Below are 131510 nucleotides of genomic sequence, written 5' to 3'. Positions count from 1 at the left end.
GGAACCTCTGTGCTTACACCTATATTTTTGAGAAAGCTGACTCTCTTCAAGTCAAACTTGCCAATAATTGACTGAGAGCCTACTGAACACCAAGGCACATTCAGGGCCTGGAGACTATTCATCCTGAGGAGGTGGTGAAATGCAATCATGACAGGTAAACATCTCTAGAAAGCAGGAAAATGCAACAATCTTCCTTAATATCTTGAATTTAAGATTTCCAACATCCAGAAATCTTGAGCTCATAGCCCGTTTTCTAGTTTTAAGTAGCAGAAAGTTTTGAAAGCTCCCCATACCCCCAAGAGTTTCCTTGCCCTTCAAAATGATGTGAGCTTACAACCACATTAATACTTATGGGGCCTAAATTGGTAGGGAAAATTGGATTTTTGTTGCTTTAGAGAAGAGAAAAAAAGATAAAGTTTGTGGGGTTTTTTTCCATTGGAATAAAAAAATGTTAATCTTAAGTTTTTGAACTCCCGTTTATCTTCTTAGGAAGCAATGTAACCTGAAGGTAACACATATATTGACTGTTCCCTATCCACACTTAATGAAGATATGCCCCCACTGAATATATTCCAGCGGAATGTCCCTATAATAGTTGCAAGTTGATGTCTTGCCCTGCTTATTCTTACTGTTACTATCATCACACCTATTCACAACCCCATACCTTGCTCAACTGATTTAAAGACACTTTCTTTTTTCATTATTGCTATGTCATCTTTCAGCTTTTTTCCTTTGTTATTTGTAAACATCCCTTTTTCCCAGCCCACTTCGTATAGCTGCCACAATATCTAACTAGCAATTTTCACTTTCTTCTTCATATATTTTTTTCCAAAATAAATCACAACAAGTTATCCAAGGCTTAATCAAGTTATAGTCTTGCATTCTTGACAACTGAATCATTGAAAGAATGTGTCAGATAATCCTTCCCACGGACATGTTTATCAGGGCTTTCATAAAATAATCCCTATATTTGGGCAATGAATAATTTATTTGAATTTTTCTTGAATAAAATTATATTTAGAATGGTTCTGTGATCTGTGTATTTTTCCTATGAGACTCCTTCCTGGCCTTTCTTTGTTCATCCAGTGACCAATAATATCCACAAATGTAGCTACAAGCTGAGGATCTCATCTACTTTATAAGCTCACAAAAAGAATAAAGGAACCCTTCAGGATGTGCGTATATTTTCAAAGTCAAGAGAGTAATCTAGAAGTATCATCTGAAGCAGAATTTTGCTTAGGAACCAAGACTTGTCATTTTTAACACTGATAACATATGCTATCCTTTTTTCTTCTACTCTTTTAATTTCTCCACTGCTGTGATTCTTCCCTTCATTTGAACAGCTTCTAAGCTCTTTATTCTAAGATCTTACCCTGTTTTTGCTTTTCATTAGTCATCTTAATGCTCAAAATTTGAGGGGTACCTGGGTGGCTCAGTGGATTAAGCCTCTGCCTTCGGCTCAGGTCATGGTCTTAGGGTCCTGGGATCGAGCCCTGCATTGGGCTCTCTGCTCAGCGGGGAACCTGCTTCCCCCTCTCTCTCTGCCTGCCTCTCTGCCTACTTGTGATCTCTCTCTCTGTTAAATAAATAAATAAAATCTTTAAAAAATAAATAAAAAATACTCAAAATTTGAAAGCAGGGTTTCACAAACTTTCTAGGTATAACCAAAGGGGACCGATTGTCAAATCTGGCAACTTCTGGTTTAGTCTGTATCATGCTGCTGATATTTTATCTGTACTTTCAAACCTCTATTAGCTCCTTTGCTCCACAACCCAACGCCCCATAGTCTCAACTTATTACCTACAACTGACATAGGAAATCTCTACTCTTTCCTCACAGGTAACATGGTAAATGGTTCTGAAGCTTTTTCAAATGAGGGAAATGATAGCACCAAAAGTAATATTAATTGCATATTGTGCTATATTTTATGTAATAATTTATGAGATTGTTAGAAATAAATGACAGGCCTCCTAATTCCCAAACCCTGGGTCTGGAAAAAATTCAATACTATTGTCTTACTGTCATTTTATTTAGTTTTAAGATTATCCTCTATTAATAATAAGTGAAACTATTCTCCTATTAATGATGGCAATATAAAGCCTCCCTTTAAAATAAGATATTTAAGTAAAAATGTCATTATATTAGGGGTGTCTGGGTGGCTTAGTCATTAAGCATCTGCCTTCGGCTCAGGTCATGATCCCAGGGTCCTGGGATGGAGCCCTGCATCAGGGTCCCTGCTCAGCGGGAAGCCTGCTTCTCCGTCTCCCTCTCCCACTCCCCCTGCTTGTGTTTCCTCTCTCGCTGTGTCTCTCTCTGTCAAATAAATAAATAAAATCTTTTTAAAATATATCATTATATTAAATAAATAATAGCAAAAGTGATACGAGGATATGGCAAAAATGGTGATAATCAAATGACTGAGGTTTGGGAAACATCACTATTTGGGAAACACTATAAAGACTGATGTATGGGGTTGCTGGGGTGGTTTGGTCCACTAGGTGGCTGCCTTTGGTTCAGGTTATGATCCCAGGTCCGGGTATCGAGTCTCACACTGGTCTCCTTGCTCAGCGGAGAGCCTGCTTCTCCCTCTGCCTGCTGCTCCCCCTGCTTGTACTCTGTCTGTCTCTCTCTCTCTCTCTATGACAAATAAATAAATAAGTAAAATCTTAAAAAAAAAAAAAAGATTGGTGTATAATGATGGCAGGGCAATTGAGAGTCAAGTATCATTTGCTCTGTTCTCTGAATGGTAGTAATGATACTTCCTGTGGTTCCTTATGATATGGATCTCGGTCACGATGGCAAGAGCCAATCCCATGCCTTAATCTAGCCAAAAGCTGACTTCTCTACCCTTCTTGCTGGCTGTCAATGAGAGAAGGAATCCCATCACAAGTTTGGAACAGCCAGAAAATATGCTGACAGGAGCCAATCTCAGTGACAATCTTCAAGTCCTTTTATAAAATATAAAACTGACCCAAGTAAATGAACAGGTAAGTTGGACAGGATCAGGGAGCATAGATTTGCATCCCACCTCACATTTGGGGCAGTGGTCTCAGTTTTTTTTTTTGTTTTGTTTTGTTTTGTTTTTTGGGTTTTTTTTTGGCTCTTTCAAGAAAGCAGATGGGATCCTGGGCAAGTGCACAACAGTGATGTAAAGAGCTTAATGCTCTGGGGAATCCTCAAAGTCTACTAAGGACATTGTAAGTTGGGGACTTTTGCTTGGTGTTTATGGTATTTCTGTTATAGCAAGTATTCCTTCCAGCTAAAAATAACAATAAATATCTTATTTAAGTGGCAGTAGCTGGAATGGTGATTTTGTCCCTGCCAAAGCCATAAGTGGGGGACAGGAAGAGGAAGGGGTAGGGAGATTGATACAAAGATCTGGCCCTAAACCCTTACCAACAGAGCAGAATTTAGAAGAGGAAGCTCATGCTTTTGTTGAAGAACAATTTATACCAAAAATTAGAACAATATTAACCTTGGGAAAGTCTTACAACTTTTATAAGCTTCAAAGTCTTCATCTGAAAATAAAGATAGCAATAATTAACATACCTCACGCTAATTATTGTGTGGACTATGCAAGATAATGAATATAAAGCACCCAGTCACACTAATGCTCAATAAATGTGACTTCCCCATGAAACCAAAAGAACTCAGGTCAAGATCTGAATCTTACCATGGGTCAGTTTGGAATGGCTCAAAATCCTCCAAAATATATATGAGGCAGTTTATAAAAAGTACAAATAACAAAATGGTATACATAAAATTTCAGAATCAGGGAAAATATAAATTAGAATAGAAAAACCAAGATGAGAAGAGAAAATATAACAAGACACTCTGACCATTAAGTCTTTCACAAGTACTAATGTGTACTAAAGTACAAAATTAGCTCTGGGCTTCCTAGCAACCCAAAAGAAAATGGGAAAACATTTGATTATAAAATGTCCCTTCATTCTCCAAGAGGGAGGAAAATATCAAATGCTCATAGCAATCATATTTTCAAAGCTTTAATCTCCTCATCTGCAAAGTGGTGTTAGATGCTGAATATCAAGTGGAATAATGCATATGAAAAAGTACTTTATAACTTAACGTGCTATAGAAACGTCACTTACCGTTCTTTGTACTTTGTCTAATGGAGCAGGCTTCTCACACTTTGGGATCTTAAGTTACTGAGCTAAATTATTTTTACTATAGGGATATCTAGCATTTCTAGGTACTATTCTAACAATTTACATGTATCCCATTACTCCTCACAGTACTAGTGGGTACTATTTTATTTCCCCATTCAGATGAAGAAATTGGGGCACAAAGAGGTCAAGTGAATTTCCCAAGATTACTCTGCTAGTAGGTGGCAGTGCTAAGAGTGGTACCTTAGAAATTTAGCCCCTGAGTCCCTACTTTTTTTTTTTTTTAAGATTTTTATTTATTTGACAGAGAGGGACAAAGCAAGAGACGGAACACAGGCAGGGAGAGCGGGAGAGGGAGAAACAGGCTCCCCGCTGAGCAGGGAGTCTGATGTGGGGCTCAATCCCAGGACCCTGAGATCATGACCCGAGCCAAAGGCAGATACCTAACAACTGAGCCACCCAGGAGCCCCTGAGTCCCTACTTTTAACCATCCTTGTGCACAGATACAACTAGGTATAAACTCCTTATACTTAGGAGCCCTTTTACTTAGGGCTTATACTCCTTATACTTATAAAGCCCTTATACTTAGGGCTCATGTAACTATAAAAAATACCAATCTATAAATTGAATATAAACCAAGCAATAAAACCAGTAAGTCTTAAATTAAAAGCGTTAATTTTATGTGCCAGAAGATACTGTTTTCCTCATCACCTCTTGCAGCATGAATTTGATATTATGACAGGTCAAAACCAGGTGCTGTGAAACAACATTACCTCATCACTCTGTTTCATCCAAATTACCGTAAGCCATTTGTTCATGCAGCTTGTAGTGATATTATCTCTTCACTTGGTATAAACACATCATTGACATATTAAGTTTGCTTTGGTTCTTTCCTTATTCGTTCCCTTGGTGCTTAAGTTCTTGAGTGCTTAGAATCTCTTGGTGCTAATTCAATTGTAAAAACAGACTGAAATTGATGAGTAGCTTTTGGCTGGAAGGAGGTCATTCAGAGGAGACACAATATGTTTATTACTTATAAATTATTGTTAAATGGAAATTAAAATTTGTTAAACTCTCACAGAGAGCTCACAGACACCAGAGTTTCTCACTGGAGAAATCCTGCCAGAGAGTAGTCTTTAAAAACCAGGTGAGCAGATAATCTCTTTGTACCACCCCAGTCCATCACCAGAGAGCCAGCACGGGAACACCACCTCCTGCTGATAAGGGAACAAAGTCTCTAAGCAATGCCTATACTCTGCCAAGTTTCCACCTCTTTCTATCACGTACCCAGGGCTCCTTGGGGGCATCTTCAGGTGCAGAGTCTGACTAGTCTGTCTTATTTTGATGTAGACCAGGGGAAAAAAGAGACACTAGGGGAGAGACTTGGGCACAGTAAATCTGTTCTGATGATACCACGTGCCCCACACTGACCCTTAGGGAACTCAGACCGACAAAGGGCTCTTTTGGGGTTCTCTGGGCAACAGCAAAATCCCAGCATCATGCTCAGCTTGAGTTCCAAGCTGGAAGGGTTGTGGTTCTCAATGAACAGTTCAGCCCCAGGATGAAATCAGGTCCAGAAGCACTACTTCCAGGTAGGAAAGGAGCCTTGTTGTCTAGTGTAAGTACTCCTCAAATTATGATTTCCAAACTCAGGTTTGATGTATTGGTTTCCAAATACGTACAATGGACGCAGCATAGTGATTTGAAGATGCAAACAGGTTAAGATCTCTGCTACTGAAAATTACATATGAAGACATCTGTGAGGACAGCAAATATATTGCAACAATCTCCACAGAGAAGCAAAGACAAGAGTCCAGCTTGCCAGCTTCCGGCTTAAAAGTACCATAAAATAAAGAACCAATAGCACAGATCTTTACTAGCAGTTCTGAGAATGAAGTCTGGGCCCTAAAATAGAGTGACTAACTCAATCTCATGATGACAGAAAACTGATCTTGGCCTCATCCACATTTTACACTAACTCCTGCATAAGCAATCTCCTTAAAGAACCCTCAGTAAGGATAAATAACCCCCAGCTGGCATTTTCTTTTGCTAGTGAAAACTGATAAGGGTAAATGACGGTGAGTCAAAAATTAAGGAAGGCAATATCAAGAACTTATCATATATATAATAAAGGTGGCAAACAATTGGCTCTCACCAGAGCTGTAGATATGTTTATAAAAGCTGATCTAAAATGACCATACTTCCTGATTTTCCCTGTATAATCCAGCCTGTTGTACCAGTACAATTACTAATAGTACCATTTGCATTCTTTAAACTCTTTGAACTCCAAACTGTTCTGGATTTTACTATAAATGATTTAAACAGCTGACCTATGGCACCATCTCACATTACTTTATGCTCCACTTCCTCTTCTGATCTTCTAGAAAGCCCTTATCTTCTTTTTGCCCATTGGTTGTCTTTCCCTGTTTTCCAAGCATTTCATATTCCAAAGTTACCCCTCTGTTCCATATTCACTCTTCACTCCCATGTAACCCAATTCATTCAACTCAAGTGATCCTGGTAGATGATGTGAAGGCAAGCAATCTGATTATTACATGTGAAGTAGTTTGTATCTGTGCTATCTGTAATTTACAAATAATTTACAACTATGGGAGAGGGGGACTGTTTTCTAATGCCTCGTGCAAAATCTCTGCCACTTGTCAAAGTAAGGTGCAGTTGTGTTAATTATGTAATCACTTCTGTCGGAGTTATTTTTGTGACTGCTATGACATATACACTTGTTCAGTTATATAATAGGGATCTCTGACTTGGCATCCTGTATTCTGAAAGTTTGCCGACACAAAACCAAGTACAAGGAAAGACATTGGAAAGAGATCCAGAGAAGCAGAATTGCATACAAGTGGTTCGTATATTCTTTATTACACATTTCCATATTTTCCAAATGGCTGGAATTGAGTTTATATTACTTTTACCATCTGGAGGGGGGGGAAATGGATACAATAGAAGAGAATAATACAGAAGATAAAAGTAAAGGTCACTTAAACTATTACTTATTTTTATCAATAAGAAAACCCAAAAGCTAGATTTGACATGGGAAAATAGTCTGCTGGTTTTAAGTACATATATTTACATCATGTATATATCAAATAGTGCTTCTTTCAATGGTCAATAAGTTAAAGTGAGTCATCACCCTAGCAATCCAGCTTTACAAGAACTGCCTCTCATGTATCAGTTACCCTTACTAGCAAGAGAATGTTCCCCCACTTCTCACTGTGTGGCACCTTAAGGTGTGAACCCAGACAGACAGGAATAAGCCTTGTAACGGCACATTTTTAAGGGATGTTGTTTCTCTGCACCTTCTACTCTGAGCGCCAGAATTTTTATAGCAATGGTCGGTTGAGTGCCATTCAATCCCCAAATCTAACTTCTAACAATGCCTAGAGGGTTCTTTTCATGCAGTACAATACAAAGACAGTAAAATGCATTATGAATAACTGACCTAAATATTAAAATACAATAAACCAGACAGATTCTGTCATGAAAATCAACCCCCATACCCCCCACACTGAGGAGTTATAAGAATCCTTAGCTAGACAGAGCTAGGGAAATTATTTACAATTTGATCCTATTAAACCCTTCTTCCTTTGTCATCCCAGGCCTGTATTACTTTGCTGACTTTTTTCCAGTAGTAATTCATGTTCCATAACAGTAAGTGATCTTTCTTGTATGGACGCTTTAATGATTTCTTACAGTAAATTTTCATTTATCTTTCTATAATTATTCAAAGTTCATACTTTAAGCAGCAGTCTTTACCAAGTGGACTTCAACTGCTTTGGCTAGTCTAGTCCCTCTTTTACCTCAATCTATACAAGGCTTAAATTTTAAGCAGTATAGTCTCTGTCAGTGTATGAATTTTTTCATCACAAATCTGAAGTTGGAGTGGTGGGGATCATGGAAGGACACATGTTCTCTATAGTCCTGGGTTTTTTTTAATAACAAAAAGAATAACTTTCCTGGGAGGTAGGGATAGGGTGGCTGGGTTATGGACATTGGGGAGGGTACGTGCTATGGTAAATGCTGTGAATTGTGTGAGACTGATGATTCACAGACCTGTACCCCTGAAGCAAATAATACATTATATGTTAATTTTTAAAAAAAAGAATAACTTCCCTATTGAATACTAGACAAAAAATTCCTCTTTGTTGTATTGTTACTATGATACTCCTATAGCATAGTATAAGAAAACTCCAAGCTAGGAGTTAAGCTTACTGTTTAACCATTTCATGTCCACAGGTCCACAATAGGTCAATCACCAGAGTCTAGAATTCTGATAAGCCATATAGGAATGAGAAGCTTAAGCACCAGCTGAGATCATCCAAGATTTAAGGTTCATAAAATGAAAATGGCTGCTACTGAAGAAGGCATGCGTGTAGCTGTCAAGTATATAAGAAAAAGAATACTAAGTGAATAGTGATGGAAAATGCAGTTCTAGAATGCTTGTCAGCACCATGATTACAGAGTAACGTATAAACATAGGAGAGCCATTTTTTAATGAGAGAAATGAGTAGTCATCTTAAGCCCTTAGAACCGAGGTTAATATTTTTTAAAGAATTATATCTGTCCAGCTTCTTACTATATATGTCTACATGGAAATTATCAGATCCCATCACTCTGTAATAATTAAAATAACTTCTTTAATTAAGAGATAGCATACAGGGAGCCTGTGTGGCTCTGTTGGCTAAGCATCTGACTCTGATCTTGGTTTGGGTCTTGACCTCAGAGTCGTGGGTTTGGGCCTTGCCTTGGGCTCCAGACTGGGTGTAGAGCCTCTTTAGGAAGAAGAGAGAGAACATACATACAATTAAACAGATTCAGTGTACTAATCAATGTATAGCTCAGTAACTTTTACATCCATATGTGTAGATACATGACACACATCTATACACATACATATGTGCATTCTCGTATACTGGCCACCACAGCCCAGATTAAGACCGAAGATTTCTTGTATTCTGAAGTCCCCTTGTTACCCTTCTCAGTCTAGTATACACAATGAAAAAGTAGCTGATTATAACAGAGAAAATACTTTGAAGATTACTCACACTAACTGCACCAGAAACCACATTAGCTGTGAAGAAGAGACCCCATAAAACAGTGCCTCAGACAAATTAATGATTTTCTTTTTCCCTTTTGTGAAAAGAAGTCCAGATGGAGTGAAGGTTCCAGAGGACCTAGTTTTTTTCCTTCTGTGCCGCTACCCTTAGCCATGAGCGATCTTGGTTTTCATGTAGCTCCGACTCTGCCCAGTGGTGACCACACTCGAAGCGGGATGAAGGGCAAAGTTGAGGAGGAAAAGGCCCTCCCTGCTGAGTCAGGCCCCTGTCAGTGCTTTCTTTAGAAGCCCCACCAAATCATGGCTGCCTAAACCTCACTGGCAAAAACTGCATGGCAAATAGTTTTGGGTGGCAAACCCAAAATAAATGGGAATTTATGAGTAAGAAAGGAAGGGAGTATGAATATTGGTTAGCCAGCAGTCCGGCCACACCAATGGTCACAAATTGCAGCCATGAATGACCTTGCTTGAAAATGCCACTTTGCTTGTAATGGATAAATGCAATCTGAAATCATCCCACAATGGGTAACGTGTTCTCAAATAAACATTCCTATAACCTCTGCTACAGATATAATATTAAAGCATTTGGAAAAGAAGAAATCTAGTGAGGTACTGCTTCAAAAATATGTTTCCCAAGAAAGTATAACTTTATTCTTAAGAAGGAAAATACAGGGAAAATATTAAAGGGTAAAATTAAAAGAATTTGTTTAAGACCACACAAATAACTAAAGGAATTTGATGGCAGGTGTACATTAATTCATTAGGACCCACAGATGGAAGTTTGGTCATTTTCTTTTTTTTTAAATTTTTATTTATTTTTTTTTGACAGACAGAGATCACAAGTAGGCAGAGAGGCAGGCAGAGAGAGAGGAAGGAGCAGGGAGCTGAGCAGGGAGCCCGATTGGGGGGGGTGGGGGCTGGATCCCAGGACTCTGGGATCATGACCTGAGCCAAAGGCAGAGGCTTCAACCCACTGATCCACCCAGGCGCCCCAGTTTGGTCATTTTCAATCTGTAACACTGTTCATGAGGATTATGAACTTTGATTTAAACTAAGAACGATTTCTTTTCAACAAACTGAATGGGACTAGAGTCTACAGATGCACACTCTCTTATCTACCTTACAAATTCCCAAAATATGAAAACTGAAAACTTTTTCACAAGTTGAACTACCTGTTTGGTGACAAAAGTTGACCTGAAATGACATGGGGCTACTTAGAGTCTTTATTTACCCCATTTAGTATGATTGGTCATATATTTTGTTATATTTGGTTATGGGGTGCTGCATCATATTATTACTTTAAAATTACAGAAGTCACCCCACCTTATCCATGGGAGATATGTTCCAGGACCCCTAAAGTATGCCTAAAACCTCAGACAGTACCAAACACTATATATACTATGTCTTTTCCTACAAATACATACCTTTGGTAAAATTAAATTTGTAAACTAGGCATGGTAAGAGATTAACAATAACTAATAATAAAATAGGACAATTATAACAATATACTATAAGAGAAGCTACATTTATGTGGTCTCTCTCTGTCAAAACATCTCACTATACCATCCTCACCCTTCTTGTTGTGATGGTGTGAGATGATAAAATGCTACATTATGGATGAAGTGAGGTGAGTGATAGAGGCATTGTGACATAGCGTCAGGCAACTACTGACCTTCTGATGATCTGTCAGAAGGCGGATCATCTGGTTCCTGTCAGAGGGTAGGTCCCGTGTGACTGACTAAAAACTGCAGAAAGCAATATTGAGTAAGGGGGACCACTATATTTTAAAATTCTGAATTCCAAAATATAGCTTCCTTCACCTCACAGTTCTGAGAGGCAAAGGTCTTAAGAACTGCATTATCTAATTGGTTCACAATTTCATGTGTTTAGAGATTCCTATTGCTACAAAAGCTCATTGGAGGAATTACACATCACTGCTGTCAAAATTTTTCTAAGTCTTCGAATCTAAGAAATCGAACACATTATTTCTGCCCATGAATACACAGCATTTTGGTTTGCTAACAAAGAGTAAATTCAAAAAGGATAACTGTCTTGATTCCAAGTGTATTAGTTAAATTCTAGCTTTAATAATGCTTTGGCTCATTTTGTTTAAAAAAATGTGTTAATTGAGCTTTGTTCAACTGATAAGAAATACAAGGTTTTTTGAATAAAAAATGCCAAAATCAGCACTTGAAAAGAAGCAGAAAATGAGGCAAGTGGTTGCCTGAATTCTTTCTTTTCATTTTATTAGTAATATATATGGTCTTAGATGTTTGTTTCTTGTTCATATTCATTTATGAACTAAGACATAATCTATCAATGGCTATAATGATGGAGATGAAATGTAGATTTTTTTTTTAAAGATTTTATTTGTCAAAAAAAAGAGCACAAGCAGGGGGAGCAGCAGGCAGAGAGAAAAGCTGAGCAAGGAGCCCAACTCAGGACTTGATCCCAGACCCCTGGGATCAAGACCTGAGCCAAAGCAAGCAATTAACCGATTGAGCCACCCAGCCATCCCTGAAATGTAGTTTTTAAAAAATATAATACCAAAACACTGTGATCCAGCTGTGTAAATTCACAATTTGCATGGGGTTTAATTGTTGTTGTTGTTGTTGTTGTTTTTCTCTACCTCACCAAAGTTTCTCTGGATCTTTTAGCCACTAAAACCTCCAAAATCTCAAATTCCAACATTCTACTCTCTGAATATAATTCACTTGCTGAGATATGGAATTCTTTTCTGTAGCTTACAAACCCCTGCAGGATATCACCTCATTTCTGACTTCAACTGATGTCATTTTCCTTTTCTCTCAATATGCTGCCCCCACATTGGCCTCATTTTACTTCCTGGAATACTTCAAGCTCCATTCTGCCTCAGGACATTAGCACATGTCGTGCCCTACTTCTGGCCTGCTATTTCTCACATATTTTTCAAGTTTGGCTCCTTCTTATCCATCAAATCTAGCTTTAATGTCACCAGCTTAGAAAGAACTTTCCTTACCACCTTATCTATATGTTTCGCTGCCTATTTTCGACTAAGACTTCACTCTGATTATTTTTTAAAAAGTACTTATAATTTGCTTGCTTATTTCTCTGTCTCCCCACTAGACAGTGAACTTTTTGAAGGGGATGATAAACTATCTCCTATTCATTAATATATATGTAGCACCAAGCATCATGCCTGGCACATTCTAAACTCTTAAGAACTATTTCAATAAGCAACATGAGAATAATTTATCCTATGTCTTTCAGTAATAATTTTTCCAAAACATCTCACTCTACATTTTACCTTTACCAAAACAAAAGATGTTCAAATCTTGTAAATCATGAATATCGGCTCAAAAACTCTGAAGAAAATTCTCCTATAAGAAAGCATACAATTAGAGGAACGCCTGGGTGGCTCAGTGGGTTAAGCCGCTGCCTTCGGCTCAGGTCATGATCCCAGGTCCTGGGTTCGAGCCCCACATCGGGCTTTCTGCTCAGCAGGGAGCCTGCTTCCTCCTCTCTCTCTGCCTGCCTCTCTGCTTACTTGTGATTTCTCTCTGTCAAATAAATAAATAAAATCTTAAAAAAAAAAAAAGAAAGCATACAATTAGAAATAAGCACATTGTGGAATATGAACAGAAGATTCTAATCTATAAATAATAAAGTATACACTTGCAGGCATATCTACATATGTATATATGGATGTACATATATAATCATATATGTATAATTGTATGTATGCAAATATGAATGTGCATGTGTATATAGGAGTGGTGGAAGGGATGGGAGAGAAAAGAACAGGGCTAGGGTGGTAGAAAAACAAAAGGACATAGTGAAACCGGCCTCTAACAATTTTTTTCTATTGAAAGGAAAACTGTTTAAAAATTACTAAAGAATTTTAGTCTATTCTCCTCGTTAGATGACTTCTTAAGGATGTTTTCCAGATGATAATCAAATATTACCGAATTTTACTCTCATCGGGTCACTATTGATGAGATTACAAAATAAAATGGGTGTTCATATATTCTTTTTACCATGGTTGCTCACTAAATATATCTGAATCCAAGTCTTCTGTCATCTCCTTCAGTTGACATTACAGCAAGGACAGAGAAGGGGTCTAGCTCAGGTTCTATCTAAATTGGCCTAGAACCCATGCCTGTAGGTGCCCCATGTGGCAAAAGTTAAAGGTCTCGCTTGAAGATATGGTCTCTACCTCCTGGTTTACCATGGACAGTCCCTGTTTATTCCAGTTGTCATATAACTAATAATATGTCCCCTTTCACTCTCAAGTGTCCTGGTTAAGATGGTAAATTATATAGTCACCCTAGCTATAGCTCCTTAAATGCCAGGCAGGGATAGGGATGCCAGACCAACAAGTGTGTATGTATGGGAAAAGGTAGGCAATTCTCCACCTCTGTCTTCATCCAACTCCTTTAAACCTTGTTCTATCTCATTAGAAATTTAGTTGGCAAAGAATGCAAAGAATTTTATCCTTAACACGTTCAATGAATACATATATGCAGTATTTGACACATTTCGATATTTGCTGGCTTTTTGACTTCACGTTTGCAAACGTCGTGTCGCATTCATTTCACATCACGTTTTTTTAAGTCTCAGGCTTCGTTTTTATTTAAAAGCCCAGTTGCAACCACCAAATACCTGACTCAGCTCACGACTAGAGACGGAGCATCAAATTTCCCAGCCCACTTAATTTGAAAGCCTGCCAAGATAGGTGAAAGACCTTATAAATATGTAAAGCAGGAAGTTCGAATTACAGTCAAGTAAATCTCTAGTGATTGATGTTCTTTTCAAAACAATTAAAAAAAAAAACAACCCATAAAAGCAGCACATTTCTAAGACCCCCACCTCCTCCTCACCAAAGGTTTCACCCGAGTTGAGCCTGGACAATGTACTTTTAGTACTGTATTTATTTTGGATTTTTACCACTTCCTGGAGGCCAGGAGGAGGCACAGTGGGAGGATCCAAAAAAACTCAGTACCACAGCCATTTTGTTTGTAAGGCAGAGTGGTAGAATTCTGTCAGCCAGTAAAGCTTTTTGAAACAGAATTTTTTTAAGGAGGGGAAAAAAAAAAAGTATGCCTATTGTTTTAAATTTAACCACCAAAGCCCTTTTATTTTCGTTCCTTGCACAAATGGTAGTTACTGCGGCTAACGAATTCTGTTTTTATAAGGAATCCAAGCTCCCCCAGCTACAGGAGTCGTGAATTTTCTTCACGGATTACCGCCGCCTTTAGGGACCCAATGATGTCAAATCAAAACTGTTTTGATGGCCATAGTTTTCAAATGGCCATATTTGTATCCCAGTTTCATATCGACGTTCGGGAAGTGATAAACGATTTGCTTATGGAAAGCCTTATATTCCGTAAAAACCCACACACAGGAGGGAAAGAGTGTTCCTTGAGACGCTCAAAGGGCATTTTCCCGAGCTCCCAGCCAGTCGTGGGAGCTATTGTTTTGCAGTGTCACTTAATAGCGAGCTTAGACTTTTGTCATTTGGGTGGCTGTGCTTTTAAAAGCCCAGTGTAAAATGGCACACACACTGCATTTTTTTCCGAGCTGCAGGAGGCGGGGGGAGCGGGGGATAGTGCAGACTGTAGGGACACTGCCCTCCTAACCAATCAGAGCACGCCTGCTTGCCATCGCAAAGTTGTTAACCCCAGAGTCTTCTGGCTGCCGCTGCCTCCTCTGCTTTTAATCTTCGTGGATATTTCTCCGATTTTTTCCAAACGCCCACAGATCCTGGGGGAAGCCACCCCATTCAGCCACTGATCATGGAAGGAAGTATTACTTTTTATTTACCAAATATTTTAAAGATGTTTGAAGATCCATATGCTGCCCAGAGGCTGTTGTTTCCAGGGACACAAGTATTCAGCCTATATTGTTACAATTATTTTTCAAGAACTGGCTTCTTCTCTGCCTACACTAATGGTAAGTTTGTAATTTTAAACATTTATGTCATTAAATCTTTGAATGAGCCCCCAGATGAAGAGGATTTTCATTGTGTTTCTTCTAACAAAACCAATCTTTGTATTTTTCTTTTAGCTTTTGGTCTCTGCATATTCCACCTAATCTCGTCTGGTAAAATTTTACTAAAAGAAAAAAAAACATGTTTTTTTTTTTGCATTCTCAAAGCCAAATATTTTTAATATAAATTATACTTTAATTACTGTGAACTACAGGGGAACTCAGCTATTTCAAGATGGACTTGTTTTGTGCCAGCAATGTTGGTAATGCCAAATATGTGCATATCCTCTTTATAAAAATTATGTATTACCTAATTTGTCCAGGACTAAATTATCAGCAGGCAAACTATGGATGTAGTTTTGTTTGTTTGTTTCTTTTCTTCTTTTTTTTTTTTTAAATAGGCCTATTGTGGTTTTCTTGATGGATTACTTGGATACAAACTACAGAAAAGCTGCCCTTGGTATAATGAAGGTGGAGATTGACATAACCGGGTTTATATTAAGTTATGGCTGTTACTAAATAGTGGATCTTTTCTTTGCTGATCAGATCTAAACTTGTATTCCATGATATTAATTCCCTGAAGCTCTTCATTAGATAATCTTTGCAGATCTAGCTTGTTTTTCTCCAAAAAGGTACATTTGGGAGACATTTTGTAATTTTTGGCATTTTTCTAATTTTTTTTTTCTTTTTGCACACGGTGGGAGATCTTTTTTGTTTTGCATTGATCTGTGTTGGTGGCGCTGTAGTGCTCCTCAACAATTTGTCAGTTTCACTAAAAGAAAAAAGGAGAAAAAAAAAGAGGTGGGGCAAGATTTGATCTATTATCTTATCCCTTTATTTCCTTAAAGAAAGTTCAATCTGGTCAGGGGAATTATTCAGTTGTATTATTTAAATGTTTATTGTGAACTGTGAACCGTGGGTGAGAGCAGACATGTCGTCACAACCCGTCCAGGGAGCATCAGGGACAAGCGAGCAGTTTGCAGTTGTGTTTTATCTGATCTGATTATCTCTAGATCAGAATTTTTCAATAATTAGCTGTTGGTTTACTTTCTCTTGCCTTCGTAACGTTTTTCATTTTCTCTATATTACAATACCATGCATGTTAATGTTTTTCTAGTGTAACAAAATGTTTGAGTTTTAGTTCACTCAACATTGTAAAAGTTGAATTTTGTTTTGAACCTAGGGATTTCTTAAATAACTATTCTAAGTTTCTCCAGGGAATTTTCTACTAGGTTGGCATGTAATAATGCCTACATTATTATTTATTTTGAAATGATACCTCAATTGAATTTATGTATATCCTTGTTTTGAAAAGAGCAAATGTTTTGGAATAAGGTAATTTTTTGAGAACATGTACACAACTGTTTCTAACTTTAAAAATACTGGTATTCGTGTATCTGAATGCAGGTAAAATGTTTTTCATCTTTGTTCTTATTGAGAATTATCTGATTAGAGAATACGGGGTTTAGGCCCAAAGCTTCCCAAGAACAAAATGTACATTATGATATGACACAGGTTATACCTGTCTCTGTGAACATTTCAGTTGTTTGTGAAAATAGTAAGTATATCCTTCGTTCGAAAAGAAAGTGGGAAGAATCAATAACTGTACCTAAAACAGATTATTTTGCTAAATAAAATAAAAACAACTGAAATACTGTCCTAGACCACCTTAATGTATGATTGAATAATTTCTTGAGGGAGTGAAGATTTCTGGAGTTAGTTTTTTTTTCACTTTGAAATAGGTAAATGCTTATTTCACTAATCATTTAAAATTCTTAAGTAAAAGAATATGTGAATATGTCTAAGAATAGTATTTCTCATTTTTGTGTCCATATAATTTATTTCTATAGGACTCTTTCCTTGAACTTCAAAAATAATTATGTATCACGTCCATAGTTTTATTTATACCATGTTGTAAAAATTTTAAGATGTCCACTGTAACATTTTATCTCTTTATACAATTTAAATGCCCCATCAAGACTAGTTTTGACATTATAGTTTATTTATAGAATGAAATACAGCAGGTGTAAATATACCATCGAACCCTCTGGTTATTCTGGAGAGTTTAGTTCTCCGAAGTTGATCTACTGAATAAAATATACTTCCCAATATGTTTGTTGCTAAAAATATTCTGTTATTCAGCTGGTGACATATTTTACTTTTATTTGTAAAAACTAAAAATGTTTATATACTGTAGCCCCCCTTTTAAAAACAAACTGATTCTATGAAGTCCATATGGAGCTATGCAATGCTCTTTGTTCTCCTACATCATTGACTATTACATCATTGATTATGAAGTAACCATTAGAGTTAAATCTTCACTTTTTAAAATCATCCGTATGTATTTATATTCAAGATATTCTTTTATATGTTCCTCTTACATCACTAGGTAGGTAGGGAGGTTTAAATCTATAAGGCAAAAACAATTTATTATTTTATATTATTCTCCATTTTTAAATCTACCTTGTGCTTCATTTTAGCTCTGGATTCTTTAGACATTAATTCTTTTTTTAACTGACAATATCTTTGTGGGCATTAGTTCATGAGTTTGGTGTGATTTAGATTAGAATTATTATAAACTATGTTTTTATCATGAAAAAAAATCTTTATTTATTAAATGTAGTCTAGGGAGAACTCAGTTTTCCATAGTAACAGTTGCTAGATCATGAACAATAAAAAAATCATTTAAAAAATCCTGAAATATCATTTCAGTTAATAATTACACATTTATTTCTTTCTTGCACACCATATTATCAGAGATAGTAACAAGTAGCAAAAATGACTACATTAAAATGTCATATCATATTTTCTTACTCTGCCCATCCCTCTGGTGGAAGGGAGGGGTCAATGAGTAGTGAAATCGCCAAAAACAGGTTGCAGAAAAAAATAAATAAATGGTGCCAAAGACATGGAGAATCTGTAAATCAAATTCTAAACAATAAACCTCAGAAAAGTAAATTTGAAATTACGGAGTTTGGTCAATAACAGAAATAAGATGGAAATTTTATTATGACAATGTAATGAATCAATGCAATTTCCTAATTTATGAATTTGTACTCATTAGTATTGCTAAAAATTGAGGAAATTTTCAGGTTAGCCAAACCTATTAGGAAAGATGAGATAACAAAGGGGAGAAATATTAAGATGACCTAATATAAATGCTAAAAATATTAGCCAGGGCCAGTCTAATATACCTTGGAATGAAGTTCTTTAGAAGAAGGAAAAATAGCTAAAAATTTTGTTCTCAGAAAACCAACTTCAATACCGACCTGAAATTGTACGTTTCCAATTCCACCCACTTCTTGTGCATATTTACCTCTGCTGTTTCTTGGACATATCATTACTTTCCACAAGACCATACAGATTCACTGCTGTCCTTAGGTTGTGCAAGGAAAGAGAAGGGGAAAGTAATAGACAAAAATGGGTATTTGCAGTATAAATTTTTTTATATTTCCAAAAAGATTCTTAAATGAAGAGTCTAAAGAGAAAATAAAGCAAAGAAATTATTTCTTTGTGAAAAAGACAAAAGGGTTTTACTTTCTACTGGATTTGTTCAACCATTTATTTTTATTTGGAGATTTATTTATTTTAGATTTTTTCCTACCTATTATTTCCTACCATACTAAGATGCTGGGGTATAATATTAAGATAAGACCAGCATCTCTGCTTTCATGGAGTTTATGTCCAAGAAGGTTCAAGTTTTAATCTAAGGTATTAGATATGAAGGCCTCCCATTTAGAAATAAAGACCACATGAGATTTCTAGAGTAAAAAACTTTTTTTTTAAATTTAAATATAGTCATAGGATTTAACAACTGTCCTTCTATTGAGGGGCCATTAGTTGGGCACCAAATATTCACACACTGAGGGGGAAATAGCCCTCAGATTTTAGATATAGCGCAAATAGATGCTACATAAATGGTTAACCAATACCAATTTCTATTGCAAAATGAGAAATAAAACATAAACTTACTTACTTGTGAAGAGAGATGGAGGTCACTCTGGTAGTGGGAATCTGGGGTGTGTCCTTGTAAGGTCCATTTAATGAAAACTTTTGAATGTGGTAGAGCCTCATTTTGTACATTTTATTCACTTTGTCATAAAAAACTGTCAATGTAAATATAAATTGTGAAATGAAGCAAGGAAATAGGATTACAGTGTAAAGGATTATATCAAAATTAAAATATTTATTTTCATTTTAAAATCTGCAATATTTTTAATGATAGATAAAACAGAATTTTTAAATAAAAACAAATAATTTCATTTACTAAAATAACATAATCACACATTTAGTTAATAGTTAATTAGTTAAGCACATGAGACATGGAGCAGGAAAGTAAGCCCGCTGTTGTATGTAGATTAAGGATCTCTTCATTAAGGATTCTCTATATGTGGATTAAGATGAATTTGAGAATAAAGTCATCAAATTATTTCATCATAGAGCCAATTAATCCATACTAGGTATAGATGTATTATGGCATTTAGTTTGCTTTTGTACTAACAGACCCTTCCTGATAGTGACATTAAAAAAAATATGGACATGTATTATTTCAACTAAATCAGTAACAGGAAGCAAGCCAGTTCTACATCTGGTTCAGTAGCTCAACAGTGTTACCAAGGTCCTTAGCAGGTTCCATTCTTTTACATTGCCACAATGTCAGCAATTGTCTTTCCTCATAGTAACAATATGGCTGCCGCAGCTCCAAGCATCATAGCCTGATATTACAATTTCCAAAGGGGAGATAGTTTCTCTTAATACATCCTTCTATAAGGGAAGAAATTCTTGGGGTGCCTGGGTGGCACAGTGGGTTAAGCCTCTGCCTTGGGCTCAGGTCATGGCCTGGAATCAGTTGGGCTCAGCTCAGCGGGGAGCCTGCTTCCCCATCTCTCTCTCCACCTGCCTCTCTGCCTGCTTGTGATCTCTCTCTCTGTCAAATAAATAAATACAATCTTAAAAAAATAAATAAATAAAGGAAGAAATTCTTTCCCAGTGGCCCACAGCACACTGCTTCTTACAGCTCATTGACTAGGTTTATAGGACATGTTCATACCTCACCCAGTCATGGACAAGGAGATTAAAGTTCCCATGATTAGTTTGGCTAGAGCAGAGTTCTTGGAAGGGTGAATACCAGCTCAGTATCCAGTGTGATAACTCAGTATGGTTAGCTCCTATTTGCTTTGTATGAACTTTAACTGCTTTGTGTGAACATTCTTGAGTGATAAAACATAAATATCTGTTTTCATAGAGACCAGACTGGACACGAAGGCAGCTAACTAAAAACTAAACTACACTAAAAACAAACATTTAATCAGAGCTTACCATGTTCCAGCTTCTAGCTAAATGTTACTTTTATTATATACTTAAATTCTCACACAAATTTTGGACAGTTATTATACCCATTTTACAGATGAGGAAACTGAGGCTTAGAAAGATTTGACCCAGGTTACCCAGTAAATGAAAAAGCTGGAGTTTGAACCTGGGACATTTGAAATCAGAGGACATTTGAAATCAGTGTACTTATCTGTACTTCTATACTATCACATTAGACATTTGTAAAATTTATGTTCTGTAAATGGACATATTTTAAATGCACTATACGATGTCACTATTTAAATGAATTCTCTAGTGAATCATTTTATAAATCTAGTATTTTCATAAAAACAGTAATTGGCCACCTAACCTAGCAGTTGTATACATCTGAATTTTTATATGTTGAATTTGCTGAAGGCACACTTGTATTGCATCTTATCTCTTCAGGAACATCTCATGAATTTCTTTCAGAAGTTTAATTTTATAGAGAAAAGAAAGATCAAAGACTAGAGATTCAGCGAGGCTTAGTTAAACTGGATAAATTCATGATTCATAACACTAGGTCCAAATAGAATATTGGGATCTGTTTCACAACTTACAACTTCAGTTTTATGTACAAAATGTTTTATCTTAACCAAGTTTGGGCTGAATGGAAGTCTACCCCTCTGGGACATTTTGGGTGGATTCAGTGTACTCTAGATCAGTGGATCGCAGACGTCACTGTGCACCAGAATCACCTAAAACACAAATTCCTGGGGCCCCCCAGCTAGGGTTCCTGGCTCAGTTGGTCTGGATTGAGGCCTGAGAAGCTGCATTTCTGGCAAGCTCCCAGATGCCACTGATGTTGCTGGTCCCTTTGAGCCCATGATCTAGAGAATCAGGTGGCACCTGCCATGATAAGTATTTTGACTTTGAAATATGCCAAACTTAAAAAGGATGTCATTTACTATTTGACAAATGTAGGAATACACATATATTGAAATACTGAATAGGGTTGTCAGGATAACCTCACTGAAAAGGGAAGAGTTGAGCAATGACCTGAAGGGCAATTCTTCTTATGCCTCAGCACGAATATCACATTTCAGATTTGCCAGTGAATCATATATGTGTGTTTTTTTTAACCCTTTTTTCAAAAAAAAATAGCAATCCACAATTTACAAATTATTTTTAAAAGCAGGTAAAAATAGAACCTAGTTGTGCTCAATCGCAGGTCACATCCAAGGAAGACTTCTGTATTGTTATTTTTCTGGTTTTTCTTGACTTTATCCCCCAGGCACGAATGCCCCATATTCATTAATGGGACATGGTTTCGATGAGACTGAGAAAGAAGCTGCCATCAATGGCCTATATTTAGCTTTGAAACTCAGGCCACTGCCCCAATCCACTGGAAACTCCCCATCATCCAAGACAAAGGTCATAACCTCCAGTTGAAAAACACTATCATATGCCAAGGAGTGAAGAAGACTTTTTCCAAGAGTTTAATTGCTCCACTGCTTTGACACTTAAGAAATTTTTAATTCTGAAGGTCTTTGCTCATTTTTCATTAAAGTCCAAGAAACGAACTGCCAGCATAAATGAGTAAAAGACAATCAGCAAATCCAATGTCCTAATGTTCCCAGAGCCTATATAAACTTTGAGCTATCCTTTCATAGCACTGAAGGCTTCATCAAGAAACTAGCATGAAGTACCCCAAGAGACAAGAGTAGTTAAGTGTGGATTGGTGTGGTCCAGTAGCAAAAAGAGTCATTCAGCTGCTATATATAATAAACTCAGATCATTTTAAATGGTCTAAGCCTGCCAAACTGTGCTGTCCAACATATAGTCATTAGCCTTCTGTAGCTATGTAAATTTAAGTTTGAATTGAAATTAAAAATTTAGAAGGTACACCTATCTGGTGGCTACCATCTTGGACAACAGATTTATGGAACATTTCTGTCTTAGTCTGTTCAGGCTGCTATAACAATACCATAGTGTGGGTGGGTTATAAACAACAAAAATTTCTCGTGGTTACAGAAGCTGGAAGTCCAAGATCAAGGTGCTGGCAGATTCAGTGTCTGGTGGCGGTAATAATGTCCTGCTGTGTCCTCTCAGCCGAAGGGGTGAGGTGGCTCTCTGGGGTCTGTTTTACAGAGGCACTAATCCCATTCATGAGGTTCCTACCCTCATGACCTAAACACCTCCCAAAGGTCCCACCTCCAAACACCATCACATTGGGGGTTAGAATTTCAGTGTATGAATTTGGGGGGGAATATAAGCATTCAGTCTATAGCAGTTTCCATAATTGCAGAAAGTTCTATTGGACAGCACTGGTGCCCCAGCCTGTGCTTGGCTCACACTATTATTACACCAGTGCTGCTCAACTTCCTGTAGTTACCATCATCCAGAAACTTAAAAACAAAATGCCCGCACCCCATGCCCAGAGATTGTAATTGGCCTGGGATCAGATCTTGGCATAAGCATTTTCCAAAAGCTATTCACAGGATTCCAATATACAGCTGGAGTTGAGAATTGCTAAGTTCCTCTACTGAAGTAAGCCACTAAACCAAAAAATGAAGAGGTCAGTCGATTAGTGCTGCTACTTCTTATCTCAATAGTTCAAAACCTACAGTCACATCTCCTAGAAAGTGAGGAAGGTTCAAACCCAGGTAAAGAATAACTGGACAGTGTGGCCAATTCTGTGGGATAAACCATTAAGTTGACCGCCTAATGAACACCAGCTTTAGCTGGGAGAAAAACAGCCCAGTTACCACTATTTGTTTTGCATACTGAAAGACCATTCTGAAGTTAATTTGAGTTTTCAAAAGGTAATATGAAATTTATTAATGTTACTATCCAAGGAAGCTCTTCCTAATGTTTTTAAATTTAGTTCACAAATCTTATCATATTTATAAATCTGGCAAATTTTAGAAATCATGGTCCTTTAAAATTTGGTCTTATTTATACTATTACTTGATTAAATACCTTCCAACTTTGTATTCCTCTTTATACTGCATTTATAAATTTACTGCATACAGCTGCCTCTTTTGGTATCTAATAACCAGTTTCAAGAAGTCAAGAAAGTCTTACATATCTAATAAATTTAACTTATAAGTATGGTGATTCTTAAGTTCTCTTTAACGTTTCAACACTATATATAATTTTGTAGGAATTGTACTTTAAAGTCTAATAGGCTGACCTCTTACTCCAATAGGTCAAGTGTTCTTAATCAGAACAATTAATCTATATTAAAAAACACTTTTGTAGTTATTCTACATCTTTCTGGAGTTAAAAGCTTCTTACCTGCTAAGAAAACAGTTATGTCCTACCAAACAATTTTGGGTGATGCCTTCCCAAGTAAATTTTTTGATCTGCCTTTTCAATAAACTGGTTTCTTGATGAGCAGAGGTTTGGGTTCAAACAGACTAGATCCTTGGCTGAGACACTGATGTAACATTCTGAACCTTACTTATATTCATTGTATCCCTACACCCCACCCCCGACAAAAAGTGAGTCATATCTTTACCTTTTTCCAAGTCAGGTGAGGATCTTTGATCCTCACACACACAAATGGCTACAATGAACAAATATTTATGTTGTACATTTCTTAATCCTTTAGAATAGATAACTGTCCTTTTTTCTTAATCTAGACACCTTTAAACTTGGCCAAATCTCTCACATTCTCTCTTACAGGACAATCAACTCTTGGAGATACTAACAGATATTTAACTGACACTGAATCTCTCTATGACTTTGTCTATGTGGTTACAATTTCCAGCACATTCTATTGACAAGTTTTTTTTTTTTAACCCCTAGAATAGCTGACTAGAAGCCTCTCCGTACGTACATATTTCTACTGAAAACATTATGAGAACACAGCTTTGCCTGATCTGTTTGTGTTCCTAGCTTTGCCCTTTAACTCATTGTAGTCTAACAGCAGCCACGTGAGGAAGGAATATTACCTTGTTTCAAAGAAGAGGAAACTGAGGGTCTGCACAGTTAAGTAACTTGGCCCAGTTACCCTCCTTGTGTGGCTGTTTTGAGACTACAATGAGTTAAAGCACTTAAAGCACCGAGAAAGCACCAAGAAGTGCCCGATATGTCGTAAACATTCAGTATATGCCATGCATTCATTTTTTTCATAGACACCCCTGATTTCAAGGACCAAAATAGGCTTTACACAGTGTGTTAGGAATTAAAAAGGTCAGCTGATTTAGGCATATTGGTATCACAATATTATTAGAGAGGCTCTCCTTATCCTCTGCAGTTACTCTCAAAAGTCAGTAAGTCCAATAGCCTCTCCAGTGATTAAGGTTTCTTTGTTACCCGCTCTTCACTCACTAAATAAATCTTTATCAGGCTTCTGCTGTATTAAAAACAACAGCAACAACACTATCCTGAGCCTTAACAGATTAGAGAGAAGAGAAGCAGTTGGGAATTGGGGTGAACTTCATGGAGAAGATAGTTTTGACCAGAGCCTTGAAAGACACATAGACTTTCAATATGTAGAAATTGGGAGAAGACATTCCAGGTAAGGAAAGGAGTGTGGGCACAGGCAAGGAGGAGAGAGAACACATGGCGTTTGGAAATACCAGCTAGAAGTCCAGTGTGGGTAGAAAGTTAGCTATAATGTGTGGGGATTAGAGACTGGGAGAGATGGACCTGCAATGGTAGCTTGGAACCAACAAAAGGAGGTTTTAGAATCCCAGGCTAGGGAATCTGGATGTCAGTCATTTCCAATAGAACCCCAATTCAAGTTCTTGTAATTAGCCAAAAAATGGTGATGGGATAAATAGGAGGAAACTAGTTCTTTCTTATTTTACTATTTACCCATTAACCTGAGTAAAGGAAAACTTCAGTGGTCTGGATCTCTTGCTAGCTAAGTTATGGGGAGAACATAGAGAAGTAGGAAAGGTTGAAAAGTTTGGGACAGTTTTTAGTAAGTGTGGACACTGGGCAGCAGGGGGCAGCAGGAGGGCACCTAAAAGTCAAAAGAATGCATAGGGCATTTGCTTCTGTAATATTTCTTGACAATTATAAATTTACATAATATAGGCTACTTATATTAATAATAACTTAGCATTCTTTCCCCCAAAATGAAGAGAAATTAAAAGAGAAAAGAAGAAAAGTAACAGGTTGGCTGATGGCAGAATGACATTGCTGTTTATTTGAGAGCATAGAAATGAACAGTTGTCTATGTGTTATTTCTTTTCAGAGTTCATATAAATTTGAAAATGTCTAAATTTAAATTGGAAAGCAATTTAAATTTTCATTTAAAAGTTTTCATTTGGAAAACTTATGACTCTTAAAGATTCTACATTTTTTTGAAGTACCCTTGTTCAGCTACACTGACCCTGCATTCCTTAAAGAAACTAGTTAAAAAGAGAGAGAGAAAAAACACTTGAAAATAAAATTGTACTTAAATAATGAACAGAAATTTTAATACACACCCTATTTTACATACCAAATATATAGAATTTTAAATTTTGGCTTTTATGCTCATGAAATTTTTGGACGTCCAAATGAAGTTTTTTTCTTTATATCTAAAATTCGATGGGACACCTGGGTGGCTCAGTCAGTTAAGCATCTGCCTTAGGCTCAGGTCATGATCCTCGGGTCCTGGGATTGAGTCCCGCATCAGGCTCCTTGCTCAGGGGGAACCTACTTCTCCCACTGCGGGGCACTTGCACTCCCTCTCTGTGTTAAACAAATAAAATCTTTTAAAAAATAAAGTAAACTTTGAGACTATCTACACTATCTACACTATATATCTACATTATATTTTTCAGGTGAAATTCACCTCTTACTAACCTGTTCAAAAATTTGGATGGTTCATAGGCACCTGGTGGCGCAGTGGGTTGAGTGTCTGTCTTTGGCTTCTGGTCACAATCCCAGAGTTCTGGGATTGAGTCCCACCTCAGGCTCCCTGCTTGGCAGGGAGTCTGCTTCTCCCTCTCCCTATGCCCCTCCCCCCTGTTTATGTGCACTCTCTCTCCCTCTCTTTCTCCCTCTCATGCTCTGTCTCTCTCAAATAAATAAGTAAATAAAATATACTTTAAGTTTGGATGGTTCATGATAGTAAGAGTAGAAAATGAGAAGCTTCCATGTAGTTTTTTTTGGTGTTGTTTTTTTGTTTTGTTTTGTTTTGTTTTTTGGCTCTGGGATTTACCTTTGTGAATGCTGCATTACACCCACCAGAAAATAGCTCTTTCTCTCCTTGTGTAAGGAAGATGTATAATAATGTGAGGAAGAGGTATAATAATGCTCATACACAACATACATAGAAACTTTCTTTGTTCCTTCATGATTTTTTCAATGCCCATCACACGTGTTTAAGCGGTTGTGACCCCTGCATGGGTCATCCTTCAGGTGCTGCTTTTTGTTCCCTCGTTTCACCTTTCTGTAGATGCTTCTTTCCATGTATTGACATGTGTTATACTTGTCACTTTAAATAGCCACATAAACTGATGGCTGACTATTCCGTGCTTGTGGAATATTGATTGCCACCTTCATTCAGGAACATCTGAAATGATGAACAAACTTTTGGTTTAAGGTAGTTTACCTGAGGGGCTCCTGAGTGCTGCAGTCAGTTAAGCATCCGACGTGGTTTCTGCTCAGGTCATGATCCAAGGGTCGTGGGATTAAGCCGCCCGTCCAGTGCCATGCTCAGCACAGACTCTGCTTAAAATTCTCTCTCCTTGGGCACCTGGGTGGCTGAAGCGACTGCCTTCAGCTCAGGTCATGATCTTGGAGACCCAGGATCAAGTCCCACATCGGGTTCCCTCCTCCTGCTGACCTCTCTCCTCTCATGCTCTCTCTCTTTCATTCTCTCTCTCTTTCAAATAAATAAATTAATTTTTTAAAAAAAGATAGTTTACCTGAAAATTAGTTCTTAAATATCATGAATGGAAATGAGAACAAACAACTTCATAAGTTTATGAAGCATTTCCTGTGTATTTTATTTCCATCATTTGTAAATCTGAAAATACAAAAATTAAAAAATTATTTAAAATGTTACCTTTAGAGCTAGGATTACCAGGATATACACAGGACATGCCCTGTTTGTTTTTACAGGAACTAAGTCCATTAAGGAAAATAATATCTTTTTCTTTTGTGTTTCCTATGGTTCATAATACAATGCTTGCACAGAGGCAGGGCCCAATAAATGAAACATTAGGAAATTTTATTAAAGTATATGTAACACAATCTAGTTCTTTGATGTAAGATTTAAATGTACTCTTCATACTTGCATCATATTTTTCAAATTGTTAAACTGGTTACATTGTCATTACTGTTCTGGTTGTTGCTATTTGGTATTTTTCTCAGTGCCTGGATAGTAGCATTGTGTTATTTTCTCAATTTGTTGCCTAGAAATTCCTGCCCTTTTCCAGTGAGAATTTCAGGCTAATTGCAGATCTTCTATTACTAGGCTTAATTATTTCGATCATTTCTGCTTCAGCTTTTATTTTGAAGTTTGTCTCTTCCTTTTGATATTAATTCTGAATTTTTATTTTCCAGTTTTAATGATATGAGCTACATGGATTTCTCAGGTCACATTTGACCATATTTTTGACAAAGCTACTTTTACTAAGCATCCTCTAAGAACCTTTTGTTTAAGCATCAAGTGTTATGTTACTAATTACCAACTAACAGAGCACTACATCTTTGACTCACTCAGTGAAATTACTCTTCTAGGGCATATCTTCTGGAACTCTTATTTGCTCTTACACTCTTCGTAGGGCTTTCTATACTATGTAAACATATAGCCAGGAAACACTAAAGGCATATTTACCATAGAAATCATACATCTCAAATTTAATGATCTTTTCTTCGCTTTTTACTTTTAAAAATTTTCACATATGCTTTTTTTCCCTACCATCTATTTGGAAAAGGGAGATAGTCATAAAATTTGACAGTTGGAAAAGTTGGGAGGGACCATCAAGTCCTTTCTTCAAAGTTCTTTTTTTCAGGGTCCTTTTTTCAAAGTTGAGGAAATGGAGGTCAAGGGACATTAAGATCAAGATCATGCAGCCAGCTGGGGGTAGAAGGAGAATTGGAACCTACATCTCTTAACATAAAATGTTCATAAATAACCACTTGATACAGGTGAGATCGCCAAGCATGCATTATTTTTTAATTCATTGATGACTCAATTATAAAAATATAACATGGTTTAAAAAAATCTTTTACTTCCTGGAGCGCCTGGGTGACTCAGTCAGTTAAGTGTCTGCTTTCAATTCAGGTCATGATTCCAGGGTTTTGGGATCCTGAGATCCTCGGAAGAACCCCCATGGGCTCTCTGCCTAGCAGGGAGTCTGCTTCTCCCTTTCCCTCCATTCTCCCCCCTGCTCATGCTCTTGCACATGCGTGCACGCTCTCTCTCTCTCTCAAATCATCTTTTTAAAAAATTAGTTGGGGGCGCCTCGGTGGCTCAGTTGGTTAAGTGCCTTCAGCTCACGTCATAATCCCAGGATTTCAGAGTCCTGGGATCGGCTCTCACATCAGTGGGAAGCCAGCTTCTACCTCTCCCTCTGCTTGCCGCTCCTCCTGCTTGTGCACTCTCTATCAAATAAATAACATCTTTAAAAAAAAATTAGTTGAAAAAATTTTTTAAAAACCTCTTCTTTCTAAAAATAGTCTAAAAACCCACATGATGGAGGCAATACTATCATAAGGTTATCCTTTTCTCTACACTTAAAGTTGTTTTGTCTTTTATTCCAAGAATTAACAAAATAGAATTTTAAGGCTATTAGACAGAATATAGTTCAGAATTACTCCTTAAGAGCCATTATTTCTCAAGTAGAACATGAAAGTTTATTTGAAAAAGCACAGATTCTGGAACAACCCAAGAAAATAAAGGCAGGGAGTTCAAGTAAGATGGAAGAATGAAACTAGATACTAAAGAGACACACAATAGTGTCCTCTATGAGCCTCTATGATATAAAAAGTGTGTGTGTATGTGTACATATGAGCATTTTTTGTGAATGGACGGACAAAAGTTAGGGTTTGAAAAATTATTCAAGAAGGAATACTTTTTCATTCCCATAGCATTTCCTTCTTTTGAAGGTTTGGGTTTTGAGAGTTTCTGTTCAATGAAAAGAAGGACTGAACAGCTAGTATAAACCCAGTTTACCATTTATTTTAAAATGAAGATAATTAGGACCTGGTTCAGCCTACTCAGGGCCAACCAACTTCCCACCCTATACTGACAACTATTGCTTAATCTATCTTTGAGAAAAGTGTTCGGCTTTTTTGTGAAAGAGTATTATCTAAGAATGCTTACTGAAATCTTACTATAATGACAGGCACTGAAGCTGTTTTATAACATTTTATAGGGATTAAATGAGATAGTATATGTAAGTGCCCAGCCGAAGTAAGAACTCCATAAATTTGGTCACGTGGCTTCTTTATCTATTTATCTTCTTTATCTATTCTAAACTGTCGCCGTGCTACAGAAGAGAAAACCAATTCATAGAAGTTAATAATTTTATTTATGTTCACAGAGCTACAAAAGCCAAATCATGTCTGACTCTGGAGCTAGTATTTTTAACCACTGTATTTTAGCCATTTGTTTTCTTAGCATGTCATCTGCTAAAAACCTGGAATGCTGCTTTTAAAGGGGAAATTAGGGAGCAGAGAAGATTCAGGAAAAAAAAAACATTTTTATTGATTTTCTGTTCTTAAGGTGATGATGAGGAAGATTTTTTTTAGAAAAATACATTAAAATTATAAAACTTTATAATTATAAAAATTATAATCAGGTACATTTCTTAAAATAATTCAAATTTATGATAGATTTTTTGAACTTTTATTTTGTGCTAGACACTCTTTAGAATAATTGAAAAAAATATGGCCAGATAAATTAAAAGGGGTGAAAAAAAGATTATTGAAAAATAAATAAATGGGTGAATCTCAGTTTTGTGTTAAAGATTTCCTATTTATGGCAATGTCCAAAGCACTTTAGTTTCTCAGTCAAATCTGTGATCAACTGCAATTTGGATAGGTCATAGATTTTCTGTTCCAATGTGTTATTTTGGGGCATATATACACATATGCCCTTCCTAATCACTATGGTGAAATTGAAATAATGTATTCTTCCTTAATATTTATATTTGAAGTTGCAGCTGTCAAAGATTTTTCACTCTATTATCTCATTTGTTCATCAGAGTGGCCTGAAAGAGAGGAAAACAGGTATTTAGACTGAGTATATGAGATACTTAAGACTCAGAAATTAAATCATTTCTATAGGGTCATACTGCTGGTAAGTGGTAGATAATAGATTAGCATCTAGCTCTTCAAACATGGAAGCCAGTGTTCCTTTCAAAACTTAATGCTGTGTCTCAGTGCACCATGTTGCTACTTTGAATGCAAAATGTTACTTACCATTTGACTGTTTTTACACAAAGCACTCACCCTAAGGGAAACAGTAGCAGCCTGTACTGAGAGGCCCTGACCCCCTGGGGAGCTTGCTTGACCAGATTTGGAGATTGAGCAGTCACTGGGCAGCCAGCCTAATGAATCATTTGGCAAGCGGGTGGGGTTGGGGAGGGGGCTGTGCTGGCTGCCAGGGGTCCTTGTAGATTTAAACGTAGGAATGAACAAAACTACTAAAGGGAAACAAACCAACCTCTGGAAAATGAGTATAATGTTTTATATAAATTAGTTATATATGTGTATCTGTGTATATGTATATACACTCAAATATAGGTCTTTGGTTTCATTTGAAGACATTTTTAGCTTGGTTTTGTTTTGTTGCCTCAGTTAAGAGTTTTGAAAGCCTTTACAATTAATATTGTTTTATACTGTATATAAGGGGGATGGGGGAGCTCAGAAAAATAAAATGATCTATGAGATAAAATAGGATTAAAATGTCCTTTAACAATAACCCGTGCTTATTGAATGTTATTTTTGTGTCAAATCCATGATAAACTCTTTGCATTAATGATTTTATTGAATCAATGTATCAACCTAAACAGTAGATTCTGTTGATTCCTATTGTATGGATGAAGAAACTGCAGCTCCAAGAGCTTAAGTTAGAATAAAAATCTGAATCAACGTGGTTTACCATGTTCTTTTTAATAGAGAAACTTTTGGAAAGAAAAGTGGCTGAACAATTTGGTTGATTTGGTATTAAATACCAAATATATTGCTAAAAGTAGCAATCTGCTTAATTCTGTGTTGGTTAGAATTCTGTTCAGTTTTACACTTAAATGTCTTATTTTGCACTGTTTAGCAGGATAAAAATCTTATCTGGTAATAAGGATAGTACTTTGCATTTATAAGATCTTCATGCTTCTTTCAAAGTTAGCATGTCAGCTTCTTAAGCAATTAAATGAAAAACTTGATTAGAAAAACTTTCATTTCCCTGTGTTGCCTAGATTAGAATTTCCCAAAGTGTACTTTTATAGAATTAAAGATAATAATTAATAGTATATAGTAAGAGATTGCATGGTTTGATAAATTTGAAAAATACTGTGGTAAGCATTAGTAAATAGATTTATTTTCTGCAGGACTTGTCCTGATCCTACGCCTTGTGAACCCATCCATATTTGTAAAAGAAACATATGATAGACAGTATTTTTCTAACTTACTGGTTTTATATGTAACTTTTTTATGTACCTCATCTCAGAATGTAACCTCTGGGATTAATGTTTTATGGATCATACTTTTGAAAAATGCTGAACTAATATCTGGGAAGAAATACTTATATTTTAGACCTTAAATATTGATATTTAAGATTTTGAAGACCTGTATTTTGCCATCAACTCAGAATGGCAGTAAAATCGTCCACCTTCGTTTGCACAGATTTGGCCGTATTGTTTATTCAAAGAAAGGTAGAGGTGTCTCGGTGGCTCAGTCAGTTGAGCATCCTGCTCTTGGTTTCAGCTCAGTCATGATCTCAGGATCCTGGGATCCAGCCCTGAGTGGGGCTCTGTGCTCAGCAAGGAGTCAGCCTGACTTCTCTCTCTTTCTCTCCCCTTCTCTCCCCTGCCTTCTGCCTCTCCCCACTGCTTGCCTGCATGTGCCATGCGCTCACACCCTCTCTCTGCCCCCTCAAATAAATAAATAAATCCTTAAAAAAAAAAAACAAACAGGGCAACCCAGCTTTATACTGTCTTTTTGCTATCTCTTAAACCTTTTTTTGCTGCCCACCAAAATTAATTAATTGATTAACTAATTAAAAGTAAAATAAAAATAAAAAATAAAGAACAGCAGATATTTGTTCTGAGGCTTAAGCCATGAAAATTCAAGCCCATTGTTTATTTTAAATGTTCTATTAAGGCAATATGTGTTCTTTATAATAAAGAAAAGTCAGTACACTTTGTAAACCTCCCAAAGAGGGGGCGCTTAAGGAATTATGGTATATACATAGGATAAGTACCTATCAAAAAAATAATCTTATAAAACTATTTAATGAGGTGAGAATATTCTCAGATTATATTTGGAAGTGAGGACTACAAAACAATATTCATTCTTATTCCAATATTACAAAACAAGCAAATGAAAAATAAAAGAAAACCCAGGAAAGACAGGAAGAAACAAAAACATCAAAGTGTTAACCTGATTATAAAGAAATCAATTAAACCAAATATACTATCCAAGTCCACGTTCTACCACAGTGCACCCGTGTTGTTTTTTGGCTGATGAGTCTAGTGTTTGGGAAACTTAATTCAGAAGAAATCTGAAGATATGGATGTGACGTATATCCTTATCACTGATTGGGTCGGTTTTTTGTTCACTGGCTTCTGCAACTTTAAAGATGGTAGATAAGTTTTACTTCCTCCCATAACCAGGATTTTGTTGTGAAATAATGGAACACATTCTCTCTTAATATGTCTAATGTGGGAGGTGCTGATGATGTTAGCGGCTCTGTCCCTGGGTATGTCCTGAAGCTAAGTTGATTTTTGGCCTGGAGGTACTCTCACTTGGGTGGGCAAGTAACAATAATAGTATCACAGAAAAGTACTGGGAAATCACTTCAAAATTTTACTTGGCTTTGGGTTGCCTGGTAAATGATTAATGAACATTCTTCAGGCACTACTCAGCCATGCCTCCTCCAATTCACGTCTCAACTCACCAGAGTGTATTTTCTGCCCACAGCGTCCTCTAGAAGTCGTGCTTTTTATGATCTCCAGTGACAACCTCCGTCTTTTTGGTCCTTCTCATTGACATTTTTGGTCCTCATCATTGACCCTTTTGGTCCTCATCATTGACCCTTTTGGTCCTCCTTGAAATATGGACCTCAGCTGGCTTTCATGTTTCTCCCAGCCTCTTGTCCCTCCTTCTCTGTTCTTTCCCTGGCTCTTGTGCTTCTGCTGTCTCCTAGATGTTGGTATTCCTCTGGCTCTGTTCTCCATGCCCTCCTCTTCTCACTCCATGAATCATTCTTCACACCTATAATCTCAGTCCATGGGGTTGAGATTATTCACTTTCCCTTCCCTATTCTGGAAGAGAGGAAAAACTGGATTCTGGGTGCTTATCTAAGTAATTGGCACAACGGTTACTCACAGTATCATAAAGAAGAATAGAGTGAAAGTAGAACTTTAATTTCAACAATCCTAAATTATTAGGTAATAGAGAATATAATTCTGTGCCCCAAGTTTCAAAAGGAAAATGATTTCCTTCCTTGGGTCAAAGAAGCAATAGTAACTCACATAAGTCTCTCTTGAAATCCCCTTTCCCTGTCAATCTTTTTTGGTCTACCATACACTAATAAATTTGACTTAAATCTTCCAATGTAAAATTCTACTTTGTTAATGGTTTTTCTCTTATTTCTCCAAGTTTCATTTCTTCGCCCCATGTACCATTTATACCATACTGATTTGGATATGTTGCTTAGTAGAACTAATTGTCGAAATATAATACATTTTATGTGCTGAGACTGTAAAGCACCTTAAGGGTTACTACCTTCCCTTTCCCTACTTCTGCCTCCGTTTTCTTTCTCCTCCTCCCCTCGGCCTGCTCCTCTGGTGTCTCCCAACTCTCTCATTTTTATGCCTTTGCCCCTTACAACCTTGGACTAACACCTGGCCTATACACAGGTGTTATCTGTTAGTAAGTGCCAGTCATTGGATTAAATAGGTTGCTCTCCAGCACAAGCTGCTTTACCTAGTTCTTAGTAAACATCCAGTCAATATTTATTGAATGCTCGAAGGAACGAAGAATCTGGACTGCTGCTAGCAAAATTGGCATCATGATTTTTTAAATCTTACTGTCCCATCAGAGAGTTTAACTTCCTTGGATCACTATCCATTCTTGCTCTCCTTCCTTTCTGCCTCAAAGGAAGATAGCTCTAAAGTTAATCCATTTACATGATTTTTTGCTTTCAGCGTACAGACATGCCCATATCTCTCCCACCTTCAAAAACAACAAAATTTGTGACCCAAATAGTTACCCCATTGTCTCTGCCTCTCCTCCCTTCCTTGCTAAGGCTCTTAAAAGGGTAACCCATATTCAACATCTTTCCTCACCTCTCATTCACTCCTCAGTTCACTTTATAATCTGGTTATGGGTGCCTCACTCTGGAGTTAGACACCAGGGATTTCAATCTCAGCATTGCCTCTCACCATCTTCATGACCACAGGCTGGTCTTGGCAACCTCTCTAACAGGACAGATCTCGTAGGACTCCCATGAAAATTAAATGAGATAATGCATTTAAAATGTACTTCTGCATTGCCTGCCACATAGTAAATGTGGTTATTATTCTTACTGATTGAAAGTGTAATAGGAGTTCAGAAAGGAGAAAGAATGGTGTAAGCTTAAGAAGAATTATTTTGAATTCACCTAACCTCTCTTCAGATTAGGAAATTAGAACCCAGAGAGATTAAGTAGTCAAAATTTCATGGAGGACATGATATTTGAATTGGATTTTGGAGGATAGTAACAATAGTTTACAACAACTGAAGGTTTACTGTGGATCACAGGCCATTCTAAATACTTACATGGATTGTTTTATTGAATCTTCAAAACATTTCTGTGAGGTAGCATTTTGGTAGCTAGAAATATATAGTGAGTCTGAAGCTGGATGGGGGAAAATAGAGAGAAAGGAATGAATAAAAATCTGGAGGCAGGAAAGACATGCTGATTTCTAAAGATGGTGCTGTGACTTAGGAGGCAGTGAAGAGCGTGTCTTAGGCAGTAATGGGAAACTATGTTAGACAGAGTTAGTCAAAGTTATTGAGGCACCCTAACAACCATATACCCCCAAAAGGCTTTATCTAATGGGCAAAACAAAGAGCAGATATAAATAAGTGACTTGGGGAGGGGAGGATACATATGGAAAGGGGATTTAGGCACACTGATTTGGTGGCATGCACTATGAACCCCTGAAGGGCAGTTTGTACTCTCTTCTTGATACCCCAGGAAACAAAGCTTCATCCAGCCACTGCTGGTTACCACTAGTTACTATGAGAGTACCTTCAGTTTCCTGTAAAGAACAGTTTATCAAAGGAATGCATGAATAAAGGATGCATTGGATCGGAGGTCATTTCTAGGTGGGAAGTGATGAGAGCTGGGACTATGGTTGAGACAATGGAAATGGAAACAAGGAAATGAATCCTGGGTACAATGTCCAAGAATAAATAATAAGACTTAGGGACATATTGGACATGAACTAAAATTCAGAACCATATTTCAGGTTTATTATATATAGCCAACAGCAGTGCCAGAGCAGTTGCATTTCACACATTCTTTGTTGTTTTCAGCAGAAGTTCTGTATTTGGTATAAATTGAAATGAAGCACATTTGAGCATGATGATATTATAATTATTATCACCATTAAAACTTTATCTCTTTCTACCCCTATTCCTTCAACCCAAGTTCCTACCCATTTTACCATATACCTGGTTTGTTGTCAGAGTCTCCTACTGAATTCTGGCCAAATAAGCTTTCTCATCTTCATAAACCAGCCAGCTGCCTCCTCTCACTGTTTTGTTCAAACAGTTGCTTTCTCCCATGAATACCCTTTCTTCTACCAGTTCATTGCCATTGCCAACTGGAATGTTAGTCATCCTTCACAACCAAATCACACACTATCTTCTCCATGTTCTCCGATCACCCCAGCAGGGACTGACTTTTCCTTCTGAACTCCCATAACACTGTACTTCACCATACTGCCTTGGGCTGATCATTTGGTTAACTGGGTATCCTTTGATCAGAATCTTACTTGTATTCCCTACATTGAAACCTGAACCTTTATTACTGCATTCCTGCCCCTTAGGAGGGAGGGAAGTGAATTGAGTTATAAGGCTTGGGACTCCAGCCTTTGGGTCCTTGGGAAACCAGGACTGGGAGTCAGAAATCCAGGGCATTGACCCGGATGGAGAATTGATGCAAAAAGAAAATGTCTCTCAGCAGGTATATTATCTGCAAAAAGGTAAGCTTAATTTGTAAATATCTCCAAACATGCCATGGAGGGTGATTCTAGAATTTCTAGGGAGCAAGGAACTGATTTGTACAGTGCCCATTAGGGATGAAGAAAATGTTATTCATAAGCTGTTATTTTAATGCAGTTTTTAAAAATACTGTATTTGTTTTCTTGGTGGTTCATTCATAATTTAAGACCCTATTTTGTTCTAGAAAGTCTTATTAGTCCGTAAAGTCTGTAAAGACTTTGCTCTACAAAGTCTTCTGTAAAATCAACAGAATTCTACTTGCAGGATTTTCAGAAATCTAATAGTGCAGGCTGGAGAGGACTACTCTACGAATATTGAGCCAGAACTCTTAAACCTGCCTAAATACGTGTCTGTTGCACAGTATGCTTGGCGATTCTTGAGGCTCCCAGAATATGACATGGGCTCTCGTGGCTGCCTTTGCACATGCTGCTTCCCTTGCCTAATATACTTTTCCTTCTCTTCATTTTTTGGCAAGGTTAACTCATACTTATCCTACACAATTTTGACTCAGATATCATCTCCTCCAAAAAACCTTCCCTGAATCCTCTCATTAGAGCTGCTGCCTGTGCATTGGGTGCCACTCCTGTCTGTTCCCACAATAGCCTGTGCTTTCATCATAACACTCCAGGTGTGGCAGTTGTCATCTAAAGGTCCTTCTCCGAGAGCTCTGTGACAATCAGCAGCATACATAGAAGGCCATGAGGACTCCTAAATATTTGCTCACTAAATAAATGCACAGTCTTAGTATAGGAAATGTAGATGAAAGTCCCTCTGCCTAATAGAGGGAAGTTGCCAGTATTGAGTTTCAGGGTAATTTTCGAGAACTGCAATCTATGCGCTCGTTGTCTTTTCCCCACCTGGTAGAGCGTAGCTAAACCAACCTGGAAGACAGCAGTTTGCCTATGTGCTTTAAGCAAGTATCAGCTCCTGTCCAACCCGGTATTTAAGAATAGTGATTATTTTTACTATGTAGCTCCCAGGAAGAAAACCAGATTTATAAAACATTTTTGTATCTCAGTGAATGTAATTTTGCTGGCAAACCTACTAAACCCACCACAACAGTCTTTCTGGATTTTTTAAGTAACCCACTGGAAAGAGCTTTCTAGATACCAATTTTCACGTGTATTATAAACCAGATATTAATAGATGACATCCATCTAAATTTCTATAACAACACGGTCTCCCCCTGCCTTTTTTTTCTTTTTTGATTTGACAGGAACACTACAGATCTTTATATGATTCAATTTTAGAAAGTTTTTCAGAAAACAAGTGATAAGTGGAACCCATGGCTATGTTGAAGCAGCATTTTCCTTCAGTTAAAAAAAAAAAAAATCATGAGCTACTACATATAACGAATTGGCTCTAAAATTCTGAAGGTCTTGCTTTAAATTTTTCCCCCTAAGATAACAGTGTCCTATAATAACTCTTTTTGCTTCAATTACAATAAGAGTGAATATGGGTAGATAAAATGCAAGATTAAAAAAAAAAAAAAAACCCTACTTTGAAGCAGAGTAGGATGTCTACCGTTTATATTGAGCCCAATGGATGGGAACTGACCAATGGTTTGCGGCTGAGCCTGTCAAATATTATAATCCAGAGTTTCATTAGACGTAAAAATAATCGCTGGTAAAAGTTCACCCGAAGAGGCATTCTGCCCCTAATTTTGTTTGTATTTTTGTTTTAAAGACCTGAAAGCCCGCTAAGACATGCATTCACCCACTGAATTTCCCATCGGTGCGCTGCGACTCTGGAGCGCCCCTCCTAACCCCCACCCAGGGCGGCTTTGGCCCCTTGTGTCTCCCCCGCCCCTCGCGCTGGCAGCTGGCGGGGGTGACAGGTGCCGAGCCCGCCTACCCCGGGGCAATAGCACCACCCCGCAATTCTCCCGCCGTTGCCTTTCGCAAAACCGGCGTTCGGGTGAGGATAGTTTGCCTGCACCTTCGCCTGTCAGAAAACGGCGCTGGGAGGGAGCGAGCGTGAGAAAGTGAGCGCGTGCCCGAGAGGGAGAGGAGGACGGAGGAGCCGGCTCCCGGCGTCCGAGCGCCCAGTCTGCCCTGTCCCGCCCGTCCGCCTCCGGGCCCGCAGAGGGTGGGGGCCGCGAGCAGCGAGGCCGGCGGGCGCCGGGGGTTGGCGGGACGCGCGCTCCGTGCCGGCGCCCGGCCTCGAGCCCGCGCTCCCCCCCCCCCCCGCGTGCCCGCGCCGCTGCGCGATGCAGTGTGGGGAATGGCTGGGGTTGGCTGAAGAGCGCACAGTGGAGTTTTAATGTCCGCCATGTTGGCCATGGCGTATTGAAGAGAGCGAGCGAGAGAGGAGCGGAGCGGCACAGCCTCCCACCCTCCCGGCTGGTGTTAGTACCCGGACGGCGGGCTCTGCGCTCCGCCCCTCAAGTCCCCGGCAGCGGTAGGCGAGTGGGGACCGAACCCCCGGTTCTCCATGATCCCGCTGGCCGGGGCCGTTTCCCCAGAGCGGAGAGGTATCTGCTGCGCCTGAGATGAGTAAACTGTCGTTTCGGGCGCGGGCGCTAGACGCCTCGAAGCCGCTGCCGGTTTTCCGCTGTGAGGATCTGCCCGACCTGCACGAATACGCCTCGATAAACCGGGCCGTGCCGCAGATGCCCACCGGAATGGAGAAGGAAGAGGAGTCGGTACGTGTTAACTCCCCTGTCCGACCCAGCGCCAGGCCCCGCTCCCTCTGCTGCCTGCGGCGGCGGCGGAGCAGCATACCCACACAAAATGGCCGCCATCTTCTCTTCGCCGCCGACTCTCAGTCGCCGGCCGGGCCTTTACCCCGCCTCCCCCGGCCTCGACCCCCGGCCGCTGCGGCCCGGCGGGGCCTCCTCTGAGGCCACCCGCCGACCCCGGCCACTTGTACCCGGGTCCCGCGGAGTTCGGGAGCCCGAAAGGCACAAAGGGGTCACGTGACGAAGCTGCCGGCAGCCATTTTGTGGTCTTAGTTCTTGGGTTGGGCCTTGTGCATCCGGAGAGGGGAACGGGCTGGGTGGCTGTGGGGGTGCGGCGAGCCGGGAGCCGCGGAGGACCCGCCTGCAGCCCTCTCCGCAGGCCGCTGGGTGGCGCTCTAGGGCCACCTCGGTCTTCGCGCGCTGCTGGCGCCGGGGAGCGCAGGTTCCGTGCACTGTGGGGGAATTTCACTTCCCGTTGGCCTGGAAAGGTGGCTGGGCTCACTGGGGCCTGTAATGTTGACAGCACGTCGGTGAGGTTTATATTCCCTTCACCCCCTGCAGTAGAATGTCGAGGGTGCGGCGTGTTTGCCCGGATGACTTACTTTCATAGAAGATAAGACTTAATATCCTCTCTCTGGGACTTTTGCATTTAATCCTCCCCAGTTCTAATTAATCGGAGGGTAATAAACTATTCCTGACTTTTCTTTGATCTGTGAGACTATGTTGCAGACTTATTTTGGAGTACGTAGCTCTTCCTAAAGCCTGTAACTTTATTACTGCCTTTTTTTTTTTTTTTTAAATAAAGTGTAAGTTCGCCTTCTTTCTGGTTTCTCAACATAGGGGAAGAAAAGACCCGATTTAAGGAGATGTTATAGATCTAGATTTCGAAAGAGGGGGTCCTTATGGGTAACCGAACTAAAATTAATTGAGTTCATTTACAGAAATCTTAACATTGAGGTGTCTAAATCGGGTGGGTTTCCGTATTCAACTGTTTACACCTAATGGACATTTTATCATAGCTGTGGCTTTACCTTGTTGTAGAAATTGGGTTCACACACAAGGATAATAGAATCTTCCTCTCATTTCCCCCAGATCCTTGACAGTATAACTTGATGACTTCTAATCCTAAGGAATTGCATACCTTGGTTTTCAGGTACAGCCATTTAAACAGGGTGCAGTGTATTGACAGTTCAAGGAAATCAAGGAGTCGCTGGATTTGTGTGCTACAATTTTGTTGTGGAAAATTGTACTGTAATACTTCTATTTGGTACTGTAAGAATTTTAAATGTAGAAATTATGCTTTGTAAATGTTGATTCTGAAAATAAAGCTATTTAAACTGTTTGGGCTACTTAACCTTTTCAAGTAAAACAGTTGTGACAGTAAATGTTACTTTTGAGAGTAGTGTTTTAAATCTAACTTTATAGATAAGCCAAGTGATAAGTTTATGTAGTAGTTGAGATTGTCTAGTGTAGTACTGACTTTTCAGCCCTTTATCTATGAGACGGAACCTCTTTATTTTACATGTATCAACTTTAGAGTAGACTGGTGCCATTTGTTTATTTTTTAATAAGTGATTTGTTTTTAAAAATTAAAGTACTTGTGACTGCAGAATCTTGTCTTTTGGTTTTATTTTTGTTTCTGTTTATAAGTTTTACAGATAATACTTTCAAGTTGGGGTGCTGGTGTTACACTGCCTTGGAATTTAATTTATAGTTCTTGTTTTGCAGCCAGGGAAGGTGGGGAGAGCCTTGATAAAAGCAAAGTAGCACTACAGTACACTTTAGACATTTAGTGGAGTCTTGCTTCTGTGAATACTTAGAACAGTCCAAGAGGTACAATCTGAAATCAGGGCTGAGCTCAACTGAAGTATTAATACTTGTTAAATTTTACAGATAATTTTGTTCACAGAAATAAATTTGACATAGTGCAGTGGATATCATTAGTTAGTAACATGTGAAATCTATTTCTCAGGGACATCAGGGACTTTTTTCCTTCAGACTTCTTTTTCCATCATCTATTTAAATTTGTTTCAGTTTACATACAACCAAAACTATGACCAGTGAAACATAGACCTCAGGAACAGATACCGAATTTAATAGAAGGATATAAACAGTACCAGGTAAACTGCTGCTGTACAGTCCTACGGTTCATGCTGTCAGTAGTAGTAGCAGGCCATGTAAGTCACACTATTAAAAGTAGCATGTTACACGCTGTTGAAAATGTAGACTAAGCATAAATGTAGTTGAATTCTGAGCTAACCTTAGAAAAACAAAACTTCTTGATAATTTGCTGAAGCATGATATACTTCTTAAAAAGATGAATGGTTAAAACAAACTTTTGCCTTTGACTGATGCATTATTTATAGTGTCTCTTGGAGTGCTCTAGAACCTGAATTGAGGGTCTAGTTTAGAAGAAGTATAATGGTATGTTGATCATGAAAAATAGGGCAGACTTAAATGAGGATGGTTTTGTATACACCACTTGATTAAGAAAGCATTTCATGATCAAAATGTATCTGCAAAATTGTCATGTAAACTGTTTCTGGTAATTTTTACCGTATTTTGTTTCTATGGTGAATAACAGAAACCTAGGTCTTAACACTGAAAATAAAACTTATTAATGTACTCCCATTTAACCAATTTTAATAATGTAAGATGAACACATTGACTTAATTAGGCCTGCCTCTTAATTTTTAAGAAACAATTTTAAGCGGAAATTCTCAATTCCCCACCCAAAAATAACTTAACTCAGTTTTAAAATTTATTTTTATTACTGTAGGATTGAAAAATAACTCCAGATTGTAATAAATTGAAGGACTTGACTGAGTTTTAGACGTTTAGGGATTAAATGTTTGAATTGATACACTGTAATACTTTATAACTTGCCAAATCAAAAAATAACTTTTTTTTTAAGTAGACTCCATGCCCAGGGCAGAGCCCAACATGGAGCTTAAGCTCAGGACCCTGAGACTGAGACCTGAGCTGGTGTCAAGAGTCACGGAGGCGCTCCCGAGGCAATTTTCAAATAGGAAATCAAAAGACTGTCAGCTCTAAAATGAGATAAATGAGTCTCTGGGGGTTAAAAGATAAAAGTTTAAGCAAGTGGAGAGGGCAGATGTTTCACCATTATAGTACTTGAATATTTTTATTAAGATTATAATCTTAAATTTGAGATCGTAACTTTGAAGTTAGGAATGTTCAAATACTGAGTTTAGTGCCATAGCTTCACCTTTAATTGAAAAGATAGCTTTTCCAAGATGTCAGTACTATTGATAGGTTTTTCTTAAAGTTGACTTATGTTAGTCAAAATTGGAGTTTTATATTAAATTATAATTTTCCCATATGGATACTTACCTTTAGGAAAGACATACTGAAAACATGGATTTTAAAGTGATATTAAAGCTCCAACAAATTGGAGCTACCTGGTTCCAGGAGTTTAACATTTTCATTGGGATGTCTAGGGTGTTGTGGCTTCATTAGGAGTGGAGTTAACCTTTTTAGTTCTATTACCTACTCTGGTTTGGGTAGGGTATTTGATGTAATTGACATATTAATGATATCACATTGATATTACTTTATACAGCCACCTTTGAGACTGTCAGAAGTAGGGTCTAGCCATTACAATCCCAACACCTTGTTTTAATAGGGTTCTAACCAGACAAAATGGTCTCCTACACCTGCTTTTCTCCCCTTTTAAGACTACCACCTTCCATTATTGGTCCTGTATACAATGTTACTAAACCCAAGTTAAGGATCATTTATAAAGTGGGCAGGTTTTTTTTCATTTTTAATTAGGGAGAAATTGGAAATATGTACATCTCTTTGATATGAGGAAAAATAAGTGCTACATTTTCAAAACTTAAAGTTTTCTATTTTATAAAAAAATTAAATGACTAAATGATCAACTTAAAAGTTTGATTTCTCATTTTTTGAAAGAAACCAAGAATCTTTTTTTCTTTAAAATTTTATAAACTAAGAGCTTTTAGTCCTTGTATTTGAAGCTGTAAAATTAATCTAGCTTTCTCCCTTCTGTCTTGGAAGTGAAGAAAATATGTGAAATCTCAATTACTGTAGGAGCAAGGTTCAATTTTTTCAAATGGTTTGCATTAGAAAGAAATCGAGAGTTTTTTTGCATTAAGTAGTAAATAGTCTATTTAAAATCAAAGATAACTGAGAAGCAGTAGTAAAATTTAATTCTACCCTCCCAAGATTTTTTTAATTGTTACATTTTATTTGTTCTTTTTCTTTTTTAAGTGAGCTGTACACCAAACATGGGTCTTAAAATTATGACCCCAATATCAAGGCTCAACTATGTCTCTACCGACTGAGCTAGCCAGGTGCCACTCCCTACCAAGATTTTTTTTTTTTTAAGATTTTATTTATTTATTTGACAGAGATCACAAGTAGGCAGAGAGGGGGAAGCAGGCTCCCCACCGAGCAAAGAGCCCAATGCGGGGCTCGATCCCAGGACCCCGAGACTATGACCCGAGCTGAAGGCAGAGGCTTAACCCACTGAGCCACCCAGGTGCCCCCCTACCAAGATATTTTTAAGTAGAAGTTTCTAAGTCCGTGTTTTAAGGGTTGCTGGAAATAATCTTGAAAGTTATGAATTCCCACAGTACGCACATAAAATTTTGTGATGGTATATTTTTTTTTAGGAGAAAAGTTCCTATTTGTCATCAGTTTCTCAAAGTATTGGTTATGAGGTGGAGCAGGAAGCTCAAGGTTAAGCATTACTTCTAGAAATTTCAAATGAAGTTATTTTGATTTTATCAGTATGACAATTAGATAGACTTATTAATAGGAGAAGGATAATCGAAAAAAGCTAATAGGCAACTTAGGAAGAGACTGAGTACTCTTAACTGCCAAAGGAGCCTCTTGAAAATTATAATTCCTAGGTGCCTAAAGAGCTTTTATTTCAATGTACTGTTTGATATTTAAAATTTTGGGTTAGTACCATTTGTACGTAGACTTCATTTTCTTATAAAACAATAGTAATGGAAACTGACAGGCTTACATATCTAATCATGTTTTGTGAATGCTTTGTGATCTGTAATGGAGTTTGTGCTAACTGCCATTTCTTTTTCCTAATTAACAGTACTTAATTAAAAGTACCATCTAAATGTAAGATAGCTTAAATTTTGTAAACAAGGAATAATAACCTGTGTTTACACATTCACAGGTTTGTGGTTAGATTGAATATTAAACCAACACCCCTAAAAACAAGATTTTAATTTTATATTTTGCATTCATTTTGCATCATGGTATGTGGTAGTAGTAAAGTTAAACAGATGAAAGATTAACGTGTGTATATACATACATCCTTAATGACAAGTTTTGTTTGTATATATAAAAATGTGGAGTCTGACTATATGATTCAGTTTTCCTGAAAAGTTAGGGGTATTTGTTATAAGCCGTTGATTAAAACAGTAAGTTTAAAGTAAAAGATGGCTTTATAAAAGGAGCAGTAATACCATGGAATGATGGCGTAGTTTGTAATTCTACTTCTTAAGAGAATCAACAAGGAAAAGAGAATTTTATATTGTAATTTGGGAATAAAATGAGTTGTGAGTTTTTAGGTGCAAAAGTGGTATGAAAATATGAAATACTTCTAAAGACAGGGATTAAAGTATGTCTTTTACTTTTTAAAGTAAGCTTTTGAATCCTTAACGTGTGATTTATGTTAGTATTTTATAATGCCTTTTCTGTAAGAATATATCATTTATTGAGAAGTCAATGAGAAAAATGATTCAAATGTTTTCAATAAATTGCTAAAACTAACTTTCCATCAGTTACTTGAAGCTAACTGTGTTGTCTCAAGCACATTTACACATTGGGGCAAGTCTTTCCTGATCAAGTTTATGTAACTTAATGCCTGTGATTACAGGTAGTGATTTTGAGCTATTATAGTTATTTTAAACATAATGGAGGCCCAACTTTGTTCCTTTAAATGTATATGAAGTGAATTTCATCCACCAGCTTCCTAGTAGTAGGTGGATGAAAACAAAGACATGTTGTAATTAAGTGTACTATGACCCATTATTTGAATTGTAGCCGTGATGAATGGGAGTATAATCAGTTCTTCAAAAGATAAAACTCTTCCTCAATTATTTGTTGTTGAAGAAGTTATCTTTGAAAATTTGGTTCAGTTTCAGTTATACGTGGTGGCATTGTTTGCTGAATTTTGCAACATACTAAAGCAATTCATTTTGTTTGAATTTATTTCAGTATAGCAAGTTCTGGCTGAAGAAATAGAACGTGGCCTTAGAGTGAATCCAGGGGCAAAGATAATGTGAGGTTTAAAACATCCTCTGGATGGGCAGACAGCCTCTCTGCTGTCCTGCCTGCTGCTTCCTGCGGTGTATTCAATAAACTTCCATCTCCTTTAAAAATAAATAAAATAAAGCATCCTATTGATGATTTAATACAGTCTCAAATCTTTTTATATATTGGGATGAATTATTTTCATAATTTGAAATCACAAGTAGCAGTCGTATATTCTCTGAGAAAATGTAGTTTGGCTTTTGTGGCCTTTGACAAATCACTTAACCTTATTGAGTGAACTTTAGTCTCTTATGTGTCTGCGGTCTTCTGATTTACAAGGTAGCTCCAACGAGTGAATAAGGCAGGGTATGTAAAAATGCTGTGTAGATGAGTTTTGTTATTACCAAGTACTAATTGAATGTTTAGAATGGCCTTTTTCTTGATTCTGAAGAACAGCTACATTTACACAATCCCTTGTGTTTGGGGATTATCTGATGTGAACGTGTTAGATGTGTTCTTTTCTTGTTCAGTTGTATATATTTGCAAAAAGGGTGTCTTTAAATTTAGGTAATAATTGGGAAAATCAGCCTTAGACTCAAGACTTCATCCAGGTTCCAACAGTTGAGTACATGCATGTACACACCCAAGTACTGAGGTTTTCGTAACTGCAAAATGAAGCAAGGCTATGATAATTTCCTGTTGTAATGAGTATATTATGTTACCAATAAATTCAAATCTGTTTCCAGATGTGCTTTATGTGGTTATAGAAAAGTCATTCAATCTTGAATTAGTTACTGATTTTATTTGCATATTATACAAACATAATTTACACAGAAATAAAGGTAGTCTGGGTGCATGGATAATTAGTTTCACTTTAGTCTAGGAAGGCTCACAAGTTATAAAGGATTTAAAGAATCTAAGTGGGTGCTATAGTCACAATGCTTTTATTGTTACGAGAATTTAAAATTGGAGCCAGAATCTTACAGTGATGGTTGCAAATTTGTGTTTTACCTGTAATGGAGGGTGAAGGGAAACAGAATATAAATATGGCTATTTGGAAGTCTAAAGCAAGAACGTGATCATTATTCTAATAGATAAGTGGAGGTATTTGAGGTGAGGTATGTTTGTTGTGCAAAGTCTGAGAAAATGGAGATAATCCATTTTCATTCACTTTTATTATAGCAAATATTTGTTGTGCATTTGCTTTGAGGCAAGGACTGTTATAGGCCCTGTGGATATGACAGTGAATAAACAGGGCCCATTTTTTCATGAATCTTATGTCCTAGAATATATAGTAGGCTCTATTGGAGCTGGAATTTTTGTCTAGCTTTATTTAACTAATGTGTTTTCAGCACCCAGAATAGTGCCTGGCATGTAATAAGGGTTTGATTTAACTGAATGAATTCTAATGGGAGAACACCAAAAAAAGAAGGCAAATAAAAGTAAAAAGTACAACTTACATGGCAGTAGAACAAGCTAATTTCAGATGGAAGGAGGAAGATTGAGTTTTCTCTGCATATGTGGTCAAGGAACACGGATCTGGAACTTGAATGGTGGGAATGAGCCAACCCTGTGAAGATCTGGATGAAGAATATTCCAGGCAGAGAAACCCATAGATACAGAAAGCCTGAGGTAGGAATAGAAGTCCAGTATGTCGAGAGCAAAGTGAAGAATGGGTAGGGTAGTATGAGACTGAGGACCAAGGATAGTCAGGGGTCCATATCTGGTTAGGTATTCTAGGCTACTACATGAAGTTTGTATTGTTTTGAAATGAAGTAAGCAATTAGAGCATTTCAGGCGAAGGAGTGACATGATATGAATTGTGTCTTTTCAAGATTATTCTTGCCACCATGTGGGAGAATGAGCCATATTGGCAGGAATGAGAGTTGATGGTGACTTTAACTAGAGTGGTGATAGTGGAGATGAAGAGAAATGGATAGGTTTGAGGTATATTTTGAAGGTAGAGTCAGCAAAACTTGCTGGTAAATCTGAATGTACTAGATGGAGAGAGAGAGAGAAATCAAGGATTAACTCCTGATTTTTACCTTGAGCACCTGGATAGGTAGATAATTGGGCCACTTACTGAGATAGGGAAAATTGGAGGAGGGAGGATACTGAAAGAATGGACATGTTTGGTTTGAAGTGCCTGTTATCCATAACTAACTGGCTATGTAAGAACATAGTGCATTAGAACAGTCTGTACTACAACTGTAAAATTTAGAAGTCATGGGTTGGTTCTATAAACTTGAAAGTCTTTGGGAGATAGATGGTTTTTAAAGCTGTGCCTTGGGGCTTGGCTAGAGGAGTAGCTAATAGAGAAGTAAGAAGAAAACAAGGATCAATGTGTCTCAAAAAAGAGGGACTTTGGTTAACTATGTCCACTGAGAAGATGAGTAGGGGGAGGGTGATTGTTTGATTGGATGTGTGCCATTGGCCCATTTTGGTGGAGTAATGGGAAGGAAAACCCAGTGAGAATAGAAGAAATAATGAAAGATAAAAGAGTCATGGCGAGTATAGATGACTCTTCGCAATAGTTCTGCTATGAAAAGAAGCAGAAAAAGCAGGACAGTGGCTAGAGTGGGCTAGGGAACAACAAAATGATTTCTTTTAAAAATGAGTCACAATAGGGTGCTTGGGTCGCTTAGTCTGTTAAGCGTCCAACTTGTGATTTTGGCTCAGGTCACAATTTCGGGATTGTGAAATTGAACCCCACATCGCGCTCCAAGCTCCAGAGTCTGCTTGAGATTCTCTCTCTCTCTTCCTTCTGCCCCTCCGTGTGTGTCCACATGTGTTTTCCTTCTCTTTCTTTCTAACATAAATTAATTTTTTAAAAAATCAGTCACAAATTTCCAGCAAGCGCAAAGGAAGGATAGGACAGAAATGAGGGAATCAGAGATAGCCCTTGGTTTCCCCGTCTCTACCAGGGAAAAGTTTATAGGCTGTAAGAGAGTAAGAGTAAGTAAGTAAGTAAGAGAGTTTACAGGCTGTAAGCAGAGGTAGGGGAGATCCCAAGTAGACCCTGACAGCAGCCTCCTTGAGTTGGAGAGAGAAAATTCAGAGTTTGGGGATGCTGAAGTGACTTTAGGGTGGGATATCAGACATGCACAAAGTTCCAGAGATCCCGTGAGTGTGGCTAAAAACTGATCAGAGCCTATCTGTGAGGAAATTAAAGAGGCTGAGGGAAAAGCAGTTGGAAAGAACTCGGAAGGACAGTACAGGGAGCTCACATAGGGCGAGGAGTATGTTGTGTCTTCAATAGCCAGAGCATAAAGACATCCTAATACACAGGTTGTCAGATAAAAGCTCTCAAGAGAGTTACTTCCTTAGTAGTAGGCCCCAATTAGCTTTAAAGACTGTTCTGGATACAGCCTAACAAAGATTAAACAGTATTCTCAACGGGATCAAACTAATTTTGGAGAACTTCACTGTGTCTCAGAAAAAGCCCAGAAATGTTCAAACGAGTGCTAAAAGGTCCTACAACATAAAACTTAGTTTTTGGCATCCATTAAAAACTTATCAGGCATGCAAAGAAATGGGAAAATACAACCAACAACCAAGGGAAAAAAATAACAGAAAAAGACAGAAATAACCCAGGTAATAGAATTAGTAGATAAAAATGTTAAAGTAGTTATTAGACTTAGTTGTAATGATGTTGTCAAAAAGGATAAAATGATCCTATCCCCTCTTCTGCTGGGCACTTTGTTTTCTAAAACTATTTCCTTCAGACTCTCTCTCCTGGATCAGTTTCACGGTGGGGATTGGTCATTAATTAGAACAGCTGGTCATTAATTGGAGTACTTCTTCCTCTTTAAAAGTAAGGCAGATATGTGATGGGGAAATGCGGATCCATTATTAGAATTGGCAGTGGGAGAAGGCGGTAATTCATCCCATGATTCTATTTTCTCTGTGAAGTATGAGGTGAGGTCATCACCTCAGAGTTGTCAGGGGGACCTTAAGAGAGACGAAGGTATGTGTAGGAAAGCTAATTTACTAGAGAAATGTGGTATGATTGAAGGACTAGCTGACAGCTCGGTGTTTATGATCATTTCAAGTGAGACCAGTCAGCTCATCTGAGCAGTTGAATGCAAGCATTAAACTTGAGTTCAAGCACCAACTAGGTATACAGTAGGAGTTTTTCTAGGGCAAAGGTTTGCCCAGAATGGACAGAGGAAGAAGAGAGGGTTGAGAGGTAGATCATCATGATAAGCCATGGAATCTAAGCTGGTTGGGGAGGGAAAGGACATCAGGGAGCTGATAAATAGTGGGGGAGTGGTAGCAGTCACTGAAATAAAAGGCTCTGTGGGAGGGATGTGCTAGATTGGGTGAAACTAAGTCAGGAGAGGGTGGTGGTTAAAATGTGAGACACTTGATTTAGATGTCAGAGGTGGTACAATTACCAGTGAAGGCAGGAGCTAGAGTATAATCACAAGTGGTGCCCAAGGTGGAATAAAGGATCAGATTAATGTGGGTGAAGTCATGATGGCAGAAGAGTGTTAGTAGTTGAGAAGACTGGGAGCTCTGACTTGACCAAGAGAGTGTGTAAGTCAGCTTTGAGAAGAGTGATGGTATGAATTTCAGAAGGGTTATGATTTTTGAAAGGACAGTGAAGACAAAATGGTATGGGATTTCTTTTCACTAAAAGCAAGGAGGATGAATAGTTAACCCATCTCCAAGTATGTGGGTTATATATGTTTACGCTATACTGGGGTCAGTTAAGTGTGCAATAACATGTCAAAAGAAAAGTACACATCTTAATTAAAAATACTTTATTACTGGAGGACTTGTGTGGCTCAGCTGGTTACACATCTGACTCTTAATCTCAGCCTCAGGTCTTGATCTCAGGGCCATGAGTTTAAGCCCCCCAAAAATACTTTATTAATGAAAACCATCATTCAGGCTTTCAGTGAATTGTAATTCATTAACAAGTATAATGACAAAATTTGAAATATTGTGAGAATTACCAGAATGTGACACAAAGATACGAAATAAGCAAATGCAGTTGGAAAAATGAGGCCTATATGCTTGATCTGTTCAGGGTTGCCACAAACCTTCAGTTTTTACAAACTATGAAGCTCTATGTAAATATCTTTACAGTGAAGGATTTTGGTACAGTATGCTTATCGAGGATCCAGTAAGTGGACCTTTGGGGTTCTTATTGAGCATCTGAGAACTTTCCTTTCTCATCAGGGGTTCTCCACGGGGACTGTAGTATTCTCTTCATCCTCAGGACATTCTGGAAAATTGTGGGGATGCCTTTGATAGTCACAATTTTAGGGAGATGCTTTTGGGGTTAAGAACATTGTGAGTTCCACTGTGCAAAGGGTAGCCCTGCAACGCAAAGAATTGCCCTTACAATTTTGACTATCCCCCAGAATATCCTAACAGGTTAAATTTCCATTTGTAAATTATCTGAGTCTAGGACCTAATTTCATTTTACATGTAAAGTGTTTTTTGTGCAGTGTATTTATTTTTATATTTATTTTTATATATTTACACATGTATTAACATTTCTAGGATTGCTGTTAGTATATAAAGTAGTATATGTATATAAAATAGGGAAATGTTGTATTTCATTTAGAACTTTTGTAGCGGTTGTTACCATTTTGGAAATAACTTCGTCAACATCATTTTTGGGATTTGAGTCAACAGACCTAAAGCATAACGTCTGTTCTTTTTTAACTGTTACATTCACAGTGATTCTTTGTGGACATGTAGCATCTGTGATGGCTTCATTTTGTCTTCCTAAGTAATATCCCAAGTATTTACGTGTTGTAGTACATACTTTATTGTAAATTACTTTCCTTTTATTCTCCTTTGTTTTGCAGTTATGTTCTTGGATTGAATATTTTTTTTAAAAAAGCATAAAATAGAATAGTAAAATAATTTAAAAAGGAGCATTAGGTCTGATAAGGTTGAAAATACCTTCTCAACTGGGCTCAAAACATGAGCTATGTAATTAGGTTTTAGTTAAAGATCTGGTTGTGCACTTAACCCCAAGTTTGATCTGATTGAGATCCTGTGTAAAGTATAGCATGGTGGCTTACATATAGTAAGTGCTCAGATCTTTTTAACTTACTATTTTAGCTTCACTTTTAGTCCTTGAAGGATTTTTAGTCCTTGAAGAATAGAAACATGTTTTTTAGGTTGTTTTAAAAAATTTCAACAAATTTCCATTATAACAAATTATTTTTGTTACGGAGTATTTTGATAGTGAGTATGGATTTTGATACACCTGTAGCTGTATTTATGACAGAATGTGAAATACTAAGCAGGGTAGCAAAAAACATGGCCTTAAGTAGACAGGTGTGTCAGCCAAATGGATTGTCTTCTCAACTTAAACACATGATTGGTTTCCTGGTGAATGCTGAAATGTATAAAATGTGTTTTGAAGAATTCATCAGGTGAAAAAGTTTTCTGCACTTTTTAACAGATTCTGTACGCTTTAGCGATTTATAGTTTTTAAGGCTGTTCCTTCACACAAATCTATACATTTGAATCTATGAATTCCTGTTAAAAGGTTAGGACAGCCTCTTAGTCTAAAAGATTTATAATTGCTTCTTACTTGATCTCCCTACTCTGGTTTTCAAATTTATAACCCCCGCTCAAAGTTGTCAGGAAGATCTTTTTAAAATTTGAATTTGGTTGTTGCTCAATATCTAAAATCCATAAATTGTTCCTTTTTCTGATAGAATAAAATGCAAAAACTCCATAATGGGGTTTCCTGGGCCCTGATGATCTGACCTCTTTTTCTAGTCTTTTCCCTTTCCCCTGCTTACATTCTATAGTATTTATTTATTGCTGCATAATAAATCACTCCTAAATTTAGTAGCTTAAAACAACAAACACTTATTATCTCACGCAGTTTCTGAGGGCTAGGAATTACCAAGTCTGGTAAATGTAGGATGGACCACACAGGCTGTGAATGCCAGGGGACACGCATCATTGGAGGCAAGCTACCACAGTAGCCACATGTGAATACTCTCTCTTTCAAAGCCCCCACAGGTCTCATCCCATTATAGTATCACCTTATTGTCCAGAATCTCATGCAAATCAGTTTCAGATATATTCATGCTGCTCAGATGTAGTTCCTTAGGTATAGCTTCTCAAATTTCTCTCAGTCTTTTAAGCTAAAGAGAAATATCTGCCCCCCCCCCGCCCCCCACATACCCAAAACACTATACTGGGTAAGGCTTAGGATAACCCTGTAAAGCATTCCCCATTCAAACCAGGAGGCAGAAGGTGGAGCGTGGTAGACACAAGAAGGTTCCTGGTCCAAAGCATTTTTGAAATCCAGTTACACAATTACAGTATTTCCTTGGTTGGATGTCAGTTCCTGAGTATAATTTATATAAGACCCTCAGCTTTGCCCTTTTGGCATTTGGTTCTGCCCTCTTCTCACTCCTTTTTCATGAAAGGTAGAATGTGTTTGTTACTGAGTTTTCTTAGCTTGCTTCCTGCCAACATTCTGGGACTCTGAAGATCTTTTTTCATTCTGTATTGTCTCTTGTCTATTGTTCATGTTGGCTGTGTTTCAGAATATGTAATTCTTTTTAAAAGTTTGTAGGTCTTCTATGTATTTTATTGGGATCTATTTTATTAGTTGAATGCCACACCCGTACTTGTCCAGATAAGCCTTTTTACTATCCTGAGCTGCTGCTGAGAGACCACACCATTAAGCCTCCTTTGGGGGGTGGGTCTTTTTGTTTGAGAGAATCTGAAGTGAGTAGTTCTCTTTACCAGGCCTTTTATCTGGAACAGTCTTTGATCTTTCTGAGGTTTTTAACACAAGATTTATAGTCACTCCTTCCATTTAGTTTTAGACCACATTTTTCTGTTAGTGCCGTGGATTTGATCTTGGCTCAGAGTCCATTTCTAAATTTCAGCGTTTGCATCCTGGAGAAACTGCGCATTTTCAAAACCATCAAGTCCTGGGTCTTTAACAGTTCTTCATTCAGTTTATTTTTTGTCATTTTCTTTTTTTACTGTATAAGCAGAAAAACAAGTCAGTACTTTCAGCTCTCAGTTTAAAATCTCTTTAGCTAAATCACCTGCTTTATTAGGTAAATTTTTCTACTTTTCACATAACTAAAGGTAACAATGTTACTAAATTTCCTGCCCTCATCTGCAGAAATCATCCCTTTTCTTAAAGGAAACACCATGAAGCTTTTATTAACAGCTTCTTCACTAATACTGTCCTTAGAGGCCATGGTCTAGTTCCAAAGCCATTCTAACATTTTCAGTTTTTGTTACATAGTGAGGACCCAGTATCAACATATGTGTTGGTTATCTGTGGCTGCATAACTAACTACTTTTCCAAACCCTAGCAGTTTAAAACAATCTGACCTACCTTTTCTCAGGATTAGCAATCTAGGAGTTGCTTTTTTATGTGATTCTGGCTGGATATCTACAGAAAGCTGTTCAGGATTGCAGTCATCTCAATTCCGCTTCCAGGCTTACTTATGTTGGCGGGAGCCTTCTGTTCCTCATCACATGGGCCTGATACTACCTGTCTGTTCTCGCAACTTGACATCTGGCTTCCCCAGAGCAGATGATGCAATAGAAAGAGTGTGCTTATGTCAGACAGTGCCTAAAACAGAAGCTGCAGTCTTTTTATAACCTTATCTTGGAAGTGATATACCATCTTCTCTGCTCTACGCTACCAGAAACCCTCTGCTCAATAAACTAAACTGCTTACTGTTCTTAATACTCTTAGTTGCTTAGCTCTGCCTTTGCTTACACTGTTCCTCTTTTCTTTCCATGGGTTCACTCAACAAACTCCTGTTTGCTATCAGCTTTGATGAAGCCTTTCTTGACACACTTCCCAAGCCCTGTCATACAAAACCTGAACTTGTAGAAAATAAATTCACTTATATCGGTTTTTCTTATACTGAAAGCCCTTTGAACACAGATGTTTACCGATTTTTTTTTTATTATTGTAAATTTTAGAAATGTTTATTTTACAAACACACAAAACTAAAATGAGTATTTTAGTCCAACAGCCTACAGAGAATAAACAGGGAGCTACATGCTTATAGTTGCACATTTGCATTAATATCCTTGCCATGATTCTAAGACCTTAAATCCCTGGAAGAGAGGACAGAACATTTTGATTTCAAAAAATATTTAAATTAAAATGTTTTACATGTACAATATAAATAAATATCACTTTCAGATCAAGAAATAATAAAGATTAAGGAAAGCAATGCATACCAAATGAAACTTGTATCTTAAACACTTAATATTGTTCTGACACAAATGTTTCTTAATGTTTGTGTTCTGAGAAGATCTAGGTATTTCACCATTTTTTTGTGTTCTAAAATGGTAATCAGATATCTGTTTTAACTATCTGCTTTTGGAGTGAGGAATGAAGTAGGGTTTAAGCTATAATTTTTGTATATTTTTGTCAGATTAGGAAGAACATGAGACATTCTAATAATTACACCAGAAAGTTTAAGCCAGAGAAAATGTCATGACCTTTCCAAAAATATGTGTTGTGAAACACGGTGCTAGAAGTACTTATTTTATATTGTGTTGATTTGTCAACTATTGTAAGCTTACACTTACAGAGTATAATGATAAGTATTATGGGCTCTGTAGATATGTCTTTTCCTTCAAGGGCTTATAATTCATATGGTAAATAATCTGAGGCAGTTGTTTTAAGTCCTTGTTTTAAAGATCAGAAATACCTATTTTTACTCTGGGTAGTTTATCACTCAGAATCTAATAAAACTGTGGAAACTGACTTCTGACATTAAGTTCCTAAAAAGTCATTTTTCCCCCTTTGGAAGTAAATATGAGTAAAATCAAGTAAGATCAAAATCAGTCATTTTACTCTAATTCAGTGTTTACATTGAAATGCCTTTTCTCTGATCTAAAGGTGTTCTTGCAAACCAAGATTTTGGCTGCAAATACCACTTTATTACCTTCTCTGAAGTTTCCTTTTTCTCTACCATAGAGACATCTTGAACTGTGTACGAATTCTGTATGAATTTTTTGCCCATAGTGAATTTTTCCTTTGCAATGCAATTCCAATAAAATAAGAGCAGTCTTTTTTTTTTTCTTGGTGTATCGGTAAACATCATAGAATCAACTCCACAAAAGTGTTCTTTCATCTTGAGTTTTTCTGTCACTATCTAAAAACATCTGTTGAATTCTTTTTTTGTTGTTGTTCAAACTTCAGTGTTGTGATTTTGTAGAATACGCTGTAGAAATTCCTCTTAACTTCTGTAGTGATGAAACATTTTCTTGGTATTTTTTTGAAGATTTAACAGAGTAAAGAAATGTTTGATAGGATTAACATTCTCCCCTGGTCTTATCTTTTTAGGATTGGGTTTTTTCGTATGAAATTTCTCAATTGAACCTCGGTTTTTGTTAATATCTAAAAATATTAGGAAGAATTCCTAATACTTTGCATCACTTAGAAAAAACCAATTAAATAACTATAATGTCTCTTTAATTCCGCCCAGCTACCATAAGTCCTTCCTGGAATAAATCTTAAGTTTGAATAAAAAAGATCTGTAATTTTTTTTTTTTTTAAGATTTTATTTATTTATTTGACAGAGATCACAAGCAGGCAGAGAGGCAGGCAGAGAGACAGGAGGAAGCAGGCTCCCCGCTGAGCAGAGAGCCCGATGCAGGACTCGATCCCAGGACTCCGAGATCATGACCTGAGCCGAAGGCAGCGGCTTAACCCACTGAGCCACCCAGGCACCCCAAGATCTGTAATTTCTAAGAAAGTGCCATGAAACAAGATAACCATTCATTCCTAGTATATATGCATCTTCTAAACATATTACTGGGGCCTGTTGGAGAGGCATCCTTACGATAGAAATATATTATGCTACCCATAACAACTTGATGTTATGCTGTCCTTTCACTAAGTTTAATGCATTCAGATTTACTGTGAATTACAGTGGAGAAGTTAGAGAATGAAGATGAAAGTTCACATAGGCTAGCAAGAGCATAAAATACCCTGAATAAAAATTCTTAAGTAGTTCACATGTTATAATCTCCATTGCTACTTCCCTAATTCAAAGTACTGTCATCTCTTGCCCAGATTTAAGTACCTTCCTAACAAGTCTTCCCAAGACTGCAGTTCCTGCCTTCCCCGGTATCAAAACCAGTGGTCCTTTGAAAACTGAAATTTTATTGTGTCAATTCCTGCTGAAAACCTATAAAGAGCTCCCATTGCTCTTTTTTTTTTTTTTTTAAGATTTTATTTATTTATTTGACAGACAGAGATCACAAGTAGGCAGAGAGGCAGGCAGAGAGAGAGAGAGAGAAGATGAAGCAGGCTCCCTGCGGAGCAGACAGCCCAACGTGGGGCTTGATCCCAGGACCCTGGGATCATGACCTGGGCCGAAGGCAGAGGCTTTAACCCACTGAGCCACCGAGGCGCCCCAGCTCCCATTGCTCTTAAAGTCACTTGTATATTAGGCCTTCTGTAATCTGGCCCCTGCCTGCTTTTAGTTCCTCCAAAGCCTTCCAGGTCCCACCATCCACAGGATCATTTCTCATTTATTGTCATGTACTGATTCATTATTTCTGTACAGATTGGTTTAGTAATCTCCCACAGATCCTCACATCACAGCTCTATGTCACTTCCTTAGTTATCTACCTATTAGGGTAGATCTATTACATGCTCCGGTAACATAACTTTTTTAGCAGTTACTGTTAAAAATTTCCATTTCATTTGTGTGGTTACTTAATTAATCTTTACATACAACTCTTAGTTCTAAGTACCTTTAGCACTGGAACTTATGCCTTAATTATTTGTTGCATTAAAGGCTGGATTGGCCAGTTAATTTATGTATGTGTTTCTAATTCAGTCTATCCCAGAATTGGTGTTTAGAGATTAACAGCATAAGTCCTGTTGTAATTTAGAATTACATGAGAGTAATGATGTTTCCATCAAATTTTCCTGCTGTACGGTTACTATGTGATTAGACAAGTCATATAACTACTAGACCTCACTTTTATCATTTGTAGAATAAACTGGAACTAGTTGATCTGTAAGCTTGCTCTGACTTGGATGTTCAGTGATGTTAATGGTTTCCCCTTCATCATCAGGAGAAAGATTGATTTTTTTTTAAAGATTTTATTGGTTTATTTGAGAGAGCGAGCATGAATGCACAGGTGGGGGGGAGGGGCAGAGAGAGAGGGACAAGCAGACTCCCCACTGAGTGCAGAGCCCAGCATGGGCCAGGACCCTGAGATCGTGACCTGAGCCCAAGTCAGACGCTTAACCAGCTGAGCCACCCAGGTGCCCCCAGAGACTGATTTCTAACTTCATTGTCCATTGGGTTGATTTGGAGGTTCTGTTCTATGTGACCCCACTCCAGGATTCAGCTGACAGAGCAGCCTCTATCCTGAACTTTGCTGGACACTGTAATAGAGGAAAGAACTCTGAAAGATCTCATATCTTGTGTCAGTTATTCAAATGCTCTGGCCAGAAATTACATGTCACCTGGGCTCACAGCTCATTGGCCAGAATGAGCCACATGGTTGCACCTAACTAACTATGAAGGGACCAAGAGATACAATCCTACCGTATGACCAGAAGGCAAAGAAAAAAAATGATTTGGCAAACAACACTAATGACAGATTTGCCCTTCTGGTCAACCAAAGATTTGAATCACTGTCTTTACCACAAAATATATTAATCTACTCCACAGTGAACCCATCCCCAAAGTCCCAGCTAAACAGCATCAAGCTTGAAAAATTAGGATTTCCAGGTGATACACATAATTCTCTACATTGGTTTGGATCTGTTTCCCCTTGATCTGGAGATCTGTGAATGAAAATACTATCTCTATCTCTGCTGTACACATACCCCATATACATGAGGAAAACAGGGTCATGATAACCACAATAAACACTCCCATTTGGATACTAGAAGATTGAGGGAAACCTAGCACTCCATAATCCATAGCAACTCAAAAATCGCATGCTGACTTTGTAAGGGTCCCCTTCCCCTGGCTATGGGCAATATTTTTGTTTATATACTAGATCTCTCCTGGAGGGTCTCCTCAGTCCATTGTTTTTTTTGTGGTTTTTGACATTCTTTCATTCTCCATGGTCTGTCTTCACCTCATCTGAAGTGATATTGGAAAATAAGCCCTTTGGGGAGCTAATGCAAGTGTACTTTTAAATCGGATTTTAATCTCGGCTTTTGATTTTTGATTGTCAGCAGCACAGCTCAGTAGGCTTCTAATGTGTTTCTATTTAGTTCTGAATGCCAGTAGCCTGTATTTATAGTTCTTCATCAGATGTCAGCCTCCTAATTGCTAGTAGCATAAACCTATTAACTTTTGCTGGAAAGCTACACTCTAAGTGTCTACTCTCTTTTTCCTGTGAGGATTATGTTCAGCTGAAAGCAAGAATGCAGTTTTAATTGTGTCTCTGCTTTTGAGACTCTAATCCATTCAAATGTTTTATTGTAAGTATCATGGCAGCACTCTGATTTAAACCTTCGCTTCAAGGTTGATTGCTCTTCCTCTGTTAGTCAAAGGCCTTCTTGATTTTTACACTTATAGCTTGGGTTGAGAAGCATTCTTAAAATGCTACAAGTCACTGAATTTTTCAACTCTTCATTCCTGCTTACCAACTGATCAGTTTTAAAAATTTATTTCTTATAATACCAAACACAGAGCAACCAACACACCATTTTAATGGTTAGGTTTTTTTTTTAACCTCTTCTAGAGCTACAGGTTTATTAAGTACATTATTTGCTTCTTAATCTATCATAACTGACTTTTACCAAGTATTTTGTGCTGCCTAATATGGATTCTAGCCTTCCATCCTCTGAGAAGTTTCCTTGCTTCTCAGGAAACTCAAGCAAGTTTCCTTGCTTCTTGGCCCCCAAATTAATGGCATTTATTTTAGCCTTTGTGTTGTAACAGTATCCCATTTCTGGAACCAGTTTATGTCATTGAGGATCAACTAGGTTATGATGTAATAAGAAACAAGCTTAAAAGTTCATTTCTTATTTTATGTAACATTTTTTTCATGAATAAGCTGGGGAACCAGACATGTGTAGCAGTCAGGTATGGTGGCGGGTGGGGGGAGATTTCAGTTCTTCAGCATCAGATAAATACTCGAGCCTAGAAATAGTAAGTTGCTCTGATTCACAACTCATTGACCAGGATTAGTCACCTAGCCCCACCAGCCGCAGAGCCAGAAAATGCAGTATTATTGTGTGTCTGGAAGCCAGCCAGGAATAATTTGATGAACAAAACTAAAGGCTATCTATTACACTTTCAGTATTTATCTTTGTGTACTGGAGGAAGAAAACGAAGAAGGGGATATTTGAGGACATTTGTGAAGACAGGTAAAAAGTACACCTTCAGGGGCACCTGGGGGACTTAGTCGGTTAAGCAGCTGACTCTTGGTTTTGGCTCAGGTCAGGATTTCAGGGTTCTGGGGTCAAGCCCCAGGTGAGGTTCCATGCTCAGCAGGGAGTCTGCTTAAGATTCTCTCCCTCTGCTCCTCCCCCTCCTTGCTCACTCTCTCTAAAATACATAAATAAATCTTCTGTTTTTTTTTAAGTATACCTTCAGTAAGCTATGTTTTATCTCTTCTGAACTTAAGATTTTTAACCTATCCTTCACTCCTTTTAAATAGTAAATTTTGCATTCTGACCATGGTTTGGTCAAATTATAATATAAATATTTTACTTACCTAAGATGATTATTTTGGTCGTCATCATCAGACTGGAAGAAATATAAATATAAATCCCTAATTAAGTACAGATGTCTAACACAACCCCTGTACTATCATTTATTACTGGAAAATTAATTCGCCTTTATGGGGTTAAAAAAAATGACAGTGTCTGCCACAATTACTTCTTTAAAATGAGATCATGGGGACGCCTGGGTGGCTCAGTTGGTTGGACGACTGCCTTCGGCTCAGGTCATGATCCCAGAGTCCTGGGATCGAGTTCCGCATCAGGCTCCCAGCTCCATGGGGAGTCTGCTTCTCCCTCTGACCTTCTCCTCACTCATGCTCTCTCTCACTGTCTCTCTCTCAAATAAATAAATAAAATCTTTAAAAAAAAATAAATAAAATGAGATCATGGAAGTATATGACTTACTCTTGTTTAGACTTTCATCCTGATCAAATTTAATGCAGCTCCTGAGATGATACGAACCTTTTAGCATGATTTACATAATACTTTTGTAGGAAACTTGTCTTAAATATTATCTGGAAACTTTATTTAGTTATTCATCTCTTTCTGCTATGAAATAAGAGAATTTGTACAATGTTTCTAGGAGCCTAAAGACCTTTGCAAGAAAGAATATAATTTTTCTTCTCTTATGGCTGTAAATACCAACTAAATAGAGATAATAATTAAATGTGTTAGAATTAAATCTAAAACTGCTCTAGGTATGTTATTCAAGTTTTGCAACCTTTTGCCCTTCCTCCCCAAATAAAAGTTCTGCATATTTCTCTCATTTCCATGAAACCAGATTTATTTTAGGTAGCATTGCATTCATTAGTTTAAAAAATGTTCCAGTGAGTTATCTCACATCCATTGTGGGGTAAAGTGTATGGTAAAAATAATCTTTGAAATTAATTACTCCCATTAATTTAACTTGATCAGGAAAGCTGGGAGGACAGAGCTTCCTTAAGACTGCAGTGCATGTTTCTTTTTTCCTTTTATACTTTAAAATGTCTAGAGAGACCTCATTCTTCTGCAAAGGCTGAAAAAGTGAGTGTGGTAACTATAGTATGGTGCCTGAACTTTGTCATTTAAAGAACAATGTCGGGACGCCTGGGTGGCTCAGTTGGTTAAGCAGCTGCCTTCGGCTCAGGTCATGATCCCAGCGTCCTGGGATCGAGTCCCGCATCGGGCTCCTTGCTCGTCGGGGAACCTGCTTCTCCCTCTGCCTCTGCCTGCCATTCTGTCTGCCTGTGCTCGCTCTCTCTCCCTCGCTCTCTCTGACAAATAAATAAATAAAAATCTTTAAAAAAAAAAAATTAAAAAAAATAATAAAGAACAATGTCATTTAAGTTCTACAGTGAATGAGATTTGACTGTCTTCAGAGGTTAAAATTGTTTTAACAGTGACAGTTTGCCAATAAAGATCAACTGGAGTTTTAAAATATCATCATTTGGGCACTGGGGTAGCTCAGTTGGTTAAGCATCAGACTCTTGATCTCAGCTTAGGTCATGAGTTCAAAGCCTGGTGTTGGGCTCCACGGTGGGCTTGGAGCCTACTAAAATAAAATAAAATAAAATATCCTCATTTATAGGATTAATAGGAGACAGGATATCATTAAGAAAACATAAGGTAAATTTGGACTTAGTCTTATTAATTTATTGATCCAAATATAGCTATCGTAAAGTAATTTCTATTAATAATGTAGGCCATAATCTATTGAAATTTGCTATTATAATAATAATACATCACCACTTTATAGATATAATCTCACTCTTCAATGCAGTCTTTATAAGTTAGGTAGCATTTTCTGTCTTTTACTAATAAGGAAAAAAGGCTGAGTTGGTGTCATTATTTATATTATGAAAAGCTAATAAAAGTGTGTGCTAGGTGTACGCTAGAAGGTTACCTGCATTTCTTGTCTCATTTTACCTTGATAATAGCAGTTACCTCATTTTACTAATAAGAAAATGTAGATTTAGGAAAGTTAAGTCACAATTAGTAACTCTGAGAATTGGGATTTCCCTTCCAGGTTTTTGACATCAAAATGTGTGGTTTTAGAAAGTATGCCTTGTATATCTTACTATTTGGTAGAGTATTCTAATAAAAATAAAAAATCAGAAATTTTATTTCCATACAGTATGTTTTATAACTTACAAGAAGATAATTTCTGGCACAAAATAGCATTAAACTAATTAGGATAATTTGAGATTATAAAATATTTATTTTCATCTAACAATGTGTTAGTTTAAATAAAGGGGGAGTTTTAAGTTTGAGAAAGTGAAGGATACAGACATATAATTAAACAAGAAAGCTTTGAGATTATCAGAGCTGCTTTTATTTTTTAGCCACTACAGAAGACACAGCTTTAGAAATTACACTGGGGGTTTTGTGGTTTTGGTGAAACCACAGGACTTGGTGTTAAGGGAGAAAATTTTGTGTGTTTAGTGTATTATGAACTATGATTTCTTCTTATATTAGCCATGTTATAATGTTTTCCACAGCTACCTTAAACATGGACAAATCTTAGCATTCATACGAACCCTGAAAATTTATATTTTTGGTGGGTAATACAAAATATTAATAAGAACAATGTAACAGCTAAGTCTCAATTGGTACGTTTACTGGTGGGAAAATAAAATCTGTTATTTTTGATGAAGGAACAGGGAATGGTCAAATTTAGTCTAACTTGAGATTGTTTCAATCTGTTATTAGGTAGATCCTTATCTCTCCAGGGTGGTAAATCATTTAGTATTCTTTTGACTTCTTTTATGGTAGATTATATAATTGTATCTAAATAAAGTACTTTAAAGCCAAAATGAATTCCTTCCCAATTTGCTTTTAATTCAAAGCTGATTCTCTTCTCAGAGGGGAAACTCCTATTTCTACTGTTTCTGTGAAAAGAAGTTTATTTTGTTTCCACATTTGGTAAATGTGGTGTCAGATGTATAGTAAGTGAAGTCTTCGAAGTCCAGAAGAAGAAGTACAAATTTTGATGTAACTCTACTGTCTAATTCAGCAAGATAAAATAAAACAATACTAAATAAAGGGAAACAAACTTTACTTTTTACTGTAGACCTCTATATCTGTAGGGATGATATATGATTAAAAGTAGTTAATTACACAGGAAACATATGTATGTAGTCTTGGTTCTCCTAGGACTTAATCTTCCAGAACTCCATTCTTCATATCCACAGTGCCTGGGTATTATCAGAGTTAACCTTTTTGAGCAATGATTTAGTAAAGCATTCCAAGAGAATCCTGTAAGAGAAGTTAGGAAATTGCTGTTACTTTCTCAAGTTACCTGGTTATAACTTTCCACTAATCCTTGAAGCCATAATGTTGTTCTTCATCTCTTCAGCTGTTAAAAATCCTTTCTGCTTCTCTCTTAGTATTGAGTCCTCCCTTGAGTACCAACCAGAACTCAGCCATACATGGGGAAGGCAAAAGAAGACAAGAAGGAGGAATTAAGCCACAGTAGAAAGACCATAGGGTTCTGGAGTCAGACCTCAATCCAAATCCTACTTCTACCACTTCGGGCAAGTGACTTAATCTTACTGAGCTTCACTTTCCCTGTAAAATAAGTATAATAATACATTTTAAGAATGAAGATGATGTTTCTAATATAGGGTCTCAACATAGAGATACAATTTTATATAATAAACTTAACTTCCTTCTTCTGTCATTTTTACCATGTAAATAGTAGAGCATGGTTGCTTTCATGTCTGTCAGTGACCCACCTTAGTACAACCCAACTGCTGAATCTTCAAAAGTAAACAGCGGAAATAACTATATCAATATCAGGATTCTCCAAACTTTGCGTAAGAGTCAGATAATATTTTAAGTTTTGCAGGCATTACAGTCTGTCACAACTACTCAGTTCTGCTATTGTAGGGCACAAGCAGTATGGACAATATGTAAATGAATAAGTGTGGCTATGTTCTACTAACTGTTTACAAAAACATGTGGGGAGCTGAATTTTCCCACTCCCTCCGTTATAATTTGCCAACTACTAATCTGCATTACTGTCCATAAAGCAGAGTTCTGTTGTCAGATTTTGTAGCCTAAAAATAGTCCCCCGTTTTAAAAATAAACACTGAAAAATACCTCGGTATGAAGTTGAACAGTGGAGTCATAAGGTTATGATTCCCAAAATTGATAGACTGTTATTTTAGAAGAGAATGGTTTTTATATACCTTGGTTTAACATTATAACTTTAATGCTTATCATAGTTTTTAGTCCTGAAAATTAAAAGCTGGGTCCCACCAAACATTTAGATGAATCACACTAACAGTGGTCAGTGAATAGTTAGGACATGTTGACTTCTATATTACTGATTTGGAAAATCATGGTGCATTTTATTTTATTTTATTTTATTTTATTTTAAAGATTTTATTTATTTATTTGTCAGAGAGAGCGAGGGAGAGAGAGCGAGCACAGGCAGACAGAATGGCAGACAGAGGCAGAGGGAGAAGCAAGTTCCCCGACGAGCAAGGAGCCCGATGCGGGACTCGATCCCAGGACGCTGGGATCATGACCTGAGCCGAAGGCAGCTGCTTAACCAACTGAGCCACCCAGGCGTCCCTCATGGTGCATTTTAATACGTGCAAAATTTGTGAGGATTCTTCTGTAAAGAAACTGCTTGACATTGCTTATCTGTCTGTGCATTTCCCAAAATTAATCCCAGAACTCTTCGTATAACAATGATAGCTCTAGAACAACTATTCAGAAGACAGTATTCTGGTAATGTCTGGTTTAGATAAGGAAATTAAGAGCCAGAAAACTTTCACTGACTTATGGATCAGGGGTTGTGCAGTTACTTGGCAGTAATTCTGGAAGAAGTACTTCCATCTCTTCCTCTTACTTTCAGGGAGACTTTTTTTTTTCCTTAAAAAAAAAAAACTATTTGGAAATAATTTCAAGCTTACAAAAAGTTTGCAGGAAAAAGAGTAGTATACCTACATATAACTATTGTTAACATTTTGCCCAATTTGCTTTATTGTTGGTTTTTTTTTCAAACTTATACATAGACACATGTAAACAAAACACATATTTTTCCAAACCATTTAAGAGTAAGTTGCTTACATCATGGCTCTTTATTCCTAAATATTTCAGTGGAGTTTAATCTTTTATGATGCAGACAGTTTTTGAAGATTACAGTCCCTTTGATTTTTTTCTTAATAGAGGATCCCATTTTGAGTTTGATGTTTTCCCAAGTAGATTCAGGTTTTGCACTCCCAGGTAGAATTTTACATAAAGGATGTTGTAGTCTCATAGTATCACATCCTGAGACACATAATTTATCTGCCCCTGATTGGTAACGTTAGCTTTGATAACCCAGTCAAGGTATGGGCCAGTTTCTCCACTATATAGTTACTAGTTTTCCCTTGGAACTAATAAGCAATCTATGGGGAATCTACATCCTTTTGAGAATTAATATAGTGAAGTTGTTAAGAGTTCATACTAGGAGCATCCAGGTGAAGCAGACATCTGCCTTCAGCTCAGGTCATAATCTCTGGGTCCTGGGATTGAGTCTGTTTTCCCCTCTCCCCACTTGCCCTCTCTCTTTTTCTCTCTCTGTCTCTCAAATCTTAAAAATGAGAGAGTTCATACTAGAGCCACATCTGGGTTTGAATCCAGCTAATTATATGAATTTAGGCAAGTTTAGTGATATGTGAAATAGGGATGATAATTCCCACGTCTTTCTACAATATATATATGTAATATATAGAGAATATATATTGTTATGAGCTCTTAATGAAGTAAGATATATGAAGCTTAGGCCTGGCATTGATAAGTGCTCCATATATGTTAGCTATTACTATTTTAGTTCTGGAAAGGTGAATTAACAGACATAGTAATAAAGCCTAAAGCTTTATAATCCAAAGTTAGAAATGAGTTCACAAAGTCTTTTCTTCCAAGTAAATTAATATTTTAGCCAAGATGAATGACTCTTTAAAATGTTATTGAGCTTGTTCTCACTCTTGGTGTTCTTTCCTGTCTGTTGTGCCTCGTCCCTTCTGGTATGTGTGAGGCAAGTAGCTTAGGGATGAAACTCCTATCAGGAAATTTTTTTCTGAATTCTGATTTGCTGAGTGTTCAGTTCCATAAAAATTTTAATTGAATTTTTATGAAATAAATATTTTAAAAATCATCTATACCTGTTTTCTATTCTACCACTGTAATAGTGTTATGTAATAGTTGTAAGAGAATTTCTGAAAGGGGAGATATCCTAGTAGAATTATAAAGACTAGAGAGAGGTTTAGACGGACTTAAAGACAGGAAACATTACATGTAGGTATTACTAGAAAGGTCTGTTAGATGTCCCCTGTGGCTTGAGAGTGAAATTCAGAGTAGAAAGGTGAGGTAAGGTGTTGGACCAAAAGAAGTAGCTAGAGCTAGATCATGAAGGACCCTGTTTGCCATGCCAAGAAGTTTGAATTTCATCATGAAGGCAGTAGAGAGCCAAGGATTAAATGTGAGAATGATGGAATCCAACCTTTAGAGAGACCCTGGCAGCTACAGCTATAGAAGGTAATTGGGGAATAGTGTGATACCAGAAGTAAGGAGGCTAGTTGCTGCCTGAACTGAAGACAGTGGGATTAAAAAAAAAAAAAAAAAAAAAAGGCACTGAATAATTTCTAGACCTAAAATGAGTGAGAATTCTAGAGGATCTGATGGCCTTGTTTGGAAACGGGGAAGTTGGAAGCAGTTAATTCACTGTACTAGGTAATACTGGAGGAAGAACAGATTTGGAGACTCAGCAGATGGAGATGTTCATGTTATATGAAGTCTATTTGTAGAGCATGTAGTAAGAGGTCTTTATACTATGCCTAGAGTTTAGCAGAAATCTGGGCTAGAAATGAGGATTTCTAATCATGTCATCAGCACACAAATGGCAGTTAAAGCCATGAAAGTGGATGAAATTACAAGAGTGAGTATGTGCATGGGCTAAGAACTAAGTCTTGGCATAGCTTTTGTTTGTGTTGGATTATATAAACATGTTTAGTTTCAGACGAGCTTAAATTACTCAGGCTGTTTGTTTAAGGTATTAACCCTCCAAAATGAGAAACATCGTTTGTATTTTATTTGACTGCGTAAGTTAAAAGGCATTAAATAATGGCAGATGACTAGCTCTCCAGGATATGTTGGAGATTTAGAAATCATCAGCATAAAGATTATAACCAAAAATAAGGGCTTTTTGAGCCTTTTTAAATTTAATTTTTAGGAAAGCATTCCACTTAGATTGTCACTTGTGAGAATAGAAAAACTAATTTTAGCCCCTTCCCCTTCACATTGCCAGTTATCACATGGGCATGCAGGCTCTCAGTAAATGCAGCACAACCCAAGTCTAAAGAGATGTAAGGGCTACAAATAAAGGACATGAGAGGGCAAGCATCAAAACTGAACTGAATTTTGCCTAGGGCTGCCTTTGACCACCATGCTACTTAGTAACTTTGTATCCTAAATATTTTGTGATAAAAGTACTAAAATGACACATGTTTCACACTAAAAAGTAACAAGACTGTACTGTTTTACCTGTGCCTTAGCAATCTTTTACTGTTTTATACTCTAGAAATAAAAGTAATTTCAGGATATTGAGCTTTAAGTGGGAGGAGGGGTGGAGGGTAATAGTCCCTAAGACCTTTTGCCATTATTCCTTGTAGAAAATAGTAAGTATTGAATTGCTCTTTTTCTTCCCAAGTAGTCCATATCTTCAGCTGTTTTTACTTTTTCACCCTGAGCATTTTAAGGACAAAAGCAAAGTGTGTTCATCTTAATTTTTTCTTTGCTTTTATGAAATTTAATCCCAATTTTTTATGAGTTCTGTTCCAAAACAGTATTTGTGGACCTTAAATAACAGGCACAATTCGCTGGCTCATTTATTCAGTAAATATTTATTGGATATTTGTGTGTGTTAGGCACAGTTCTAGACCCAAGGTAAAGCTAAGCAGAAAACAAATTCCTACCTTCATGGATCTTATATTTTAAGGAGAGAAGACAAGACAGTAAATAAAACAGTAAGTAAATTCTGTAGTCTATAAAGAGGTAAGTGCTGTAGAGGAAAACTAAAGCAGCGGGCAGATAAAGTGTTCCAGGTTTAAGAGAGGGGAAAGAGTGCATATTTTTTTGCAACATTTTGTTGTGAAAATCTTCAGACATACAGTAAAGTTTCAAGAGTGTACAGTGACCACCTCTATACCCACTAGCTAGATTAGCTTATTACATTTTATTCCACTTGCTTTATCACACATCCATCATCTCCATTTTTTTGGTGCATTTCAAAGAAAATTGCAGAGTGCCTGTTTTCATAAATATTTCAGCATAGATGTCATTAATTACAGTTCAGTATTTACTGTTTTTTTTCTTTTGAGGTAAAACTTACATGCCTAGAAATTCACAAATAAGTAGTCAATATTAGCGAACTTTGACAGTTCCTATACTTTCATAGCCCAACCCACATCAAGAGATGAAGCATTATTGCCATCATCACTGAAAATCTCTTCATTCCCCTTTCCAATCAATCCCTGATGCCAATCCCCAGAATCAAGTACATTTTTTATTTTTTTCACCATAAATTAATTTTGCCTATTTTAAAACTTCACATAAATGGACTCAAAGAATGTGGACTCTCTTGTATAAACCTGTTTTTACTCACCTCAGTGTTTTTAGGGTTGACTCATATTGTTGCATGTATTAGTTCCTTTTTGTTGCGGAATAATATTCCATTGTATTACTCTGCCGTAGTTTGTTCATCTCTCCTGTTTCTGTTGATGGACATCTGGATTGTTTTCCACTTTGGGACTATTATTGAATAAAACCATATAAATGGTGTTATTGAGGTCTTGTGGGCTTGGGTAGATACCTACCTGTGGGATTGCTGGGCCATGTGGACTGTGTATTTTTGGTTTTATGAGATCTGCCGTACCTTATTCTCACTAACACAGTGTATGAGAGTTCTCGTTATTCCACAACCTCACCATCATTTGACAGCATCACCATGTTGTCAGCCTCAAGTTTAGCCATTCTGGTGGGTGTATAGTGGGGGAGGTGGCAAGGAATCAATCCAAAGATGACTTTTGAACAAACTTGAAGAAGGTGAGTGAGCAAGCTATTTAAGTTTGGGGGGAAGAAGCAAGGAATCTAGTATACAAGAGCAGAATGAGTGAAGAGAATAGTAAATGATGCCAGAAAGGTAATAAGGAGAGGGGAATGCAAATCATGCTGGACCTCATAAATAAACAGTTTTAAGAACCTTTTCTTTTATTCTGAATGAGATAAAAATAATTGGAATACTTTAAATGGAATAATGGCATAATTTGACTTATATATTAACAGATTGGCTATTCTGTAGAAGAATGGCCAAAAATGGGCTCTGAACTTAAGGGAAACCAGTCAGAAAGTTATTGTAATGAGCCAGTCAAGAAGGGTATTTGGATGTAGAAAAACTACGGAGTCCTTGCTGGAGCCATGTTCCTGAACAGGCATTGATGTTTTAGTTCTTAGAAATGTCATTAGAGAATAGGAGAGAAAGTAATTCAGCTCAGTGCTTTTGTTCAAGTAGCAATGGAGTCTAGCTCTGCATGCATAAGTAATCGGGATTAAATTTCTTGAGTGGCTTTTTACAAATTAGTAATCACTTATTTCCGCATAAGGAATCTTAAACATTGTTGCTTATAATAACCTGTTTTTAATTCCATAATCCAAAAGGTCTAAATGTAGTCTTAATTATTATGTCTAAGTGGTAAGGTCATTATTTACTTAAATAAAACCTTAATGAATAAGTGAATATAATTTAATCTTTGTTTAGGAATTTGTACAATGTAACTTTGAATAGCTCTTTTTGGTTTGCTAATATGTATTAGATATTAAAAAGTAAATAGAAATGTTTTTTATTTTTTTCATGCATTTTATTTAGACTGATAATCATTTTTCTGCAATGATATTTTATAAAGTATTGTAATAAGGCAGAATATTGTACTAGATGCTGAGCAGGTTAACAAGATAATTATATTATCTTCATCCTTAAAAAACAATCAGAGCACCCAGATAATACAAGAGAATACATCTTTTAAAGGAAAAAATACATAGGTTAATTAAACATAGTGTCTACATTTTGGAGATCTGTATATAAACAAATAATTGCAGTTTCTAAGTAGAGACTGTAGTACTGTAGAAGCACAAATTGGGGAGCATTTCTGCTGAGGGGAGAGGGAGGAAAGATAATTTTAAACCAGATTTTGAAGAACAGGTGGGAATTTTCCATGGTGGAGTGGGGGCATGGTGAATGGTGATGTCAGATGTATCCATCCATATGAGCAAAGGCACAGAGCAGATGTTTAAGATACATTTGCAGTAATGTCTCTTCAGACAGGTTTTGTCTACACGTAGCTAATGTCACTCTCATTTAATCAATAAAAATGGTGTTTTCTGATTTCTCAAATACAAGTGACATGCCCTGTTCAGAGCCAGTTAACCCTTTCACATTAACTGCCAATGCTTTTAACAAAGACCACAAAAAGCCACCTGGAAGGGCAATATTTTTCTCGGGGTAAACAAAAATAACAAAGAGGAGATTAAAAGAAAAACATTAACTACTGGTGCGAAGAAAAGGAGGGATGAGTAGGGGTAAAAAAAAAAAAATACAAATAGGTAGCAGAGTGATTTGCTGGATTTCGGGTTTAATGAGGAAGCTAGGATTCTTGAGTAGGTGTCTGTCTGTGAGACCCATGCCCTTTCGGTGTACTAGGCAGGCTGAAGTAACAGAAGTGAATACTTTTAGAGCCCAGTGCCAATAGCACAGTTCAGAGAGACATGGCAGTGTGCTCTGAACTTCAGTCTAAAGATCATTGTTTAGTCTTTTCTGATCCTCTTTTATTGTTTGTATTGCTGCATATAGAAAACATAATTACAGTGCAAGAAGTTTTTTTTTAAGTTATTTGCTGAATAACTTAACCGTAAATTATAGTTTATCTCATTCCATTTTATGTAAGATCAAATATTACAGAAGTCTTTAGATTATTTAATTTTATTTACTTTGTTTCTTCTAAAACCTAACTTGAGAATTTATGCCTCTGTTATTTTATGAAAATTTTGAATTATTCTTTGTGTTTTGGTGATTAATTCTTATAACTGTGCTTAATATAAATATCCTATAATATAAAGAAATTTTTTTGACCACTATGTCAAACATGTAAGTGGTCTTCAAATATAGTTATCCCCTTTTCTTTTTTTTTTTTAAAGATTTTGTTTATTTATTTATTTGAGAGAGAGACAGTGAGAGAGAGCATGAGCGAGGAGAAGGTCAGAGAGAGAAGCGGACTCCCTGCGGAGCCGGGAGCCCGATGCGGGACTCGATCCCGGGACTCCAGGATCATGACCTGAGCCAAAGGCAGTCGTCCAACCAACTGAGCCACCCAGGCTTCCCAGTTATCCCCTTTTCTTAAAACAATCTTTTAACTCCCATTGCTGTAGATGTTAGCTTAAATGTCCCTTGGCACTAGTGAAAATGGTATTGTCATTGAAATCCTTTTCCTTTTACCATAATACACTGTACTTTTTCTTCATAGAACTTATCACACTGTACAGTTTATTTTTAGGACTGTTCTATAAGTATCTGTTCTCCCTACTAGAGTGTAAGCTGTGCAATGTTAGGAACTGTGTCTGTTTTAGCTACAACGCTATGTTCCCAGTGCCAGGCACATGGTTGGCACACAATAAATAAATATGGACTAAGTTAATAAGTGAATAAAAGCTTAATCCTAGATATTCTGTTCTATATCTCTAGTTTTTGTTCTATACCAACATTTCCCAAACTGTATTACCAAAGTTCTCTGAGCTATTAATAGATATTTTCTGAAAAAATATTTCTGTGGTCACAGGCCTGAATGACTATCCCTGCTCTGGAACAAGTACAATTTACATTAGCATGTTAAATGCTCTTAGAAGTCCTAAAGTTTAAAAAATATATAAGTTTAGAGTCCAGCATTCTTTTTTTAACTGTCAAACTCTTTATTGGACTATTTGAAGTTATTTGAACACAGCTGGCCTGTTGTTGCAAGTAGATTATTCAGAAATTTCAATGACAGTACCTTCAAGGAACTTCTAACTTTTTACATAATTGTAATTTAAAATTGGGATATTTTAGGCATTCAATAATTACTGAATTCAGAACTCATTCTAGTTTATTTCATTTGTTACTTGGCTTCACCATTCTGTATCTTCCTACTCAAAGCAAGAATCTCATTTCCACTTTTAATTTAATGTTACTATTATGTAATTTAACGTTCTGTTTCCTAGAAATAGGTGAATATGATTTTGGATTTTAAAAATACTTTCTTTAGGGGCGCCTGGGTGGCTCAGTGGGTTAAGCCGCTGCCTTCGGCTCAGGTCATGATCTCAGGGTCCTGGGATCGAGTCCCGCATCGGGCTCTCTGCTCAGCAGGGAGCCTGCTTCCCTTCCTCTCTCTCTGCCTGCCTCTCTGCCTACTTGTGATCTCTGTCTGTCAAATAAATAAATAAAATCTTTAAAAAAAAAAAATACTTTCTTTACCTGGAAAGCTATAAGTGTATTTTACTCTTAAACTAACTAAAATGGGAAAGGTTTTACTCAACCAAAATGTCTTCTAGAAATTATCGATGTTTTAGGAAATCATTTAGTGAAATGTACTCATATTTTTTTGTCAAAAAGTATTACAAGTACCTTTTAGGAAATAGGAGAAATAAAATTACAAAAGAGCATTGCAAAATTGTACCACCTGGAGATAATCTGTTAACTTCTTGGTGTACATACTTTGAAACTTTATGTATACATCTGTGCATGAATTGATAGATATGTACATATGTCATTTATTCAGCAAATACTTAAGCACTATGCTTTGTGCCCGGCACTGTTTTAGGGTGGCTGTTTAGCAGTGAACAAAACAGGCAAAAATCCCTTTCTTCATGCTACTTAGGTAGGGCGGGGAAAAGGGGGTGACAACAGTAAACAAGTATATGACATGTCAGAGGATGATAAGAGCTATGAAAAAATAGGTCAAGGAAAGGAACAAAGGAGTGTAAATAGAAGGATTCTTTTGTATATATGCTCATCTACTTTAAGACTTTTTTCTGAATGTGCTTCTGTTCAGTTGCATTTTTTCCTTTAAAAAAAAGTAATACAAATACTCTAAACACCCAGTTTTCAGATTCTTTTCTACTTAATAAATTGATGGTTTTTTCCATATAATGAATATTATTCTGAACTATTTACAGGCTACATATATTCCATTTTATAGAGTATGGTCTTTTGTCTATATAGCAACCAGTGTGATCATTTTAAAACCTTTTAGCCACTCCTGCTCTTCATAAAAGGACAGATCGTTAACGTGATCAGTGACTGCATGACAGGGTGTTAATCCTCTGAGCAGATAGCATCTGTTACTCTCCCTCTTCACTCACTGCGCGCTGGCCATATAGGCCAATGTTTGATCCCCTTCCTGTCTTAGAGTTCGCAGATATACATGGAGAAAGCATAAATAGGAATATATAAAGTTACAGTTATACCTCAGTTGTTGAAGAATACTTTTGTAAGACTCAGAAGAACTTAACCATAAATGCTGTATATTATACACTTTTAGGATCCTTAGTACCCTGTTCTTCTTGATCTAACTTTTTATTCTAAGAGTTTTCAGGGGCGCCTGGGTGGGTCAGTCGTTAAGTGGCTGCCTTCAGCTCAGGTCATGATCTCAGGGTCCTGGGATTGAGCCCTACATCGGGCCCCCTGCTCAGCAGAAATCCTGCTTCTCCCTCTCCCATTCCCCCTGCTTGTGTTCACTCTCTTACTGTGTCTCTCTCTGTCAAATAAATAAAATCTTTAAAAAATTAAAAATTAAAAAAAAAAGAATTTTCAAACTTAGAAGCTGAACAGCTATATACTCAAACTCATTCCAAAACTGTTCCATGTTTGCTGTATTTTTTCTTATTGTGTAATAAAATATTTTTATAATTGAACCATTTGAAAGTATGTTATGCACATCATGATAACCACCTTAGGGGAAATAATTTTCTTGACTGTTAAAGATAGGAGAAAATTGTGTGAAATATTTTATAAAACAAAAAACTACAAATAAGATTTTTTTTTAAGCAGTAAGTATTCACTCTAATATTGATAAACAAAAATTTGAGTTCACAGTTATGGAAAATGGATAAAACCATAAGGAAAAATCTTTCTACAGAACACTGTTCATACTAGAGAAAGTATAAATGGTAACTACTAAGCATATGGAAGACTCTTTTGCTTTTTTAATAATGAAAGATATATTTGCTACCATATGTTGGAGAGTTAGTAGGTCTCAGGCATTTTTGTCTTAACCACAATTCCATATGGTAGTACACTGTGTACACTTACAGGTAATAAAACATACTGGGTTAAATCTCTTGTCTCAAGTCCTAAAGTCCTAAAGCTACTAAACCATCGTGCCAACAATTCAAACCCAGAGCCTCTGGATACCAAAGTCCACGTTCTTAACCAGCTCTCTATATTGCCTGTAAAAATCAAAACACTTTAGAGGTCCCACTTCCCACCTAGAAAGTAACTTACGGTTCATCTAGAAAAATAAACGAGAAAGCCAGGAATATTCAGAAAAAGAATTACCAAGGAGGAATTGCCTTACTAGATAATAAAATGTAGTATGAGGCTAAACTTTAAGTTAAATACTGGCATGAGAGACAGTTTGGGTAGAGTAGGAAAAAAGCTTAGGGATACTCTCAAATGCAAGGGAATTTTATTCTATGATACAGGTACATTTATAATCATTAAGGGGAATAGATTTTTTTTTTTTTTGCATGACAGTAGAACAAGTGGCTTGCCATTATCTCTCCTTATACAAAAAAAAGATAAACTGTATTTCTCACATGTTCACTTACATAAGAAATTATGATAGAGTAATTATTCTGAATTAGGAACAAAATGCAAATTAAGAATACTGTACCTTGCTTTCCCACGCCCTCCTTGAGTTTGGTATGTATATGGGGCATAGGTTAAAGAAAATTTGTCTTGACATTTGAAGGAATCTGAGAGTAGAATAAGTATACATGTGACTGACTTCCCAGCTGGAGCTTACAGAGGCACCCTTTGTCAATAGATTAGGGCCAGTAGATATAAGAACAAACTACACTAAAGTATAAGAGGGTACGTTTAGCCATTAGAGAGCCCAAATCAAAGATCAAATTAAGTTATAAAAATGAGAGTTTTTTATAGTTTTTGACTGTACAATTTATACCTGTTATTAAGCATGACAAAATCATAAGGGAAAAGATTAATGTGACTAATAGAGCTTTTTTGCATGGAAAAAGTAAACAAAATGAAAAGTCACACTCCCGGAAAATATTTGGAAAATTTATTACAGGGGGCTAATTTCCTTAATATTAAAAAGGAGATAATATATTTAAATGTTGAAGAAGAAAAGTAGTTCTTTTGAAAATGAGCAAACAGCAGCAACATTTAAGAAAAAAGTCATTATAAAAAAAATTAACCTAAAATGACAAGATGGGTGATTTTAAAATTTAAAAGAGTCTTTAAGAAGATATTATAAGGACGGGCACCTGGGTGGTGCAGTTGGTTAAACATTCACCTCTTGGTTTTGGCTCAGGTTTGATCTCAGGGTTATGAGATCGAGCCCCGCATAGAGTCCATGCTCAGTGCCGAGTCTGCTGGAGATTGACTCACTTTGTCCCTCCCACTCGTGTGCTCATGCTTTCTTTCTCTCAAATCTTAAAAAAAAAAAAAAAAAATATATTACAAGGAACGATAGTGTATGTTGTTGGAACCTCATATGCCCTTTGAGGACTTTTTTGTAGTTGTCCTACAGATGTTTTTACAAATCCACAAAGATGTTTTGCATATAATAATACAGGTATGATTTTTGTAACATTCAGGGATAAGAACAGGCATTTATGTTGTCTCCAGGGGATTTTTTCCAATTAATTAGTGTCTCGTTAAATAAATTATGGTACATCCATATAGTGGAATACAGTGCAGCTGCTGCAAAAGTTGTAGAAGTGTCATTATAGAAGGATCTCCAGGATCTAGCTAGTGAACCAAAGCCCTAGTGATAAAGCTCTATATGTTGCATGGTAGAATTCTTTATGACTTTTAAATCCTATATGAATATATATTTTTAATTAAAATAGGGTACTTGTAAGAACCGGAATTTTCTGTTTTCATACCATTGGAATACTTTTCATCTCTGAACTTATATTTTATATGTTTTTTAAAAGCTAGTTTAAATTTAATGAAGTGTTTACCAAAATTCAGTGATGATAGGGCTGACTAAGAACAGATATTTTTATGGCAGCTGGTGGTACCACAAACTGCTAAAATCTTCCTGTGTGGTGACGAAACCAGAGTTTACTTGAGTACCTGTTATACACCAGGCATTATACTAAACATTTTTTGCACATTTATCTTACTTAAATCTCCAACCAGCACTATAAAGTAGATTATTTTTCTCATTCTATAGGAAACAGATTTAGAAGACTAAAGTGTCTTTCCAGGAGTCACAGACTCTGGAAATTCATAAGGGGTTATTGAGACAAAAGACCGGATTTTAATGTATCAGTTTCATCAAATAAAAATGGAAAGGATACTCTGCCCTCCTTTGAAAAGATCGTATTAGTTGGTTTGTATGAAAGTGCTTTCCAGATTTATGGAGCATTCTGCGTAAAGGAGGTTAGAATAATTTTTTTTTAATCATCCATGGCCTGCTTTCTTCATACAAACGTAAATGTTTTAACCCTTTTTTCTTTGAATCTCATCTATAAAATGCAAACTCAAAGTAACAGTTTAGTTAGTTTTTTGGAATCTTTAGTATAATTTAACTCAATTTCAGTATTGTACATTTCCTAAATTGAGGAAGTATGTGGTGTATCTAACAACCTTAATTCTGCTTAAAATGTGCTTACCACTAATTATATTGTTAGCATCCTCTCCAGGCTACTAAAATCCTTCTGGTTTTAAAACATATGAACAAAAACATCTTAATAAGGCTATACATTCTGTTTACTATTTTTTGAATATATAAACTTATCTATTTCTTTCTGTTTCTAGGAACACCATCTTCAGCGGGCTATTTCAGCACAGCAGGTATATGGCGAGAAGAGGGATAATATGGTCATACCAGTCCCAGAAGCAGAAAGTAATATTGCTTACTATGAGTCTATATATCCTGGGGAATTTAAGATGCCAAAGCAGCTCATTCACATACAGCGTAAGTAATTACTCTTTTAATTATTACATTTTCTATAGCTATTTTCTGCTTAACTCTTGACACATTTTTAGCTGTTCAAGGCCATCTTTGGTACCCATTTTCAACTTTTAAAATTGAGATTTCTGCCTGACAAAAGAGATGGCATTTTCATCCTAAGTTTTTGGTTTCATCTCAACATGTGATCTTATACTACTTTAGACAAATAGGATAAAGAATATACCTGAGATGTAGAAATGGTTTTCTTACTATTCAGAAATAATGGGGGCTCCTGGGTGGCTCAGTCGTTAAGCATCTGCCTTTGGCTCACGTCATGATCTCAGGGTCCTGGGATAAAGTTCTACGTTAGGCTCCCTGCTCAGCGGGAAGCCTGCTTTCCCTCTCCCACTCCCCCTGCTTGTGTTCCTTCTCACTGTCTCTCTCCCTCTGTCAAATAACTATACAAAATCTTTTAAAAAAAGAAAGAAAGAAAGACAGAAAAGAAAAAGAAATAGTGATATGAGTAGACTTAAAGAACATCTTAGTAAAAGTCACGAACCAGCAAACTTTTTCTAAAAAGGGTCAGTGTTTATCTTAGCCTTTTTGGGTCATTCAGTCTGTCGCAGGTCTTCAGCTGTACTGTTGAAAGAAAGGCAAAATCAGCAGTTGACAATAAGTAAACAAATGGGCATGGCTATGTCTCAGGAAAATTTTATTGAGAAAAAACAGATGGCAATCCAGTATTGGCCCATAGACCAATAGTTTGCCAACCTCTGGTCTGTGATCCTACTAGCTTTTAGTGTTCTAGGTGGTAACTGGTTTCTCTTGGTAGTGATGAGTTCTTCATTAGCACTAATCCTTTGATGGCTATCACCTTTGATGGTGAATAACTGAGAGCTTACAAACTTCAGAGAATACATTTCATTTACTCAGTCCCCAAGTAGTTGACAACTTTAAAACATAGTTGAAAGTTTACTAAGAGGCGCCTAGGTGGCTCAGTCGTTAAAAAGTTTACTAAGGTAAATTGGGACAGCTTTCATTGTTGTGTTGTTGACCTTTCTAATGAAGAGGGTTTTCCAGTGACCTGTCTAAACTTTTTTCAGGACCATGTAAATGTGTGCTGTTTTTAGAAATTATTTAAAACTACTTAACTACTTTTCTCATTTAACCTTTCCTCCATATGATCTAGTTTCTGTCATGGATTCTAAATATTTATTTTACTATTTGTTAAACACGAAAATCCAAAAATAAACATAGTGCCTGTATTGGCTCTTAACAGTACTGTATTGGCATTTGCTATTTTTAACTTCATGTTTTTTCCTCTTTAATTCTAACTTGCACCTTAATTTATTGATTTCATTTCAAAGAAAATTTTTTTTCTAATTTACTAAAGGTTACTTTGAAGTGAACTAAAATAAAGTGGCATGTGCTTTCTTCCCCACTCACATGTTTAATACATATAGGACATAGACACAGACATCTTAAACAAATTTGACCAATATTAATCAAATTATTATTAAATTATTTATAATTATAAATAATAGTATATATAATAAAATTATTATTAAATTGGTAATCAAATAACAGCAGTAAAATGGCAGCAGAATTATAGTTTATTTGGGGAGAAAAGTAATTAGTACAAATTTGAAGTATGTTGTCTCTGGAAAGATACATACATTGGAATATTAATCAAGATAGTCTGCTAATTAGTATTAACTACCATTGAGTTTCTTTTAATATTTTGTTTTAAATAATTATAAATTCACAGGACAGTATATTTAGCTTTGTATACCTCAATCAAGATAACTCAACTGTACGATTGCCACCAGATTCCATGTGTTACTCCTTTATAGCCAAACCTAGACCCTGGCAACCACTAATATGTTCTCCATTTCTACAATTACATCAGTTCATGATTATAACATAAACAGAATCATGCAGTGTATTTCCTTTTGAGATTGGCTTTTTTTTTACTTAGCGTAATATCCTTGGTATCCGTTCAACTTGTTTCATGTAATATAGATCATTTCTTCTTCTTGGTGAGTAGTACTCTATAATATGTTTGTTTAACCATTGACTCAGTGAAACAGTTGAGTAGTTTCTAGGTTTTGACTATTACAAATAAAGCTGCTATGAACATTGATCTGCAAGTTTTTGTGTGAATGTAAGTTTTTATTCCTGGAATAAATACCTTCGAGTTCAGGTGCTGGGTCCGTTTTTAGTTTGACAAGAACTTCCATAGTATTTCTGAGAGTATCTATGCAGTGTTACATTATCTCGAGCAGTGTGTGTGTGATCCAGTTTCTCCTTCTGTATTATTGTTGGCAATTGGAGTTATCACTTTTCTACTTTAGCCATTCTAGTAGGTATGCAGTGATATCTCATTATACTTTAAATTTGTATTTCTCTAAATGGCTAATATGTTACATATCTTTTCATGGGTTTATTTGCCATCTGGTGAAATGATTGTGCATGTGTTTGCCCGTTTTCTAATTAGATTATTTTAACAATTGAGTTTTAGGATTCTTTTATTTATATATTCTAGACATAAAGTCTTTGTCATACGTGTAATTTGGAAATATTTTCTCTCATTATATAGTTTGTCTTTTCATTCTCTTAGTAGAGTTTGTCACAGAGAAAAAGCTTTTCATTTCGATGAGATCAAGTTTAATCAGTTTTCCTCTTATAGATCATGATTTTGTTACCAACTCTAAGAACTCTGCCATTCCCTGGGTCTGAGTTTCTCCTGTGTTCTGTTCTAGAAGTTTACAGTTTCACATTTAAGTGTATGATCAGTTTTGAGTGTGCGAGGTTTAGGTCAGGGGGGGTTTTGTTTTAGGCTTGGTTTTGGTTTTTACCTCTGGATGTACAGTTGTTCCAGCACCATTTATTAAAACAGCCCTCCCTCCTTCACTATTTGCTTTTGCTTCTTGGCCAGAAATCATTTAGGCATATTGATATGGATCCATTTCTGGGTTCTCTGTTCTATTCCCTTGATTTCTGTTTATTCCAAGATAATACCACTGTTTTGATTACTGCAACTTTATAATAACTCTTAATATCAGGGAGAGTCATTCCTTCTTTATTTTTCTCTTTCAAAATTGTCTTGGGTATTCTAGAGCCTTTCCATATAAATATTACAATAAGCTTATCTGTGTCTACAGAGAAACTTGCTGATATTTTGATAAGAATTAGATTAAACCTATAGATCACTTTAGGGGAATTGTCATCTTTACTATGTTGAGTTTTCAGTCCATGACCACCGTATGATGCTGCAAGTATTTAGGTCTTCTTTGATTTCTTTCATTAACACTTTATAATTTTCATCATATATATTCTGACCATGTTTCTTTAGATTTATAACTGAGTGTTTTATTTTCTTTGGAGCAATTGAAAGTGGTGTTGCATTTTTTATTTGGTTTCCACTTGTTCATTGTCAGTATACAGAAATGCAGGTGAAATTATTTATCTTATGTCCTATGGCCTTAACTGAATTGCCTATTAGCTCTAGGAGATGTTTGCAGATTCTTTGGGTTTTTTTCACGTAGACAGTCATGGTGAAGTCTGCAAATAAATACAATTTTGTTTGTCCTTTTCAATCTCTCTTTCATTTCTCTTTCTTCCATTACTATAGTGGCTAAAACTTTTAGTACAGTGTTAAAATATAAGTGGTGAGAGCAGACATCTTTGCCTTGTTCCTGATCTTAAAAGGAAATAGTTAAGTCTTTCAACATTATGTATTATATTACCTGTAGGTTTTTTTGTATTTGCTTTTTATGAGATTGTCATATATGTGATTTGGAAATCTTTTCTCCCAGTGTATAATGTGTCTTTTCATCCTCTTAACAGAGTCTTTCACAGAGCAAAAGGTTTTTTTGCTGAGATCTGGTTTACAGATTGGGTTTTTTATTCTTAATGTACCGAGAGTTATCATGAATCAGTGTTCAATTTTGTCAAATACTTTTTTTACATCAATGGATAACATCGTGTGATTTTTCTTCTTTAGCCTGTTGATACGTTAAGTTACACTGGTTGATTTTCAGATACTGAACCAACCTCACATACCTGGAATAAATCTCACTTGACTGTAGTGGGTTTTTTTGTTTTGTTTTTTTATACCTTGTTGGGAAGGATTTTATTGGATTTTAGTTGTTTTATTTTATTGAATTTTGCATCTAGGTTCATGAGAGATTGTTTGGCTATATACATGTGTGTGTGCATATGTGCATGTTCTGTATTATTTGGTTTTAGTATCAGTGATAGTGGCCCCATAAAACAGGTTGGAAAGTGTTCTCTTATTCTGTGTTCTAGAAGAAATTGTGTAAGATTTATGTTAATTCTTTAAAAATTGGTATTGGCTTTTAATACACTACAATAAATAAAAAATTATTAGAGTATAGGTTTCTGCAAAGTTAAAATTGAATTTTGTCTGCCAGGTGGTCTAGTGAATTCCTTACAAAGTATATGTTACCTGAATTATATATATGGACTGGTTTATTTTAATTTCCCGAATTTCTGTTTTGTAAATCTCCTTTAAGCTAATGTTACACAAACTCTCCATGGGAGTTTTTAAAAAGGTGATAATTATATTCTCTAAAAAAAAAAAAAAGCAATGGTCAAACATGTTTGAGAATGATTGCATATTTTATTCCCTTACCTGCCCCCTGAGTCATAAGGCATATTATCATATTTATGATATTTATATTTATAGGCTCTAGAAGTCATGTGGCTTAAAAAAATTTTTTTAACCCAGCATTTTTCAGTTTTATTTATTACATGTTCTCTATTAACACTTCATTGAACATTAGTTTGGAAAAGTTCAACTCAGTCCTTATCTTCAAGTGACTTAGGGACTTAGGGAAGAGATCCTAATTTTCTCCCTTTTATCCAGTCGGAGCTTTGAAGGAAGAAACCCATATTATAACCATTATCCCCTTCTTTAGTTCCAGAGTTTGGGTACTTTGTAAGCTATTTCACTGAGTGCTTGGCACTCAGCATCTCCTGATCCCAAGGATCATGTAATGTTGTTTCTCTTTTGCTGCTGATCTGTAAGGCTTCTAGATTATACAGATAGGACTTCTTTCCTATTTATACTGGAAGAAAGGACAAAACAGTTATGAATAGAATAGACGGGAGTAATTTTTTTACCCCCTGCTTTTTGCATTTGGGTTTCAAGGCTCTCCTGGTAATCCTGAAAGGAAGCCTTTTTTTAAAGGGTAATCTTAATGTACATTTATATATGTATATATGCCTGTGTGTGGAGATACATATATATATACACACACACACACTTACACACACACACACATTTGTAGCTCTGTCCACTGGAAGAGCCAAGAAGCAAGATTATTCAGTAGCAATGAGCACAACTAGCACCTCTTCTTTAATCCATTCTCCATTAAATAGGACCAATAATCTGGAGTAATGGCTAATTCCAGGACTGTGGAAGGGGAGGTGCAAGATGAACCTGGGGGCGGGGGGGGGGGGGTAGATGACCCTGGAACTTCTTATGATGTCAGAAATTAACCATTTAAAAAAAAATGACGGGCATATCACAAGGACATAGGAATTTCTTCCACTGGCTGGTTCTGGGACAATTTAAGCAACAGAATAATTAAACATAATAATGAATTGTAAAGCATTGAAAAATGGAAGAATTCAGGTGTCCATACTGATAATAAAAAATGGTGAAGAGTAATCTCATGCCACTTCTGTAGTACAAAGCCAAAAGCTGAGTGGTATAATATGAAGAGATTACTGGAATTAGAAGATCATTTTTGCAATTATTGTGACCAAGATGGAATCGTTTAAGAATCATCAGCATGTTCTCACACGAAAATAGACTCAAAATGGATGAAGGATCTCAATGTGAGAAAGGAATCCATCAAAATCCTCAAGGAGAACACAGGCAGCAACCTCTTCGACCTCAGCCGCAGCAACATCTTCCTAGGAACATCACCAAAGGCAAGGGAAGCAAGGGCAAAAATGAACTTTTGGGATTTTATCAAGATCAAATGCTTTTGCACAGCAAAGGAAACAGTGAACAAAACCAAAAGACAACTGACAGAATGGGAGAAGATATTTGCAAATGACATATCAGATAAAGGGCTAGTGTCCAAAATCTATAAAGAACTTAGCAAACTCAACACCCAAAGAACAAAGAATCCAATCAAGAAATGGGCAGAGGACATGAACAGACATTTCTGCAAAGAAGACATCCAGATGGCCAACAGACACATGAAAAAGTGCTCCATATCACTCGGCATCAGGGAAATACAAATCAAAACCACCATGAGATATCATCTCACACCAGTCAGAATGGCTAAAATTAACAAGTCAGGAAATGACAGATGCTGGCGAGGATGCGGAGAAAGGGGAACCCTCCTACACTGTTGGTGGGAATGCAAGCTGGTGCAACCACTCTGGAAAACAGCATGGAGGTTCCTCAAAATGTTGAAAATAGAACTACCCTATGACCCTGCAATTGCACTGCTGGGTATTTACCCTAAAGATACAAACGTAGTGATCCGAAGGGGCACGTGCACCCGAATGTTTATAGCAGCAATGTCTACAATAGCCAAACTATGGAAAGAACCTAGATGTCCATCTACAGACGAATGGATAAGGAAGATGTGGTATATATACACAATGGAATACTATGCAGCCATCAAAAGAAATGAAATCTTGCCATGTGCGACGACGTGGATGGAACTAGAGGGTATCATGCTTAGCGAAATAAGTCAATCGGAGAAAGACAACTATCATATGATCTCCCTGATATGAGGGAGAGGAGATGCAACATGGGGGGTCGAGGGGGTAGGAGAAGAGTAAATGAAACAAGATGGGATTGGGAGGGAGACAAACCATAAGTGACTCTTAATCTCACAAAACAAACTGAGGGTTGATGGGGGGAGGGGGTTGGGAGAGGGGGGTGGGGTTATGGATATTGGGGAGGGTATGTGCTATGGTGAGTGCTGTGAAGTGTGTAAACCTGGCGATTCGCAGACCTGTACCCCTGGGGATAAAAATATATGTTTATAAAGCTGTAAAAAAAAAAAAAAAGAAAAGATGAATACCCAAGTTTTGTAGCAACATGGACGGGACTGGAAGAGATTATGCTGAGTGAAATAAGTCAAGCAGAGAGAGTCAATTATCATATGGTTTCACTTATTTGTGGAGCATAACAAATAGCATGGAGGACAAGGGGAGATGGAGAGGAGAAGGGAGTTGAGGGAAATTGGAAGGGGAGGTGAACCATGAGAGACTATGGACTCTGAAAAACGATCTGAGAATTTTGAAGGGGTGGGGGGTGGGAGGTTGGGGGCACCAGGTGGTGGGTATTGTGGAGGGCACGGATTGCATGGAGCACTGGGTGTGGTGCAAAAATAATGAATACTGTTATGCTGAAAAAAATAAAGAATTAAAAAAAAAAAAAAGAATCATCAGCGTGTTCTCAGTATAAGAGGAAATTTTGATGAGGAACAGGATATTTGCATGATCTTAAGCTCTTCCTTCCAAATGTTCATCAGTTACAAGGAGGGGGCAACAAACAATAGTTGTGCAGTGAGACAATTAGGTAATTTCTCGACTGGCAATGAAGATTATCATTTTGTTTTTTAAAGATTTTATTTATTTGACAGAGAGAGAACACAAGTAGGCAGAGAGGCAGGCAGAGAGAGAGAGAGGAGAAAGCAGGCTCCCTGCTGAGCAGAGAGCCCGATGCGGGACTAGATCCTAGGACCCTGAGATCATGACCCGAGCCGAAGGCAGAGGCTTTAACCCACTGAGCCACCCAGGCGCCCCTTGATTATCATTACTTGTGAGGAACAGATGAACATTGTGTGCCTCTAGACGTGATACCATGAGAAGGTCTAAGAAAGTTGAGTATGCAGTATGCCATCTAAGAATGCATAGTCTAATCATAATGGGAATAATAATAATGTTCTGAGGAGAGGACTATATTCTTCAAAACATCAGTGTCTTAAAAGACAAAGAAAGTCTATGGATATGTTCCAGGGATTACATTCTATTTCTAATTCACAAATTGTGCCATTTCAGGGCCCAAATATCCTTCCACTGTTGGTGTTATAGACATACATACTGAGTCTGAGCTACATATGGCATTTGTTACAGAAATATTTATATACATTTCATCTGTGCTACTTGACTCTAAGCATAAGGGCAAGGACTATGTTGTGCAATATTCTATCTTCTTTAAAAATAATCAGTTTAGGGGCTCCTGGGGGGCCTAGATGGTTCAGCATTTGCCTTCAGCTCAGGTTATGCTCCCAGGGTTCTGGGATCGAGCTTCGCATCGGGCTCTGTGCTCAGCAGGAAGCCTGCTTTTCTCTCTCTCTACCTATGCTGTTCCCCTGCTTGTGTTCTCTCTCTCTCTCTCTCAAATAAATAAATACATCAAAATAATAAAAACAGTCAACTTATATGTATGTACTGTTGTGTTCTTTTTGCTTAGAATTATTTTCTGCTGTATTTTCTCCTCCATATATGGAGGAGATAAATTCTCCTCTATGTATTTTGTTTAACCATACACATATCTGGGTTTATCCCTGTCAAAACATTTTTAAAAGAGTTAGCTTCTATATTATGGCTCCTGTTCTTAAACAATTATTGGCTAGCTAGGTCACATTTTAATTGACAGAACTTAATTACAAGATGCAATCCATTTGCCTATTTCTCTGTAGACCCTGTTTTCTACTTTGAATACACTGAGTAACATGACCCAGAAAATTTGAAGATTCTCCTCTTTCTAGGACCATGATAGCTATGTTACATCTTTATCAGCTGCATTTGAGCTGTTATTTGGAAGGGGCAGGTTGGGCTGAAGCTAAATTACACTTTCATCATTGGCTCTGGTTTTTTTGGTCAAATGAAATCCTAAAGTGAATTTTACATGTTAGCATTTTTCTGGGGCTTTAGTATTTTTATGTCTAAACAAGATTTGGTTCTCATATTTTAAGATCTTACATGTGTTTGCACATCTGTAAAAGGAAAGCTTCTTGCAGAGGTGAGAGCAGTCTGACCCTCAGGTGCTTGTTAACTTTCCTTAGAAAAGACACTGAGCTCCCTAACCTAGGGATCTTCCTTTCCAGTCTTGATTGCCTTCTCCAGTATGTTGGATGTGACTTGTCATTCGTGATATAATATATGTCAGATAAGGCGATATTAGGTTAGCTTGTTCTGTGAATAATTCAGTTTTGTAGTATAATTTGATCTGAAAAAATTTATAGTGGAAAATGCCAAGTAATATATAAATAAGGCCCTAAACATATATAAAATATGCCCTTAAGAAGCAGAACAATGCTAGTTGGTCCCTATCGGTTTGGCTTTCTGGGTTGTCAGGATCACCACTGTTTAGTAGAACTTTAAATGATGATAGAAATCTTATAATTTGTGCTTCCTGGTGCAGCACTAGCCACATGTAGCTATTTAATATTGAAGTGTGGCTAAGGTGACTGAGGTACAATTTTAATTTAATTAAATTAGCTAATGGTTACTCTGTTGAACAATGCAGATATGAATTGTTTTGGTTAGGGACCCAAAAAAACAAATGTTTTGATTTCACAAACAGTATTTCATCTAGTTTAGGATCTGCAGAAGCTCTGTTTACATTGCAATAACAGAAAAAACAGATCATGGAAAGTCATTGGAGGGCCTATGGGTATAAGAAACACTATGGGTGTGGAGGTGTTAACATATAGAGATTTTCATGAAGGAATCTAAATATTTTAATTAGGAATAGTAACAGAAGAGTAATATAGGTCAAAGTAGAAAATGAACAATGATATAATATGTTCAATTCCACAAATATTTATTGGATTCCTGTAGGCCAGATACCTTGTTAAACTTGAAACAGGGAGGGCAGGTTTGAGGTAGCCAAAGGGTCCCCTTTTGTACCTATCACAAATATCACTAATGGATGAGTGCATATTTTTTGAGGGCTTCCCTCCTCCCCATGTTAATAGAGGCAGTATCAGAATGCTTTTCAGTAGAGTACTGCAAACAGATTTGGCATACAAGTTGAACATGTTTATTGTCTTTGCAGAGATAAATAAGTCACAATGCCTCTTCTCAAGGAGCTCCCTCATATTCTAATATTTATCAAGTAGATTATAAAGTATGTATAGAAAATAGTACAAAAGAAGGGCATTGATCTAGAATAGGAATATTTAACCTTGGTGCCACAGTTTTTAGGGATATTTGAATGCCTTGTAATTTATGCAGAATGTTACATGTTCACACAGTCTTTTTCTGGGAGAGGGTTCATAGCATCAATAAAAGATAAAAGTGGCTGGGAACCACTTCCTAATTGGAGGCAGTTGGGAAGGAATACCACAGGACTTGAAGTCAGGCTGTTTGCAGTCATTTGCTAGGTTGGCAGGCAGAAAACAGCCAATGTAAAGGCCTAAAGACATGAAATGAATAGCATGCTGTATGTAATAGGTGAAATTTGAGGGGCGCCTGACTGGCACAGTTGGTAGAGCACATGGCTCTTGATCCTCAGGGTTGTGAGTTCAAGCCCCGTGCTGGTGTAGAAATTACTTAATAGAAAGAAAAGAAAAGAAATATATGAAATTTGATACTGCTACCTCAAAGAGTACTGATGAGACTGGAGAGATGAAGTCAAAAAAGTCCTCATACAATGCTAAGGATTTGGATTCTGAGATGATGGGAAGTTAAGAGGTATTAGGGAAAGGTGTGAGACATTTTGATACCAAGCTGTTTAATAGTTTACTTATTGTTAGCCTAGTTTAATTTTGATACATAATTGGCATTTGATAATACAGTTTAGAGCAGTGGTTCTTGGCCTTTTTTTCAAATCTTAACAAATATAAGAAATACATCACATTTCTGTCACCGTGACAATGATTGTCATGCGAAAACAAGCCCTCTTAGCAGAAGTGCACGCATTGAGAGATAGCTATTACTGTTATTGGCAGTGGCTTCTAACACTTCAGCTTTAAATACTATTCCCTAAGCATTTGGTAAAGTAGTTATATAATCTGTTAAGTAGGATTTAAATATTCTAGAAACAATCTTATTTGAAGACCTTTTATATTACATCAAACCATATGAAATCGCTGGTATTTTATCATTTTTAGCTATCAAATTTTCATACAGCTGAATCCAGTGTATTTAATAATCTCTTTATGTTCTTAATAATGGGCTTCTAGTTTATTTGTTTTTGGGAGAAGGGGTCACATCCATTGTCTTTTATGACTGGATGTCTGTATTAACAGTAACTTTAAATGTGGGAAGCATAACTTTCTTCTTTCTTTAGAAAGTCTGGATTTTGTTCTTATCCAGACATCTGTTGAGAGGTTTTTTGTCAGTGGATTCACATAGTAAATGATTGCTTATGGTTTCTTCTGTCAGCTTTTAGTTTGGATGCTGAACAGCCTGATTATGATTTGGATTCTGAAGATGAAGTATTTGTGAATAAACTGAAAAAGAAAATGGACATCTGCCCATTGCAATTTGAGGAGATGATTGACCGTCTAGAAAAAGGCAGTGGTCAGCAGGTACAACTTCACTGTATATATAAGTATGTGTTTCCATATATATGGAAACAGGATAATATGGGGGTGAGGATAAGTGAGCAGACTCTGGAATTAACAAGCATGAATTCACATCCCATTTCTGCCCAGTACTAACCTGTATAATCTTGAGCAAGAAGTCTAAAAAAAAGTCTCTGTGCCTCAGTTTTCCCTTCTGTAAAATAGAGATGATAAACATGAAACGTGAAAATTAACTAAACTAATATATATAAAGTGTCAGTGACTGACATGTATAAGGCACTCCACGTTTGCTGTTGTTGATACAGTTGTTATTTTGATTATTGTTATTAAAGTTTGAAGTACTTTTGAACCTTATATGAAAATGACATAATGATTTTACATTTAGCCAGTCAGTCTGCAGGAAGCCAAGCTGCTGCTAAAAGAAGACGATGAATTAATTAGAGAAGTTTATGAATACTGGATTAAAAAGAGAAAAAACTGTCGGGGGCCATCTCTTATCCCATCAGTAAAACAAGAAAAGCGAGATGGTTCCAGCACAAATGATCCTTATGTGGCTTTTAGAAGACGTACTGAAAAAATGCAGACTCGAAAAGTAAGTGAATTTAGAAAACTTTTTTTGTAATTTTTTTTTTTTTTTTGCTGTAAGAAAAATTATTTATACTTATGAATATCTCTGCATTGGAAGGTTGTATTTTAATTTATATTTAAATACACTGTCTATACAAAACAATGAGAGAAGTATTAATTCAAAATGAATCAACCTTAGGATTCATTGCACAGCTATCAGTGACAAATTTTAATGTTAAACTCTTTAAAAATCACATATAAAACTGCAGTCAAATGCTCTACCCCTGAGCTATACCCCCTGAAAATCACATATAAAACTGATTTGCTGGTGATCCATATTCCCTTTCAGTGTCTTTAAATTCTAACCAGCCATACAAATATATGTATTCTTATATATTAGTAGCTGTGTTCAGAATGCCACTAGTTGGAAATGTTATTGACAAAAAGCAACTTCATATTTGCAGAATCGCAAGAATGATGAAGCCTCTTATGAAAAAATGCTTAAACTGCGTCGAGATCTGAGTCGGGCTGTTACTATTCTAGAGATGATAAAAAGAAGAGAAAAGAGTAAAAGGGAACTATTGCACTTAACACTGGAAATTATGGAAAAGAGGTAAAGTATACTTTAAAATATGGTCAGGAAGTATGGTACCATTAGCATTTTGTGTATTAAGGTATCATACTTAAGCAATTAACCCTAGAAAATACCTTCCTTTAATAATAAGTAGAGACTGTTATATGTGTGATATGATACACTTTGGATAATTTTACATGTGTTTCTCTTTATTTTCATTAAAATTGATTGGGTTCAGTAAAATTAAAATATGGCAGGTATACTCTTATTCTTTTGTCTTCATTTGAGTTGAGAACAAGGCTGGAAGGGAGAGGACATTTGTCAATTCTAAAGTTTTTAATTTACTCACTAGATGGTACTGATTTTTTCCTTTTTTTTTAACACATGCTGGGATTTTCAACAGAAGTAAAAAGAAGGGAGGGGAAAAGTCCCATACTCTTAACATTCATCCATTTGTCAATGTACACAGTGAAAATTTCAAGCCTCACTCTCCTATATCCTAGTCAGTATCTCCAAAGAAAACCACTATTAAGTTTCTCATAATTCATTTTAGGAAGATTAGTTTTAGGGCACAAATCAAATTACCAGAAAGTTCCTTAGCACCATTTTAGGCATTAATTTCAGCATCTCCACCAAATCTTTCACCAAAATTGTTAAGTTAAAATTCGAACCTTTGTTTTTTCCCATAGTCATCTATTCATGATGCAAAGATAAAGCTATAAGCCAAAAACGAAACAGAAAAAGACAAAAGATTATGTAATCTTTATTTTTAATAGGCATTCAGCAAATTGTCAGAGTTTAATCTTACCTTAAGGATACTTGATATTTATAATCACATCTCAGGTGTTGAAAGTCCTAAGAATTTACAGAACTAACTTTAACTTTTGTAGCTTTCTTTTTTATTATTTCAGGTATAATTTGGGTGACTACAATGGAGAGATCGTGTCCGAGGTTATGGCACAGAGACAGCCAATGAAACCTACTTATGCCATCCCCATCATCCCTATTACTAATAGCAGTCAATTTAAACATCAAGAAGCAATGGATGTGAAGGAATTCAAAGCAAATAAGGTGATAAACATTTTTGTGATAATAGTAGCTGATAACAGAATGGCATTTTATCATTAGAGTGAAAAAGAAAAATACATATAAACCCTACCGTGAAATATGCTGCAAAGTCAGCTTTTGATTCAGGACAGAACGATGCACCAGTAGGAATTGTAAAGATAGATACCATATAGATGAACTTTTCAATAATTTACTTTTCCCAAAAAGAACCATAATGCCATAAACTACCTAAAACTTGATACAAATATTTGGCATATGTACACAACCATGATAACTTCCCATGATCTTTTTCTTCCCAACAAGTATCATTTTTGCCTCTAACCTTTCTTCCCTTGTGCATACTTCATACTTCTTCTAGCCTTTGTTTGCTGTCACCTGCATACATATTTTTTTCTTTCTTTCTTTCTTTCTCTTTTTTTTTTTTTAGAAGATTTTATTTATTTATTTATTTGACAGAGATCACAAGTAGGCAGAGAGAGAGAGAAGGAAGCAGGCTCTCCGCTGAGCAGAGAGCCCGATGCGGGACTCGATCCCAGGACCCTGAGATCATGACCTGAGCTGAAGGCAGACGCTTAACCACTGAGCCACCCAGGCGCCCTGCATACATATTTCTAACAAGCACTGTGTTCATCAGCTCAGTCACTCTTGCTTCTGTATTTTATCCTTTTGTTGTCCCTATTTCATGATTTCATCTCTTTATCACCTAAAACTGTCCAGATTCACTCCAGAAAGCCATTATTATTTAGCTACCAAATCCTTACTCTTTTTTTTCCCCATAACGCCTCCACATTATAAGTTATCTGAGATTTGCTTTATGTATATGTAAAATTACTTGCATTATTATTTTCCCAAATTTGATTTATTACTCTTTAAAGAGTAGACTAGGTCCCCTTTTTTTAATTCTCTCCTAGAATTTTAATAGAAAATTTAAAAAAAGGTACAGGAGCCAATGGAAATTACTAACTACAGTTACAGGATCTCAGAAGCTGAAGAACTTCTATTCTCTTCTTTTACTTCAACTGCAACAAAATATTTTATGAGATTATGTTTAGGTTGTAGGAACATTACCCATGTTTCACAGAGACCAACCTATAAGATTTTACAATACAAGATGACAAAACATAAGCATTTTACATGTCTTCTGAGTATGAATGACTTCATTATAGCTCTAAACTTCTTATTTTTTTAATTCATTATTTTTATTAACGTGTAATGTATTATTTGCCCCAGGGGTACAGGTCTGTGAATCGTCGGGCTTACACATTTCCCAGCACTCATCACATCACATACCCTCCCCAATGTCCATAACCCAACCACCCTCAGCTCTAAACTTCTTTTTTTTAAAACTTAACCCAAACTACAGGTTTGTTGAACATGGTTTCTAGTTTTGATTCATATATGACTTTATTGCAGCAAGATAAGGCCGATCTTATCCGACCTAAACGTAAATATGAAAAGAAGCCCAAAGTCTTACCATCGTCTGCTGCTGCTACTCCTCAACAGACGAGTCCTGCTGCACTGCCAGTCTTTAATGCTAAAGATTTAAATCAGTATGACTTTCCCAGCTCAGATGAAGAACCTCTCTCCCAGGTAAAGATAACGAATTTCTCTGTGAGTATAGAGGAGAAATGGAGGAAGTCACACGTTTTGACTCACTTCACTTTATTTTAAAGGTTTTGTCTGGCTCTTCGGAAGCTGAAGAAGACAATGATCCCGATGGTCCTTTTGCTTTCCGTAGGAAAGCAGGCTGTCAGTACTATGCTGTAAGTTTCAAGTTCTCTTTTTAAATAACAAACTCTTCACCTTTAACTGACAAACTAAAATAATTTGGATTTTTTTTTTTTTAGCCTCATTTAGACCAAACTGGCAACTGGCCTTGGACTAGTCCTAAAGATGGAGGATTAGGGGATGTACGATATAGATACTGCTTAACTACCCTCACCGTACCCCAAAGGTGTATTGGATTTGCACGAAGACGGGTTGGGCGTGGTGGAAGGTAAGTATTTCTGTATTCCTAGCATAGGGACAGTAGGGACATAGACAGTAGGGTAATCAAATCTAGAGCTTAAAGAGAGGGAATCCTTCTAAATATGCTCATTTGTTTCCATTTTCTATTCTTAACTGATTTTTGACTGAAATGCTTAAAGAAACTGCAGAAAGTTGTTTCAGAAGTTCTGGGAGATATTAGGACAAAGGGTTGAATAAGCTAAGAAATGTCATGTAACTAGTACGCTAAGTTGTTTAAATCCTCAGTGAAAAGGCTCCAGAATGTGGTGCTTGGGTGTCTCAGTTGGTTGGGTGTCTGACTCTCGGTTTCAGCTCAGGTCATAATTGCTGGGTCGTGAGGGGAACCCTACATGGAGCTGCACACTCAGGGCTCAGCACAGAGTCTGCTTGAGATACTCTGTCTCTCCCTCTGCCTCTGCCCCTCCCCCTGCATGCTGTGTATGTCTCTCTCTCTTTCTCCTTGTCTCAAATAAATAAATAAAATCTTTTTTTAAAAAAAAAGGCTCCAGGATCCATGCACGACCTGACTTTGACATCCCAGTTTATCAGGATCTAATTACTCTTTTTCTTTTGTTTAAACGTGATAGAACTCCTGTACCTCTATATGCCTTTATGTGAGAATTTGTGTGGGAGGCAGGAAGGAATTACAGAGCACGTGAAAGTGAAAAAAAGAAAGATACTCTCATGTAGGTGAAAAAACAAAAGGCAGAACATAATATCAGGGTGTTTTCAGAAAGAAACTTTAGGCCATAATTTATAGTGAATTATGGCTTATACATGTTTCTTTCATTTTTCAAATCTTAATTGCAGTTTTTAATCACCTAAACATTAGTTTAGAATTGTCTGGGCACTGAAATACATTTTATTTAATGCTTTTCCCCCATTATTATGTTGACATCAATAGTAGTGAAAATTCTGTATGTTGGCTATATTTTATTCAATGTAGCATTAGTCAGTTCTAGTATTTTAAGATGGACTCATTTATAAATATATAAATAACATAAAAATATATCTTCTAGAGTAGTGGATCTCAAATATTTTGTCAAAAGAAATTTTAGTGGCATAAGATATCCCAAAGATCACATAACCTTTTACTGCTTTTCTTCTACCTCCCCTACCCCTGCAAAAAAAAAAAAAAAAAGTTTTGCTTAATAGAGAACAGATATTTGGAAAGTGTTTTGGTGCTTTGTAATGGAAATAAAAATCTTTGGTTCAAAAGCAGTTTGGAAAGAAAAATAATCTAATGTTTTATCAGTAACTTCTACTGATAGACCAACTCAGGAACTGTTAGAAGGCACTTGCTAATGTAAAATGAGTAGTGTACCTTATTCTTTAAGGTGAATTACTCTCTTATTTAATCAGATCATTATAAAGTAAAAGAACTTTTATCAGAAATTGAGAATTTACAAAAAAAAATTTGAGAATGTAGCTATTATAGGGCCAAATACTGAAATAATCAAATTTACAGCTTATGGCTTTGGGGAATTGGGAGGGTCTTTTTCATATAATTTTTGAATAACTATTTTACATATATGTTCCTGCCTTATTTTTAACAGGGTCTTACTGGACAGAGCTCACTCAGACTATGACAGTATGTTTCGCCATCTGGATTTGGAAATGCTTTCCTCTCCACAACATTCTCCAGTCAATCAGTTTGCCAATACCTCAGAAACAAATACCTCGGACAAATCTTTCTCTAAAGACCTCAGTCAGATACTAGTCAATATCAAATCATGTAGATGGCGGCATTTTAGGCCTCGGACACCATCCCTACATGACAGTGACAATGATGAACTCTCCTGTAGAAAATTATATAGGAGTATAAATCGAACAGGAACAGCACAACCCGGGACCCAGACATGCAGTACCTCCACGCAAAGTAAAAGTAGCAGTGGTTCAGCACATTTTGGTATGTTTATTTGTTATGGTGTACATTTCTATAGAAATGTCAGGTTCATCCATTTTCTGAATATGTGGTTTATTATATTGAGGCTAAAAGTTCCTTTCTCTCAAAATAATGAGAAAAAAAGGACCTAGGTTAAGTATCTATTTGAATTCTGTTTGTACATGTGTTTTCACTTAAACACACCCACATGCAAAGGTGATTTATTACTACTTAATGTATGACATTTGTTTCCTGGATACAGTCTGTGAACCCACAATTCACAATTCAGCTGCTATATTTTCAAAGAATACGAAAAGAAAATGGGCCATTAATTATGACTATTTTATGCTTGGACACTAATCTAGTCTTTTATTTAAACTGTTTAAAAGTAGACCAGCAAGTTAGGAGATAACGTAAAAGCCTTATCCGCTGACAGTAATGCAGAATAATTTGTGAAAGAAACTAATTTTTCAGGGAACAATACTTAAAGGATTATTTTAATTTTTTAGGATTATTGTAATTTTGGAAACATTTCCAGATAACATCTACTTTAGCATTATGACTACATTGTGAAATGTTTCTAAAATAAATGCTGTTTTTAAATATTCTTAAAATTTTAGTTTTCTCTTTGAAAACATAGATCTGTGTTATTTGAGGCATGTAGGCTACAGAAATTCACTGTTAAAATTATGTTACCACAGATTTTTGTAAAGGTAATTTAAACACAGATTTTGAAGGGACTATAAAGATATTTATTGTGTCACCCTAATTATCTGGTGAGGCTCTAGTTAAACCTTATAATAAATACAAAATGTGCTGCTTATTCTTAAAGATCTCCAGAAAAGCTTCCATAAACTAATTTACTTTGTGTCTGGAAAACAAGTACTTCTGTGAAACTTAAGTCTTTAGCTCATAAGAAAAATAATCACATTTCAGAAATCAACTAGAAGATAATTTAAATTATCCTGAGTCCTAATGGATTAGGATAGTCCCATTAACTTCAGAGTGTATACTTTGGAGAGTCGGTTTCTCTTAGCTATTACAGTCTTAAAAATCAAAATAAAGTGCTTTCCAATATGAAGGATGATTCATACAGTATGCGAGTTTAGAGATTTTAAAAGTGTAAACTTGTGATATGTTTTCCTTGGTAGATATTTAAGCTGTGTAAATTCCTTGAGATTTCTTGTAGAAAACTGGCATGTTTCATCAATCCCCATATTCTTGCCCCTTAAAGTAGAGAACTTTAGGGGTGCTTGGCGACTCAGTCAGTGGAGCATGAGACTCTTGATCTCTGGGCTGTGAGTTCATACTCCACGTTGGGTATAGAGATTACTTTAAAAAATAAAATCTTAAAAAAAAAATAGAGCTCTTTTAATGATCTTTTTTATGTAAACTATTTTGCTGTCCTACATAAGTAAACATCGATATTATGAAACTACTTGATTTGTATTTTCCAAAGAATATTAAAACGTGAGCATTGAACTAGTAGTATTACCAAAAGTTTAGCTGAAAAACTATTTTTAGTAATGGTGTGATTTTCTTTTTAATCGTGTCCTCCCCCATATAATGTGATACAACCTTTAAAGAGTGGGTTTATCAATTTTTTTGTTGCACGTAATTGTTTTCAGTTTTCCCTTAATTTTTACTAGATCTTTTGTATACTTAGAGAATAGATGCCTACAGATTGCTATTTTGTAATGCTTTGTTCTTTCCTATTTGTGAATATTCCGAAAACCTAAAGCTTTTCTCTTTATGCTCTACAAAGTATATTATAGTAGAGGCCCTATCATATGTACATTTAACTTAAGTGAATTCAGCTATAGGTCCCTGGAGAAGAAAATAAAATTTTAACAGTTCAGAAGTTATACAGAGTTCTGAGTACAATGCTACTGCAAGAATACGTTGTCCAGAGTGGGCCACTCTGGGAATGGCAGAAGTGAATCTGTTATTGTTGCTCTCAGAGTGTCTGCGCCTCCATTTTTGCTTCATTCTGAGGTTAGGCATAGCACCTCCATCAGTGTAATTGTAATTTTAAAGATAAATTTTTCTGTATAGCATGGCCCCCAAATACAAGCCTGACTATGTCATCTGGTACTCAGCCACAGAACCTGATCTAGTCTGATACCAGAGGAAAAATGGTCTTTGCTGTGCTTATTGAAAGAGATACACCCATTATGGGAGACTAAAGGAATATTCAGGGCTCAATTTTTACGATACTGACTTTAGAACCTAACCACTATGTGAGATAGGAGTCAGTTGATACATACTTACTTGTCTGCTGCTTAAGCCAAATACTTTGATTTAGCCATTTTTTCTTAGTCATTATTTTAAATATTATTATTTATATCTATGCTATGGCATAGTGATGCCCTCTGGACTGATTTTCCTTTTTCTAAATATCACCTGTAAGAACCCATTTTTTCTCATTTTCAAATAAGAAATTCTAAATGAGGATATCAAGAGCCCATTATTTTTAGTAAAGGGCATGAACTTTAACACACCAACCTTGTAGCTTCTGGTGCTCAGAATTTTTTTGCTTGCTTCCCAGTCTTGGCCATTTTGCATAGTGTGGCCTGATGGGTAACCTGGTTAGTCAGGTGCTAGAGTGCTTGATCTGGATAACACACAGCCGACTGATGCAATGTTGAGGACCTTGGGGAGACTTAAATATATGTGTATTTAGAATTTCTAGGACTAGATTTTAGTACATATGAACAAATTATGTATGTATTATATTTTAATAATCTTGAGTTAATATGCGATTGGGACAGTTTCCGAATACAGTCTCCTGGTTCTTTTTTTTTTTTTTTTTTTTTTTTTTTTTTTTTTTTTTTTCTTTTAATCTATAAAAGTACCTTTGAAAATTTAGTGTTTGTTCAGTGACTATTCATTTGTTTGTGTTTAAGCTTAGGGGATATGACATATCAGAATTAATACACTTCTCATAATTAGAACGCTATAATTTAGAAAGACTAAATAGAAAAGTGATTTTTAAACCACCATTATATGTTAAGGATTTGAATTCCCAGTTCTCACTGAGATTTCATTAGTGTTCTAAGTAATTTTCCTAAGCTCACATATCTCTAATAAAGATTTGGTTTATTTTCATAAATTAATAGAATATATGTAGCTGGCATGATAACTTCTATGTCTCAGGATTTGTGGCTTACTTTAATACATTCTACTTCATAAAATTTGTAACATTCAGTTTTCAAAGGAACTCTAGATTCAAGTATTGAGTATTTTCATGGTTAGAGTTTATAAATCCGTAGGACCTTAATCCTTATCCAAGTGTGTTTCACAATTCAAAATTACACCCTTAGCAGGATGTGAAGTAGCACCCATAGTAGTAGAATTGATAGTTCTATAGTTGTGTGCTGAAGTGCAAGATTAGACCACAGATAATCTCACGTTCAAGTAATTCGCAGCCAGATGAATTCAGATTAATTCATGTTTGGCCATCTAAAGAAGTACACCATATTTTTGTTTTCAGGTTGGATTTCTGGGTGTCTGTTAAGTGCTTATGAACCTCAAAACTATCATTCAAGCTTACTGGCTAGGGGATCATACTTTAATACTCTCTGAAGTCGTTTTATTTTATATTTATTTCTTTAAAGTTACCTTTTCCTGTATTAAAATAATTTTCCGCCTATGTACTTATGTACTGCTCAAAGAAATTTCTGATCAAGTGTTATCTTTTATAATAGGTGTTTAGGTTTATTGGTTTTTTTTTGTTTGGGTTTTGGGTTTTTGTTTTGTTTTGTTTTTTACTAACAAAACAATGTATATTTTAGTGATCTTAAATCTGTCTTCTCAAACTGGATTTTCAGATTGTTAATTTTTTTCTAAGTACCTGTCACCCTCACCTACTCCCACTTTGATTATCTGTTGGTCTGCTTCAGCTGTGGGAATGTGACTTAAGGGGCAACAGCCTGAACTATTCTAGGTGTTGGCGTGCCTCACCGTAGTTTCCTGTCCAAGTGGACTGATAACATCTTAACTTCACCTGAATTTCTACTCCAGAGAATTGTTAGCAACTACCAAACAATGGTAGTTTCTGACCTTTGTCTAGATACCTTAGGGGGAGGGGAGATTCAACAATTTTCTAGATCAGGTTATTCTAGAGTTGGAAATCTCGTTTAAAAGTTTGTCCATATATGAACAAAAGCTGCCTCCTTAAATTTAAATCTACAGGTTCCTCTTTTTCCTTAGGAGCATCCTGAATAAATTTTTAGTCACATCCCTCACATGACTCTTCTCCCATACCTAGACACCTAGTCGGGTGCTATATATGTGAGGTGTGGTTTTTTGTTTTTTTTTTAAGCTCTTGATTCATACTGGTGGGTACATTAAAAGTTTAATTATTTCTTGTAAGTAATATTAAATCTAAAACTTTGGTCGGTTTCTTTTTATATTTAAAATTTCAATGGTTTGGGGGTGCATTCCCTCCCTTCTATTATTATCTATCTTTGTGACCTCAGTTGAAAGTTTCTTCATCTTTAATGTGAAGTTGTAGGAGGAAATCAGCAAGGATGCCTCCCGACCTAAAAATTTGGGGTTCTATGAAATGCTTCTGCTTCTAGGTTTGGTTATCTGTCCATGAAACCATGCTGTCCATCTTCATGTTAATTGCAAACTTGACTACCACACCCTATCTGGCGGTAGACCTAGAACCATAACACTTTCTACCTTGATAGAGATTAGGGAAATATGGTCATTTCTATTTATTTCTGCTTAGCATTTGATTAGACTTTGAATTATAATGCCATCTGAAGTCCTCGTTTTCTGTATAAAAACAGTATAAACCCCAGTTCAGATTGTATTTACCCAAATTACACCTTACCTTTGTCCAGGCTTTCCAGCTTACTCAGACAGCCTTTTGGATTGGAGATTTATTTCTCAGAAAAAAATATAAAATCCTTGCATCACTTTGCTGAAAAGGGCTTTAGTGATCACCTAACTTAGATCTAAGTATTTTGGATGAACATAACTGAGCCCCCAAAAGTTTAGTTATTTGCCCAGGTATACTCGGCTAGTTATGATAGAGATGGGAGCTTAAAAAAAAAAAATCAAGGTCTCTTGGCCCCTAGGCCCATGGATTTTATTACCATCATTTTCAGCTTATATGTTGCTCGGTATATACAGTTACTCTAGATCATTTATGAAAAATGCCTATGGAAAACTTTGTAATTAGACTCCATATGAATAGAAATACTCCTAAGCAGTAGGTTGACAGTAATGTTCTAAAATCATGATGAGTATTAGTTCCATTTTTATTTCTAAATCTTGTATTAGGAAGAAGTTAATAGTTGTTTAAAAGCGTACTTCACAAGACCCTCAGACCAAGGATTAAAATGTTGACTTAAATTAGGGAGGAAATGTTTGGAACTTTTTTCAAGTTTCTAATTTATTATTGCTAATAAAGCATACGCAAACACAAAGTTCTAGATAGTATTTTCATTCATATAAATGGAGTTTTTTGTAAATAGAGCTTTAGTGAATGCTAAATTACTGTTTTTGTAGATAAATAATGACCTGACCTTGTAGGAATGATCCTTTTTTAAAAAAATTTACTGAACGTGCCCTGCTAGGAAATTCAAGACTTAGGCAGCTCACTCAAACTTAGGAAGTTAAAGTGTAAATCTCAAAAACATACTAGAAAAACTATTTAATAAACTAAGGATCTTTAGGTTTAAACAGTTGCTTTTTATGGATTTTTTTAAAACATAGATAAATGTTACATTTATTATAAAGAATCAGGGCAACATTAATTTTTGTATTTTCTTCAAATTTTGATTCAGCACATTTCTATTACATGGAAATGGTCATTTTGACACAAAATTACTTTCTGTCAATATTTAGAAGTTATCCTATTGTCAATAAAAGTCTTCCCTTTAGTATTCAGATCTGAGAATTACAACACAGTAGGGAAAGAAACGCATTAAAGGACGGCTATCAACTAAAGTTTTTATAACAACAAATTACATTTTTGGTCTTGTAGCCCAAGAACTTAGTTCAAGTGTAAAGCCTGTGTAAACACTAATAATTTCTGGAGTTCTATTAAATATCATTTCATAATTTTCTGATCCATTCAGAATATGGTAGAATTTCTACCTAAACATTTTGTAGTGGTACCACTCAGAAAATCTGTATCATGGAAGATAAAGATGCTTTATGAGTTATGAGTGAAAATTATAAAACGTGATGAAGTGATATTTTTGTCAACTAAATCATTAAAATGCAGCTAAAGACAACAAATTAGGTGACAGTGTTTTGAAAACATTAAACTTTAGATTGAGGAAATTTGCATTGCATGATTTATAGATTCCCTGGTATTCAGGGATGCATGATAACCTTTTTTGTGTTTTGAAATAATCCTTACCCAAACATCACAGGTTTCTTAAAGAAGCCTTTAAAGTCAGATGTTGTGATTGTATGTGCCCTTTTTTTTTCCTTTTTTTAATTGGCAAAAATAAGAAAAAGAAAAAGGTTTCCTTTTTAAAAAATGCACACACTTTTTTGGGGGGTAATAAATGAACATTTTTTTGTTTGTTTTTTTTAGAACTGAGCTCTCCATAGACAAACATAAGTAGCATAACACAGTGTCTTTCCTCAGACATCATTCTGTACAGTAAATCAACATAAACAACTCCGTTCTTATTGACTGGATTTTTTCCAGGTGGGTTAATTGGGTGGGGAAAATTAATTAACCTTAACATTTGGAGCCTCTTTTCTTCCTGTTAAAGGATGAGTTCTTTAAAAAAAATAAAGGTAATAAACCAACAACCTTATATTCCATGTAGAGGGAATGTATGTAATGGCTGAAATTAGAAAAATTGTCAAACAATTAGTATTGATACACAGAACTCTTAGGGATCATCTGAATGCATTGGGACAGTAATATGAGTAAACAAGAAACCAAATGGTAACTATCAAGATTTCTTCTCAAGCTCAGTGCAAAGTTGAATTCCAAATAAGTGGATTTAAAAAGCTGGATTACCTTTTTACACTGTCTAGCACAAGTGTCACAGCTTACAAAAATAATGGTTCTGAAACTTGAGAAGTGAGTTCTCTTTCCTATGTTGTTATAACTCGGGAAGTTTATAATTTCGTGTTGCTCTGAACTCAAGCCACTCCTGTTACATGTGGTTGTAAAAATGTGGAATTTTTCCTATGGAAGTGATCTTTAGCAGGATCATGAGCCTTTGTCAGATACTTTAATTTTGCACAAAAGTTTTTTTAATGCTGAAATTTGTTTTGGTACTGTAAGATGTGTGTGCTCTGTGCGTTTTTATAAAGTGTTTTCCTTGTTTTATGTTCAGCATTTACAGCCGAACAATACCAGCAACACCAACAGCAACTGGCACTAATGCAGAAACAGCAGCTTGCACAAATTCAGCAACAGCAAGCAAATAGTAATTCCTCCACCACCACTGCACAGGTGAGGGATTTGTCTGTCTTATGATTATCCCTCATTGTTTCCCACCAGAGTTCATCTCTAATTACCAACTGTTGTCATAGAACCTTGCATCTAACCAGCAGAAAAGTGGCTTTCGCCTGAATCTACATCATAGCCATTCTATACAGGGTTTAGAAAGAACATTACAGGTGAGTATGGAAGCTGTTGCCTCTGCTCCCTACTTTAAAAAGTAAAAACGAAAAAGCATAGTTAAATGAGATCAAGACCGTGTCTTCCAAGTCTATCCTATAGACTGTGAATTTACCTCTTTAATATATAATCCCACCCAGCTCATTATGTTGGATATTTTAATTAGTATTAAAATGTATTTGAAGTTATCATACTAAACCTCTTTTACTATTAAAAGAAATCACTTTCAAACCTCAAGCATGATAAATGTTTGCCATTTAAACACACGTAAGGCTTAAAGACTGAAATTTGAATCTCAGCATCTTGGAGGAAAAATTCATTTAAAAAAACTCAAGGAGCCTCTTAATTCTTAGGCCAAGTTATGATACGATATTTTGTTACTTCTGTTCTAAAGGGATAGTTTTCTTGCTGTCCCAAAGGTGCCTTTGTTGATATATGTATATATGTGTAAGTTAGGTGAAAGAGTGTACATATTCATTTTTCATTTTATGTATTTGCAAATCACTGAAATGTTTTACTAGCATGTTTCTTGTCTGACACTTTGTGTCAGAGGTTTACTGTTTCTACATTATAGGTTTCTTTTCATAATAGACTGGTCCATATTACATATTGTCACATATGAAAACAAAAATTCATCATGTCTGAGTTCTTAGATCGCTTGAGCATTCTTCAAATTTGTGACTATCAAAAGAAATGAGTATATTTCAGTGGTTTGCTTTATATTCGGACTGATTGTGGATTACCTGTAGCTTTAGTGTTAATTCATTTAGACCAAGCAATGCTTAGATTTGTTTTGTATTTTCTTTTTAGGGCTTTGTTTCCAAGACTTTGGATTCTGCTAGTGCTCAATTTGCTGCTTCTGCTTTGGTGACATCAGAACAACTGATGGGATTCAAGATGAAGGATGATGTGGTGCTTGGAATTGGGGTGAATGGCGTCCTTCCAGCCTCAGGTAAAGATAAAGACATTTAGGGGCACCTGGGTGGATCAGTTGGTTGAGCACCCGACTCTTGATTTCAGCTCAGGTCATGACCTCAGAGTCATTTAATTGAGCCCCACAAGCCCTGCCTTGGGCTCCGTGCTCAGCAGGGAGTCTCCTTGAGATTCTCACTCTCCCTCTCCCCTCCATCCCTGCACGCACATGCGCATACTCTCTCTCTAAAATAAATCTCTCTCTAAATAAATCTTAAAAGGGCAAAGACATCTAAATTAATTCTGATGTTTGTAACATCCGTAATAAACAGCAAAGTTGTACATTGTCTCAGTGCTTCTTTCTTTTTCTCTAGGAGTATACAAGGGCTTACACCTCAGTAGTACTACACCAACAGCACTTGTACACACCAGTCCATCGACGGCAGGTTCAGCTTTGTTACAGCCTTCAAACATGACACAGACTTCGAGTTCCCACAGTGCACTGAGTCATCAAGTAACCGCTGCCACTTCTGCAACAACTCAGGTTCTGATTGGGAACAACATTCGATTAACTGTCCCTTCATCAGTTGCCACTGTAAACTCTATTGCCCCTATAAATGCGCGACATATACCTAGGACTTTAAGTGCTGTTCCATCGTCTGCCTTAAAGCTGGCTGCCGCAGCAAACTGTCAAGTCTCCAAGGTTCCACCTTCGTCCTCTGTAGATTCAGTTCCAAGGTCAGTAGTTACTTGAAGCCTGAAATGTTTGCAGAATATGAGCTCGGACTTAAATCCTCTGGCAGTGCTCTCTACTTATTTGTGCTTTTTGTTCTTTTCCTTATATACGTTAAAAATGGATAGATGAGAATTCCTTACTTATTCAGGAACTAAACAGATAAATGTTATAATTCAGTATTGTTGAGAATTTTAATTAAATGATGTACTGAATGTTGCATATGTGCTTTGGATGTCACTGTCTTAGTATAATGATAGTTTACAGTGATCTCATTTCCCACCTTTGGGTGGGGGGAGTTCTCTTTAGAATAGAATGTTTCTTTTGTCTGTTTTCTTCCGTAGCTTCTCATGTGAACAATTGATTTAACCCACCCGTGGCTTATGCTAAGCTGCTCTTAATAATGTAAATAATGTAAAGCCTAGGCTTACAGTATTAATGCCAGGTCAACTTTTACTCAGACTTATTTTTTTAGCTAATTTGTCTTGTTGGGTTTCAGTAGAGGGTTTACAATGTCTGATGGGGCTCTCCTGTTTTAACTGTTAATGGTAATTAGAGTCCTGCTATTTACAAAGTACTATGAGGGAAACAGAGAAAGACAAGGGATTTTTAGTTTAGTTAGAAGACAAGCATAAAAGTGTAAAAATTAAGTAATGGTAACTGTAAATAATAAGTGAAAGTCATTCCTGTGTTACAAAGCATCATATCCTTGTCAAATTAATTGTATAGATTATGGCTATAATTTCAATATAAGGAGAAATCTTTTCACACCAGTGGTATTCTGGGAAAGTTCTACAAAATAAGATCAGATTTGATCTTGGTTGAGCAGAAAAGAAGAAGAGAATCTGACAAACACAGATGTGTTCAGAGGTTAACGACTAATTTATCTAGAGGTTTGGGAAGGCTAGTAGTTGAAGTTGGAATGGTAGGAGGAGGGCAGACTTTGGAACAGCTTGGATGCCAGGCTGATAGGTAGACTTCCTCGGCCGGGAGTGGCCCAGGAGGGAGGAGGAGCAGGCTTTGCAGCAACGGACAGTAGCCTTAAGTTTCCAAACCCATGCATCCCTGTCTGCTTCTCAGCTTAATAGTTATCATCTGCTCCATTCAGAGCCATTCTTACTAGCATTCTGGGTCTGGTCATAACTAATCAGTTATAGTTCTTAAATGTATAATACCTGGTTTTCATTTCATTTCTTATTTTAGTCCCTTTGTTTTAAAGACGAGGGAAATGAGGGCGCCTGGGTGGCTCAGTGGGTTAAGCTGCTGCCTTCGGCTCAGGTCATGATCTCAGGGTCCTGGGATCGAGTCCCGCATCGGGCTCTCTGCTTGACAGGGAGCCTGCTTCCCTCTCTCTCTCTCTCTCTCTCTCTCTCTCTGCCTGCCTGCCTCTCTGTCTACTTGTGATCGCTCTCTGTCAAATAAATAATAAATAAAATCTTTAAAAAAAAAAAAAAAAAAAAGATGAGGGAAATGAGATCCAAAGAAGTTAATGGATTTCTCCAAGCACGCTCAGCAGTGTAGATGCTAGAACGGCTATGACCCTGGTCTTCTAATTGCCAGCTCAGTAGCTGTCCTGCTCAACAGCACATATGAAGTCCTGACAGGAATGAACCTCAGTCACATCTCTTCCTTTTTCAAAACTTTTGTGAAAGGTTTAGAAGAAGAGGAAAGTGAAACTATCAGCTAAATTGGGAATTCTTTATGTTTTTGACAGTTGGGTTGCTTGGCTGCTCTTACAGTTTTGTTGGTCATATAGTTGACCATGGAATTGATGGTGGACAACAGCCCAACTTCCAGTCGTATATGCCTAATAATACACTATAAGAACCCATAGTCTTCTACTTGTGTCTTAGCCCCAGAGAGTCACATTTCTTCCTCTGATTAAAAATACTTCCTTTTTTTATAGGGAAGATAGTCTTGATTTATTGAATTTGTGTTTTGTTCCGTTTGTTGCTGATGGGTAATTGAATTGAATTTTGTTTCAACAGGGAAAATCATGAATCAGAAAAGCCAGCACTGAACAACATAGCAGACAACACAGTAGCGATGGAGGTGACGTAGCTTCCTCAGGAGCCGAGCTGCAGCCTGGGGACTCGACTCGGTGCTATGCATCAGTAGCGTTTTGAACGCAAGGGATGACGGAATGCAGCACATGCGTTTCTGTGGCAGCTGTGGGGACTTGACAGCAATGCTCATCTCTCATGCTTCAGTTTTTCTTTTCTTATTGTTAATAGGAGAAAATCAACATCTGTAAATTAAGAATACAGCAATTATCTGTACAGTACTGCATATTTGTAATACCCTTGTATATATGTTACTTGAATACAGAAATGTTCATTTGTGATGCTTTGCACTTGGGGGTGGGGGGTGGGAGGGAAATAAATTGCAACAAAGAGTGTGAGATGTGAGATTGTATAGAGATGAAGTGTCATCACATCATGTGCATGGTGCGGAACCTGCTGTTTTATCTATTTATTGTGCCGTGTTTACAGTTTTTTGTACACTGTACCTTCATTGGTTCCTGTGCTGTAGTAAATGTGTTAGGTAGCTGTGGACTCCTTGGTATTTTGTAAATGGTATAACATAACTTGGTTCCCCTCTGGGTCCCTGAGTTTTCTGTGTATCATGTGAAAAAAATGGTGACATACATACAGAATTTTACAAAAAAAAAAAAAAAAAGGCATCAGTTTTTAAAAAAAAATGGGGAATGTACTGTTAAATGGGGATCTTCCTGGTCTACTATCATTAGGACAAGTAACAAGCTAAAAATGAAGTCTCTTGAATCTTCCCATCCCCACTTGCCCACAAAGCTGTGGGCAGTTTCTGGTACTTCAAGCACTAATGTTATGTTGCTGCTCTACAAACAGCCCAGTAGTCCCATTTCCTTCCACACCAAAAAGTGTTAAATCAAGTATGCAAATGGAGTCCTTACAACTGGAGTTTATGTTGTCTTGCCCTTTTTTTAGCACACACACAAAAAAAAATTGTACTTTTTTATTGTCGAATTGTTTAAAAGACTTCATTCTTTACTTGTTCTTACAAAAAGGATATAAGGGAGAAGAATGCAGTAATTGCTGTACGTGTATCATCATTCCAGTTTCTAAAAACAGCCAGCCAGCTTTTTTCCTTTTAAGATTCTCCAGAAGGCTGCAAGGCCAGAACCACAAATATCGGGTGCCTTCCTTTGGAAATATTTGACCTCTCTTCTGTGAAGAGAATGGTACTTAACAGACTACTACTAGTGCTTTGTCAGTACCGAAGTCTGAATGCCCAGTCCAATGGCATACATTATCCTTAAGGTTTTTAATCCCACCTGGAAAAATTGTGATAGAATTCTCACAAAATAAACCCAGGGCATTACATGTTGACAAACTAATGTGTAGTGGTCTTTTGCTTTTATTTCCAACCCAAGAACTTCGTGTGACTTCAATTAAAATCACTCAGTAAAGACGGGACATGGGAATGGGAGGTGATGACTTTAAGTTCATTTTTTTCAACAATGATTATTAAATGATTACATATGCTTAGATCCTGGAACAGTGGGAAAAGGCATGCCCTTGTGGAATTTGTAATCTCATTGATAAGGTTTAAATTGTATTATGATAAGTATTAGGGAAAAAATTCAGGGAATGGGGAGAAGCTGTGCTAGGGCGGGGTGGAGGTTTCTGTTTCAAGCAGGGTAGGCAAAGAAAATCTCACAGACATGGTGACTACATGGTCACTATTGATCAGAGACTTGAACTGGGGAAGGAGCTTGCCAGGCAGAAGATAAGTACAAAGATCCTGAGTTGGGAGTGTACCTAGCTTGCTAAAGGAACAGCACCGTGACTGTGCAGAGGGAAAGAGGAGCGTAGGGTTGGTTAAGGTGTAATGGGAAATCTGCTGATGGAGGGCCTGGTAGGTGATTTTAAGGACTTTGGCTTTTCCTCTGAGAAAGGAGTTTGAAGCAGAGAAGTGATGTGATATGAACAGGTGCATCTGACTTCAGTGTTAGAATGGGGCAGCCCAGTGAGGAAGCAAATCCAGGCGAGAGACAAGAGTGACAAGGATAGTAAGGATACCCTAGTGGGCCCATGGGCTGTCTAAGCAACAGAAATTGAGAAGAGGCCAAAAGGGAGTTCCAGGCAGGGCTTTACAGGGGCTTGTGCTCCAGCACAAAGGAAAGATCCCTCAGGCTGACTCCCCAACATGGAGAGTTTTTTAAAGATGAAACTCAGGTGGGTAAAGAGTGATGTCTCAACATGTAGAGGCAGGGATTTATTCGCACCTGTGCCCCTAAAGATCATGCTTCTTGTTGCATCATGTATCCAATTAACATGTTAAGGCTCTACCCCCAGGCATGGTTTTAGTATTATAATGAGGAAAGTTGGTGAAATGTCAGCGCTGGGGTCCATCTTGGTGCAGGCTGGTTTGGTCTGGTCTTTGCCTGTCTTTGTAGTAAGCAGCCTCCCTCCACATTCCTGCAAAATAGCCTGCTCAAGAGACAAAAGAGATGTTGGGTTTTTGTTGTTTTTTTCTGTTAGTATTTTTGTTTGTTTTGGTTTGGTTTGGGGCTTGTTTGTTTGTTTTGGTTTGTTTTGAATGTAGAGGCAGCCTAGGGATGTTGATTTCACAGTCAGCTTTGAGAGGACCCAAGTCCAATCTCTGCTCTGTGTCAGCAGTGAGAAATATTCAGATTCTCTTCATATTTTAAAGGTCAGCCCAGTAAATTTTGTTCACTGAATAGACGTGAGGTACATGAGAGAATGAAGATTTAAAGCTCACCCAAGTTTTAAGCCTGAGCAATTGGCCACAGTTGAGAACACTGTGGAAGGAGTGGGTTTGGAGAAGCTTGGTTTTGAGCTGTTAGAGATCTCCATTAGACATCCAGATAGAGTTGTTAAGCAAGCAGTTGCATATAAAATCTGGAATTTGGAAGAGAGGTCTGGGCTGGAGGTCAAACCCTGAGAGTTCTCTTCACAGATGAAGTTTAAAGCCATGAATCGGTGAGATCCCCAAGACCGTGGGATTAAATCTTGATGTAAAAATACATTTATCACTGATCGCATGTTTTAGAGTTACTCTTACCTTTAAGAGAACTCCCTGTCTCAAAGGGGTAGACTTCCAATGTATAGAACTACTTGTCTTAATTCTGTTCTACATTCTTTAACGAGAAAAGATAAAAAGCTGCATTTCGGTGCTAGTAGCTGGTAAGTGTGACTAAAATTCAAACTGCTGGCTTAAATGTACACAAAAATAGTTAGAATTAAAATTTCTAAACAAAAGTCTAGCAGAGCGAGTGAGGCCTGGGCTCCCAAAGTACCCTTGTAATGCCTACTGTTCATGGGCAAATTTAGAAATGGATTGAAGAACAAGAAAATGAGTCTTCATCAAGCATAACCTTAGGAATTTGAAATGAGTCTTGCAGTGAGGTAGGGAAGAGACAGTCAAGTAATCATCAACATCCATGTGGCACGCCTTCATTTTAGCATACCAACACTGAGATGCAGAGAGAATACTAATTCGTATTGTTCGCATTTTAAAATAATCAAGTTTATTCAAAACGGAGACTCCAGCCTCTAAATTTCTTGTGGTTATTTTTTTCATAGCCTTCATTACCAAGTTCATAATAGCCAAAAGTGAAGGATAATACAACAGAACAATTTAAACACTAAGATCTTAGAGAAAGAGACAAATAGATCAAGGGAACTTTGACATCTAGTCTAGTGAAAAACAACTATCGTTTATTGAATATTTATAGCGAAACATCCTATGCATAGTAATTATTTCATTATTTCATTTAATCCTTACAATAACCTTTTTATATAGATGCAAGGATTATCACCATATTATAGGTGAGATTCACTCAAAGTTATACATACAGTGAGTGGCAGACCAGGATTTGAACTCAACTGCCAAATTCCAAAGCTGTTGCTATTTGCTTCCCCCTACTTAGTGGCTAAACCCAGACACAGACTTCTAACATAATTTCTTAGTAACCTTTGTCCCTGTTGTGCTCCTAAAGAACTGCTGATTCTGTTACCCTGGTATTTGTTACACCTTGTTCATTTCATGAGCAGAAGCCCAAAAATCCTCCCAAACGGACTTCTTACTTAAATATAAATTTTGTTTCTTGAAAAGAACTATGTAAATAGTGTTTTCTGAACCCCAGATTTAAGAGTTCTGTGAATATTGTAACAATGTATAATATGCTACAACATTAATGTGTAATGTTACAGACAGGTAAGCAGGATTGCGGGATTCCACACTCCTTACTAAGAACAGATTTACTTGTATCTATTTTATATATTGATGTTCTTTATAAAATATAAATTCAACAAAAGGATTCTGCTGTTTTTAAAAAGTTTGGAAAAAGTGGCAATAGAGAAATGGACAAATAGCACATTGATGCAACATTTATGAACTGTGCCAGGCACTATTAGATGCTGGGAACCCAGCAATGACTGAAGTCCCTACCCTCAGTGTCAGGGACATTTTCATAGGGTATGCATTGGTCATCACTGGAAGAGCCAGATGACAATTCTAGTATTTTCTCACAAGAGTATATTCTGAAAAATTAGGCACAAAAGAAAAAAAAAGTTTCATATAGGCAAATGTATAACTGCATTTTGGAAGAGAATCCAGTCTTAGAGAACAATCCACCCTACTTCTGTAGTTCTATAAATCAAAAGAGGGTTGGTATTTAGGACTATTAGTATCACAGAGCATTCGTCTTTACTGAAGACTTGATTGCTGACCACATGTATTAGCTACCTTTGACTGTAATAATAAATTAGCAAATGATGGCTTTAAGACAACAAAGATTTATTCTCTCACAGTTCTGAAGACCGGAAGTCCAAAATAAGTTTTTGGTGAGCTGAAATCAAGCTTGTCCATAGGGCTATGCTCCCTTTGCATTGGATGCTCTAGGTGAGAATCTGTTTATTGCCTCTTCCAGCTTCTGATAGCTGCCTGGCATTCCCGTCTATGGTAGCAGCACTCCAGACTCTGTCCATTTCTGTGTTCACGTTTCCTTTCCTTCTCTTGGGTGTGTCTGAAAACTCCCTCCATCTTTTATAGTTTACATGCAGTTGCTTTAGGGCCCGCCCACATGACCCAGGATAAACCCTTCAAAGTCCTTAATTTAATCACACCATTTTCCCTGGAAGGTAATATTCACAGGTTGTGGGGATTAGGACTTGGGTATATATTTGAGGCCACCATTCAACCTGCTATACCTCGATACTTTGTGGCTCCAAACATCCTACCAAAGGTAGTAAAAAAGCAAAACAAAATTTACCCTTGTATCAAGCCATTGTTTTAAGTAGCTAGAATGGATTTTTTTTTTTTTTTTAATTCTTGTTTGTCTATCTCAAGGTTTCCTGAAAAAGTAGCTAGAATGATCATGGATGTAAGAGAATTATATTGTGGATAGATTGAAAACATTTGGTCTCTAGTCTGGAAAGATGAAACAAGCTATGACTCAAGTCATTACGATGGATATACAGAGAATGAACTTGACTTTGTTCACCAGATACTGAAATTCTAGAAAACAAGAGAGTCTCCCTACCTCACACCCACACACAAGAAAATGTTTATGATTGGAGGAAGAACTATGTAAGCTTACAGTGAGTAAATTTAACTTAATCAACTGTGCTTAGAAGTTAGCTAAATTAAGTTCAAAACAGGTTTAATATATGTAATAAAACTGATATGCTGTTATGGTCAAACTAGGGATTCTCTAAGATAAATCTTTATTCCAAAGTAGCCATCATAAAACCATCTGATTTCCCTTAGACTAATCTGATTTGACTTGTCAGATTTTACTATTTATTACTTGAGTTCTTGACTCTAAACTCCATGCCTGTGCGATTCCATATGCTAACTACTAACCACATGGCAACTTAAATGTAAATTAATTAAAATTAAGCAAAATTAAAGATTCAGCTCCTTAGTCACACAAGCCACATTTCTAATCCTCAAAGGCCATTTGGCATAGTAGCCACCATCTTGGACACATTTACATCACTACAGAAAGTTCTAATAGACAGTGATGTTCCAAAGCCATATATATATCAATTATTTCCACTTGAAATAAACCCAAATCTGATTATGTTGAATACTCTTGGAGGTGAGGTCCAAACTTCTTCACATGATCGAAGACCATCTTTGGCCTTTTTCCCCTTCACATTTTCTACTCTGGCCCTAATAATAGCCAATGGTTATTGAGCACTTACCAAGTGCCAGCACTGCTTAAAGCACTGTGTTTGCATCATCTCATGTAATCCTCGCAACCAAGGCCACTGGGTATAGTTGTTAGGTTTCTGCTCCTATTAACTATGTGGGCTCATGTAAATGGCGCACTTCCAACTCCCCACTGCACAGTTTATAGATGAGAAAGTAACCTACCTCAGGTGGGATATAACTCCCAACCATTTTCACTCCTGAGTCCACATAGGTAACCAAAGCCCATATTTTAAATAACAGTCTAGCTTTCATGAGGACAAGTGCAAAGTATCGCATTTGCGGATAAATAATACAAACCACATGTAGAATCTTGTGCTTTCAAAGCTAAGAGCTGTAAAAACCAAAGAGGTTTTGCTTCTAGGAAGAAATATTTCCTCTTTCTTCATCAGGTTTGAAGGTGGAAGAAATTCTTACAACTGCCCACCCTTTTCTAAAGTGAAGCAGCAAATCTTCGTGTTACTTGTTGGCCTTCCAAGAAGTTTCATAGTCGAGACATAAATGACATCCTGATAGTTTGATTATTATGAATTTGGGGGCTGAACTGAAAGGTAAAATATTAAAAAGACATAATTACTAAATCTCATTTAGTAAAACCCAATCTTATGTTTTTGTTGTTTTCTAAATTTTTTTGTGGAAATAAAGTACTTGGTCCATAAAACCAATGTAGGACATTCAAAGAGTTTAAAATCACAAGAAAAACTAACCTTAGTCATGTACAAATTAGTATTTTATATAATGGTAAAATTAGAATGAAGACATAAAGCTGTAAACCAATTTTATTAACTCCAATTTGTACAAAAATTCATTTATTCAGCAGGAACATTATACCAACTGTGCTGCACACACATTATAAAATCTGTATTTCTAAATCAAACTGTTAGAGTCTTTATTTTTTTTTTTTAAGATTTTATTTATTTATTTGACAGACAGAGATCACAAATAGGCAGAGAGGCAGGCAGAGAGAGAGGAGGAAGCAGGCTCCCCACTGAGCAGAGAGCCCGATGTGGGGCTCGATCCCAGGACCCCGGGATCATGACCTGAGCCGAAGGCAGAGGCTTTAACCCACTGAGCCACCCAGGCACCCCACTGTTAGAGTCTTTAAATCATGCCTAAAACTCTGAATGTGAGTCTCTAATTCTGGCCAAGATGGAGTAACAAAGATCAGATTTACTCTCTCACCTAAAACACAAAACCAAAGTACATAAAATACTCATTTTTAGGTATCAAACATAGGCAACAGAGGATAGTGAGCCCTGAGAGAGAGAAAGAAAATCAGTTGAGTTCTGAGGGGACACTGCAAGGAGGAGGAACTCAGAGCCTAGCAGTTGAGGAGAGAGTTGAGGAGATGGAACTAGAAGTCCAAGAGGTCAAGAGCCAGAATTCACCGAACAAGTACTACAGAGTGCTGAAAAGAAAAACACCAGAGATTTGCAGAGGTCCTCCCTGATTATTCAGTGGTAAACTTAATGCATGTGTGTGAAGAAACTGCACAAGGATGAGGAAAAGCCACCAGAAAGATTTAGAGGCAACAATTCTTAAAGCTTAGTCAGGGCTGGGTGAAGATTTTGTACAGTGGAAACCCTCATAATTCATTAGGCATCAGGCAGAGTACTCAGAAGGTTATTGCCTCAAGAGCAGGGCAAATTAGACTGTCTGCACTGGATCTGCCTAATCTGAAAAGCTAACTTCAAAAGAATGAAATCATTTCCAAGAAATCTACTTCCCAAAACCAAGCTCAAGAATTTTTTAAAAATTTTAAAATTCTTGGGTGCCTGGGTGGCTCAGTGGGTTAAGCCACTGCCTTCGGCTCAGGTCATGATCTCAGGGTCCTGGGATCGAGTCCCGCATCGGGCTCTCTGCTCAGCAGGGAGCCTGCTTCCCTCTCTCTCTCTCTCTGCCTGCCTCTCCGTCTACTTGTGATCTCTCTCTGTCAAATAAATAAATAAAATCTTTAAAAAAAAAAAAAATTTTAAAATTCTTAAATTTTTAAATTAAAAATTTTTAGGGGCGGGGTGCTTGGGTGGCACAGATGTTTGGGCATCTGCCTTTGGTTCAGGTCATGCTCCCCAGGTCCTGGGATCCGAGTCCCACATCAGGCTCCCTGCTCAGTGGGAAGCCTGCTTCTCCCTCTGCCTCTCTCTCTCATTCTGTCTCTCATGATTGAAAAAGTAAAAATCTTTAAAAATAAAATTTTTTTAAAAAGGTTTTTTTAGGGGAACCTAGGTGACTGAGTCAGTTAAGCATCCACTTTCAGCTCAGGTCATGATCTCAGGGACCTGGGATTAAGTCCTACGTTGAGCTCCCTGCTCAGTAGGGACCCTGCTTCTTCCTTTCCTTCTGCCCCTCCCCCTGCTCGTGCTCACTCCTGCTTCTGTACTCTACATCTCTCAAATAAATAAATAAACAAAATCTAACAAAATAAATAAAATCTAAAAAAATAATAATAATCTTAGCACCCCACAAAGTAAAACTCACAATTTCTGGCATTCAATTCAGAATTATCTGGCATGCAAAGAAGCAGGGAAATACAACTGAATCAGGAGAAGAATCATGTGGAAGAGTTCTAAATGGCACAGATGAAAGAATTAGTTGATTAAAAAAATGTAAAATCTGTTAGAACTATATTTTATATGTTCCAGAAATTAAAGGAAAACTTGAGTATAGTAAGTGCAGACATTGAAAATATTACAAAGACTCAGATAGAACTTCAAGATGCAAAAAATACAATGTTTACGATGAAATTAAGAGTAGATTAGATACTGCAGAAGAAAAGACTAGTGAGGGGCACCTGGGTGGCTCAGTGGGTTAAAGCCTCTGTCTTCAGCTCAGGTCATGATCCCAGGGTCCTGGGATCGAGCCCCGCATCGGGCTCTCTGCTTAGCAGAGAGCCTGCCTCCACCTCTCTCTCTGCCTGCCTTTCTGCCTGCTTGTGATCTCTGTCTGTCAAATAAAAAAAAAAGAAAGAAAGAAAAGACTAGTGAAATTGAAAACATGACAATAAAAGCAATCCAAAATAAGACATGGGTGAAGAAAAGATTTTTAAAAAAAGGATCAGCTGTGGTATAATTTCTAATATATACATAATTGGAGTATAGGAAAGATAGGAAAGGAGGGCCATACTTAAATAATGACCAAAACCTTTCCAAATATGATCAAAACAATTTACAGACCTAAGAAAATCAATAGGCCCAAACCAAAAAGAAAGAAAGAAAGAAAGAAAATTCATTAAAGCATATCATAAAAAATTGCTAAATATCATTGATAAAGAGAAAATTTCCTAAAACAACTAGTAAAAAAAATAAATAAATAAAACAACTAGTTAAAAAAAAAAACCACACAGACAAACAAAAATAAGAATTAGAGCAGGTATTCACTGAAAGCAGATATTCATGGAAGACATGAAAGCTAAAACAGATAAGCAATATGTTTATTGAACAAAAAACCTATTAATCTAGAATTCTATACTTGGCAAAATTACCTTTTGAAAGTGAAGGTGAAATTTTTTTTCAGACATACAAAAGTGACAGACTTCATCACAAGCAGACATCCATTACCAGAAATATTAAAGCTTTCATTGAAGCAGATGAAAATATTAGATTAAAATCTAGATATATACAAATAAAGAACATTAGAAATGGAAAATATGGGGTAGCTCAGTCAGTTAAGCGTCCAACTGTTGATTTCTGCTCGTATCTTGATCTTGGGATTTTGAGATCAAACTCCACGTGGGGCTCTATGCTGGGCATGGAGCTTGCTTAAGATTCTCTCCCTCTCGCCCCCTTTAAAAAAAGGTTTAAAAAAAAAAAGAAATGAAAAGTATGTATGTACATATAAAAACCCCTTTTCTTTATTTTTTTAAGTCTTTTTAAAAGATAATTGACTTTTTGAAGCAAAAATAACAGTGTATTATGGCATTATGGCAAAAAGAATATACATGACAATAGTACAAAGGTCATGAGAAGGACAGGAGTAAAGAGTCTTATGCTATACTTGAAGTGGTATAATATTACTTGAAGGTAGACTATAATGAGTTAAAGATGTATACCAGGAGTCCAAAAGCAACCACTGAAATAACAAAGAGTTATAGCTAATAAGCCAGGAAAGAAGATAAAGTAAAATCATAAACAAGATTCTACTAACCCAAAAGAAAGCAGAAAAAGAAGAAAAGTGGCAGAGTAAATAGAAAACGAATATGAACATAGTAGATTTAAACCCAAACCTATAAATAATATTAATTGTTAATGAGCTAAACAACCCAATGGAAAGGCAAAGATTGTTCAACTGTATAAGAAAGAAAAACCTGGGTGATGTGGTTTGTTGAGCATCTGACTCCTGGTTTCAGTTTGGGTTGTGAGATCGAGCCCCCCATTGGGCTCTGGGCTCAGAGCAGAATCTACTTAGTTATTCTCTCCCTCTCCCTCTGCCCCTACCTCCCACAAACACTCTCTTTCTCTCTCTTTCTTTAAAATAGATGTATGAATCTTTTTTTTTATTATTTTAAAGAAAAAAATCCATCTACACATGCCTCTAAGATATTCATAAATCTAAAAACACAAACAGGGGCGCCTGGGTGGCTCAGTGGATTGGGCCGCTGCCTTCGGCTCAGGTCATGATCTCAGGGTCCTGGGATCGAGTCCCGCATCGGGCTCTCTGCTCAGCGGGAAGCCTGCTTCCCTCTCTCTCTCTCTCTCTGCCTGCCTCTCCGTCTACTTGTGATCTCTCTCTGTCAAATAAATAAATAAAATCTTTAAAAAAAATAAAAAATAAAAAAAAAATAAAAACACAAACAGGATAAATCACATTAACACTAATCAGAAGAAATCTAGAGTAACTATATTAATACACTAGACAAAGTAAATTTCAGAATAGAAGATATTGCCAATAAGAGAGTGAAGCAAACCATAATAGACTCTTAACTATCTGAGAACAAACTGAGGGTTGATGGACAGGAGGTGGGTAGGGGATAAGCTAAATGGGTGATGGGGTATTAAGGAAGGTACTTGTTGGGGCTCCTGGGTGGCTCAGTTGTTAAATGTCTGCCTTTGGCTCGGGTCATGATCCCAGGGTCCTGGGATTGAGACCCACATCAGGCTCTCGGCTTGGAGAGCCTACTTCTCCCTTTCCTTCTGCCTGCTGCTCCCCCTACTGTGCTCTCTCTCCTCTCTGTCAAATAAATAAATAAAATATTAAAAAAAAAAAAAACCAACGACAAAAAAAGGAGAGTCCTTTTTGTGCTGAGCACTGCATGTTACATGTAAATGATGAATCACTCAGTTCTCCCATCAACCAACTTGACCTAATTGACATTTTTACACTTTGTCCAACAACTGTAAGTACACATCTGCTTCTAAGTGCACATGAAATATTTATCAAGATAAACCATACCTGGGCGCCTGGGTGGCTCAGTGGGTTAAGCCGCTGCGTTTGGCTCAGGTCATGATCTCAGAGTCCTGGGATCGAGTCCCGCATCAGGCTCTCTGCTCAGCAGGGAGCCTGCTTCCCTCTCTCTCTCTCTCTCTGCCTGCTTCTCCGTCTACTTGTGATCTCTCTCTGTCAAATAAATAAATAAAATCTTTAAAAAAAAAAAAAAAGATAAACCATACCATGGGCCATAAAACAAGTAACAATAAATTTAAAAGGCACTAAATCCTACAAAGTATTTTCACTAAACACCATGGAATTAAATTAGGATTATTAACAGAAATCTAGAATCTTAAAAATTTGGAAACTAAATGACAAACTTCTAAATATATGTGTCAAAGCAGAAATCAAAAGAATTAGGACATTTTGAATTAAAGGAAAATGGAACTACACATATCAAAAGTTGTGAGATATAGTTAAAACAGTGCTTAGAAGGAAACTTATAGCAAAAAGAAGAAAGAAATCAATGACCTAAGTTTCTACCCCCAGAGGAAACCAAAATAAGAAATACAAATTAAATCTAAAGCAAGCAGAAGAAAGGAAATAATGAGTATCAGAATGGAAATCAAAGAAATTTTTAAAAAGTAAAACAATACAGAATATCAATGACACCAAAAACTGGCTCTGTAACTCAGTAAAATTGATAAATCTCCAGTCAGGCTAATTAGAATAAAGAGAAAGAAGTATGGAGTATGAGGAGTATGGGAGGAAATACCACTACAGATTCTACTGAAATTAAAATGATAAGGAAATTAAAAATTATGTCATTAAATTTGACAATTTAGGTGAAGTAGAAAAATTCCTTAAAAGATACAAATAGCCAAAGCTCCGTCCAGAAGAAATAAATTTTTTTTTAAGATTTTTTTTTTAATTTATTTATTTGACAGAGAGAGATCACAAGTAGGCAGAGAGGCAGGCAGAGAGAGAGAGGAAGGGAAGCAGGCTCCCTGCCGAGCAGAGAGCCCGATGCAGGACTCGATCCCAGGACCCCGAGATCATGACCCGAGCCGAAGGCAGCGGCTTAACCCACTGAGCCACCCAGGCACCCAAGAAGAAATAAATTTTTTAAAAAGAAGAAACTACAGATCAATACAGAAAAACATAAACATCAATACAAAAAAAATCTTTAAAAAATTTTAATAAATCAATTGTTTTAAATATATTTGAAGGATACTATATTATGACCAAGTAGGAAACACCCCAAAAGTGGCTGTATGGCATAGCTAGGCGCCTGATACCTGAGACACTTACATAGTTTCCCATAGTCCAAGTGTGTCCTTGTTCAGTCCTTGGGTTGAAATTTACCCCATAGTTCCTAAGAAGGTGTGGATAGAACTTAGATGGAGCCAGAGCTGTAGATACTCTGTATTCAAAGACAGAAACACAGTTATACATCAACAGTCAACATCCAATGGGGCAATTTATATCCTACCATGTGTCAATCATGATCAGATGACAACTGAAACCCCGGCAGCTCTGGTTCAAATCCTGACTGTACATCTATGTAGCTGTGTGACTTTGTGTGAGTTACTGAACCTATCTAAACTTCAGTGTTTTTAATCTCTAAAATGAGAGAAATAATAGTACCTACTTGTTGAGACATTTGAATGAGATCATAAAAGTAAAGTATTCAATTGGGCCAATGTTAAACAAAAGAGAGAGAAAAAGAGATAAAATCTATAGTGCCTTCTCTTAAAAATAACTGAATTCTGTCAAGACGATGCAGTCAGATGGGGGCTGGGAAAACAATTTACAACTTAATACTTGCTCTGGATCTTTATTTCTTTGCCAAGTAAGTTGACATACAGATGTATTCTTTATCTCTTGCTGTTCCTGTGATTAAGCAAAATTAAGCAAGTCTCTCAATTTAATGTGCCCCAAATTGCAAAAGGAAAAGAGACACAAAATCTAGCCAGTAATGTGTTAGAACCACACTAACTTATGAGAACCAATTGTTAGATTTTCAGGAATTTTATGAACTGGTTGTTAAACAGTATTAAAAAATAAATTATATAAGCTTACAGGTAAATAAATTATATAATAACAAAGATAATCATACAAGAAAAAACTACAGAACACTATCCCTGATAAATATTAATGCAAAATGTTAAACAGAATTCAATAGCACTTTAAAAGGATAATATACCAGGACCAAGTGGGATTTACTCTTGAAATGCAATGATGGTTCAACATATAAAAATCAATCAATATAACACATTAACAGAACGATGGGGAAAAATACATTATCATCTCAATTGACACAGAAAAGGCATTTGACAAATTCAACCCTTTCTCAAGACAAAAACACTCAACAAACTAGGAATAGAAGAAAACAATCTCAACATAATAAAGATCTAGATGACAATGCCACTAACATCATACTCAATGGTGAAAGACTGAAAGCTTTTCCTCTAGTATCAGAAACAACACAAGGTTGCTTGCTTTCACCACTTCTATTCAGAATAATACTGGAAGTCCTAGCCAGAGCAATTAGGTAAGAAAAAGAATTAAAGAAAAAAAAAATGCATGCAAACTGGAAAGAAAATAATAAAATAATCTCTGCTTATAGATGGCATGACTTTTTTTTAAATTTTTATTTCTTTTCAGCGTAACAGTATCATTGTTTTTGCACCACACCCAGTGCTCCATGCAATCCGTGCCCTCTCTAATACCCACCACCTGGTTCCCCCAACCTCCCACCCCCAGCCCCTTCAAAACCCTCAGATTGTTTTTCAGAGTCCATAGTCTCTCATGGTTCACCTCCCCTTCCAATTTCCCTCAACTCCCTTCTCCTCTCCATCTCCCCTTGTCCTCCATGCTATTTGTTATGCTCCACAAATAAGTGAAACCATGATAATTGACTCTCTCTGCTTGACTTATTTCACTCAGCATAATCTCTTCCAGTCCCGTCCATGTTGCTACAAAAGTTGGGTATTCATCCTTTCTGATGGAGGCATAATACTCCATAGTGTATATGGACCACATCTTCCTTATCCATTCGTCCATTGAAGGGCATCTTGGTTCTTTCCACAGTTTGGCGACCGTGGCCATTGCTGCTATAAACATTGGGGTACAGATGGCCCTTCTTTTCACTACATCTGTATCTTTGGGGTAAATACCCAGTAGTGCAATTGCAGGGTCATAGGGAAGCTCTATTTTTAATTTCTTGAGGCATCTCCACACTGTTCTCCAAAGTGGCTGCACCAACTTGCATTCCCACCAACAGTGTAAGAGGGTTCCCCTTTCTCCACATCCCCTCCAACACATGTTGTTTCCTGTCTTGCTAATTTTGGCCATTCTAACTGGTGTAAGGTGATATCTCAATGTGGTTTTAATTTGAATCTCCCTGATGGCTAGTGATGATGAACATTTTTTCATGTGTCTGAAAGCCATTTGTATGTCTTCATTGGAGAAGTGTCTGTTCATATCTTCTGAGATGGCATGACTTTTTACACAGAGAACTCTAAAGATTCCTCAAAAACTTGTTAGAGGTCACCTGGGTGGTTCAGTCAGTCATCTGCCTTTGGCTCAGGTCATGATCCTGGAGTCCTGGGATCGAGTCCCACCATCGGTTTCCCTGCTCAGCATGGACTCTGCTTCTCCCTCTGCCCTTCACTACATTTGTGGTGTCTCTCTCTCTCTCACAAAAATAAATAAAGTCTTTAAAAAAAAAACTTTTTAGAACAAATAAACCAATTCAACAAAGTTGTAGGAGACAAAATCAACATGAAAGTAGTAGTGTTTCATACACCAACAATCAACAATCTGAAAATCAATTTTAAAAGTAATTCATTTACAATAGTGTCCAAAAGAATGAAATACTTAGGAACAAATTTAACCAAGAAGGTGAAAGACATATACACTGAAAACTACAAAACATTGCTGAAAGACATTAAGCAGTCAACAATAAATGAAAGAAGAGCTTGTGTTCATGGACTGGAAGACTTAACATTGTTAACATTATCATTGTTCAATCCAAAGTGACCTACAGAATCTGTGCAGTCCTTCTCAAATTCCAAATGCCAATTTTTTCAGAAAAGGAAAGTCCAGCCTGAAATTTATATGGAATCTCAAGGGACGCTGAATAGCCAAAACAATCTTGAAAAGCAACAAAGTTGGAGATCTCACACTTCCTGATTTCAAAGTTACCAACAAAGCTACAATAATCAAAGCCGTGTTGTTGGCATAAAGACAGACACATAGACCAATGGACTAGAATAGAGTGTCCAGAAATAAACCCTCATTTATATGGCCACATGAATTTTGACAGGAGTGCCAAGACCATTCAATGGGAAAAGCATACTCTTTTCAAAAAGTAGTGTTGGGACCTTACACCATATACACAAATTAACTCAAAATGGATCAAAGACCTACATGTAAGACCTAAAACTATAAAACTCTTAAAGGAAACATAGGGGGGAACCTTCATGACATTGGATTTAGCAATGATTTCTTGAATATGACACCAAAAGCATAGGGAACAGCAGTAAAAATTGATATATTAGACTACATCAAGATTAAAACTTTCCATGCATCAAAGGATGCCATCAACAGAGTAAAAAGGCAGTCTATAGAATGGGGGAAAATGCTTTCAAATCATATATCTGATAAGGGATTAATATCAAAAATATATGCAATACTCCTATAACAAGAACAACAAAAAAAACCCAATCAAAAAAACAAAGAAACATGAAGGACACTGGGAGATGGAGCAAAGAAGTGAGTTGGGGGAAATTGGAGGGGGAGACAAACCATGGGAGTCTGTGGACTCTGAGAAACAAACTGAAGGTTTTGGAGGGGAGGTGGTTTAGGGGTTGGGTGAGCCTGGTGGTGGGTATTGTGGAGGGCACGTATTGCATGGAGCACTGGGTGTGATGCATAAACAATGATTGCTGGAACACTGAAAAGAAATAAAATAAAATGGAAAACAAACAAACAAACAAACAAAAAGCAAAAGACTTGAGTAGGAGTTTCTCCAGAAAAGTTACACAAATATCCATAAGCATATGAAAAGATGTTCAACATCACTTTTCATTAGAGAATTAGAGAAATTAGAGAATTAGAGAAATACAAAGCAATACCACAAGGAGATACCACTTCATACCCATTAGGATAGTGACTATTTTTTTTTTTTAAAGCAGAAAATAACAGATGGTGAGGAAGTAGAGAAATTAGAACCCTTGTGCACTGTTAGCAAAAAAATGTAAAATGGTGCAGCTGCTATGGAAAACAGTATGGCGGCCCCTCCAAAAGCTAAAAATGGAATTGCCATATAGTCCAGCAATCACACTCTGGTTATACACACACACACACACATATGTACATATATATACACATAATATACATATACACACACACATATATATACATAATATATATGTATACATATAATATATAATGTATACATAATATATTTATAATATATATACGCACATACATATATATATTACACATATATGTATAGCAGTATCTCAAAGAGTTATACACCATATACATAGCGGTATTATTCATGATAGCCAATGGGTAGAAGCATCCCAGGTGTTCATGAACAGACGAGTGGATAAAGAAAATGTGTTATTGGGGCACCTGGGTGGCTCAGTGGGTTAAACCTCTGTCTTCAGCTCAGGTTATGATCTCGGGGTCCTGGGATTGAGCCTCGTGTTAGGCCCTCTGCTCCGCGGGGAGCCTGCTTCCCCCCACACTCTGCCTACCTCTCTGCCTACTTGTGATCTCTCTCTCTGTCTCTTTCTGTCTCTCTCTGTTAAATAAATAAATAAAATATTAAAAAAAAAAAAAAAGAAAGAAAAGAAAATGTGTTATTTACATACACTGGAATACAATCCAGCCTTTAAAAAGAAGGAAATTCTGTCCCATCCTGCAGTATGGATAAATCTTGAAAACATTATGCTAAGTGAAATAAAACAGCCACGAAAGGACAAATACTGTGTGAATTCACTTACATAAGTTACCCAAAGTCGTCAAACAAATAGAAACAGAAAGTAGAATGGTGGCTGCCGGGGGCTAAGGGAGGGGGAAACAGGAGTTACTTGGGTACTGAGACTGAGTTCTACAAGGTGAGGACAGTTCTGCAGGTGGATTGCGCAACAAGGGGAATAGACGTAACCCTACTGAACTGTACACTTACAAATAGTTAAGATGGTAAGTTTTCTTTTTATTTTTTATTTTTATTAACATATATTGTATTATTTGCCCCAAGGGTAAGGATGGTAAGTTTTATGTCATGTGTGTTTAGCACCACTAAAAGATGTTAAGAACAAGGAACTCAGATCCAATAACTTTGTAGTTATTTTACTGTTTTTACTCTAATATGTGCCCTTGGGGTCACATCTGTTATATTTATGTGGTAAACACGCTCTGTACAGGGGGGCTTCTCCGCATCTCTTCTCAGCCTGGCATTTAGTAAGGTTGCCTTGACAGCTTGAAATCAGCCAGGAGGAAGGTATTTATCCCCACAGAAATAGATAAAAGCTAAAAATCATTAGTTGTTTGTTTGGAGTGCCGGTTGGTGAACCTTCCCCAGCACACCGCTGGTCTTGCAGAGAGGTAGGTTTGGGCCCTCTCTGCCACTGAAAAACACACTAATCACTGACATTGGGGGACTATGGCCTGACATAGTCACTGACCTAGGCCCTTCTTTTCTAAGCCCCTTGGAGGGTGCTGGGGGTTGATGAAGGTGGGTGCTGAGATCCCATGCCGAGTGTTATTTTTGTTCCCTGCTCTCAGGGAGAAAGAATGTATGAAAAAGATCATTAGGACTCGATGGAGACGGTGTGTCAAAACCACAAGTCTTTATTTGAGCCTCTACACAACTGCTGCGTTATTCACAACTACCCTTTCTGCCCAGCACAGCCAGGCTGAAGTCCCCACGCCCAGCCCAACCTGGCACCCCCCACATCTCCATGTACATAACCTCTTTAATCATTATCAATGGAGCCGTGGCCCGAAGTCAGCAGTTCTGGGATCCATCCTAATGTGTTCCGAGGGGGAAAGATCCAGATCTTCAAGGCCATAGGTAGTAAAGACTGCCTGATAAAACATCCCATGACTCTTCAAACTCTTGCTAATTGCTTGCCTATTTGGCAATTTTGATTTGCAGTCTGAGTTCTGGGAGGAAGTCACTGGTGCCCCCTTGTGGCAAACTTTGAGGAGGTGCGAACCCAGAACTGCCCAGAAAACAGGGAAAACCAAAGGGCATGTCAAGTGACTGGGCGAACTGCAAAACAGGGCACGCCCTTGGGCTTCCCCTTTTGTTATGAAAGGAAGCAGAGTGGGGAGAGGAGGTCTATACCATCTCTAAAAACGTCACTATATCACTGTCAGGCTTTAAAAAATATTCTAAAGAGGTGCCTGGGTGGCTCAGTCTGTTAGGCCTCTGCCTTCGGCTCAGGTCATGATCTCACTATTTTCCAACAACAGAATTAGCCCCATTTTCCAGATGTGGGGGCTGCAACTCTTAGAATTGTTACTTGCCCTCTGTCCCACGAGCAAATGACTAGAAAGACTACATGTGAACCCATGTCTAACGTTAAAGCCCATTTTCCCAAAGTGCTACTGCCGTCCTGTTGTAGATATGACATTTACCGTTATATGCGAGACGAGGACTCAACGCTTACTGAGCCAGTCTTCCGGCTTCCACATGAAGGCAGATATATTTCAGGGTGCACAGCCCTGTGAGATCAGTGTCACAGCTCTGGTCACTCTTTGCCTATGTGTCAGTTTGGAACTACAGGTGTTCTCTGGATCAATGGAATCTGAAACCCAGGAGGCAAGGAGAGACTGAAGAGGCAGACCACTCCCAATTTGGTGTGGCTGTTTTAGCAAAAGAACCTACAAATGGGGCATGTCTTGGGTAGTCACAAAATGAGTACGCTTTTCCACACACATTTTGCACCCGGATCTTAAAAGTTTATAGAGAAGGCTTCACTGGTTTCAGTCATGCATTGGGTCCAGATGGTCTCAACAATTTACTCTCTCAAGCCTATGTCCTTGAAGCAGCTGCTAGGGTGGGACTAGGAGGCTGAACATATGTTCCAAGGATGAGGGAGGGGGTGAGACTCTCATTGCCCACATCCAGCTCTTGGGTCCACTGGAGGGCACGTCCTCCAGATGACCCCCTCCGACACACTCCCACAGCCCACTTCACTGTGGTTGCCCGGCCCCTCAGGCTGTCGGTGTGCTCCTATGCTCAAGATGGGCCTGACAGACCTTCTGCATGGTCCCTTCCAGCTCCAGCGTCCAGTCAGCTTTCTGTCACTTTGATCCAGGCCCCATAGCTAGTTGGAGCGCTGGGGTGAGAAATAATGGCCAGCGTAGGCCTTCCTCTAAAGTTCCCAACCCACGAAGTAAGTGACCTCTGCTGTGTCCCCCTTCTCCACGTGATGACCACTGTGTCCAGAGGCCTCAGGCCCTTCTCCTCCCAGACTCCTGGCCTTTATCTCAGGCCAATAGGATGATGTTCACAATGGGGTGACTGGCTCAGAAAGGTCTGCGTCGACAAATGAATTTTGCAGCGTTGGCTGAAAGGGCCTGTGCAGGATGGCTCCCCAGATGTGTGAATGTGCCCCAAGTGAGGCACAAGGCAAGAGCCACAAATGGTGACATGGATGTGACTGCAAACCAGTGGGAGATGCTGCCTGGTGCTTGTTAGGTGATGAGGGAGAAGCTGCCACATCAGGAACAGGAAGGCTGCAGTCTAATGCGGGGAGAGGAAGGCGATTAGGGCCATACGGAGTCCTCACAAGGCATTGGGCAGCTGCTCAGAGACAAGTGCGGTGACAGGGCTGAACCCCACGTCAGCCTAGAATTACCTCTCTGAGGGTTCATGTGCAAAGGTCGTCTGCCTCTGACTCCCAGTCTTATCTTAACCCCATCGCGGAACATGTGTGCGTGCGTGTCTGTGTGTATGTGTGTGTGTGTGAGAGAGAGAAAGAGAGAAGTTGAGATTGAGAAAATGGACTCAGACAAAGAAACTTCCTTAAAAATTCATTCACACTGGGTGTGTGGAGTCAGAGCCCCTCAGATCCCACTAGCACGAAAAGTTTTGCTTCTCTCTACCTGCATCGCAGACTCACTGAGAAACCTCACATTCTTAAGAGTGGTTCCCAGAGGAGGGAGTTTTAGGGGATGGGGGAGAGTATCTGAATCGCCAGAGTAGCTTTTTCTTTTTTTTTTAAGACTTTATATATTTTTTTGAGAGAGAGAGAGAGCGAGCGAGAGCACATGAGTGAGAGTCAGGGAGGGGCAGAGGGAGAGGGTAAAGCAGACTCCCCACTGAACAGGAAGCCCCATGTGGGAGTCGATCCCAGAGCCCCATGATCATGAGCGGAGGCAAAGGCATAAGCTTAACTGACTGAACCACCAAGGCACCCCTCAGAGTAGCTTTTTAAACCCACTTTTTTTTTTTTTTTTTTTTAACAGCTACAGCAGTGATTGTCAAGCTAGTTTGCCCAAGAATCATATGGGATGATTTTCATGGGTCTTGGGCAGGACCCAGGAACATGCATTTTTAATAAGTATTCCCAGGCAATTTTGCTAGGGGAGGTCTAAAAACCACCCTCTGAGAAACAGTGATCGATAGCAAGTCTTCTCAAACTTTAATGAGCATTTCTAGAAATTTTGTTAAAATGCAGGTTCCGATTCAGTGGGTCTTGGTGGGTCTTCTAAGAATCTCAGGGAAACTGCTAACGTTGCCGGTCTGAGAACCGGCTCAGAGTAACAAGGCTCTGGAGTTTGAAAGTTTTTTTAAATCAATTGCGTGCCCTCGGGGGTTCTTCAATAATATGTGCTTTGCTCTGTTATAAGCTTCCTGAGTTATCAAAGTTACAACCTGATCTAGGAAAGATAGGACAGTAATTTTGTGTAGTTTTCTCCCTGCTGAAAAATATTGTGTGATGCTTGAGCTCAGATAAAATTGTGTTAGACAACCTAACATAACTCAATCTTGCCAGTCAGCTAAGAATTAGTCTATTTTTGAAAACCATATAAAATTCAATAGAAAGTCTGCTAGGACCAGGTGTTTTCCGGTCTTCGGAGACAAAACTGCTAATTCAGGCTCCAGCTGCAAACATTTTCTTCTTCTCAATGTTTCTTTCCCTCTCGGGGAAAACGACTTTTAAATTCAGTGACAGCAGAGCTCTAGAGCTCATTTAGAAGGAACTTAAAATGTTCTCCAGTTTGTCATCTGCTGAGCTATGTGATTCCAAAGGCCCTGGTGGGAGGACATCTTCACTGTGCCCGTGGTGAGGGGATGGGAAAGGCGACACTATGGCCGGGATGATCATGCAGTATTGGGGTTTCAGACGGGCCAGATGGCCCTTACATTCTTTGTTGTTTTGGAGTTTTTCCTCCTACTAAAAAAAAAAAACAAAAACAAAAACCTGGGTGGCTCAGTCAGTTAAGCATCTGCCCTCTGCTCAAGTCGTGATCTCAGGGTCCTGGGATCAAGCCCCTCATGGGGCTCCCAGCTCAGTGGGGAGTCTGTTTCTCCCCATCTCTCTGCCCCTCTGCTGATATGCCCTCTCTCTCTGTGTCTCTCAATTAAATAAATAAAAAATATATATATTTTCAAAAGACCCTTTTTAAAAAAATTGTGGCAAAACATGCCTAACATAACATTTACTATTTTAGCCATTTTTAAGTGTACAGTTCAGTGGCATTAAGTACATTCTCATCATTTGCAACCATCACTACCGCCCATCATCCTACACTAAAACTCTGTACCAAATTCATTCCCGCTCCCCCCGACCCTGTGTTAGAAGATGGAAGAGTGTCAGGAAAGTGTCCTCCAGACTGAGAAGGCACTTTGATATCAAAAAACAAAGCAAGCCCCTCCATACGGTTTACACTGAGCTTTTTAAAAAAGATCTTATTTATTCATTTGAGACAGAGAGATAGAGAGGTACATAGAGAGATATGAGAGCAGGGGGGAGAGGCAGAGGGAGAAAGAGGAGGGAGAGCGGAGCAGGGAGCACCCCGAGATCATGACCTGAGCCAAAGGCAGAAGCTTAACAGACAGAGCTGCCCAGGAGGCCCCACACCGTGTTTCACTGTAACTTACTGACAGGGGCGCCCGGACAGATGGACAGATGATCCGGGTGGTACTACACAGCCATTCCCCGCCCAGCTCAGCCCTCAGCCCACGATTTTATGGAGGGGCCCGGTGGTGAGGTCACAGGATAGTTATCTCCAGAGGGAGACTCTGTGCCGCAGAGGGGAGAGCGAGCTGCAGAGCCAAAGACAGAGTCAGTGCTCCCACGTGCCACCCCCAACATCTTTGCGGCCTGTGCAATCTTTGCACACAGCTCTGCCACGATGACCCAACGGCCTGATAGCAGGAGGCAGCCTGCATCCCTCTCCCTTTGCTACCGCAGCAACAGAAACAGCAACCGGAGATTTCCCAGCGGCCTGGAACACAGGTCGTCTCCTCAGACCCGACAGTCAGGGCAATTGTATCATCATCGTAAATGGTGGCCTGTGACCAGAAGGTGCTTCCTGATGTGACAGGATCGGAAGCATCCACACTGCGAGGCCGGAGGTGAGAAGACAAATGGCTTACAGGCCACAGAGACGGCAAATCTTCATTGAGCAACAACATGGTAGTGGTTTGGTCCCCTTGAGCCAACACCGCCCTTGGCTTCAGTAGTTCCCCTGGGTGATAATACCATGCAGTTTGCCCCTTAATATTATCAGAGGATACGTCTATATCGAGAGGCATTTCGGTTGGGACCCATACTGACAACCCTACCTCAGTGCCAAGATCAGAGGTTCAACAACGGTTATTTGTGTGTGTCTTGGGCCCTGACCAATGTACAACAAGGGGTTAATACCAGACATGAGCCCTTGGCCCAAGGGATTAGGACACCAAGCCACCTGGTTTGGATGGGGGGGCACACTCCAAACTAATTTCTGATGCACTGAAGTCTTACCATGTGTGAGGTCTCCTGGCAATTGCAAAGTGAATCCCCCCTCCAGGGACAGGCCTCGAGCCGCCTCACAGCACCTGCGGCCAGAGGGAGCCAGCTGAGGGGCTGTGGCTTGTTAGACGTTCACATGCCCCAGGTGAGGTTAAGTTGTCGAACAGCCTGTGTTAGTCTTGGAGACCATCCTCTGAGAGATTAGTTCTTTCACATGGTTTTCATTAGTCCCTTCGTCCTTTCCATCGGGCCAGCAGCAGTGGGACTGGAGGGCAAGTGGGAAGTCCATCATATGTCCAGGGCCTCGGCCTGGGCTTGGGCATCATGGCTGGTAGACCATGTCCCCTGATCAGTATCTGAGTTGGCGTTGGCCCATGCCCTCTAGTTTTGTTCATCCCTCTGCAGGGGCAGCCTGATGCACTCTTCTCCAGGCAAAGTCCTGTAAACTCCTGTGGCAATGTGACGCAGATCGGCATCTACTTGTGCCCTTGGGATACCAGCAAAGGGGCCTATATTGTCTATTTGCAGTGAGAAACAGAACATGGAGCCCCCCCCCTTACACCCCAGGTATATATCACCACAGCCACCACCGTGACGGGGCATTGGGGGGCAGTCCTTGTCAGCAGCTTGTGGATTTTATTTTATTTTTTTTAAGATTTTATTTATTTATTTGACAGAGAGAGATCACAAGTAGACAGAGAGGCAGGTGGGGGGGGGACGCAGGCTCCCCACTGAGCAGAGACCCCAATGCGGGGCTCGATCCCAGGACCCTGAGACCATGACCTGAGCGGAAGGCAGAGGCTTTAACCCACTGAGCCACCCAAGCACCCCCAGCTTGCAGATTTTAAAGGCAAACACAATCCTTTTACTATTCCCCGAGTGGTGTTAGGATCGCGGTGTCCTGATTTACGGTGGGCCCATTCTGCTCCATTAGGGGGGATCAGCACTTCCTCCAGCAGAAGGGCTCCGGCTCAGGCTAACTCCTCTGACCCTCGATGGCCCTGCAGCGTGGATGCCGAGTTAGCAGACACATGCCCTATTTGGAGAGCGGCCTCGGGTTCGGTGCATGTTCCCCAGTACCCTTCCGTAGTCCTGCTCCCCACGGGGGTGTGTTTCATGTAGCCCAGCCTTCTCTGCACCACAGTAGCATCCGTGTTGTACAGCCCTTCCACACTGCCCGGCTGCTGGCAGTCACGCTGATGGGCACAAGTTCACCCGTCAATGCAATCCTTACTGCTTTCCGTTCTGCTCCCTACTTTGAGTTCCTTTTTCTAAGCAAAGTACATCAGGATCCAGTCGGTGACCAAGAAATGCCAGACAGGTGGCTTTCCTGGCACTGCCATCAGCATGCTATGTGTCCTCCA

The 131510-nt window shown here is 37.4% G+C and overlaps 1 protein-coding gene and 1 long non-coding RNA gene across 4 annotated transcripts; one reads left to right on the top strand and one right to left on the bottom strand.

Annotated features, from left to right (window-relative positions):
- Nucleotides 1-14856: 14856 nt before the first annotated feature.
- Nucleotides 14857-107942, top strand: EPC1 (enhancer of polycomb homolog 1). 3 transcript variants are annotated; one of them, XM_047740535.1, is made up of 15 exons: nucleotides 14857-15129; nucleotides 77539-77698; nucleotides 89069-89214; nucleotides 89597-89803; nucleotides 90243-90391; nucleotides 91264-91423; nucleotides 92834-93010; nucleotides 93094-93183; nucleotides 93268-93416; nucleotides 94984-95336; nucleotides 102635-102753; nucleotides 102834-102920; nucleotides 103732-103873; nucleotides 104208-104571; nucleotides 106555-107942. In XM_047740535.1, the coding sequence occupies exons 1-15, from the start codon at nucleotides 15031-15033 to the stop codon at nucleotides 106625-106627; spliced, it is 2475 nt and encodes an 824-aa protein (XP_047596491.1). In that variant the 5' UTR covers nucleotides 14857-15030; the 3' UTR covers nucleotides 106628-107942. The 3 variants fall into 3 exon arrangements, with proteins under 3 accessions (XP_047596491.1, XP_047596490.1, XP_047596492.1); XM_047740534.1 differs by lacking the exon at nucleotides 14857-15129 and adding an exon at nucleotides 38770-39490; XM_047740536.1 differs by lacking the exons at nucleotides 14857-15129; nucleotides 102834-102920 and adding an exon at nucleotides 38772-39490.
- Nucleotides 32985-54323, bottom strand: LOC125106469 (uncharacterized). Its single transcript, XR_007129331.1, has 3 exons — nucleotides 54138-54323; nucleotides 35395-35473; nucleotides 32985-33896 (listed from the first exon to the last, which is right to left on the bottom strand). It is a non-coding gene; the product is annotated as an uncharacterized LOC125106469 (long non-coding RNA).
- Nucleotides 107943-131510: the final 23568 nt, after the last annotated feature.

This window comes from Lutra lutra, chromosome 8, assembly GCF_902655055.1.
Source record: "Lutra lutra chromosome 8, mLutLut1.2, whole genome shotgun sequence".
Classification (NCBI taxonomy): Eukaryota; Metazoa; Chordata; class Mammalia; order Carnivora; family Mustelidae; genus Lutra; species Lutra lutra.
This window is presented reverse-complemented; position numbering and strand designations above follow the sequence as displayed.

Bases quoted from the DNA above. Each gene is read 5' to 3' on its own strand.
- EPC1 (XM_047740534.1), top strand. From the start codon at position 39,338: ATGAGTAAACTGTCGTTTCGGGCGCGGGCGCTAGACGCCTCGAAGCCG. The intron at 89,215-89,596 runs GTACAACTTCAC...TTTTACATTTAG, and splicing joins AAAAAGGCAGTGGTCAGCAG to CCAGTCAGTCTGCAGGAAGC. The intron at 102,754-102,833 runs GTGAGGGATTTG...CTGTTGTCATAG, and splicing joins CCTCCACCACCACTGCACAG to AACCTTGCATCTAACCAGCA.